Consider the following 141,578-nt stretch of genomic DNA (forward strand, 5'->3'; position numbering starts at 1 on the left):
AAGGGATTTTTTTGAGGAGGAGATCTGTGCCACGGCATATGATAACTCTTGATGTTTCCTTTTGCTGGGATCCCAGATCTTCATCCTCTGGAAAGGGTTTGGCATTGCCTGGAAGCATCACCAGAGAACAAAGGCAAAGCTGTTAATTAAGACAGAGCTAATTCTGGCAGCTGACCACCGCCATCTCGATGCGCTGCCGGCTGCACGCCGTGGGAACACAGGGACTGGCCGTGCTCACCGAGCATGGGGCTGCTGAAAGCCTTCCCAGAGGCTGTTCATGCTCGTAGCAGGGCTTTGCCCTGTGCCCTTCCTGCACGGGTGCCTGGTGGGCAGGACTGGAGGTTACTCGTGGCCCAGAGGGGTGGTTTTGCCTTCTGCAGGGTGCTTGCTGAGAGCTGCAGCGTGATGTCGCTGGTGCCTGGAGCTTGGGGCCTTTTGCTCTGCTGGGGATGGTGGCAGCTCTAAGACACGGGGTCCTGGGGAGAAGCAAGCGAGATGGGACCTCGCTGGTGGCTTTCTGGTCCTGGGGTGGGGACCAGGTGATGGGTGCCATGGGAGAGGATTCCCACCAACAGCCAGCTCAGAGGGGAAAATGGAGTAAAACATGCCAAAAAAAAGGCTGGAATCAATGTCCTTGGAGTTTCCTCCAAAGGCATGATGGTGGGCACGGCTCTGGGGTGGCCAGTGGCCACGATCCCATCGGGTGAGCAAGAAACAGTGGCCCTGTGGCATGATGCTGCTGCCTTCCTGCGCCCGCCCTCCGGATGGTGATGTGGCGAAGAGGCTTTTTCTGAGCCGCTTCCTACAGGAGAAGTGAAGCGCTGGTGTTCAGAGACACGGAGCAAGGCTGACAGAATAGAAGGCTTTTTGAACAAACACAGCTGGCTTTTACCCAGCGCAGCCAACTCTTTGGCCAGCTGAAAAGAAATCAGAAGAATATTGATGTATTATTTTTTTCCCCATACAAAAATTGTCAGGCTTTTTTTGGTCAAACATTAGTTTCTGAATGCAAGTTTTTCAGTTGATAGCAATTATTTGGGGAAAAAAACCCACCCAACTGAGGCAGTTCTCTGGATAACTCACAGGCTCAGCTCTTCGCCTCTTGTATTTTCAAACGATTAACATTTTTTTTGCTTTGCACATCATGAATATTCTATACTTGAGCTGTTACTGAGTTGTGCTAGATCAGATAAATAACATGGTGTTGCTTTTGTGGCAGACTGGATAAAGATGCAAATAATACTGACATTTACTTCACAGTTTTCTTTCTGTGATCCTCTGAGTGAGTAAACTGGATTGCTGAGATATTCATGGGAAGGAAATGAAGAAGGGTTGTCAAGATGAAAGAAAATTTCCTTAAAACTTAGCCAGAATGTTCTTGGTGATTTTTTTTCTGTTATTTGCTCAGCTGAATAGGAGCTGCTTGAAATATATTTTGCACACCCACAAAAGAAAACTCTTGTTCCTGTGGCACCGCTGAATATTTTTTGTGCTCTTTCACTGAAAAGCTGATGATTTTCCAGTGCTCAGTACCTCTGCGGGGTTCCTGGTCCCACCGCGGTAGCAGACACGAGCCCTGGCTGCAGGCAGGCGGCCGTGATTCGAATGAGCCCTTGCTGCCTTCCCTGCCCTCACTTTTTTCCCTCTCCGTGTGCGCCGGGATGCACGAACCTGGCAGGAGGGAGGGACGGGGTCAGCTTTGCACCGGCTGAAGCGGCTGCCTGGTTGGGGAGAGGAGCTAAGGGGGATGATGAGCCCCGGGAAGGGCGACCAGAGCTGGCTTGGTGTGGTGCATGGGATGAGGGGGACGGGGCGGGTCTTCTTCTGGAGGGCTCCTTTCAGCGGCTGCGGGTATAAATCGCTCCCGGCTGCGCAGGTGTGACATCCCATGCTGCCAAAGGCTTGTGGGCGCTAGGACGTTGCCCTGGGTACGGGTGGCCTCGGGGCAGGAGCCGTGGGCTGGCGGCGCCCGGGCTGCGGCAGGGGGATGCCGAGGGCTGGGGACCCTGGTGTCTCCCGAGCACGGGGCGGGCAGCCTGCTGCTCCCCTGCTCCGGGGCGCCCATCTCGGCTCGGGGCCCCGCGCGATGCCCTGCAAACGGTGAGGGTGCCGGGAGAAGGCAAGAGGCTGAGGAGACCCCCGCGTTGACTCGTGTGGGCGCTGCGTTCTGAGCCTGAGGTGGGAGCAGCCATGTTTTGGGGGGCCAGGGGGGCCCGCCTCCGTGTGGGGATGCCTGTTTGCTCCAGCTTCCTTTTGGGGGCAAAAGAGGGGAACTGGATTGCGGCGGCCGGGGCCAGCCGGCGCCCCCCCGCCCTCTCCCCGGGTCCCGTCGGGGGTCCCGCGGAGGGGAAAGGTTGGGGCGGCGGCGGGCCGCCAGGGGGCGCCGTCCCCCTTCGGACGGCAGCGCTTGGCGGGCGGGGGCGGGGCGGGGGCGGGGCGCGTCGCGGGGATTGGCGGGGAGGGGCGGGGGCGGGGCCGGGCGGCGGCGGGGGCCGGCGGCGGCGTGGCCGCACGCCCCACTCGCGGCGGCGATGTGACCCGGGCGGCGCGGGGAGGCGGCGCGGTCCCGTCCCGTCCCGCGGCCCCGGCCCGGCCCGTCGCGCCCAACCCTGCCCTACCCCGTCCCGGCCCGCGGACGCACCCCCATGCCCGCTCACGGCCGCCCGCCGGTAGCGGCTGACGCCTGCGGAGCAACGACGCGCGGGGCCCGGGGAGGCGATGGCTGCGGATCTGGTGGTGCTGCTCTGCCTGGCCGCCGCCGCGGCCGCCGTGGAAGGTGAGGCGGGACCGGGACGGGGGTGGGATGCTGAGCCGCGAGTCCCTGCGCCCACCGCGGCACGCGTGGGCTGGGAGCGCCACCCTCGGCGTCTGCAACCGGGCACCGACCGGGGAACCGGCTCCCCCGCCGTGCAGCCTGCCGGGCGCGGAGCTCCCCTTGGCACCGGCCGGTTGTGCCGGCTGTCCTCCCGCAGCCCGGGGGAGCCGGCCCGCAGGCGGTGCTGCCAGCCCGGGGCTCGCCCACGGGTCGCAGGTGGCCTCGGGAAGGGGCAGGGGGTTTCCCAGCTCCCGGGAACGGCTCCGGGAAACCCGTCTGGATCTGCGTGGGACGAGCGGCTCCTCTGGATCCCCTCCCCGGCAGGGCTCTGCCCCGGGTCGCGGTGGGGGACACCTCGCGGGGCCGTGGCTGTGCGGAGGACTGCCTCCGGCCATCCTCCTCCTCCCGTGACGCCAACACCCGTGGGAGCTCAGGGGAGCTTTGCGGAAGAGCAGGAGGTGCAGGCAGGGGGTTTCCGTCCCTTGGGATGGACTGGGCCAGGAGGTGCTTGGCCCGTTGGTGGAGCCGTGGGGCAGATGTGTGGCCGTCCCTTCAGCAGGGTTGGTGCCGCTGGGCTAGTCTGTCCCCATCACCCGCCTGGTCGTGGGACTCGCTGTGCACCGGGATGGCGCCTGCGGCCGAGACCCAGCCTCTGGGCGGTGGGCCTGGCAGGACCACCAGCTCACCCCAGCCTCGCCTTGCTGGTGCATCTCTGCTCTGTGGCCAGCACGGCTTTCTGAAGTATTGTTTATATTATTGTGTTTTTTTCTTCATTTTGCCACTGCCTCCTTTTTTCCCCCGGTACAACGGGGGCTTGTGTCAGGGGTTGCCCAGCGCTTGAGCAGTGGCTGCGAGCAAGGGGATGTGGTGCGGCCCCTTGCCTGTTGGCAGCAAGAAATGCGTGGTTGCAGAGAGACGATGCACAGGGTCTTGTGGGAGAACCGAGCTGCTGGCTGGTGTGGGGCTTGGCCCCTCCTTGGGTGGATTTAGCTGATGTGAGCACAGTTGCGGCTGAACTGGAAGCTGCCAGAGCTGGCCGGAGACTAGTGGCTCAGCTCCAGGCAGCACGGAGCTCATTCAGGAGCCAAAATGCTGCTGTGATGGTCTCCGATGGAGTGGGAACAGTGTTGGCCATGGTTGCCCTCCACTCACAAGCGTGCCTGCCGGATCACGGTGGGCAGGCCCACTTGCTGCGGCGTCTGCTTTCCACCAGCTTTTGGCTGACCCAGGCATTTGCTTTTCTTCTTTCTCGGGCTTCCTTCCTTGTTGCATCTCCGTAGAAATACCTCGAGATGGAAATGCTGATGCCTTGCCTAAGCGAGATGCAAACAGGCGCGTGCTTGCTCGGTCGCGAAACCGCACGTGAAAATGCAAGACCTGTTAGCAGCACTTTGCTAGCTGGTGTTTGCAGCGTCAGCTGCTTGAGGCACTGCTGAAATCGTGGCTGCCTGGGAGACCTCGGCTTGGTCCCTGTCTGAGAGCGCTTCTGGGTGTTGTGTCCGTGTGTCATGCAGGGTCTTCTCCAGCTTGCCCTGAGCCACCCCTGGGAGCACGTGCTGGGCTGGCAGAGCCAGCATCCCTGCCTGGGACCGAACCTGTTGAAGACTGGTGCTATTTCTACTCTGCTGAGGAAATTACTTGGATAGTAATGTAGTATCCTGGGAGAGATCTTGGATTTAAGGGAAAATTTTGGACGGGGAATTTCTGAGGCAGAGCAATTGAATCTGATTTGGAGTTAAGGTGACAGTCTCCTGGTGTGGTCGTATAAAGAAAACACCTTTTTATGGAGCTTATTTAAATCTTATGGATCCTCCTGGTGTGGGGGTTGAATTTGCTAGATTAAAACATGGGTTTCTCTAACCGAGCTGAGGCATCTCCTAGACCCTGACCTACCCCGGGGTCTGGCTTTCCCCCTGGAGTGGCCACGAGACTGGTTTTGCCAGCAGCCCTCTCCGGCAGCACGGCAAAGCCATGGCTGGAGCCCAGCTCTGCCACGGGCTGCAGAAGCAACGGAGAGAGGGATGACTCCCTGCATCCCAAATAAGCCATCGAGACAAAATGTCTTTTTTCTGGGATGGCGGGGGGGAGACATTTGGGGGTCTGGACCCAGTTGGAGGGGGAGGAGGATGCAGCCGGGGTCAGGGCCAGGGCTGCCTGCAAACATCTCTATCCTCCATAAAACCTTGCTAACTCATTGCCTGCGGCACGCAAACCTGGAGATAGTAGAGTCGCTTATCCGAGTTTTGTTACGGTTACTTGATTTTTACCAAATCCTGTGGCTTAGCTGACTGTTTTCTGCCGGACACCTGGATGTTTATAGGTTTTTTTTTTTTTTTTTTTTTTGTGGCTTGTGAAGAGGAAGAGGGATGCGAGAAGATGACAGAAACAAATACTCTGTCTTTCCCACACCATGCAATCACTCAGGAGCTGCTCGCGTGCTCTCTCTCATGTTAGCTGAACCAAATATAATCAAATTGTAGCATATAGAGAGGGTGATAATGGGCCGATGTTATATGTTTTAACTCTGGAGCTGTCGGAGTTTGAGGTGTCGGCAGGTCAGATGGGGCTGATGTCCATTTTGGTGCAGCTCCTCCACATACACTATTTAATCTGCCTACCTGCTTACCTATCCATCATCTCTCTGCCTTGCGCCTGCTCTTTTAAAAACGAGGTTTTTCTCTCCATCTCCTGTATTGCTGCTTGCAGCATCATGATAAGCAAAGCACTGGGAGGGAGGTGGAAAACCCTGCTCGGTGCTTGCGGATATGGCTTAGTTTTGCTTTCTGTGCTTATCCGCTTGCTTGCCCGCCTGGCCTCTGGAAACGCAGCCCGGGAGAGGACAAGGGATGGGGGTTTGGTTCGAGAGTGACGTCCCTGGCTCCTGCTCCTTGCGTGCCGCCCGCCCTGGGCGTCCTCTCTCCTCCTGTTTTGGCTCAGGACGCACACATCTGTTGCAGGCATCCTTTTGGCTTCCTCTGCTTCCGCCAGGCGCCGGAGCGGTGCCTGTGCTGAGCAGGCTGAGAGCTGGTGGCCACTCCGCCACCCTTCCTATCACCGCCACTACCATCGCCACGTGGGCTTCCACCTTTGGCCCAGCTGCTTCACCCGGAGCAGAGCTGTTTTCAAGGAGAAGCTAGAAATAAGTCTTCAAGAGAGAATTTGCAAGTGCTAGCATCCTGCATGGGAATTTGCAAGTGCTAGTATCCAGCCATCCCTTTACTTTTATTTTTTTGCACAAACTATCTGGGGAAAAAACCTTATTCTTGGCATGATGAGTGAGCCCAGATCTTGTCAGCCTGAAGGGAAAGCATTTTGTCAAGTCATGGAAAAGGGGGCCGAGACTGCAGATGCCTGTGTTGCTTTTTTTTGACTAATTGCTGGTATCACTGACTCATTATGCCTTGCCTCAGTCTTCCTCCTCCCTTCCTGTTTCTCTTGTGCTTTGGGCTCGGAGATGGAGGTGAAGGAAAGGCAACATCTCCGAAGGTCCTGCTGGCCCAAAGCTGCAGGTGACCTCGGTGGCTCATGCCATGCAGTGTGACAAAGTGCTGGAAAACCTGAGAAGGGGGACTTTTGTCCCTGGGATGTGCAAACGTGGCTCAAGTCCTGGTGGAGATTGCCATGGTATGGCTGTCCCTGAATCGGGGGTGGTCCCACTCAAACCGATCTCGCAGGCAGCTTCACCTGCATCTGAATTTCATGTTGGTCTTCTTCCTTAAGGTGAAGGTCTTGATTTATTTTTGCCTTAATTAAAGCTTTGAATTTCACTTTCCCTGAACGTAGCACAGCTGAAAGTTGAATAACTTACAGTGCTCTGGCGGCACGGCTCTGGAAGCCTATTAAGAGATGAAAACGAGCACTGGCAATGATGGAGAGATCAGAAAAGCAGCACTGAAAATGGAAAGCCTGCCTGTTGGGCTGTCGTTATTAGTATTTATTTGACGCTGAAGATGGTCTTGGAGCAGTTAATGCAAATGAGGGCCCTGAAGGAGCTGTGTGAAAGGCAGGCGTGGAGAAGGTGGATTCTGTGATAAATATATTTATTTTTCTGCTCTTTCTGCTCACCATCTCTGTAAGGAAATTGGGTTGCTGCCCTGTGCTCCCATGTATTTAGTGGCCCTGTCTGCCGTGGCGTGAGTTGCCAGGGGGATTTGCAAAGTGGCCTCTCGCCCATCCCGGGTGCAGCTCCTGACACAACAGGTCAGAGCAAAAACCTTCCACTGGCCTTAAAAGTCAGAAGAAAATATTGATGTTTGATGCTGAAGTAGCCCAAATGTGTTCATCTGGCTCTGGATCCAGGCCATGATGCCGAATAATACATGTTTCTAGCAGAGGTGGGTTCTGCAAGCTAAAGAAATACCCAGATTTGGTGAAAAAGGGGAAATAGTACCTTGGGCAGTGGGTAACTCGATGCTAATCAGGTCAGCAAAGTCTTGGAGACACTGGTCCCTGGTGCAGCAGGAGTGCTGTGGGATGAGGCTGATGAAAGAGATGCTCGGAGCAAGGCTGAGGCTCGTGGAGTGCTGTTCTTGTAATGCCTGTGGCGTGTGCTGCACCACTCCGCCAAAGATCCAGCCAGCTTGAGGAGGGTTTTTTTTACCTCTTCCAGCTATGGATACAAGCTCATGGTACTCTGGCATGGAAATGGCTTCATGCAAGAGCCCCAAACTTGTATGATATTGCCCGAAGGGTGCTGCAGTGCTCCATTCCCTCTAAATAGACGCAGTCGGCATAAGCAGTCATTTAACAGCACAGTGAGGCTGAGTAAATAGTTGGGGTTGGGGGAGGGAATGTTTTCCCCAAATATTCATTAGAATTTGAAAGTGCATTTCAATTTGACCTTGTTCTCTTTCTGCAAACATTCGAGCTATCAAGCGTTGCACGCATGAATACTTGCGCAAGGCAAACGTTAAGCTTGGATATTTGCTGGGTAGCAATTTGGGAAGGCATAGCCTTGGTTGTAATGTTAGGAAGCCGGAGTGTGCATCGCTTACAGAGGTTGCTGGAGCCAGTGTGATGGAAGTGGTGCAGATAACCCACACGATGGGAATTTAAGTCCACTGGTGACCGAGAGCACCTTGCAAAGTGGTGCTGGGTGGTGGGGATGGCAAATGAGCATCAATCCAGAAGACATTCAGATGCATCATGGTCCACCTGTGAATGCAGGGTGCTTCCGCCAGCTGAGCCCCTGGCATCCCTCCCCACTTCCCCTCTCGGCGCAGGTTGGTGCAGGAGCAGAAACGTGCGGAAAGGGATGGAGCGATGTCAGAGCAGCGCCAGGAGAGAGCTGGGACCTTGGGTGGCCTGGGACACTGAGCTGGTTATTGCACAGTCCAGCTTTTAGGGGCTAAAAATAGTCTTTCCAAAAGCGAGTGGCTTGAGAGGCTGCTTGGGAGCGTGCAGGGGCGGGAGTTGGCACAGGGCTGATGCAGACACCACCCAGTAGCAGGTAGAGGCAACACAGCCCTTTCCTTGGGGACAATGAGAGCAAACTCTTGCCCAACTCGGCTCTACAGCTTTCCAGATAAGTGGCAGATGTGGATGGGCTCTCCCTTCTGCACTGTAAATGTGGTTACTCCCAGCCACAGCTGATTTTTTTTTTTTTTTTTTTTTTTTGGTCACCATCCATTTTCCACAAAGTCACATCATGAGAAATGATGAAAAAAACAGGACATGTGTTTGTAGGAGCTAAAGGGTCTGTGCTTTATTTATTTATTTCTCATAACTTTTGAATTATTAAAGCGCGTTCAGCAGAGATTAACTTTCCCTGCTCAATATTTATTATTGTTTCATTTCCCTGGAAGTTGGAGCTATGAGAGCTTTGATAAATGGACTGAAAGGTTCTGTAGTTTCTCTATAGCTAATCTAAATATCCCCGTATCCTTTACTGAAAAGCTAATTTGTAATTTCCTATGGTAATGCCGCTTAGTGAATTATAATGATACACCAGGGTCTGCTTTTCCTCCTGGTTCTCTGCCGGAGGAGTAACGCTACCATCGGAAAATGGTGTGAAACCTGGAAACTGGCCATTAGTCCCCTAAATTTTTGGTCTAATAACAAAAATCCAGAAAGTGTGTGGACCATATGGTCTGTTTTCTCACGTCTGGGCTGGAAAGCATCCGTCTCCCCCGAGTTCAGTATGTGCAGGAGGGATGGGAGCGGTGGCCGGAGCCATGCCGGAGTCGGCACTGTGTGCTGATGCCGCGACCCGTCTGCCTGTGTGAGTTTGCATCTGTGACTGGAGCCCAATGATGTACAAAATTCCTGCTTCTGGAAACCTCTCCCACCACCCCAATTATAAACAAGTGTTATCAGTCTTTTGAATAATTGAAGAGGCTTTCTGTTGAATATTTAATTACAATAATATTTGGTTAGCGGGGGTTGTTGGTCTCCTTTTGTGCAATTGAGAATTGCTGCAAGAAAACAACCTGTTAAAAGAAAATGTTGTTGCCTATGATCATTGATTTTTTCTTTTTTTTTTTTTTTAAGCTAATCAGTTACTCAGTTGAAATTGGTTAATTAGCTCAGCTCCAGTAAGACTCTTTGGCATTTAAACTTGATGTTTCTAAATAATTATAGTTTTGCCTGCTAAGCCCACAACCCAGGGTGACCTAATTACTATTAAAGCATACGTGCTTTGGTCTGGCTTTAATAAGTTCCTGCTGGGAGGCCCGCGGTGAAAAATCACAGAGGCAACAGTTCAAAGGGGAAGGGGCTCTGTGCCGAGCCCCGGCTGAGGAAGATGACTTTCCTTCGGCCTCACTTCTTCCAACCTAAACCTGGTGGGCAGGATGCTCCCGGGGGAGGAGAGGAGCCCCAGAGCAGCCAGTCCCTGCAGCCCCCAGAGCATCCTTGTGGCCGGCATCTCTATGCCGTCTGCTTTTGGGGCAGGTGGAAGGTGATGGCAAGCGGTTGCCTGGAAGCGGAGAGGTTTAGGAGTGGTTTTAGATAATTATTGTAATTTGCTTGTTTTCTCTTCTAAGCTGTACCCCTTAATAAGCAGGTGGACTTCTTTCAAGGTCTTTGCAGATGGGGGGAGAAAAAAAATACAGTATTAAGTTTATCTTGGTTTTTTTTTTTTACAGTATTAAGTTTATTTTGTGGTGTGTTTTTTTTTTTTTTTTTTTAATTTGGAAATAGCCATGCCAAGTAATTAGGGATTAGTAAAGCCACAGGTATGTGCTTGTTAGTGTAGTGAGAAAAACGTTTAATATCTGGGGAGGCATCCAGTCAGCGTTACTGGTGCTTGAAGCTGATTAAGCTTTAATTTGTTATGCAGCAAATAAAAGTGGTGGCTGGGAATAGGTAAGAGGCTGTGGAAATCCTCGCTTTTAGGCTGTTTCCTCCCATCCCAGATGGGTGCTTCATCATGACTTTAAGGGATTGTTTCATGATATTTTCTCCAGAAAAGTCCTTCTCACATCTTGCCCACCTCTCCGATGTGCCGGTACCCTGTGTGCCGCAACCTGGCAGCAACTGGGCGCCAAGTTTTGGATTATTCAAACCCAACCGGCATCTTCCTTGGATTGCTTTGAACACAGCTAGGTTTTGGTGTCTTTGCCTGGCTATATATCTATTTTTTTGAGGGGAAGGGCAGCTCAGCCCACTGCCCTGCTGTTTAGCAGCAGTAGATGCTCTCTGCTCCTGGCTCTGCCATCTCCTGGGGAGCCTCTCCAGCCCTGCAAAGCCCAAGACCTGTTTGCATGTCCACATCTTTGCCTCCCTTTTTCTATTTTATTTCTGTTTGCAGGGCAAAGCATGGGGACACCTTTTTTTTCCCAGCCCTGCATGCCAGTCCCAGTGCAGGGCAGGTCACCTTCCAGGCTCAACTCTGGTTGGGGGGTGCTTCTTCTTGAGCCCCAAAACCTGGGAAAACAGGGCTGCAGTGTCTTCTTTTGAGCACAAGATCAATCCCCCTGTGCCTGCTTCCTGCCACGGGGTACTGCGGGTGAGCCGGCAAGCAGCACCCAAAATGCACCTTGGTGGCAAAGCAAGAGGGACCTGGGGCTGGTGTTGGTCCCCTTTCTCCTGGTGCTAAAACCTTGTCATGGGTGGAGGAACGGAGCAGGAAACGGCAACGATTGAAGTTTTATGGAGGTTTTTTAATTTCTTTTTTTGCAATCAGAGGCCAGGGATGGGCCCGTTATTACTAGAGGCCTCCACTTGCTTCAGCTGCTTCCGTAGCCTCAGGGTCAGAGCTGACTCATTATCATCCTCGCTAGGGTCCTGTTGATATGAGGATAATTGCTTGTTGCTCAAAAGACATTAAATCACCGCAGAAGAGGCGAAGGGGTGTGAATTACATCTTCCCCAGGAAAACCAGGAACCCAGCAGAAGAGTTGAAAAGGAAACGCTGTCCTCAGGAGGCAGGAGGAGAATGGGGCTGGCTGCAGGGGTCTGCTCCGGTCCTGCTGGGCAGCCTGCTGCCCTCTGTCCGGGGGGAGCTGGGAGGGGAGCAGCCTGATGTACTGGGGACAGGCTAGGGTAGCCTGAAGAAATAGCTGGGGGATGGCCTTTGTAGGTGGCTGGGCACTTTATTTTTTTTTTTTTTTTTTTTTTTCTCTCCCAACACCTGTAGCTTCACATTTCCAAATTCCCAAGGAATGAGATGGACACATAGGGACAGAGCAGGACTGGCATGCTCTCAAAGTGCTCCATGACGCATCATCTCTGCTTTTCATTTGAAACAAATGTGTTTGAAAAGTGCAAAATTTGCTTTTCAAGATCACTGGTGTGTTGTCAGAAATTCTTACGATGTTTTTGAACTAATTCAGGACCTTTGCCTCGCATAGTGTACCCACGATGCCAATGAGGTTGCTCCATAGGTGGTGTTCACCTGTGGTGCATAGCAGCAGGGAGATGCCCTCACTGTGTGGCTGCTCCATCCCTGCACTTCTGCCGTAGTTATTTTTAAAGCAGTGATGTTGGGTCTTTACATCCTTTATTGAGTGCTGGAAATTATGGGCACGACCTGGCTGCAAGTGAGCCTGAGATGCACAGAGCTGCTCCCCAGCCCCTGGGTTTGGCTGAAGCTGTCCATAAGCTTCACACAAGTGGGTGAACCCCCTGGAGATGCGTGGCCTTTGCTGCCTGTGCTTTGCCCCTTGAGATGAAATTGCTGGTGGGGGTCTAAGGCGTTTGAGCCCATCAGGCTCTCGACAGAGGGACCGTGAGGTCACATATAATGATGTTATTAGGACCAGATACGAAGCTGTGAAGCGGTATTTTCTGGTTTAATAAAATGTAGGAGGATCAGCTCTATGCTCTGTTTCCTGGAGAGGGACGTGTGGCTCCTTGAGCCACGTGCATTGCACCAGGTAACCTTACTCTTGCTCAGTGAAATGGAGAAAAGCATCAGCTGTGCAGGAATTAAAGGCACCAATGCCTTTTTCTTTGGACCTATCTCAGGTAGGGCCCTCCTGAGCTCTGGCCATCGGCTGGCAATGCTCCCCCCCCAACCCACAGATGCTGAAGCTGACCTTGTGGAGAAGAGGAGGTGGATGTAGGCTGGTGAGAGCTGTAAGGTCACTAGGTAGTTGTTCGGTATCTTTCTACTTTCTAAAAATTGGCTTTTATTATCCCTCCCTGCACTGTGCGTGGGTTATTACTGAAACGGCTGCCACCACTGCGCACATGCGGGAGTCTGCTGCGCTGAAAGGCTTGCTTGAAAGCCTACTGAAGGCTATAAAAAGATGCTCATTAACTTCAATGGGCTTTGGCCAAGGCTAGAGAAAATGGGCTGCTTTGAGAATGATGCTGCTTAGAGCTCCCTCCAGCTCTGCCTTTGTGTGCTGGCACTGGGCTTCACTCGCTGGGGCTGACCGGGGATGGGGAAACCCCTACTTTTGCACGGTCTGGTCCTTAACGTGTGAGGAAATGGTCTGGCTGCCTCTGACCAGTGGGACCTGCTGGGTGGCATCCCTGGCACAGCCTGCTGAGGGGGCTTGGGGAGCGATGGGTGGGTGCCTGCCTTACCCTGTGCCCCGATAACCCCTGTGTTTCCTCACCACATGCCAGGCATGGACCCCACCGGGCTGGCGTGCAACTCGGTTGCTCCCAAATGTGATCTCTTAAGTCACCATCCTGGCAGATTTTTGGAGGTGGTTTGTGGCAAGGCACGTTTTTATTTATTTCTTTAAGTCTTTGCGACGTTCAGGGAAAACTGGGATGTCTTTGAAACATTTAAAGTATTCCTAATAGATTACCTTGAAAGCTTTCTTCAGTCTTGAATGAATCAAAGTGCAAATGTTTATAATGCAACACCCACACAGGCTGGGAGAGGAATTTTATTAAGGCAGGAGAGTCAGAAAACAATAATAATAAAACATGTTTTATGAAGTTGGCGAGAAACTTATAAACTAGGTGAAGTTTTACAGCATATGAATTTGATACAAGTTGTAAATTTGAATTCCCAGGCTGGTCCTCAGGTCTTGCTCTTTATTACCTGAAATAACATTCTCCACTTTTAATAGCTGGCTGCGGCAGAGCGAACGTGTTTTTATCTTTCTAAATGATCTGCCATGCGAGTCTCATAATCAAAGTTTCACCTATCCTGAAGACTTCAGCCCTTTCCTTGAGCAATGCAGCGGCTGTTGCTAATTAGCAAATAGCTGCTGTTTGCTTTGCTGTGGCAGGGAGGACCTTGAGAATCCTTGCATACATACCCTGGTCTGGATTGTTTAGATATTTTTTTTTCCAGCTGAAACCATTTTACTGTCTGATAAGATAATAAGTTTTGTCTTTGTTAAATCTTCAGCAAAAAGGGACTGAAAGGTGCTCCCGGTAAACCGGCATGTTGCACTAATAACCCACTGTGTTTCCCCACTTGTGGCACTGCTGGTAGGGACGTGGGTGCTTGCTGGGGCATCGTTGCAAGGTGACCGATGGCCTTTCGAGGCGTTTGGGCCTTTCTTGCCATTTTCCCAGCAAGGAGGTTTCCTTGGGGTGCAATCCAGGGACTGGCGACACATTGCTGGCCAAGCTGGCTTTGGTGTCCCCCTCCGTGGTGGATGTCATCCTAGGGGTGGCTTCCCAAGCGTGGCATTTAATGACCCCCTGACCGCCTGCTGTGCCTCCGGCTCCTCTGTGCTGTTTGGCTGTCGGCAGCTGTATGTGAGGGAAGCATATAGAAATGGTTTGCTAAACCCTTGTCCTGTGTATGCACACACTGGCAGATTATTCCTCTTCAAAAAATATGTGATTACTTAAGTAAAGCGTTCTAGCTAATCACGAGATTATTCCCTTTAAAATGGGAAAGTAATTAGGGATGTTTTTTAAATAGGCTTCCCACCCTTGGATCTGCTGGGATTAGTGTATGTGGGTGTGTAAATATTTAGTTTCCAAGGACTTCCTCCTCCCCCCCCCCCCCCCCCCCCTTGAAGAAACAGCAATGATAAGTGATTGAAATGAGGCAGCAGCTATGCTTGGACACTTTCCCCAGCATCCAAAATGTAATTGAAATTAAACATGACTCACAAAGGAAAATGAAATTGAAGTTTTGCTGGTGCAATGCACCAAGCTGGCTTTTAAAATGAGGGTCTCCTCTGCTTGAAGAGAAGAAGTTTTGCCTTGGGGTGCTGGGATGCTCGGGGTGATGGAGAACAAGTACAACCCTGAGTCAGTAAGAGTGATGTTTGAGCGTGGTGGGCTTGGTTGGATCTTCTGCTTCTAGTTGCCCACTAGCTCAGGGGGATTTTTGAGCTCGTTTCTGTTCATGGAGGTCTCTCTTTAACATCCAAACAATTTAGACTTTTTGCACCTAGGCACTTTGATGTTTGGATTCAAAACCATGTCTTGTTTTGAAACTTGTTGCAGTGTTTGCTATGTGTTTGTAAAGCTGGGAAGGCGAGTGAAAAGAAGCTGAAATCGGAAGCAAAATATGTAGTTACATGCAAAAATGGTTTTAACAGAGTGATCTGGTGGAGTTGCAGATTAAAGGAGCGGTTGAAACCAATAATTCACACAACTCTCCTCGAGGTTTGCATCCTTTGAGACCCCCAGAGCAGTTCCTACAGCCGACAAATACCCTCGCCAAGCCAGGGGAGGCCAGAACTTGCATTCCCCATCCATCTAATGAATAAAATCCAAGCCCTAGTGAGGCATCAGAAAGCCACTAGAAGAAAACCTGGCTCAGAAGAAAACCTACACAGCACCAAGGTTTGGAAGTCAGGAGCCATCATCAGGGTGCTGTGTGGCTTTGGTCCCTATCCTGGCACCTGGACATACTTATAAGGTACTTTTGGGCCATTGATGCTTAAAATGCTCATGCACCCATCGTTTCTCTTTCTGGCAGGCATTATTTATTGTGGGCATTAACACATGGTTGCCGTTTGGGTGCCTCGGTCTTTCTTTCAAAGATTGCATTTGTGCTGTTCAGTTGTAATTGGCAACTTTTGGACTTTTTGTTTGCTTGCCTGCATGCTGGAAAGCCTTCAGAGATTGTTTAGGAGGGAAAGGGAGCCTGTAGATCTAGGTTTGTTTTTTTTTTTTTGTTGGTATTATATATTATTATAATTAAAACATATTTTTAGCAGCTGAAATTCGAGCCCGTCTGGGTATTTATACAGCAAGATGTTTTGGATGAGGAATAGGCCAAGACAGTCACGTGGTTGGGGCCAACTTGAAACAAAAGAATCCATTTATTATCCAGGCAGGAAATTTGTTCTTCGGGATGTTGTAGCTGCAGACATAATGATTTCATTTCCTCCGGTTCACCCAGATTAATGGCTTGTGCTCTTTTGTTTGTGTGCCTGTGTTATTTCTGCAACGTGGCTTCCCCCCGTGCTCTGTGCTGGCATGTGTGAACATGTGTGCAAGCACTCTGGGCAAGGTGGGGGGACGTGGGGTCTCCAGGTTGGGCTGCAGCAGGCTGGTTGGGTTTTTGGGGAAGGGTGGGATGCTGGGAGAGCTGAGCAAAGGCTGTGGGACCACCTGCGGTCTCCTTCCTGGTAGTGATGGATGTCCTGGTGCACGTGCATCTCCAGGGGTCTTCTCATGCATCTCCGGGGGTCTCTTCCTTCTTCCATGGTCACTGGGGCAGCAAGGAGTGTTTTTCCTATGAAGTTGAGATGGGATGGGGGAGATGGAGGGACAAACGCAAGTGTTGACTTTGTGGAAGGCGTGAGAGCAGCATGTCTTCTCCATGGCCATGCTCAAGGTTGTACATAGGTGTTGTGTACTAGGTGGGAAACCCGAACCTTTGCACCCTCCCAAATATCGTGTCGGGAAACAGCCCATTTTCCTAGGGAGCTGTGCTGATGTGCAGGGATGCAGGTGTCAGCTGCATGGTGATGGGTGAGCAGCTCCTTCCGTGCCGGCTGGGTTGGCCTTTCATACCAGGCAGGTCCCAGTGCCTCACAGGGCTGCTGGCCTTCTGGAAGCTGGTAACACTTACACTGCCTCCTTGATAAAGAAACAACAGACCCGTCTTTGTGGACACTACAAGATTAGCGGCAGCCTTAATTGCTCCCTTTCTCGCTTTCTGAGTGTTTGGCTTTCGAAAGCAATGTGACAGGCAAATGATGCCTTTGTGTTGCTATTGCCTGAGCTGTCCTTGTGGGGTTTTGGCACAGAGGTTTTAATTTACTGCGTGCAATGCCACCGTGATCTTCTGTTCTGGATTAATCTGGAGGAACCTTGTGGAGTTGGAAGTGCCCGTTTGTGATGAGGAGTTGAACACGGTGCTGCCTAGGGTCCGGGCTGGAGAAGGTTTGGTGACCTCGTGCCCAGCTCTTCCTCCTTCCCTCTCTTAGGTATTTAAATCTGGGGAAGAGAGAGAGCTTCAGCCACCCCTTCCGGAGGAGGTTTCCCTGCAGGGACATACCTTGCTGAAGGAAGACCCTCTTGGCCATCAAGGTGCATCTGCCATCGTTCTTTCCATCTTCTGGCTGCTTGTGTGCAACAATCCCATCTTGTGCGTGTGTTGCACCTTCTTGCTTTTGTTCTCCTGAGTTTTTGTGCCATGAGGGGTGCGCGGGGCTGAAGGTGTGAGCCCACCATCCAAAAGCTGCGGAGGAGAGGGGTGGGGAGCTCCTGGTACCCTGGCAAGCTGCAGGCGCTTTCTCCCCACCTGCATGCCTTCCCAAATCTCTCCCGTGTTGCCCAGATGACAGAGTTTGTGAGGATGTGACAGCTCCGTTGTGCAGAAGATGATGAACAGTAACGAGACCCAGAACACAACATGCACTTAAAGTGATTTATTTCAGTAAGGAAACCACAATCAGGGAGGATGGGTCAGTGTCATCAGGAGAAGAGATGGGTATGGAGATGAGCTTAGGGGGAACTTTATCATCAACTGGCGCTGCTTTAAAAATGAGCAGAGCTGGCGTTGCGTGAAATGGAGCTGGGCCGGTCATGCTGGGACCATCCCTTGCCCGTGGTGGACTGTAGGCACCTTCTGGGGGTTGGCTGGTGACCAGGCTGGCAGGCTGCTGGAGGTGGCTCTGGTGGAGTTCTCCTTGCTTACCTCCCTGCAACCCCATGCTGAAGTTTTTTGGTGAGGTGTCACCCCTGTGTTAAGTCAGCTCTACCAGTGCACTCGGGAAGGAGACGGTCCTGGTGACGAGGGGGGGGGAAAATCCCCTGAACTTGCCTTGGCACAGCTCCCGGCGTACAGATGGCTGTCCTCATGCTAGAGCCTTTTCCCAGCTTGCACCCGCGCAGGCGCTGGGGCTGGAGGCAGGGGTGTGCTGGGCAGGCCGGCTGCCAAGCAGCGCCTCCTGCCAGCATCCTCCTCTTCCTCCTCCTCTTCCTTCTCTTCCTTGCTTCCCAGGGCCAGTGGGAGCTGTGGCCGCTCAGCAGCTCAACCGGCCACTGCAGCTTGCAGGAAAAGCTTGGTATAAGTGTGGTCTTGAGCAAAATCTTGCGATTTAAGGTTGACTTAAAGCAGTGCTTGTTTTCCCTCTCTTCTCACAGAATACGAATCCCAGGGCTCATGGTTTTGGGGGGCTACGGGGGGACGGAGGACCTGGCGCTGCCTCGGCACAGGCAGGAGCTGGGGGAGGCAGGCAGCAGTTTGCCCGCTGCTCCTGGCACAGTTTGGATGATGCACCAAGAGCTTACGAAGAGGGGTTCTGAAGCCCCTGCTGTGTACCCCATTGATGAAGAACATCTTCCAAAGGGGCGATTGCAGTCGCTGGTAGCTGTCGGCTTATTTGGGCAAGGGTTTAACACAGCCCCGCTGGCCCATCAGAGCTGGTGCGGCACCTTGCCTGAATGGGCTTTTAGAAATCTTGGCAAACGCATTTTGTTATTTACTCAACAGACCAGCTGTCATGTGCATACGTACCTAAAGATGGCTCAGATTCATAGTAAAATTTTTGGGAGAGGATGCGGGATAGTTACAGATCCTGGCCATTGGCTGTTTTGACCAAATCTGAAAGTGGAAAAAGAAAAGAAGAAAAGTCCCGGGCAAAGCTGAGAGAGCCAAGGGATGGGTTTGCAGGGCATTTTGGGAAGTGGCATTTGGATGTGGGGCCAGAGCAAAAAAAAAAACCCAGTGGGGTCTGCTCACGGGGTGCTCTGCCCTTTGCGAGGGACCTATTGGCTTTGCCACATCCCGTTTCCCATGCTTGCAGCCTTACGATAGGGAGGGCTGGGCAGGCGATGGGGCTCTCTGCCAAGGCATCCCCAGGGGCTGTAGGCAGAGCCTTCCCCCATCCCGGCTGCATCCCGACGGAGGCTTCCCTGTGCTGCCGGCAGTCCCGTGCGCTGCCGTGGCAGCACAGATTTATTTCCCTTTGCCTCTCGCACTCTTTGCCTCATTTGCACTCGCGAGCTGACTCCATATGGTGCAAAAACCAGAGAGACGATGCTCGGCACGGCGGCCGGCACTGGGAGGGGAGGCGGCGCGGGGAGCTGCTTGCCGATGAGCTTTTGCAGTTTCTTCCATTTGAGGTTCAATATTTCCACCTCCTCCCCCCGACAGCTGTGCTGCAGCGGCCGGGGCTGAGCTTGTCCTCTCCAGCAGCGGCCAGAGCATCCCTGCACGTTTAAGATCTCGCTTCCCTACCTACCCCCTCCCCCCCCCGAGACCCCAAGCGCACAAGCAGGGGATCTTCAGGATGCATCCTAAGAGCAGCAGTGCTGTTGCTGTTATTCGGTTCTTATTTATGCCTGAAAATAATTGGCCGTCATCCCTGAAGGCTTTAGTACGTGTCGGATGCTGCATTAAAAAATACAGGATCAATCTGGCTGCAGTGGTTCTGCACCGGGGCTGTGCTGGCAAGCTTGCCCCGCACTTGCTTGTCCAGAGCTGGGGTTTTTCTTTGCAAGCCTCTAATTTTGGTGGGGGGATTTGGTTTCCAGCTCGATTGAGCAGTCTGGCTTTGGCTGTCAGCAACCGGGGGGGGTGTTGGGGTGAAAACGGAGGCTTTTCCCCAGGATTTTGGTGTCAGGGGGAAATGCCAAGGACTTGCCTGCATTTGGGAGGAGGTGTGCATGAGCGAAGGGATGCTCTTCCCTAACCCCAAGTCCCCCGACGGCACTTGCTCGCTGTCTAAGCAGTCTGTCATGTTCGTCGCTCATGCAGAATCCCTTTGACATTTTAAAATAAGATCTAGTAAATAGGAGCTGGACGATGCCAGGTGCATCTATCGTTGTGAGGGCTCTTTGACAGCATGGCTGGCATTTTAGATTTAGACCTTTATGAGATGCATGTTTTCGTAGCGAGCGTGAAGCTTTTCTGGAGAACGTGGTCCAAGACTCATCCTGAATCTCTAAAGAAGTGATGGCGTGTAGGGAAATGCAGGATAAATGTTTTGATTTTTAGAGCTTTCGTCATAGGCAATGCCCTCATAGGCAGTGCTATCCTAGAGTAAGGCAAAATGAATCCAGCAGGGAAGGATTGCTGCAGGGAAAAGGGGAAACAGGTCTGGTGCATTAGTTCAGCAAAACTTGTTGTACCTACTCCAGTATTGCCCCTGTGCTGGTGGCCTTGAAGGTTGGCTTTGTAGCCAAGCACAGTGCAGCCATAAGGCACGTGTGAGCACGCTGCTGGGGAGATCCCCCTGCAATCCCACGGGCGAATGTCCTGTGCATATCCAGGCGTGAAGACTGCACGTCCTTTTAATTTATCCTAGCATGTGTGATTGCAGATGCTATTGATGTTTATGGCTGCTCTGTCTTCTCAGTCGACTAATTCTGTATGTAGAGGCTATCATTTCCAAGGGAATCCCAGTTGATTAGGAGCCCAGTTCCACTGAACTCATTAGGCTTCCACAGCCCTTGTCTGGGAAATCTCAAACCCTGCTTTCCCTCCCCCCTTCTTTTTGGGGCTCCTTGCTTTCTCATAGCATGATGAAGATCAAGCCCCCTCTTCCCAAGAGAAGAGCTCCTGGCAGAATGTCCTTCTCTTGGGTGAGTCACTTGCTTCCATTCAGCCTGGCTGGAGCATACCATGTACAGCCAATGCTGGTACCTTGACCAAGAAGTGAGCTACAGAAAAGGACCAGAAAATATAAAGCTGTTGACATCACTCCCTGATGTTTGGTTTATCCTTGCCATCCCTTAAGGTGCTTTGCTCCTGCTAGGGATGTACAATGGGTTTGGGGTACTGGATCCTCCTCGCTCACTTGGCTGGTGGGATGGTTGTCCAAGCCAGCTGGTCTCCACCCAAGAAGTTCAGTGCTGAGAGGCTGCTGTGCCTAGCTCGTGCCAAAGCAACCCAACTGCGTGACAAGGGATAGAGTGTCCTCAGGCTCCTGACCTTCAGCCTTCATCTGCTTTGGTGTGTGCTCCTGGGTGGTGATAGCATTGGATGGTGAAGAGTGGACGATTGCCCATCCCCAGCCTAAGCAATCCCTCATTCAAGCCAGACCTTCTCACACCACTTAGCTGGACCTCGAGTTGGAGGGTGCTACTTCTCCTGGGCAGCCTCACAAGCCTTTTGGAGGGTAGGGTTTCTGGCAAAGCCTCTGCCCATGCCAGGGTGGCTGAGTTCCTGTTCCATATCTTCTAGAGGATGAAACAAGTAACTGCCAAGCTTGACATATGGTGATTTTCAGGGCAGGCTGTGGCATTCAGTGATGTTTGCTGGCAACCCAGCCTCGAGAAAGCAAAGATGAGGATTTAAATGCATAGTGACATTGTTCTGGAAAATGTTCTCCTGAAGGATAGCCTTGTCATCTTACAGCCCTGGATCGCTCCTCTGGTGGTGGCATGGTGGAGGAGCTGGGCTCAATGGGATGCCTGGGTCTGTCTTGGTGGGCCAGAGCGTTCGTTAAAGTGCGCTCTCAGCCCTTGGTGCTGCTTGACTTTGAGTTGCCAAACACATCTGTGCCCATCTGTAAATACTTACATATGGACTATGATCTATGCGTATAGTATGTGTGGATTTTGTATATCAATGGCCTGTGTGCAATTATAAAAAGTATGATATTGGCAAATGACTTTGTCACTACAGGAGCAAATGAGCTCCTTATATTTGGAAAACATTGGGTTACCTGTAACATGCCATCCTGAGATTCTCCCATTGCCTCCAATATCTGGTTTGAGCTCAGTGGATTAAAACTTGTTCCCAAATTTTCCAAAATAGGTTTATAATTTGGAAAACAAAAGGAATAGAAAGCCCTATCTTCTCTCTCTTATCTTTATATTTGCTTTGGTCCCCTATGCCTTTTTTCCCCCCATGCTTTTTTTTGGTAATTCTCTGTTGTTTCCTTCCCTCTCTCATCTCTCCCTCTGCAGTTCTCCCTCTTTTCCTCTCTTTTCCTCCCCCCTCTCCCTCCTCCCTGTAATTTATGTACAGGCAGGTTGTCTCTTTGATTTACTGTATCTCTCCTCAGTAGGATTATGATAAATGGATTGTATGACTCCAACTGAGCTCATCCAACACCATGTACCCACGCTGGGTCAAGCATGAAAACTGAGGGGAGATGCTGGCGCTGGGTCTCCTCTGCGTGGTCTACAGGGAGGAGCAACTGTTGGTAAATGAGACTTGGTCCTTATGGTGCACACTGCACATTGCCTGCTGAACTTTTTTTAGTCATGGGGCTTGGTGAAGGGGTTTTTGTCTGTGCTTTTCTCTTGCCTGATATGCTGGGTTTGCCACGTGTATGCACGTACGCTTGCAAAAATTTAAGCAGGTATTTTACTGGGCGCTTTTAGGCACATCAACCAGCATATTTCAATTTACTATATCCTGATATGGATAGTGTTTGCTGCTTGTAATTAGAGCATTTCATCCCGCAGTCACAGCAGGCAGCAGTTTATTGATAAAGTTGTTATATAGTTGCTGAGCAAACACCCCCAAATCTGAGCTTCATTAAGTTATTGCCTGCCCTGCTGTGATGTATCTTCATTGTGCACTGAAATCCATGCCATTGACGGGAGATCCCGGAGGAGGTCCGGGGCTGTGCTGTGTGGCCGCAGCTTAATGCATCCCGTCACAAATTGACACAGCACGCTTGTCCTCAGCTGATACATGTAAATTCTTTCCCTTTCCAACTGAAAGTGGGTTTTTTTTGGTCACCACAGATCTTCTCCCGCTGGTTGGTGGCTGTGGATGGTGGTGTCGCGGCTGAGACGTCTTTGCAGAGCAGGCACAGCTGCTCCTCTCCCCTGGGAGGTTCATACAGACCCCAAACCATCAGTGGTTTCCTTTAAAATACAGGCAGAAAATGTTTTGTGTTGACTTGTTTTGTTGCTGTTTAGTGCATCCTCTCCCTTCTCGGCTGGGTTTGTTATTCGGCGGGTAATCCTTCATAACGAATCTGCGGGAGATTGATGGGGAGAGCTCGTTATGCACTTCCAGAGCAGTTTCACCATCATTCTGTAGCAGCAAAATGCACTATTTAAAAGCAGAGAGCCATGGGAATGATGGGACGTAATTAGTTGTTGCTGTAATATTTTTGATTGAAAGTGTATAGATACTGTAAGTGGCTCCTTCGGAAGCTGGTGCTCTCAGGAAACTGTTAAGAGGAGCAGCGCTTATCAAAGGGGAGAGGCTGATCCTGCCCCTACCCTGCCCACCTCTCCAGCACCATAATTAAACCATCTGGGAGATGTCACAGCGTTCACGCCATGCAGCCGTCGGCTCCTTCGCGGCATGAGGGGCGAGCAGTGACGCTTCCTCCCAATTAGGAGCAGGAACCAGATGGGGAGTCCTCCCGTAGAAGAGACATTTTGGATGGAATGTGCGCCCAGCAGCTCGTTGCCTCTGTCTCTGTGGCAGAGCCGCACGGATCTTGTGTTCCTGCTTTTTCCCAGCTTAGTCTGAAGTTCAGGATATATTGAAACCTTGCACGGGTGAACCTGGACTGCATCCGTGTGGCCAGAGGCATGGTCATGGAGAGCAACCTGGAATTACTCAGGCAACCTCCTGATATATGCTTGAACCCCTTTGTTTATGGGGAATAGTGAGAATTAAACTCAAATTATTCCACTGGCACCTGTGGGACTTTCTTTCCATTGACATTGAGAGGCATGATGCAAACCACGAGCGTGTAGGTAGCAGTCATGAAAGCCATGATGCAATCTGGGCTCTATTTGAAGTCATGACAACTGCGGGAGGGCAGAGCTTGCGGTGTCATAGCATTTAATGTTATTTAGCACTAGTCTTTGTAATAAAGCGTCTTGGCTCTGTTTCTCTGTTGTTCCCTTTCTCTGGTAATGTCACCAAACTTGGACAGAAGCTTCCCAAGCTGTGCATTTGCCTTGGGCTGATTTTGCTGAAGCTCTCAGGAGAGAAAGAGGGGGTAGAAAGAAAGCTTGGCATTTATGAGCATGAAATAGAGGGGAAAATAAGGTGCTTTGCTTATGGAAAAAAGTCTTGCTGTTGTTTGCCTTCAGAAAGTTGTGCTATGGGGCTGGGACTGCCCAGGGGATGTGTCCTGGGGCTGGACTGTGCACTGACCCCATCGGTGCTTGCTCAGGCTTGCTTTGTGCTCTGTGAGGGCACATCGGGATGAGTCTCCAAAGATCCCACCTGCAGAGCATCCTCTGCCCCTCCGGACCCTGCGCCTGAGCCCCGCATGGCCACGCGTGCCTTGCTCCTCGCTTGACGGCTGCTCTCCTGTCTCCCCTCTCCCTCTGAAGGTTCAGCTATCGACATGCACCTCTCCGCTCCCCATGCATCTCGGGGGGCTTATTTCCAGCAGCTGGCATCCTTTCTAAATCTCCCTCTACCCATCTGTTGTTATCAAGTCTCCTCTCTCCTTATTTTGCTTAATTTCTATCTTTTTCCTCTTGGTCGTCTTAGACATGCCTGCGTCTGTTTGCATATGCCCAAGCATTTGCTTTCGAGTGCCTTAGGCTGGTTCCTGCCGTTATCATCTTGCAGGAGCAACAGCTGCTGCTTCTTGCCTTGGGAGAGGGACCATGTCCCTGAGGCATCTATTCAGGAGTACAGCACTCGTAGAAGTTTCTTCGTGGCCCTCCTGAGCAGAAAATGTGTTGTCATATCCCTTTCTTTCCAGGTGAGAATGTCAAAATGCGATCAAGTTGGCTTGGCCTCCTTGCCTCCATCTCTCTCTGCCCATAGCCAGACCCTGCTCCCTGACAGGGAGAAGTCACACCTTCTCATGGTGTGGTCGGCAGGAGCCCTCCACTCTGGGGAGGTCTGAAATACGGGTTTCAGGTTGGGGATTTCAGGAAATAAGTTCCACTTTGTTTCGGGTTGTTCAGAAAGGTTTTTCTGGAAGAGGCTTAAATCCTGTTGGGAAGGGTGCTTGGCAAGACAGCATCAGCTGGTGTGAAATGAAGGTTCCCACAGCAGATCCTGCACTGCCCTGCTCCGTGCCAGGCTACTCTTGCTCCAAATAACTTATTTTCCCCCTGCCGCTTGAATGATGCCAGCCCACCCTTCGCTTCTCTGAGATGCAGCTTATCCCGCCGCAGGCGTTGGCTCCGGCCGCATCTTGCACCCATTTGCCTGGGAGGGTGCGGGGAGCCCCGGACAGCAGTGAGTCCTCCCTGCCTGGATTGCACGAGTGCCATCACAGATGGATGCGCTGCTCGGCAGTGAGGATGCTGGTGCATTCTAATTGCTGGCATCTTTACTCGTTATGAGTGTAATTGTGAGTAGACGTTTGTTTTTGTATTGATAATTAGGGACTGGAACAGATGGCGAAGGCTTAGTTTAAAGTAATGTGTCCATTAAAGAAAATCTACTGTATACAGCTGAAGATTCTTCACTCTAAGAGAGCTCAGCTTGCCGTAGCAGAGCTTGTCTTCTCCCTAACGAGGGCTTCAGCCATTCGAGCCTGGTCAATGGCCTTCGGTGGAGGCTCAGGTCCTGAAGACTCCTCCAAGTGAATGTATCGAGCTCCCTCCTGGGCAGAGCATCCCCTGGGCATCCACTGTTCCCACATGCAGACGGTCAGGTGTGGAAGGAGTTGCTGGAGGAGCAGTACGTTGAGCAGGCAAGGGGAGGGCAGCATCTTGCCCACGCTTGCCTGCTGGGCACTGAGCTCGTCCACTGGTATGGTGGAGGTGCAAGCACTGGCTGATGCAGGTGGACAAGGCTAATGATGCTGTGCTAGATGTAGGAGGCACGGGGAGATGATGTCCCCCTGCGCTAACACCCCTGGGGGACTGCCCAGGCTGGGGGGACAAGCATACCTCTCCCAGCAGAACCCCCCCTGCCCCAGGCAGGGCCCTGGTTAATTAATACCCAGTGCCAAATAATGAGGACTGGTCCTTGCAGCAGGACAAGGCAGGCAGGAGGAGCGCGGGAGGAGAGGTGCGAGGTCTCCGTGTGGCTTCTCCACTGATTATGATGCTCAGGCAGTGGTCCATGGTAATCCCCTTGTTAGCAGGCAGAGCAAAAGGATTTTACTGCCTGTCCCTCCTTTGCCCACTCCCAAGTGATGGATGGCTGGGGGGGTGATCCCCATGTCCCCCCACCAGTAGCAGTGTTTTGCAGCCAAGAGATGGAGACTTGAGTCCTGGGTGTCCCTCCCTTTCTCAGTGGGATCTTGGGGCAAGGGGCACTGGCCTCTGTAAACCACCCCCTTGCTGAAGGAGGGTACTCGGCAGAGCCTTACCCCCAAGCTGCTTGGCCATAAACGTCCCTGTGGGGTTTCCCCTGGGGTCACAGCATCACTCGTACGTCCCAGAAAATGAAGTAAAATCCAAGATTTCCTCCAAGAGGAAATAGCAGGGGTCAATGGGAAGTTGCTCAGCTGAGTCCTTCTGATGCCAGTACCTCTGCAGTCGCGGGATTTGGGTGAACTCAGCTGGAATTTGAGCTGAAAGGGGGGATTTAACCAATTTATTTTTCTTTATTAAAAAAACAAACAAAAAACCCCCCAAAAAACACAAAAAACAACCAACCAAACTATTTTGCCAGATTATGGATCATCTTGTTTATGCAGTGTCTTTGGGAGTCAGGGCAGGATCTGAGCAGGAGATGGTCTGTAGCAGGTCAGGCTTTTCACGGAGGCTTTTTCCTTTGGTTTGCAAATTGCTTTGGAAACATGGAGCTGTTGAAGTGCAAGTTATGCATCTGTGATGGAAACTTTGCAAGTGCAACCTCCCTGGCCACAGGCCATGCAGTCCCCTTAGGACTCCGGAAACCTCCAAAGTGAAAGCTGCTTTGTGGTTCTTTTCAATTTATTCATTTATTTCTCTATTTATTTAGCTATTTTGAAGTCTCCTCCTTTGGGAGCTGTTGTGTGCTGCGCCAGCGTTGCTGCTGTGCCTTCCTACTTTCTTTCCAAAATGTGGAGCCTTTGGGGAAGTCCAGAACAGGAGGGAAGGGGTGAGATTTTGGGAGGGATCCTGGTGGATGCCACCTCGGAGCAGAGCCAGTCCTCGCGTGCTACTGTCCTGCAATGCGGCTGTACCTTATCAAAAGTACATTCCTCTGGGGGAAAAACAAACAAACAAACCAAAACAACAACAACAACAAAAACCCACAACAAAAAACCAAACCCAAAACCAACCACCCGGGGAAGGAATCTGTAAGTGAGTGGAACAGGAAGGGAGATGATGGAATGAAAATCCTTTCTGAATATACCCTTGCAAGAAGTGCCTTTCCTGTAACTGAGCATGTCCTTATTTACTGCAGAGGGTGGGTGAGTTGTCCGGGTTCCAGCCCGGCCACGCTCCCTGCGTCACCCTGGGCTTTGCTGCCTCAGTTTCCCTTGTGCGGCACAAGGACACCCTGTTTGCTGTGTGGAAAAACACCAAGCATTTTAGGGGCTCTCAGAGCATCCCCCCCTGTGTAGCCCCGCCGGGAGGAGGGACTGGGAGATGTTTGCATGGCCTTTCACTTCCACCTTTGCATTGATTTATGCACAGGCACATCTGTCTGCTTATCTGAAGGCCAAAGCTGTGGGCTTTGAACACCCCCCAGCAGTGCCACAGCAGCATCCTGGGACCTGTTAGGCGTGCAGAAGCTTTGCAAGCTCCCCAAGTGCCTTTTCGCTCTGTCTCTGGGGAGGTTGCCTTGCTCTCCCTGCCTCTGTGGCCCTGCTCACCTCTCTGGGAGCCAGGCCGGGTTGGCAGCTCTGGCGAGGATTTCAGGAGAGGAAGCATTTATCACTCGTGGCAGGGTGGGGAGTTCCGGGTTATGCTTCTCCGGCTTCCCATCCCGGAGCAGCCGGCAAAGGGAGGGGTGGGAAGATTCATAGGAGTCTCGTTTCCCACTTGCGATTGCTGGAGCAGGCGTGGAGCAGCATTCCGGTGGCAGTTCATATTCCTGGGCTGATTTTTATTTCCTAACCTTTATTTCTCTTGGTTGCACCCATTTTCCTGCTGCTGCAAAGCTGCTGTGAGTACCTGGGACCACGGAGGAAAGGGGAGGGATGGGCAATGCTCAGCTATGCCAGCTGCCGCATCTCCTCCTCCTGTTTGGTCGAGACACAGGAATCGAGGAAATTAATCTGCATGTCTGCTTGCTGCAAACAAATAAATAAAACCTTGAGGATTTTTCCCATCTGTTTCTATATGTTGTTGCTCTCACTATTATTCTTGTTGTGTTTTGTTGGTTTTTTTTGAAGAATAAAAGTAGGGAAATGTCAGCTGTATTACAGCTTTTAAATGTTTCCCACCAAATCCTCCATCAAAAAAACCCCCAGCAGAGGAGCACCGCTCTAATGATGTGATTTTTATTTGTGTATTTGAAATCACTCTGACAAATAACCGTGTGAAATGGCAACTCGGGGCACCAGGCAGATGTAGTGCATAAAAGGGGATGTCTAGCATTGCGAAGCGAAGCAAGTAGCTGCAAGTGAGTCAGATGGGACCTGCTGAAAAGCCTGTACAGAAGTGCTGGGTGAGAGGGTGGCCTCTGCCTGCGGTGGGACCTCGCTGGTTGACCAGGACTGCTGATAAATGATGGAGAATGGCTTGGCAAGCTCCTCTGCCAGCTCCCTCAGTATCCTCGGGTGGATCCCATCTGGCCCCATGGACTTGTGAGCATCCAGGTGGAGGAGCAGGTCGGTGACTGCCACCTCTTCAACAACTGGGGCTTCATTCTGCATCCTATCTCCATCTCCGAGCTCAGGGGCCTGAAAACCCTGAGGATGACCAGTCTGACTATTAAAGACTGAGGCAAAGAAGGCATTAAGTACCTCAGCCTTCTCCTCATCCTTCGTGGCAACGTTTCTCTCCGCATCGAACAAAGGAGGGAGATTCTCCCTGGCCCTCCTTTTGTCGCTGATATATTTGTAAAAACATTCTTTGTTATCTTAAACAGCAGTGGCCAGTTTAAGTTCCAGCTGGGCCTTCGCCTTTCTGATCTTCTGCCTGCATAACCTCACAACATCCTTGTAGTCCTCCTGAGTCACCTGCCCCTTCTTCCAAAGGTGGTAAGCTCTCCTTTTTTTTCCTGAGTTCCAGCCAAAGCTCTCTGTCCAGCCAGGCCGGTCTTCTCCCCCGCCTGCTCGTCTTGCAGCACATGGGGACGGCCTGCTCCTGCGCCTTTGAGACTTCCTTCTTGAATAACATCCAGCCTTCCTGGACTCCTTTGCCCTTCAGGACTGCCTCCCAAGGGACTGTGTTAACCAGGCTCCTAAACAATCCAAAGTCTGCCTTTCTAAAGTTCAAGGTAGCAGTTTTGCTGACCCCCCTCCTTACTTCTCCGAGAATTGAAAACTCTATTGTGTCATGGTTGCTGAGCCCAAGACAGCCTCCGACCACCACGTTGCCCACCAGGCCTTCTCTGTTCGTAAACAGCAGGTCCAGCGGGGCACCTCCCCTGGTCGGCTCCCTCACCAGCTGCGTCAGGCAGTTATCATCTCCCACACACTCCAGGAACCTCCGAGACTGCTTTCTCTCTGCTGTGTTGTATTTCCAGCAGATACCTGGAAAGTTGAAGTCTCCCACGAGAACAAGGGCTAGAGATTGTGCCAACCGCTTGTAGAATACTTCATCTGTTTCCTCATCCTGGTTGGGTGGTCTATAACAGACTCCCACCAGGATATCTGCCTTATTGGCTTTCCCTCTGATCTTTACCCATATGCACTCAACCTTATCATTACCGTCGCTGAGCTCTAGACAAACTTGCTGCTCGGGTTTAGACAGGGTTTTGTACGTGCATGTAATGACTCCACAAAATGCAGCATCCTTCTTAATTTTTTTAGTGTTTTTTTTAGTTGGTAATGCTATTTTCCTTTTCTAGGCTGGGGAGGGTCAGAGGTGGCAGTGTGGGCTGGGTTCAGGCTGTGACTCTTCACAAAGAGTCTCGTCCTGCACCGTTTGCTCCAGAGTGAAGCTGTCCTTTGTTCATGAGGTGTATTAGGGCACCTGCTGCTTTATTTCTGAGCAGCTCCAAGCATCAGATGCACACTCCGTGAAAGCAACTCAATGTTTTTCTGTGGCTCTATGCTCGTAATGTCATCGGAAGCTTTGGGAGTAACTGCTTTGCTTTCCTTTTTCTTGTGTTTCCTCAGAAACTTTGATGGATACACGGACGGCGACGGCCGAGCTGGGCTGGACTGCCAACCCTCCTTCGGGGGTAAGTGCCGCTTGTCCAGCTGATCCTTATGCGATCTTGTGGGGTTCACGCTATTCATCTTAAAATGCTTTTGGGGAGCCGGGGAAGTGGCAGTGGGAGCAGCGGTGCACTATCGGGCTGGTGTGAGGCAGCCAGGGCATCACTGTGCCGAGCTGCACGGCTGGTCTGGGGCTGCACATCCCTTCCCTGAACCGGTCCCGGGGTCTTGGTGAAGATGGAGCTCCATTCCTGCCCTCTTTCCTCCCTTGCCTGCCCTCCTCCCAGGTGAAGGGTCCGGCCCCTCCACTGCTCTCCATCCCCCGGCTCGTGCCTTCCCTCTCCCTGTGCCAAAAGGCTTGTAATTAGGAAACATTAGCAGGCTTAAAACAGCTTTCATACCTGGAACATCATCCATAATTGCACTCGGCAGTGCTCTTCCCTGGCTATTAATGTCACTTTTATGAAGTAATGAGGAACAAAACACCCTGAGGCACTTAAAACATCTTTTTTATATAATATGAGCCTTTGAGGAATGGAAGCATAAAATAACCTGACTCACATTCCCCTGGCAGAGAAAGTGAGAGATGGAGCTGGGGGGGAGAGGAGCAGTGGTGGGAGGGGATGTGAATTGATGGATGGGCATCACAGTGGGACAGGCAGCCGGTCAGGCAGGGATGGGTACAGCAGTGGGATCTGTCCCCAGGGCCTCCAGGGCATGGCACCAAAGGGGAAAGGATGCCAGCCTGAGTCTTTGTTAGGATGTGACTGGCTTGGCCAGATCTTCAAAAAAAAAGAGGTTGCACACCATCACCAAAGCTGAACCACACATGCAGTGGGCACGAAATCCTCTCCAGGCACATCAGAGGCCCTTGAAACACAGGGTTTTGCCACTGAATTGCTTTAGAAAAAATCTGGGCCCAGATAAATTGCTGGCAAACTGCAGGGGGGCTGCATGCAGGTGATGGAGACGGGATATAAATAGCTGCCTGCAGCTGCTATCGCTGAAAGCCCGCGCAAGGCAGGCAGGGAGCTTGCGTCGTAAGGCACAGCGGTCTCGCCCTCTGCGGAGCAGCAGAGCGAAGCCTCTCCCCAGCCCGCATACCTGCATCTCTCCATGCACATCTCTGCATCCACCCAGCTCTCGCTCCTCTGAGAGTTACTGGTGAGTCTTCTCCATTACAGGAGCGTATGTTAGATCTTCCACAAAGTATTTTAAAATACCAAGTCCTTTATTTAAAAGACGTAAGAGTCAGTCTGTAGCATGTGTTGGAGAGCATGACTTCCCCTGTGAAGTCCCCTTGCTCGTGGACTGGGCTTTTCTTTGTAGCATCAGGCACTTTGCTGGGTGGATACGGAGCATCTTAAGGTGTATTTTGGACTCCTGGAGTGAACGCCCCCGTAGGTATCATGTCCTAGCTGAGGCAGGTTTTGAAGTAGGTTGGATGCCAGTTGAAAATAAGCAATGTCTTCTTCTTGCTCTAGGCATGCAGTAGTCTTTACGAGCTGCCCAGTTACAGCACTTGAGTTTTAGGGTTTGTCCTGTCCTGTTTAATAGTTCACAACAAATATTTGAGGTCAGATTTGTGCCACTTCTTGGCTTCTCTGGTGGTAATGGCCAGTATTTGGGTGAGGCTTGTCCAGAGTGCAGGTGCCAGGGAGGGTTTGCAGACCGTGACCCATCCGAGCAGCCTGGTGTAGAGATGCTAAGATACATGTGGGGATTTCTGCCTATGTTGGAGTCAACGAAGACCCCAAATTTAGTTGGTCGTTTCTTGTTTTCAGTCTTCAGTTCCCAAAAGCAGCCATCCTAGGGCTGTGCTATTTCTTTTTCAGCCCAGATTGCTGAAAGCTGGGGTAAGAAACCAAAAGCTTCCCCTCTGCCCTTCCTTCCTCCATCCAAAAAATGGGAGTGCACTGGCAGCCTTGCTTTGGGGCTTAGCAACAAGGCACAGCATTGCAGGAGCAAGCGAAGAAGAGGGGAAGCAAAGAAACAAGAGGGAGAAGAGCAACAGCCATCTATAAATGGACCTTCCTGCTCCTTGGGGCAGGAGGGAGGAGACGGGGGGATGGGAGAGGGGCTCCTGGCTGCTGCTGGGGCATCAGTTCCTTCTCCCAGGCTTCTCTCATCTCTCTTGGGGCTGGAGGTGCAGGGATTTGATAAGCCCCCTCTCCTGACCCTGGGGTTGTCGTTGGCGTGGGCTCTGTGCAGGCTTTGGGTCCCTATGGGTGGTGGCATTCCCCTGTGGCGTGCTGATCTCCGAAAGTGACTGTTCACCCCAGCTCACAGATGTGCCCCGGGGCTTGGAGGGGGCTGCTGACGTTAATGCTGGGGCACGGATGCCAGCTGGGCAGCAGGGGCTGTGGTCCCCGGGGATTGGCCGCGGCGGCATGTGGGCTTTCCTTCTGCTCTCCCCACTGGACGTGCTTTAAATCTCAGCGGAGGTGGAGAAGAACATTGTTTTAATTTCTGGCTCCCTGTGAATTATTTAGTGGGATCTTCTCAAAATGATGCATTTGTTGCTGGTAGAGCATCGATGGCCACAGCCACTGGCACCAGGGGTCCTTCCAGCCACGGGGACCTGCTGCTCTTCAGCGCCTGGCTGCAGGAGTGCTCAACCCAAGGGATGCCCCAGGAAGCATCAGGATCCAGCCCCAAACCCTCATGAGGGTTTTCCAAGTGGCATTTCATGTCATTCCCAGTTGCGGGCAGCCCTGCGTGCTGGGCGCCTGAAGTATGGCAGGGTCCACTGGCAGGTTTTGGCTCTGAGTTTTGAGGCTCTGTTTGCAACCCTCCCAAAAAAAGCAGTAAAGCGCAGGGGATGCTCAGTGGAAGGAGCTGGCGAGACGGCTGGCTCCCTGATGGGCACCGTGAATAAAAGGACAGCGGGTTAGGTCCCCTCCGGTGCACCCGGCCGGGGTGCAGCAGCTGGCGGGTGAGATGAAGAGGATTCCTGCAGCAAAGACAGCGGAGCAGTGGGGCTGGTGTTAGGCTGGCAGGCAGGCGCTGGAAGAGAGCTCCTTGTGTGGCATTAATTGGGTGACAGGGCTGTAATGCAAAGCCCAGATGGGAATAGGAAACAATGCCAACCCCCTCGGTCAGGGAGGACCTTGCATCTTTCTCGTGTGAAAAGGTGTCTGGCAATGAAAGAGCATGGAATCTGCAGGTCTTGCCCAAGGTGGAGAGGGGTTTTTGCAGTGTGTTTGTGCCGTGGGATGAGAAGGGAGAGCGCTTGGCTGGATGTGTGAGGTTTTATTGCTGGTTTGGTAAACATTGCTTAACAACAACGTGCAACCTTGAGCTGTGATCTTTGCTTAAGCTTAGCAGAGCTGAGTAGGTGTACCCGGGAGCAAATGTTCTGCTGTGCTTGTTGGCAACATGCAGAGGACCCTGCTTTGAAAACAAAATAAAAACCTGTAATTTTTTACATCAGGGCTGTGGTTTACAAAGAGGAAGCTTGGGGAGCAGGTGAGGAACGTGGTTGTTTAATGGAAAATGGAAGAGGGCAAAATGTGTAAGGTTGCAGGGTTGGTTGAGGGGCATCAGCTCTTCAGGAAGAGTCAATGCTATGGGGCTGGTCGGTGTCACCCATCTGCTGTTGTGCCCCCATGTAAGAACAAACATGCGCAAGCGCTGCTATAGCATCGCTCCTGGAAATTATGCATGATATTCAGAGTGCTGCTTAAAGATTGCCATATGAATAATGCTGTTATGAGGAGACTGTAAACATGGATTAGTTAAAATGAATGGATTATGAGGTTGTAAATCTGTCTGTAGGACTCTAGTGCCATCATAGACTATTCACAGTTTGCTGCTGTCCCTTAATTGAAATTGTAGCCTGGATTATATTAATGCCCTTCTATAAATCGAATTGCAAATCTATATTCTCTCTCTCCACGGCGGTAATGTTTTATTTAGTTAGTTTTCTTTGCGGGGGAAGTGATCCCATCATGCCGAGAGCCTGGGGTCAGGCTTGCTCTCCAGCCCACGTGCTGGCTCGGGCTTTAATGAAGCTGTAGTCTCATATGCTGCTTTCCCTCCTGCGTCCAGGTACCTGGACCATCTTTCTTCCCACTTTTATGTCCTCTCCAGGGCAGCTAAGGTGATTGCCCACATGAAAAAGATATTTTAGCATCAGCTGGGAGTGATGGGGAGAGGAGCAGGCATGCCTGGGCAGGGGCAAGAGGGTGAGGATTTCTTCTGCTGCTGACCCAGGTGGTGTTTCTGCACGTGCATCACGTCATGTGTCCACGACCATATTCCTGCCCCTCTCTGGGGCTCTGGGATCCTCCTTCCAGCCCAGCCCTGCCCTGTGCAGGGTGAGTGGCACCTCTGTGGCTCACAGGCCGTTGCCGGTCCCTCTGCCACCCTCTCATGGCCTCTCTCTCTTCTCTTTTCTGCAGTGGGAAGAAGTCAGTGGCTACGACGAAAACCTCAACACCATCCGTACGTACCAGGTGTGCAATGTCTTCGAGCCCAACCAGAACAACTGGCTCCTCACCACATTCATCAACCGGCGTGGAGCTCACCGCATCTACACCGAGATGCGCTTCACTGTGCGGGACTGCAGCAGCCTCCCCAACGTCCCTGGCTCCTGCAAGGAGACCTTCAACCTCTACTACTACGAGACAGACTCTGTCATTGCCACCAAGAAGTCCGCCTTCTGGACGGAGGCACCCTACCTCAAAGTGGACACCATTGCTGCTGACGAGAGCTTCTCCCAGGTGGACTTCGGTGGCAGGTTGATGAAGGTGAACACAGAAGTGAGAAGTTTCGGGCCTCTGACCCGCAATGGCTTTTACCTGGCTTTCCAGGACTACGGGGCTTGTATGTCTCTGCTGTCCGTCAGGGTCTTCTTCAAGAAGTGCCCCAGTGTGGTGCAGAACTTCGCTATCTTTCCGGAGACGATGACAGGAGCGGAGAGCACCTCTCTAGTGACTGCCCGCGGCACCTGCATCCCCAACGCTGAGGAGGTGGACGTGCCAATCAAACTGTATTGCAATGGGGATGGGGAGTGGATGGTCCCCATCGGCCGCTGTACATGCAAGGCTGGTTATGAGCCAGAGAACAACGTGGCTTGCAAAGGTAAGGTTGGCCCTGGGTAGCAAAGTGCTTTTATTGTTTTTAAGCTTTGCTAACAAAATGCTCATCCCCAAACAAGCTGTTTTGGGCAATATTTGTTTTGAAATTGGCCCTGCACCATTTATCTGCCCTGAAGTGGTTTTGCTCTGGGGACCAGGCAGGGATTTGGGAGCAGTAGTCAACCTGTGGCTTCTTGGTGTGCTCTGGTCAGTGGCCAAACTCGTCGAGCAGTGTGGCAAGGTGCTGGTGCAGCCGCCACTGCGAGCTCGCTGGAAGCCGCCTCTGTGATCTGCCACCTTCAAAGTGCCCCGTGGGCCAGCGCTTGCTGGCTGAGCTGCTTTCATCTGCCTTGTTATTTCCCCAGCAAAGCTGCGGGAGCCGGGCAGCTGCTGTTGGGCCTGTCTGCAGTGAAGCCGCTCTGATTCTTGGCATTAATTGGAATTTTTTTGCTGTTTTTTTGGGTTCCCCCAGCCATGCCGCCAGCATGCTGCTGCCTGCTGGAGTCTTCTGCAGCACAGGGTTATAAATATGGAAATAGTGCTCGCTGCTTTTCATCTCCTTTCGCCTTTCTGACGAATATTTCCCAAATGCTGTTGGAGGATTTTTTTTTTTTTCTGTTAGCTTTACTCGCTGCTCTTTCCTTCTCCTCTCCCAAATTAAGGTATTGTTTTTGTATGCTGCTTGGAAGGAGGGAAGAGGAGAGGGCTTTCTGCATGAGAAACTAACCCCACTTCATTGGCGCTTTCCAAATAGCTTCTAGAAGGTGGGCACCACCAGGTCAAGGAAAGGGTTAGGAAGAAGGAGAAGGTCAAAGGCAGGTGTCAAAGTACTTTCGGGCTGGTTTTGGGGGGCGTGATGGGAAGAGGTCTGACTTGAACCTCTTTTGGTGCAGGTGGCAGCATGTGTAGCACCAGGCTTGGCTGTGATGCTCCTTGGGGTAGCCACCATGGTGTTTCTTCTCCACCTGTAACTCCAGCTATATGAAAATGGCAAAGCTGGGATTCCAGCTATGGAGAAACTTGTTTGTTCGTTTGCTTTAAACCTGGGAACTTGTGTAGGTTTTCAGTGTGAAAAACCACATGCCTGCCTGGCCAAGGTGGAGATGGCAATGCCTTCCCGTGCCAGGGCTCAGACAACTGGGAAGCCACCAGAGTCCGTGTGCTCACACCTTGCTTTCACATCAAGCAGCATTGCTGGTGGATTCCTTTGAGCTTCGCGGTTGACCTTGAACGTGATTTTGTTCCCACCAGGAGATGCTCTATAACCGTGAGGAGCTGAAGTGCTCCGTTGGAGGGAAGGCTCTTTGCAAACCGGAGCGTCTCTGGTGAAACATTGCATTGCTATTGAATGAACAAACAGAAAGCGCACATGGTTTTGTGGCAAAATGACATTTTCTCATAATAGAAAAATAAATACTAATTTTAGCTAAAGCATGGAATTGGGAAATAACGTGATTTTGCCAGAAATGTAGGAAAACATCCTCAGGGTTTTCAGGCCCCTGAGCTCGGAGATGGAGATAGGATGCAGAATGAAGCCCCAGTTGTCGAAGAGGTGGCAGTCACCGACCTGCTCCTCCACCTGGATGCTCACAAGTCCGTGGGGCCAGATGGGATCCACCCGAGGATACTGAGGGAGCTGGCAGAGGAGCTTGCCAAGCCACTCTCCATCATTTATCAGCAGTCCTGGTCAACCAGGGAGGTCCCAGATGACTGGAAGTTAGCAAATGTGATGCCCCTCTACAAGAAGGGTCAGAAGGAGGATCCAGGGAACTACAGGCCTGTCAGCCTGACCTCGGTGCTGGGAAAGGTCATGGAGCAGATTACCTTGAGTGCCATTACGTGGCACGTGCGGGACAACCAGGGGATCAGGCTCAGCCAGCATGGGTTTATGAAAGGGAGGTCCTGCTTCACTAACCTGGTCTCCTTCTATGACAAGGTGACCCGCTTAGTGGACAAGGGGAAGGCTGTGGATGTTGTCTACTTGGACTTTAGTAAGGCCTTTGACACTGTCTCCCACAGCATTCTCCTGGAGAAGCTGGCTGCTCATGGCTTGGATAAGTGCACTCTGCGCTGGGTTAAAAACTGGCTGGACGGCCGAGCCCAGAGAGTGGTGGTGAATGGAGTCAAATGCAGTTGGCGACCGGTCACAAGTGGTGTTCCCCAGGGCTCAGTATTGGGGCCGGTCCTGTTCAATATCTTTATCAATGATCTGGATGAGGGGATCGAGTGCACCCTCAGTAAGTTTGCAGATGACACCAAGTTGGGTGGAAGTGTCAATCTGCTGGAGGGTAGGAAGGCCCCACAGAGGGACCTGGACAGGCTGGATTGATGGGCCGAGGCCAACTGTATGAGATTCAATAAGGCTCAGTGCCGGGTCCTGCCCTTGGGTCACAACAACCCCATGCAACGCTACAGGCTGGGGGAGGAGTGGCTGGAGAGCTGCCTGGCAGAAAAGGACCTGGGGGTGTTGGTTGACAGCCGCCTGAACATGAGCCAGCAGTGTGCTCAGGTGGCCAAGAGGGCCAATAGCATCCTGGCTTGTGTCAGCAAGAGTGTGGCCAGCAGGACCAGGGAGGTGATAGTGCCCCTGCACTCGACACTGGTGAGGCCGCACCTTGAGTACTGTGTGCAGTTTTGGGCTTCTCACTACAAGAAGGACATGGAGGTGCTGGAGCGTGTCCAGAGAAGGGCAACAAAGCTGGTGAAGGGTCTAGAGCACAAGTCTTATGAGGAGCGGCTGAGGGAGCTGGGGTTGTTTAGTCTGGAGAAGAGGAGGCTGAGAGGAGACCTTAATGCTCTCTACAACTACCCGAAAGGAGGTTGTAGCAAGCTGGGAGTCGGTCTCTTCTCCCTAGTAACAAGTGATAGGACGAGAGGAAACGGCTTCAAGCTGCGCCAGGGGAAGTTTAGGTTGGATATTAGGAAAAACTTCTTCACCAAAAGGGTAGTCAGGCATTGGAACAGGCTGCCCAGGGAAGTGGTTGAGTCTCCATCCCTGGAGGTATTTAAAAGACAGGTAGACATGATGCTTAGGGACATGATTTAGTGATGGACTTGGCAGTGCCAGGTGAACGGTTGGACTCAATGATCTTAAGGGTCTTTTCCAACCTTAACGATTCTATGATTCTATGAAAACAATGATAATGTAAAACTGCTGCAGGTTTTGGTGGTGTTGACCTTTCTATCAGCTGCCGGCCGGGGTGGTGGAGGAAGTCAGGGTCTTGAATGCTTCTAACCCCCCAGGAGCAGCATGTTGCACCTACCCAGTGCTTGTAGTTTGGGGCAGGGCAGAGGATGGAGGACAGCAGAACATGAGAGGCATGGGAGGAAACCTGTGCAGCAGGATGGGCATTAGACCCATCTCCATGGCTTTTTTTGTTTCCATTTCTTGTGCAAACCCTAGAATGTTCATAATGTGTTCGTGCCATCAAAGCTGCACTGCGCAGACCCCTGCGCATTGGGAGTTTGCTGAGTTTCCTGTGCCGCAGTGCCTGTCTCCACCTGTGCTCCCACTCCTTGGCAGTGCTGATGCTGAAGGAGAAACCCCTCACACCGCCTGAGTGTGGGCTCTGAAGAGCTCCCGGTGAGCATTTTGCCTTTGTGTAGGGAGCACACTTTGCGTTTGGGCTCCTTGAGGGGAAAATTCCACATCCTGGCAGGTCTAAGGGGGTAGAAATGTTCTTTATGGATCAGCCAGAAGCATTTGGGATCCTGAAAGGCACCAAAATACGCTGTGGGTGCAGACCAAGCAGGCAGTTAAATGGCACCAAGCACGTGTGTGATGACGGGACCATGCTTTTTTGATGATCCCGTGGGTGCTGTTGGGTGCTGGTACGATGCTGTCTCCTGAGCAGAGCTCTGATGACTCCTCTCTCCCAGTCCCGTGAGAATGTTTTCCAGTTACCATGTCAGGAGGATGAACGAAAGGCTGGGATTGCACGTGGGACCTGTGTGTTTGAGGGTCCTGCTCAATGCTGGCGAGGAACTCAAAACCAATAAACTCACCAGCCCCTCCTGGAAGTTCATTAAAACCAGTCCTAAAAGCCTGAGCCAGGGCTTACATTAGAGCTGTTGGATAATTAACTGCATTTGAGTAAAAATCTGACCTTGGATTGGACTCTGGCTTCTTGGTAGCTTGTGTGCACCCTTTGGCCATCAAGCTCCTCCTTGTATCCCCGTGGACCTTGGAGACCACGAGGGAAGACCTGAGCCCACTGCATCCCTTCCCAAAGGTCGGTGAGCAGGAGAAGGCACATTGCAAGGTTTAGAAATAATGATTTGTTGGTTTTCTATTTGTCTTCATGCTCTCGAAGGGGTCGTATTCCCCTGCCTCGTTCACCCACTGGGTTCTCCTCGCAGGGATGTTGCCAGGATTGCACCTTGGCTCCCGGGAGGCACACGCTTTTGACATACATCTGCTCAAAGCCTTCATCAACCTGAGATAAGCCACTTAACAAGCCTGGGGGAATTGTCACCAAAGAAAAAAAAAAAAATCCCTTGGTATTTTAAGGCTGAGAAAATGGGCTTGATACCTCAGTGGTGGGAAAAAAATAGGGTTGAATTGTTTAGCCCCCCCAGCTGTTTCTCATCCCTCCCACCCCCTGGGATAGAGGCTGTGCCTATCATGGGGCTATTAGACCGGAGCGGTTTCGTGCTGACAGCAGAGCTCCGGGCCGCTGAGGGATTCATTAATACCAGCTTTTATCGGCACTTAGCTGCTCACGAAAGGCACAGGCACAACGCAGTCTTCATCGGGGATGTTTCGAGCCCCAAAGAGATTATCATCGTGTTTTAGGGTCAGAGTGAGAGGGGGTCATTACCACCACAACACTAAGATGGGGATGGGTGGGAGGGAGCTTTTCTTTATTGATCTGCCCCATTATGTGTTTCCATCCCGGGCTGGTTGGGGTTTGGCACAGACCTCCTGGCTGGTGTGAAGCTGCACTGCTGTCAGCTGGGTGATGGCATGCTATACCCAAAAACCCAGTGGGACTGCCTAGGCCATCCTCTTTAGCACCTCGTGCCCGTGAGAGCTGTGGGCCAATGCAAAATGGAGGCTGTTATTGAATCCAAAATGAATAATTCATTTGGTGCAATAACCCACGCTCTGTTTGGGTTGATATTAAATCCATTTGTCTTGCTCTGCCCCATCCCTCAGCCTTGCTTTATGGCTTCGTTGCATGGTCAAGGTGCAATGCATCATCGTGCTGAGGAGGAGGTGGGAGGAAAAGCAGGAGTGGGGATCGTTGAGAGGCCGGGGAAATCGTTCGAGACCTTGGATGTGCATGGTGGGTGGATTTTGCTTGTTCTCCTCGAGGAAAATTATTAAACTCTTTCTCTGCTGGTGTTTCACTCTGAAACCTAATGATGGCAAGGTAACCCCTCACTGGAATGACAGCAGTTGTGGGTGTCTCAGCTTTTATCCCTTTTGACTCTGAGGATGGGGCACTGAATTTGTGTCTGCTGGAATCACACTGACTTTCTCTCTGACCTCCCCAGTACCAGGCGATATATAACTCAGTTGCACGGAGAGGCCAGCAATGGAAAAAGTCTGGATCTAAATCAGCTTTGTGCTGAATTTTTACTTTGTATTTATAAACCCAGGGAGACAGGTTGAGACAGTGATCCTGCTGCTTACTGGGCTTGTCTTGCTTTTGTTTTCGCCTCCTGGCAAATTCCCGTCGTAGCGTGGCCGGGAGCCTCCAAGCTGCTGTGGCTCGGGATAACGAATCGACTTGCTTGCTTGCAACAGCTGGAAATCTGAGCTAGCAGGGATGGCAAAATTAAAAAAAAAACTTACAAAATAAGAACAAAGCTGGCCTGCAGTGCCCGCGATGCAGAGGCTGCTTCTTGAGCACCCTTGCTCCCGGGCGTCTCTGGCTTTCCACAAGGCAGCCAGTCACCTACCCCATCTGCGTCTGGGTCCCCCAGCCCTTCTTCAGCTGCTGACCGATGCGCCAGGCTGTGCCGAACCTTTGCCAAAGCTGTCTGTGGATTTATTTTGGCCTTGTTCATCCCTTTGGTTTCTTTGTCTCCTTTCTTCCTGCGTTGTGTGTGGAGGGCTGGATTTGGGAAAGGGGTAGCAGGGGGAACACGTCCCACTAGTTGAATGTCGAGGAGCGACCGGCGCCGTGCCGGTTCCCCCGTTATCCTCCCCTCCTGCTGAGCAGTCCTGGCAATAATTATTGAGTTTCTCCATTTATCCATCACAGAAGGCTGGAAACAATAGCAGAGCGCAGGATTTATAAAGTGTGTTTTTTTTTTTTTTTTTTTTTTTAATAATTGTGAATATTTCATAATTAGTAGTAGAATAATTTGCTAACACCTAAAATAAGGGAGACGTCAAATTTTCCCAATCAAATTGTTGCTTGTGCTGAGAGCTAGGTCTTTTTGGTCTCTTTGGCTGTGCCTTTGCCTGCCTTTTCCCTGCACCATGATCCGTCCTAGTGCCCCCATACCGTGTTGGGGCATGCAGGAGAGGTTTGCTTGGGTGATGGTGAAAATGGTCTTGTCCCATGGGCAGATGGCAGCAAGGGAGGCTGTGGGCTGCCTCACCATGTCGCAAGGACACGGAACCCTGCTCCCCCATGCCTTGGGGCGCACCCATCCCAGGGTGCTGCATCTCTGTGCCCAGCCACCCTGATGCCTGGGTCAGGGTGAGCATGCCAAGCATCACAGGGGCTGCAGAAAGGCCCTTTTTTGCTTTTTAGGGTGGTTTTATTTTTCTTTTTTTCTCCATAGTGCTAGTCCATGTACTTCCCCATGGCTGGGAAGCATCTCTTTTCCAGCTTCTGTGATGACCCCGCTGCCTCTCGCCTCCCTGCAGCTTTCTCTCCGGCATCTTATTCCAGCTTGCCTGACGCACAAGTGATCCCTTTTTGAACGCTTTCTCCTCTAAAACAAGAGGGGGAAAAACAAAGAGGTAAAAAGAAAGTGCTTTCCCTGCCTCTCTCTCCTTCTGCCTGCCCTTGGATTTGTTTTAGCGGAGCCGTGGTGTCTCAGCTCGCTGGGAAGTGCATCCCTTTCCCCATCCCTGGTTTGGTGGCTGCGGGTGTTGTACTGGCTGGTGGTGAGGGTGGCTGGCAGAGGGATGCTCCAGTGTCCCCTGGGGTACAATGGCACACTGGCACCTGGCCCTGTCCCAGGGTAAGGTGCCTGGTGGGGCTGGCAGCGTCCCCAAGCCGGCTAAGCACATCGAGGGCTGGAGTGCCTGTGGAGACCACTGCCTGTGATCTTAAATAGTTGGGCTTAGAAACCATCAGTGCTTCCTCAAGCTCTTCCCAGAGGACCAGGATGAGGTCAACCAGGATGAGGTCAACCAGTTTGTTTCAAAACCTTTCCTTCTCCATCTGCACCCGTGAACACACGGTTGATGCACCGGTGGGATGTCTGCCTGGCAGCTCTGGTGCAAGGGAGTCCTTGCAGCTGCAGCTGATGCTCACGATGCTTTAGGTGGATTTGTGGGGAAAATGTTTCTCTGCGGGTTTGGAAGTAGGATTTCAAGCTTTTCTCCTGTTTAGCCTCCCAAAGAGGGGTGGCTGGGCAGTGTGCCGGCACGCCGGGGCTGTGGCGGGTCTCCTCCTCCCCGTGCATTGCTGCCCCTCTGCTCCCCTGGGGCCTGGACCCCTGGCAGACACTAACCATCAAAAAAGCTGCTTTTAGACTGAAGTGAGAGCATTCGCACAGCCGGGGCACCTTCCACCCCTAACAAACAGCAGCGGGGACGTCCGCAGGGTGCTTTATTCCAGGTTTAGCCAAGCCACAAACCTCTGACCACTCAAAATGGGCCTTTTCTTCCTTCCCCTCCGGCCCCCCAATATCAAGTTTCCTGCTCTCTCTCCCATCCTGCGTCAGCCCAAGGTGCTATCCCCAGCTGGGCTGTGCTGGGAAGCAGCAGCTCTCCCAGCTCTTCCCAAATCTGGGCGGTGATGCTGGAGGGATGGAGGGATGCTTCCCTTTGTTGCAGGGGCTTTGCGTTCGCCTGGCAGCAATCTCCCTACTTCCACCGCTGGGTGGAACAGGCAGCCCAGTTTTACCACGGGCACGCTGTGGAGGAGAAGCATTTGAATCACTGCGCCTCAGAAAAAAAAAAAAAAAAAAAGAAAAAGAAAAAAGTATGATTTTTCTTAAATTATGCCTTAATGAAGGCATCCATTAACCCCCATGATAATTTCTCAAGGAAAATGTCCAGGAAAACCTTGTTAAATTTTTTTTCTAATGAGTGTGATGGGTTTTAATGGAAATCTTAATTAGACATTATTAGCCAAAATGTTCCTCCAGTGGATTCGGGCCCTTTTCTCTCCCCCAGCGCAGGGATGGGGAAGGACCATGTGTCCTGGCTGCTGCCGGCAGGGAGGCTCAGGCACCACAGCCACCGGTCTCCAGTTCTGTCCCCCACATCCCGAGTGGGGTCTGCGAGGTACAGGGGGTCATCCCTGCCATCCAGACCCCTGCAATGGAGAAATTAAGGAGAAAGCCTGGAAAATGACCTGGGGAAGGGGTGAATGGGGGCCGGGCGAGCATTGCAGGGCTGGGCTGCCGGGCTGGACCGTTGCCGCATGTGGCCTTGGAGGGATTAGGCAGTGATCCCTGAGCTGTGATGTATGGCTTTATTTTTCTGCATATCATTTTTTTTTCCTCCTCAAATTATACCATGGGCCGTTTAGGTATTTCCCTTGCCCATAATGAGAACTTTTGAGTGTGATATTGGTTCCAGTCTTAAGAGAGGAAGAAAAATTCCCTCTTGATTTCCTGTTCCCCCCCAAGAGTCTTTTCATGAGCCTGTTTACAAATGGGGGTATAAATCTGCTTCCAAACCCTTGGCTTGTTAATGGTCCATCTAGGAAACTTTCTACGGTAGCTGAAGTGCTTGGGGAAACTCATCTTTTTGGGGGAAATTGGGGTGCAAAGCTCTGTGTGTGCTTGCAGGGTCTGCTGTGGGCATGGATCCATGAGCATCCCTGCAGCAGCGGGGCTACAAAACCCACCCGGCTTTCCTAACCTCATCCGCTCACACCAGCCCAGGAGACCCAGCTCTCACCCTGCCGCCATCATGTCGAAGGCCCTTTGCTCTTCGGCTGGAGCAGGGATTGTTCTCCTGGACAATGGGAGAGCTGTGAGGAAGCACAGGATCCGGCCCGCATCCGGTGCTCGCATTGTTCCCACCCTTGTTTGCAAACGACCAGCACCTGGCAAACCCAGTGACTCAGCCTGGGGATTTTTAAAGCCTTTTCCTTTTTTTTTTTTCCTTTTTTTTTTTTCTTTTCTAAGTCATGAGAGAGCTCTTTTGGGAACAGCTTTGGCCGGCACCGTGTTGCTGCTGCTTGCTTGCAAGGGATGGGGATGTTGCCCATGCTCGGGGCTGCACCACACCGCATAGCCCATAGCAAGCTCTTCGGGAGCCAGCATCTCTCCCAGCTAGCTAGTAATAATAAAAAAATGGACTTTTCCCCACCCCCCGAGCCATGAGATAATTCATCGGCACTCCCCTGTGCAGGGCATCGCTTGGGAGCCATGCCCTGGGGTTGCAGTCAGGCTTTGCAAATTTCCTGCAACCTCTGCTCTGGGAAACAGGCCTTCACCAATGATGTTTTAATAAGTGAAAGACTCATCGTGTAAACACAAGCTGTGAATAAGCCATGGGCTAGGTGGAGCGAGTCACACTGCTGCACCTTGCCTTGCTTTCCCGTGGCCACCAGAGGAGTTTTGCATGGGTTGGACATGCCAGCTGGGACCTGGGGCACTGCAGGTCCATGCAGAAGAAGGCTGGAGCCCACCAGGGTGAGGGAAAAAGAAAACTAATCGGCGCAGATTACTGAGGTTTTAATTTTCCACCCTCTCCAAATCCCTGCATCTGCTACCCATGACGTTCTGCACCCAGACAGTGACAAACAGAGCAGTGCTGTGGGTGCTAACTCCGAGTGTTTTAAAAGTGGTCATTTGTCACGCCTGGTGTCTTGTATCTCCGAGGATGCGTCGAGAGCAGGAGTGCGGTGATTAAATCAAAGCATCACTTGCGCACTTAAGCAGGGCTTCGAAGGAGGCCTAAGGAGCCATGGGAAAATCCATCCATCTTCAGCCGGTACAGCAGACTCGTGGCCAAGAAATGATCCACGGCTTGTCTATCAGAGCATCAAACCAGACTAAATATTCAGTTGTGGGTGCCTCAAATTAAGATATGCAAACCCACATGAGGAGGGAATTGATGTTTCCCCACCTGGGACTCCCAGGGGAGCCTCACCCAGCGAGCAGCAACTGAGAAAATGTAATTAATGGCATGAGGTGGAACTGCATCACTTAGTTTTCAAGCTAAGCTCAAGACTCACCTGCTTGTACGATATTTATTGTATGAAAATGGTTTTTAGGAAGGAGAGAGCTGTGCGCTGGGGGTAGAAGCTGGGCACCTCAATGTTCTCGGCATGGCCACATCCTGCATGGTCATCACTGACCTCCCGGCAGCAGCATCTCCGTGAGCAGGGAGCAATGCCTGGGCTAACACTGCCTTTGTCTCATTGCTTCCTGGGGCCTCTCTGGGACAATGCTCTGGTCGGTGTGGGCAAAGCTTCCCCCTCTCCTTGCTTTTTTTGGGCAAGAGTTGCAAAGCTGGGGGTACAGGGCTGTGTGCCATACCAGAGGTGGAGGGCTCCGACTTCAGGTCTGGCTTCTGGGCTTTGCTGTCTAAAACTCATCCGTAAAAGCAGAGGCGTCCTGGGAACTGATATACAAGGGGAATTAGGAATAGAATCTCTTCCCTAGCTTGACCGGCTTTTCTCTGCTGGGTCTGCAGCCTGGAGGGTAGATTGCCTGTGAGGTGAGACTTGATATCGACTTGATATTTTGATCTGATTTTTTTTTATTTTTTATTTTTTACTATATTATAGTACCTATCTGCATCCAGGCATGATGTCACCAAGGTGCTTAAAACCAATCGCTTGATACACCTGTCCTGGACGTAGCTTTGGGATGCGTTGATACACGCTGGCATGTGTGACCCCTCCATGGTGCAGAGGGAGCCGGTTGCCCTCCTTGGGAGCAAGGATTACTTTGATGCTTGTGGGTTTTGCTCTGTTGCAAAATGGGGAACCTGTCTGAAAGGTTGAAATGGTTCTGGGCATGGCAAAAAGGTTCTCTGCCTGTCTGGGTGCGGCCGGGGATTGTTGTCATCTGGCTAAACCCAAATCTCCCAGTTCTGCCATGGGCATCTGTTTCAGCATGCTGGGCGAGTGGGGCCGGCGCTTGCAGCAGGATGGCAGTGCTGGGATGAGGCTGACAGGGTCAGACCTGGAGCTATCACAGACCTCCTGCCTCCACATCCAATCTGCTCATGAGCTCTTAATCACATATTGTTATTTAAGACAACTTATTCTTAGAGAGCCCAAGGTGCAAATTATGTTTCACAGCTAGGAAAAGCTTCCAGAGCTGCCTACGTACAGTAAATCCCCGCAATCTCGGGTGGCTTTGACTTATGTGTAACAGGTGTTGAGGATGGAGGAGACTACTTTTTTTTGCCCACTTGTTGCTACCACCGATGTGGGACATGGGTGGGGATTTTGGCAGGGAGAAGCTGGCTGCGCTTAGACGTGGGATTAGTGGGTGCTGTCCCACCCTGCAGCCTTGGGCACCTCTCCTGTACCCGGTGGTGGCACCAACACAGATAGTGCCAGCATGTTCGTGCTGTCTGCAGAAGGTCCTTTCCCTGGCTGGGAGCTTTTGAGCAGGTTGCCTTACTCCCTGCTGTGGCACGGGGATGAGCCAGTGCAGGAATCAAAATCATGGAATGGTTTGGATTGGAAGGGACCTTCAAAGATCATCCTGTCCAACCCCCCTGCCGTGGGCAGGGACATCTTTCACTAGGTCAGGTTGCTCAAAGCCTGGAACAACTTGACCTTGAGCACTTCCAATGATGGGCCATCCACAGCTTCTCTGGGCAACCTGTTCCACTGCCTCACCACCCTCATCATAAAAATGTTCATCCTTATGCCCAACTTAAACCTACCCTCTTTCAGCTTAAAACCATTCCTCTTGTCCTGTCACTACAGGCCTTGGTAAAAAGTCTCTCTCTGTCTTTCTTACAAGCCCCTTTATATACTGAAAGGCCGCAGTAAGGTCTCGCTGGAGCCTTCTCTTCTCCAGGCTGAACAACCCAAACTCTCTCAGCCTTTCTCCATACCAGAGGTGTTCTGTGATCTCTGATCATTTTTGTGGCCCTCCTCTGGACCCGCTCCAACAGGTCCATGTCTTTCCTGTGCTGATGGCTCCAGAGCTGGACACAGGACTCCAGGTGGGGTCTCACCAGAGCAGAGTACTGGGGAAGAATCCCCTCCGTTGACCTGCTGGCCACGCTTCTTGTGATGGAGCCCAGGATACGCTTGGCTTTCTGGGCTGCAAGCGCACATTGCCGGCTCATGTCCAGTTTGTTACCCACCAGTCCACCAAGTCCTTCTCTACAGGGCTACTCTCAGTCCATCCATCCCTCAGTCTGTACTGATACTGGAGATTGCCCTGACCCATGTGCAGGATCTGGCACTTGGCTGTGTTGAACTTCATGAGGTTCACATGGGCGCATTCCTCAAGCCTGTCAAGGTCCCTCTGCATGGCATCCCTTCCCTCTAGTGAATCAACTGCTCCACTCAGCTTGGTGTCGTCTGCAAACTTGCTGACGGTGCACTCAATCCCACCAACAATATCGTTGATGAAGATATTAAATAGTACTGGTCCCAGTATGGACCCTTGAGGGACACCATTCACTACTGGTTTCTGCTTGGACATTGAGCTGTTGAATGCTGCCTGCTCCAGCTCCATCTCGCTTCTCAGCGAGCTGTGTAGCATGACCTACCATAGCTTTCCACCCTCGTGTTTCAGCCTGGAAACTGCTTCAAGCTGCTCCTCGCTTTGTCCAGCAACACTTGCAACCAACAATGACCTGATGGTAATTACGTAGACACAGCGTTGCACTGAATTACTGTAACCTGTTGTCTGCTTTGAACTCTCCTTTGAACTTGAAGGCTGGGGTCTCAGTTGGTTTGTGCTGCTCAAGCCCTGGAGGCTGCTGAGGTGGGTCTGGTGCCTGGGGTCTCCAAAACACCAGCATGTCCACTGTGGGATGAATGTCTTCTCCACCTCCTCCCTTTGCTCTTGATCCGCAAGCTGGGCTTTGCCCTTGGGGCTGAGCGTCTTTTGCAAGCCAGCCTCATGCAGGGAGGAGAGAGTGGAAATTTGGCCCTGGCTGAATTTTCCATTGGTGGGCGCAGGAGAACCTCAAAGGGTGAAGGACACGGAGGGAGATCCAACTATTCAGTCTTCTTCATGGTCTCCTCTCCTCTGCCTCTGGCACTGTAGCGATGCACTGCCTGAGGAGCCTGTCTGTTATTTTCACTTTTTCATCTTTTCTTGCCTCCTGTTTCTATCTGGTAGTGGAGCCCAAGTGCCATGAGAAAGCATTTTTTTCCAAGATATTTCTTTTGTAGCGAATGCTGTTTGCCGTTGTGGTGCCCAGTGGCAGCTGGGCTTGGCCGCTGGGGGGTTGGGATGCTCCCAGGACCAGCTCTCCTGCCAGATGGAACAGGGTTGGGATGAGTTTTTAAGCTCAGCCATATGCAGAGGGAGGGAAATTGGGAAGGAAAGTCAAAACTTCCATGATCCCCTGTGCTTTCCCATGCTGTTATACTGGAGGTGTTGGAAAGTCGGGCAGCACTGGGATGAAGGTAGTGAGGTGCGGACTCAACCAGCAGCTTACTGGGAAAAGGTACTTCGAAGTAAGTGGTTTGGGCAGGGAAAATTTTAAGAATAGAGTGGAGAGGGAGAGCGTGGATGGGGAAAAATAAATAAGTGGAAGGGAGACGGGTAAAACTTTAAGAAATTGCTTTTAAGACATTTTCTGGCTCCAGGAGATTAGGGCTGATAAGAGCTGTTTGGCAGGAGCAGGGCAAGTCAATGGCAGCGGCCACCATTTAACTGCTTAGGGTGGGAAGTGAGGTGTTATTAAGAGAGAGAAATCGTACAAAATATATAGAAGTGATGCTCGTATATAGGAATAATAGTAAATTGCACCTGGCTGCAGGAAATATGGCTTGCTGCTCTAAATGCCACCCCAGGGGTGGAAAGGGAGTGCTTTGCTCATGCCTATGTGGGATGCTGGAGGCTGTTTCCCAGGGGCTGGGGCCATGTGCGGGCAGGTACCTGTGAAGGCAGGAGCAGCTGGCGCCTCTGGTCCCCTGGTTGGTGCTGCATTTGCCCTCTCCTCTCTGTGGCTGGGTAGGAAAGCGGCTTTCCTCCAAGGAATAGTAATTATGGCTTGTTCCATTATAAATATTTATGGAGGAGTTCTCTTAATTACTTTTCTAATTAATTCCATGCATGGGGCTCTTGGGGTGGATGGGGGATGTGGGAGAGCGGTTGCGCCTTGGTCAGGACATCCTCCCCTTGCTGAATCCATCCTCCCATGCTGAATCTATCCCTGGGCATGGACCACAAGCAGTCAATCAAACTGCAGCCGCCGAGGCTCATCTCTGCCAGGATGGGGGGTCCTGCTCCATGGTGGGGCATCCCACCACCTCAATGCAACCCAAGGCACGATGTCCTCCAGTGCCATGGCACGGACACAAGGAAGCCGTGTGTCTGCGTGTCCCTGCCCGTGCCGGCATTCCTGCGCCGGCAGCGCGAGCCTGGCCCTGCGGCTGAAGCTCTCCCCCAGCCTCATCCCAGAGTGACTCATCCTTCACGGTGTCAGCAGTAACGAGGAACCACTTCAGACGTAATTAATAAGCACTTGATGTTCTCTAGATTGAGGGGATACTGCGTGGCGTGAGCTGGCAAAGGAGGAAAAGGTGCTTAATTAGTTCCTGTTAGGAACGGGAGATGTTTGCTTCCCAGCCAGGAGGGGTTTGTGCTTTGGAGAACCCAGGGACGATGCCACCCCGATTTCCCAGTCGGAAGAGGGGCTGGAGTTATGGAGTGACATTGGTGGTTCCTGAAATCCCTGGGAGGGCTCTGCATCGTTTTCAGGGGGTTTCTAACTACAGCCCTTGCCAGCACCTCTGTACCTGGGGGAAGAGCTACTTTCTGAGATCCACCATGAGTTTTTGTGGCAGCTCACTTTCCTGCTCATTAGGTGGCTTGATAGCTCACGTAGGCATTGAGGGGTGAACGCAATGTACTGGGTTAAGTGGTACATGAAAGTATTGGCTCTTCTGTACAGCTTCCAGTCCGTGTCCATCGACTCCTGGAGTCTCATGTTGCTGTAGTTCATGGGGAAAATAATCTCACTCCGTGACTCCTGTATCGAGCCCGATGCCTGGGGTGGGAGTAGAGCATCTTCTGGGGCTTGTGTTTTTGGGACATGAGTCCTGGTCTGAATCTTGTTCCCCCCAGTTTGCTCCAAACTCATCAGGAGGTTTGTTGCAGGTGACGTTGCAGTGCATCGCCAGCACTGCATCTGATCACTGGCACCGGTCCTGGTGGTCCCCTCTCCGGTTTCTGCTTGGCCCGATCGAACAGAACTGGTGTAATCTGATGCACATCAGCATTGCCAAGGTGGCACATGAGCATCACTTGCCTTAGCAGCACCAGCCACCCTAAGCTCAGCCTTAGTTATATCACTCTCATTAAAACCAAATGTGCCCCAGGTTGCAAGGGTTTCCTGAAATCCAGGTTACAGTTGTGCCAGTAGTTAAGACAGGGTACCCAGCTGTGATAAACCACCCTGTTTATTAAAAATGGGTGAAGCGATGGGGCTGGGGGTGCTGGAGGTCGGGTGGGAGCAGCCTCTGAAACTCCTGGGCAGACCTCGGCTTTCCTGCCCTGCCACTGGAGCCACAGGGCTTCCCCGGCCACTCTGTTGCTGGTGCTGTCCGGCTCCCTGGCAGCATGCCTGTCCCGTTCACCCTTTCTCTCCTTAAATCGTTTTTCATCGCTGGCACAGGATGGCTTTCTTGGCTTGCTCCCCACCCCTTAGCTCTGGTTTTAACATACAGCAGAGATGTAAATGTTCATATAGCGCCGCTCAGGGCAGGGAAGCCCAGGAGTAAGGGGTTGGACATCGCTGTCTATTTACTGGCAAATCAATCTCCCCTTTCCTTATATCACATCCCCAGGGACAGCCGTCTCGTGGCATTTAATTTGCGGCTACTATTCAGATAGCTCCCAACCGCCCCGGCCCTGCTGCCCATGAGGGTTTGGGGCAGCAACGACAAGCCTAGCCCTGTCCTGCTTGCAGGGCTGACAGCCTTGGCAGAGGGAAGACCCTGTGTCAGGCTGCAGATGCTGAATATGTTTTCATATGAAGAGTGTAAGAGGATTAAATAGCCTCAAATCATTGCTGAGAACTTCATCCTACTTCATTTGTTGACTCAAAATAATAAACTTGAGCAGCATTAGGATGGTGAGGAGCATCCGGTGCCAGTCGCCGCTGTGGGCACACGACCACTGGTCCGTAAACCTCCCTGCATATGTGGATGAATTGTCTAGTGTTTGATCAAATTATGTAGTGTTTGGTCACTGAAAGTGGGTGCTCGGAGAGGCAGCACTGGCTTCATCCTTCCCTGCAACTCCTCCCTCCTCTTCTCCATAGCAGTGCTTTAATTCCCAAGGGGGAAGAGCTGAAACACCGCGGAGAAATGGAAATGGGCTGGGGGGTCTCCACAAGCTGCGCCACATGCCTGCCAGCTGCACGTCACCCCTGATTTCACGTGCAAAAGTGCTGGAGTAGAAGGTTGAGCATTGTTATTTCAATGGCTGGTTTATGGAAAGGAAGGGAAGCCGCCGGTGGTGGGGGAACGGCAGTGTGAGACCAGGCAGCCTCAGCCCGGTGCAAAGTGGAAACTAAAGCAGAGCGAAACCTGAGTGTGAGAAAAGTGATTTGCAAAAGTGACCTTGAGAAGCACTGGGTTTTTTCCCCCCCATTGACTGTTTTGGAGAGCAAAGTGAGTTTCCCTGCTCTGTGGTGAGCTGGCAGCCCCGCGGTGCCGTCTGCCCAGAGCGTGTGTGCTCTCCCCTTTCTCATCCAACAAATAGATCTGGGACAGATTTCATCTTTAGACCTTCAAAATCTCCCCAACCATGAAAAACAGAGAAAGTCAAGCCCAGAGTAGTGATTAAATGGACAAGTGTGGACCTGTTGGGAAGACAGGTGCTGCAGGCAGTGAGCAGCAGGGCACATGGGAGCCAAAACTGGCTGCTTCCATGCCCTGCTCTAGGCTTAAACTTGTTGTTTAGGGTCATGATACCAGCTAAACAGTTGGTGTCAAAGCTCTTCTGCATCCAGAGACCCTTAACTTTCCCAAGCCCGCCTTCCTGGAGGAGAAATGCTTCTGGGTGAGTGTCAGCTGCATTTTGCTTGCAGCCAAGGGCATGGGGCTCGGTCTGCGAGCACCTTGGTCCGCCCCAGGGGAGCAAATCCTTGGTTGATGAGGGATGGGTTTTTCGGGAGAGACGAACGCTGATGCACCCACAGCCTCTTGCCTCTAATTGGCCTCGCGCAGCTCCCTACCCCACAAGCACCTTTGAAATCCTGCCCTGTGCCTTCACCCTTCGATTCATTTCCCATCTGTGAGAAGAAGACCCAAAAAAAGAAACCCTGAAAAGGGAAAAAACACATTGAATTTTACTTTTCCTCCATGAATAAACCATGGCGGGCCAGGCTCAGAAGCTGCTGACTTTAATTTACATGTGTCCCAAGGCAGATCTAAACCCATTCCTCCAGAGGTGAAGGGCTGGTTTAATTAACCGGCTGCATTGCGAGAAGCTGGGGCCTCTTTCCTCCATGCGTTGGGGAGAGATGCAGCCCGTCGCCTGCAGGATGTGAACCCAGATGCTGGGAAGCTCATGTTTATCATCTGATGAGTTTCTGCCTGTACAGAGCTGAAATACGGAAATGCGACGCAACGAGGCAGGCACTGTTTGTAATTAGGTTGGGCGAGGGCTTGGCCCCAAGGCAGGAGTGACTCCAGGTGATCCAAAATCATGAGAATTTGTGTGTTTGGCTGCAAAAATGGTGAAGTTTGCACCAAAATGAGGTTTTATCCTTTGCTGGGACAAGGCTCTGTCAGGGTGTCCTATGCCCAGGGTGCCAAGGTTTTCTGGCATTGCTCAGGGGCTTGTACTGAGTTCCCTCCCCAGAGGAGCAAGCGTCCGTCTGTCTGAGGATGCTTTGGCGCTGGGGATGCTTGGACTCTGGTGTTTACCCATCTGGGTCATACTCCTCACCCCAAGGACTGGATGGAGGAAAGGAGATTTGGTGGCTGATGGGGTGTTTCAGGGCTGGGTCTGATCCCCATCTCCCTTCTCGGCATGGTCAGGCAGGCAGGATGCGTGTGATGGGTATCCTCCCATGCCTCCTCGCCGGACCATGGCATTGCTCTGAATACAGAAACCTCTCCGGATTAATATGTGGATGCCTCATGGAGGGTGGCACAGCAGGACACCCGCCGGCACTGCTGGCTGCCTGCCGAGCTCGCTGCCACTGTGCCAGGGCTGAGGCACTCAGAAGTGCTTGGCTTGATATAAAAGGGAACTGGATCATTAAAAAGTAGAAATGAATGAAAAAAACCACAAAACAACCCCCCAACTCCCTCCCCAACAGGGATGCAGGAGGGAAGGGATGACGGAGGAGCATCAAATCAGAGATGCAATTAAACCTCCAGCAACGGGCGCCTGCTCCCTGCTTGGATGTTTGCAGGGAGGATAACAAGGGAGATGAAAGCGGGGTGGGAAGGCAGCACCCTTGTAGCCCTTTGAAGCTGGGGAGGTGGCAGCCCCTGCCGGGGAGCAGTGGCATGTGGGTGACAGCTTGCCTGATTCTGCTGTTTTTTCCCCCAGACTGCAGCCCGCATCCCTGGTGTCATCATCACATCAAAGGGATCGAAACCCAAAAACATTGATTGTGTTACAGCCTGTGGTGGCGTTACGGCTCTGCGGCCTGGTGTGTGTCCCTCCGGGGCACGTGGTGCCACTGGTACCCCTGGTGCTGCCTGCCCGGGAGGGCGAGCAGGAGCCGAGCCGGCAGCCGCCCTGGAAAGCTGTGCCGGTTGCTGGAGTGCCTGCCCCTGTAATTACAGCATCCTCTAAATGTTGTTTTTCTATAGCACGCAATTTCATGTGGGTGTTTATTTGCCTGGATGGTGTCTTTCAGCTGAAAGCATCTAGGAGGGCTTCCTAGCCTGCGTGCAGGCTGCACGTGGAGGCGGCTGGACGGGGAGGAGAGCTGCCTTGCCGCTAAAATACCTATAATTGGGGCTAATCAGAAAATCTCCGTTGGAAGGCTGAAAAATTGATGGGCTTTTTTTTTTCTTTTTTTGATGCACTTAAATACATTTTGCATCAAAGGTGTCTGCAAAATGTACAAGGGATTTCTAGCGCCTCCTCTCTTTTTTAGGTTTCATCCAAAATTGGGAGCCTCGTGCAGAAATTGTTGGTTTTAGGAGCCAGGTTTTTTTCTCAATGAAAAATTGTCGTTTCCAGAAAGGGGGGAAGTGGCCTTGAATCCTTTTCCAGTGGGCTGTAAGTGCAATGAGTTGCAGTTCCTCCTTTGTTCATGGCCCATGGTGTCCTCAAACCCAACAGGGCACCTTCCCCACTGCCCATCTCCTAGGGCTGCTGGTAGGCACCAGCCACACATCTTTTTGAAGCAGGCTGGATCATCCAGGCTTTTCCAGTGCCTTTGCATATGACAGTCCTCTCCGCACCTTCAGCTTGCTTGAAGGCATCGCCTTGTGCAGCACCATTACTTCTAACCCATCTTTTCCTCACCTGCTGGGCTGGTGTGACCATGGGTATGTGCATGGGCATGCTTAAAGGCACTGTTTTTGCCCTGCAAAGGTGTTGGACCCAAAAAAGAACCAAAGACAAGCATGAATTTGGGAAAACCTGGCAAATGTAGTTAGCTCTGCCCCAGCGGGGGCATCAGGGGCATGGGAACAACGAGACAGCACAGAGTCAGTTTGCTGCGAGTGAAGGGAGCTGCGCAGGGTGCCAGTGAGAGCCAGGGGGAGGAGGTGGGGAATCATGAGCTGAAGTCTGTAATTCTTTGCAGAAGCTCCTATTTTAAAACCTGATAAGGAAAAATGCCGCTCTGCATCCCCAGGGAGCTTTAGAGCAAGTTAATATAGAGGAGATGTCTCCTTCCTTCCTTCCTTCCTTCCTTCCTTCCTTCCTTCCTTCCTTCCTTCCTTCCTTCCTTCCTTTCTTTCTGTCTTTCTGTCTTTCTGTCTTTCTGTCTTTCTGTCTTTCTGTCTTTTCTGTCTTTTCTGTCTTTCTGTCTTTCTTTCTGTTTTTCTTTCTTCTTTTTTTTTTTTTTTTTGACTAAAGCTTCCCTGAGAGAGTAATTAAAAAGTGCAAGTTCCAGGTACTAACTGAGAGGATTTAGTTTGAAGAATGAAATGCTTGGATACCCCCGCACTTGCACCATTTCTGCAAAGCATCTGGTCTATTGACAGTGGCTTGCCTTGGGCAGGAGCAGGGGTGGATGAGCAGATTGATCCCGCTTACCTCTGGCTCTTTCTAGGATCCCTGGCACCCAAAATATAAGGGTGCAGGACACACACTGTTAAGGCAGGAGAGTTTTCAGCAGCAAAAAGCCTCGTGATGCTGCTATGTGCTGCTACTCCTTCAATAATTGCTCCCGCCTCGTGCAAGCTGCAGAATGAGGAGGGAGGCAGCGAAGGGGGTGCAGGTCTGTGGTGCCTTCGCTGGGTGTTCTGCCCCGTGTGGGACGTGGCCACATCTCCACCCAAAGCCTTTGGGTGGGTAAGAGGGGCAGCTCTGGCCAGGAGTCCCCCAGTTGCATCCAGCTCTGTGGGGTGCTGAAAATCAGCTGCCACCCCTACCATCACCCCTCGGGCATGAGAGTGACTTGCATCTATTTTCTTTTTTCCCCCCAAACCTCCAGCGGTGACATCTCACTGCAAGGAGCCTGGGTTTAAGCAACCCCCCAATGATGCTCCCTCCCACCCCCAAATGCCTGCGTCAGCCCTGGGGAAGGGGTCCTGCTGGCAAACCCCTGGCCCTCGGTGCCCGGGATGCGCAACATCCCCAGTGTGCAGGCAGGATGACAGATCTGCAGGCAGCTTTGGGTTATGGAGGAGGGTTTAAGTGCTCAGCAGGCAGCCTCGGCGAGTGCTGAGGCCGCTGAGCGGCACGGCCGGGTTTTGTGCCTCATCATTTACAAACACACCCCTAGTGCTTAAATGCAAGGAAATGGATAGTTAAGCACATCATTAATCTTATCCAGCCCACGTAATCAACAATCAATTAATTCTTCTCTGGGCTGAAGAGATGCAGATTGCGCCGCAGCCTGGGCATGGGCAGAAGGAGCCTGTTTCTGCAGGGAAAGCTGAGGCAGAGCCTTGTCCCGTGCTTGTCTGAGGTGCTATTGCGGATCCAGACCTTGCCAGCTCTGGGAAACTTTCTTGAAGCAGCCCTTAAATCAAGGCAAACATTGTGCTTGCTGTTAGTGGGGTGATTTATTGCTCCCTCCTGGGCTCAAGCCCTCTATCTGAGCCTTACACTTGGACTGCGCGTTGTACCATCTGAAGGATAATGGATCCCACACTGTGTGTGTCTTTAGAAATCCCACTGTGGTACTGCAGCGGCTTGGGGCTTTCGGCTTCATCTTCGGTGTGAGGTTCATGGTTCGGTTCTGTCAGAAAGAGGGGAGACGCGGGCAACAGCGAGAGCGGAGGACTACAGCCCGCAGCAGCTTTGGGAGGAAGGAGAAGGCATCAGCCTCCCCTGAAACTGCGGGAGACTTTAGGCAAGCACAGTGTAATTACAGGAGAGAAAAGCTAATTGGTAATAATAACAATTAAGAGCCATGTGCCTGCAGATTACAGGAATTTACAGATAAGCGAAATGATAAAAGAAACCTGAGGACACTGGGTTGCAGAGTGTACTTTGTTCAGGTGTTTTGACAAAGCATCACTTGGATTAATTGTAATTAAAAATTAACAAACCCCTTCAACTGACTCACCAATGTGCCCCTACTCTTAAAACTGAGGTGTGTTCATAGCGCTGCGACCCTCTCGTCTTCCTCCCTCCCTCTCCTGTCCCTTTCCATTAAAATACAGGCGGTCATTCCCTGGTACCACTGCCCTCTCCTTCCTGCTCCTCCAAAGAGCCCAGTATGTTTCAGGTACGTTTCTGAACACATCCTCCAGCTCTAGAACCCACAAGTCAACCATTGCACATCTCGTGGATGGTAATGCTTGCTGGTGGGAGTGCAATGCCGCTGGGACATCGCAGGGAGGTGCTGGTGGGAAGGGAGAGGTGAAAAAATGGAGATCCACCTTGAAGTCTTGGTGTCCATACGTGGTCATGTCTCCTGCCTTGTGTGTCTGGTGTAACTCTGTGCTTCCTCGTGCTGTCATGGGGCGTAGGGCTGTGTGTGTGGCTCAGGGAAAGGTCTGCATCCAGCTGCCTTCTGCTCTGACATCCTGAAGTTCCCCCTCAAGCCCTCGTTTGCCCACCCAATGTCCAGCAATGCACAGTGACCCCACGTACCTAGCTGCCTATCTGCACGAGGTGGTGGATTATGGCCCTAAGTATTTCCGTAAGAGGCCATACGTGTGGGATGGCTGCAGTAGGATGTGGAGGACTCGGTGGTCCTCCCGTGGTGGGGAGGAGGAAGGGAAGTGTGAGATGGTGGCTGGTCCCTCTGGGATGCCATGTCCCCACTCCGTTGTTAGTGCTGTTGGACAGAGATCGTTCATTGCAGCCAGTTGTGTACCTCAGGTGGGGGAAAAATTCTCCCGAATAATAAAATTGTAAAATATTGTTTTGATTTATCCTTTTTTATCATCTTTTAATATCTGGAAAGACTGTGAGCAAGAGGCCTTCATGAGTTTTGAATGACAGGTTAAAGGGCTCCAATAAAGATTAGATAGTCCACTATCTCCCAAGGAAATTGCATCAAAGTGGTTACTCCTGCTTGCTCCTATTAATTTCCTCCTCATGGCTGCTAGGAGATGCCTCATATCCTGATGCAGCAGACAGGGGCTAAGAGGCACTTTCCATTATCTCAATCATCGCCGTGTTTTATGAGACACTTAGGGTCTTTCTCCGCAGAGCCATGCTTTGGAGGTGACAGCATCGTGGGGGCAGAGCCAGGAGCGAAACGGAGGTGGGACCACCCTGTGTGCGAGGCCAGGAACGGTCTTCCCCCGGCCGGGTGGTGGACCTGGATGGAAGTCTGGTCCCTTGGGTACATGTGCCAAAATACAGACGTTCCCTTCTGCAGCCTTCGCTTTCATAGAGGTCACCTGAGAGTTTGTTAGATGTCAAGGATGGATGAGCATCCATTCATCAGCACCTTAGTTGGTGAGGACTGGTGAGGTGGGGCAGAGACGAGGGACCGCATCTTTGTCACTCCATCTTCACCCTCTGACTGCAGAGCAGTGAGATGGTTGATTAGTGAAACCTCCCCCCGTCACTGATTAAAGCCTCGCCATAACTGTAACTGGAGCATCTTCTCGTTTATGAATTAGTTGCCATTTCCTGCTTGAATGAGCTTGGAGGCCGAAGGCCAGGAAGGTTATTAGCCCCTGCCGTGGGCTGCAGGGAATTAACAGGATGGCCCTGTAAGATACTATCATAGGCATCACATCAACTTTTGAATTAAATATTCAAATTTTGCATGGAAAGAGATGTGAGACCTGAGCCATGCCGTTGGGGTGGCTGAAAGGGACGTTTCGGATCAGCAGAAGGGGAACACTGTCCTGCCCCTGCGTGTCTGTGTCCCCATGGGTGCTGCTGGGGAAGGGGGTCCCGCAGCCCACCACCATCCCCCTGCCAGCGTACGAGCGGTGGGGAGCGAAGCAGCTGCTGCAGACCCCGTGCTCTGCTTGGCTAATTACTGTATCATTGCTGTGTGATTTCAGTGTTTTCCTGGTGGCTTCAGAAATAATTCATAGCCAGCATGGAAAACTATGGCCATCCTAGCTTCGGAGAAGGGTGCTACCCTGTTTAGCTCTGATAGAGGTGTGAAGCTTTTCTGTGTCTTCTTTCTTTTATTCCTTTCTTTTCTTTTTCTTTCTGCCCCATTTCAAGGACAGGACCTGCTTTTGCCTCCACCCCGGGATGGTTTGGCACCCAACTGCTTTCCTCTCCTTTCTCTTGCAGCCTGCCCAGCGGGGACATTCAAGGCCAGCCAAGGTGCGGGGGTCTGCGTGCCGTGCCCCTCCAACAGCCGCTCCACCACCGAGGCCTCGCCAGTCTGCATGTGCCGCAATGGCTACTACCGGGCAGATTTCGACCCACCCGCAGCTGCCTGCACCAGTGAGTAACAGATCAGGGTTGACAGGGGGGTTGCAGGGTCTCGCTCCCCTCTGCTGTTGGGGAAGCGACAGGGATAAAGTCTCAACCCACAGGCTTTTTCATCTTATTTTCTCCCCCTGTCCTGCTGCAGAGGGGAGTGAGAGAGCATCTGGATGGGTGTCTGGCAGCCAGCCGAGGTCAACCCACCACAAAGGTTTAGCTTTGCGGAGGGCTGGAGTACCCGTATTGAATACCCATCCCTCTCCACATGGCACGGCACCGCCTCTGCGTGCTATAGAAGTGCTCCTTGCACCACCACAAATCCCTTCACCGCCACGCCGGCATAAGCAGATGATGTCTTGTCACCTTTTGCTCTGCTTTCCCGGGACACCGCTGTGGCACGCACCAAATGATAAGCGATGGGACGGCCCCACAACCCGTCTCTCTGGCAGCTGTTTGAATTTATACTTCACCCTGGCAGTGGTGGTGATGGCAGGGAGATAGTCCCCAGGATAAATTAGAATTTAAAGTTACCTGCTATTGCTGTCTTGCTCATAGTCTTGCAGATGGAGTATTTTTTTATAGGGAGAAAGGGTGTGTTAAGCATTGGTATTCAGTGCGGTGTTGTGTGCGATGCGTCGCTGCTCGGCTGTCTGCCTGAACTGCCTGGGATGGCAGCAGCGGCCTCAGACATGTCTTTTGGTGAGAAAAGAGCCCAGGAGAGAAGACAGAGCTGCTGTGCTCTTCAGCCTTCTGGGAACGTGAGTCTCAGCCTCAGCTCCCCCTGCCAAAATATGCTCCAGGCCCTTGAATCAGCCCATCAGGGAGTTCATAGCACAAGGATGCTCTCGACCCTTGGTGCTGGGGAGTGGCCAAAATGCACGTCGGAAACAAGGAAAGGATTTGTGTGTTTTGCTGGATAACTTGAGCTGTCAGAGTGAAGGGAGTCAGCAGGCAGCACAACAAAGGATAAATCTGTATATCTTTATTATGTCTCATTACATAGCTGATTTACAGTATTGCTGCGCTATAGGAATACAGTATAAAAAAGTTCATTTGCTGATTTTTATTTCTTTTCGTCAATGCTTAATTTTACAGTGCTCTAATTTGAGATGCCAGCTGTTTACTGACACAGTTTCTCTGTGTCAGAGGAGTAAATAACAGTGTGGAGCTGTGGGTGCTGTCCTGAACCAGAGCCCTTCCCGAGGGTGATGCCTGCAAGTGCGGTTCCTGCCCTGTACCCCTGGCAGGGGAGGGAAGGGGCTGCAATTAAAGGGGGGGGGGGGGGGAGGGGGGAATCTGGGGAGACAGTGGTTTGCTTTTGGGCCAGAGAAGAAAGATGATTTTCTCCCTTTTTCTTGAAAAAAACCTTGAAAAGATATTGTCTGCTTAAGGTACAAAGAGGGGGATTGGATTAAGGTTGCCGAGACAGGTTGCAGATTTTTGGGGCTAACTTGCTATTTATTGATCCTTCTCCCCAGCCTTTGCGAGTCCTCCGATCTGGTTCCCCCTGGGGAACTGATGTCCTTCCCCCTGCTCCTGCCCCTAGCATCCCCTACCACCCTTTCCGTAAACTCCCTTTGACATCTCCACTACCTGCTAATGGGATTTCGGGGGAGCCCCACGATGGGACGTCTGTGGTGCCTCGAATCCATGAAAGCCCTTTCCAGTGAGGACGCTGCACTGGCGACTGCTCGGCGACACATGCATTTACTCTGCTAAAGCGGAAAAGAATTAAAGGGAATGGAATTTTTTTTATTTCAATTTTTTTTTTAAAGGCTGTTATTTTTTTAGGCATTTTAACAAAACGCTTTCATCTGCGGTATCTGCAGGAACAGCTCAGAGAGGCTCCCAGAGTGCATGCCTGGGTGCGATTAAAGGGGGCAGGAGGAGAGGGCAGCGCAGGCAGGGAGCTGGGCAGGGCTGGCCACTCACGGCCCCCCTGGGCTGGGCTGGCTGGCAGCGGTGGCCGGAGCAGGGTGTCAGCTGGAGGTCCTCCACACAGGGTGACCTCTCCATCCCACTAACCACCTCACCCCTGTGCTGATGCAGCCGCCTCTGCCCAGCCCATCCCCGTCCAGTAACGGGGCTAATTTATCTGCAGCCACTAACGATGTTCCCCAGCACACACATATGGAGGGTTCCCCCCGGGATGTTTTTCCCCAAGACGGTTTTCCCCTTCATTCTCTTAACCTTTCCTCACAGGTCAAGTCCTCCATCATTTTTATTGCTCCCCCCATTGTGGCAAAGTCCTTTTGCTTCCTCCAAAGCACAGCGCTGAGCCCTGCCGGCATGAGTAATTAATCACTTTCCATATTTAATATAACTCAGCAGCCGGATTTTGTGGTTTTGGCTGCAGAGCCGTCCTGGCTAACCCCAAATCCTTCCCCAGACCTGGGCTGGCATATGTTTGTGCTGATGCTCTCCCACCTGGATCTCTTCTGAATTGCTCCCTATTGACTCTGGCCCTGTTCTGGCAGCGTGTGCAATCGGAACCATGTTCAATTCCTGTCCTCCGAAGCATTTGCGATGGCTCCCAGTGGATTCGATCAATGCAATTTTGATCTCTCGGCCAACATCCAACCTGCTCACAAAACAGTGAGCAGTGCTGGGTGTGGAGGAGAGCTGCCTTCTGTGCCATTAAATACCTGGGCTCCCGACTTGAGCTATCGAACCGTTAATAACCACTTTCCATTTTTGACTCTCTTTTCGCTCGCTGCTCCTCTGTTTCTCCATGGTGCTGGCTAAGTGGCATTTCTCTCACTGTGATAATCTGTTTGAGGTGCTTCTCCATGTGAGCACTGGAGCTATCTCGGCATCTCCCAATCATTAAAATGGGTCCATTTTCGCAGACGGATCTGTGTGCGCTCTGCATGGGGCTTTTTTTGGAGACAGTGAGTTTGTGGCATGGGAGTCCCCATCCTCACCTGTGAAACACCTCTCTGTGGCTAGCAATGCAGGTGGTCCGTGTTGCCGATGGGGGGAGCATGACCCTGAATCAGGCAAAACCACAGAGACCGAATCCGTCCTGAGCCAGGAGATGATGGGTGGACCGGCAGACGGAGCTGTGGGGTGTCCTCCATGCTGGAGGCCCCTGGGGCTCCCGCTGAGCCCCGGTAGGGCTGAATGTAACGTTTTGGGCAAGGGCCTGTCTCAAGTGCTCTCCTTCCCCGCAGGTGTCCCATCTGGCCCCCGCAATGTCATCTCCATTGTCAATGAGACGTCCATCATCCTGGAGTGGCACCCACCACGAGAGACAGGGGGTCGGGACGACGTCACCTACAACATTGTCTGCAAGAAGTGCCGGTCGGACCGACGTGCCTGCTCCCGCTGCGACGACAACGTGGACTTTGTCCCCCGGCAGCTGGGGTTGACGGAGACCCGAGTCTTCATCAGCAACCTGTGGGCGCACACGCCGTACACCTTCGAGATCCAGGCTGTCAATGGGGTTTCCAACAAGAGCCCCTTCCCACCGCAGCACGTCTCCGTCAACATCACCACCAACCAAGCTGGTGAGTCCTGGGATAGCACGGTGCTGGGGGTTTTAAGCCATACACTATGAACTGCAAGCTCTGAGTCTGGAGGAAAAAGCCCCTGGGGTGTGAGTGGTGTGTGATGGCTGCGGTAAACCTGCACCAGCCTTTTGCAGGCTCCCCTGCCCCTTTACCACCCTCTTCCCGATCAGTCGTCAGGAGCTGGACAAGCAGCTGTGGGCCAAACGGCGATGCTGAGAGGGTGGGTGTGCAGATGGCAAGGGGGGACCCAGTCCCAGGCTGCAATGAAGAACACAAGGAGCCGAGGGGATGGAAACCCATCTGCTTTGGGCAGAGAAAGGGGATGGAAATTTCTGCTTTGTGCAGAGCGTGTAACGCAGGCAGCCTTCGCCAACCTGCTCCCTTGGGACAGCATGAGACAGAAGCCTGGCATAAATGTTTTAGTCTCCCAGCTCTGGGGAATACAAATCTACGCTTGTGCCTAGCTGGCATCACTGTCTCCTGAACTGTGTGCAATCAAATCTGCCTCTGGTCTCCAAGCCTTTTCTCCTGGGGTGGGATTTTTGGGGTGTTTCTTTGCTTGTCTGTCACTCTCAGGCTGCCCTGGAGCTGGGAACAGCCAGGGCACCGGTGTCCATCTGTCCGTACCCCAGAGCTCCCTGTTTGTCTTGCAAAGGCTGAATATTAATGTGGAAATGCTCCCAGTGCAGCAGGATGGGCTGTGGGGTCACCTGATGGAAATGCATCAGGTGTGTCAAGGGCAGGATCAGTGCTGTTCCTCTAAAATTCCTTTGGCTTTGCAGCAGGTTTTTCCACCCGCTTTCCCCACGTGGGGCTGGATCTGGGCTGGTTAGTGCATCTCATCCTGCAGGGCTGCCCCCAGCCCCATCGGCCTGCATGCTACTATCCATGCTAATAGGACGGGGAACGCAGCATTTAACAAAACAGCAGTCAAGTTAAGTGTTTAACTTCAGCCCATGAGCATCTTCTTGGAACAGGTGTGGAGAGATTAAAAAAAAAATATGGGATTAAATATGCCGAGTAAAAAAAGGCGGTGCCGGACTATCAACATCTCCCAGTGTGGCTGTGCAGAGCAAGGCTCCCGCCGCCCCTAGATTCCCTCCGTGGCACGATCCCGCACCCCAAGCCAGTCGTGCCAAGCTCAGCTCTGCCCCCAGATCCATGGGGAGGACGCATTTTCCCTGTCCAGAGCTGCCTGCACTGGATAGGGAGCTGACCCTGAGAGCAGGTCATGCCAGCGCCGTTTTGGGTGCGGAAAGACTTGGGTACCTTTTTTTGGAGGCTCTTGGTAGGATTAAGTGCAGGATCAGGACTGTATTGGGTGGCTCTGGCCCTTTCAACTATAACTTGCAAGGCAAAAAACCTTTGGAAAAGTGGCTCCTGTCTAATTTAGCAGCTTGGTGTCCTTGATGGTGGAAGGATGGTGGTGCTGCTGCTGGGGATGCTCCGCTCTGGGGGTGCTCGGGCCAGGGATGCTCAGCTCCAGGATGCTTGGCTCTGGGGATGCTGAGCTCCAGGGATGCTCAGCTCCAGGGGTGCTCAGCTCCAGGGATGCTTGGCTCCGAGGGCTGTCAGCTCCAGGGATGCTTGGCTCCCCAGCAGGTGCAGAGCAGCCCCAGGATTGCTCCAGTGCATGTGGAGAGTGGGGCAGGGAGCAGCGGCAGTGGGGACAATGTGCCTGGCAGCTATTTTAGGAAACCTGCTCGCTTAGCCCCAGTCTGCTGTGTGAATTGAAATACTATGGGCGGCTTTGCAGAGCAATATGGGGTGTGGCGTGGCCGGCAAGACTGATTAGAAATGCATGGCAGGGAGGGAAGGGGGTCAGACAAACCATGCCAGGATCGCACCCGATGCCGACTTTGTGCTTGGCCAGTGCCAAGCATCTTGCTTTCTCTGGGGTTGCTGCGACAAGATGCCTGGGACCCCTGTGGTTTGCTGCCTGGGAGGTCTTGGGGGCTGCAAGGATGGAGGTGCTGCTGTTCAAGCACCCTTGCGCCATGGCCCTGGGGCAGGTGAGGAGCTGAAGGATGGTTTGAGACTGTTCTGCAAGTGTTTGGGCTTTGGAAATAAAACTCCCGGGAGAAGCACATTTGGGTGCTGAGGATGAGCATCCCCAGAGAGCCCCTAAGAGCAGATCCAGCAGCTCCTCCAGGCCAGGGCTGAGCCAAAGCCATGCTACAGGCTCCAGCACCTTGGAGTCCACTTGCTGGGCTGGGGTGTCCCTGCCCTGGTTTCCTGTAATCGTCCTCAGCATGGGCAGATTTTTGCTCCTATATCCTGTTACTGACAGCATGTGGGGTCACAGCCACAGTGCAGGCTTCTGTAATGCTGGCTCCCCCAGAGAGGCTGTTACGGCAAAGGATGGCAAGCAGAGCTGGGGACCGTCATCGAGCCTTGGTTTGTCCCTGCTGGGGAGAGCTTTGCTCGCTTTGCCCCTCTGTGGGAGACATCCTTGGAGCAAGCAATCCCAGGGAGAAGCAACACCGAGGATTTCTAAGCCCCTAATTAAAAAGAATAATTGGTTTAAATACCAGAATTCCCTCACCGTCTCGCTGCTCTGGCTCCATGTAAGCTGCTGAGATGCCACTTTTCCCACTGTTAATGTGTGAGCTTGTCCCATGGGCCGAACAACTGCAGGCATGGGAGATTCGGGATGCTCCATGTGCCCAGGAGATTTTCCTTCTCCTCCCCTGGGCCATCGGTCCTACCCCTCTCCATTAATTTTCCATCCCTCCTCGCTTTCTCGGCAGCACCCTCCACCGTCCCCATCATGCACCAGGTGAGCGCCACGATGAGGAGCATCACGCTCTCCTGGCCTCAGCCTGAGCAGCCCAATGGCATCATCCTGGACTACGAGATCCGCTACTATGAGAAGGTGAGCCGCATCTGCACGCCTGACATGAGCAGCACCGTGGGCTCCAGGCCAGCAGCGGTAAGCTCAGGTGGAAACCTCACAACTGAGGGTGGGCTGGGGGCATGTTGAGCTTCATACTGCACTGCTGGGAGGCTGCTCAGGTCCTGAGCTTGCTGGGAGAGGGGGAATATCTACAAGCTCTGAATCAGGCTCTTTGCTGGGAAGGGTCCGGGTGGTGGGACAGGTGCCTAGTCGCCCACGGTGGCTCCAGAGGCTGGGAGTGATATGCAGCCAGAGGGAAAGGGAAGCAATGTTGTGGCTGCAGATGCTAATTCCTCCCCTGTGGGCAGCGTTTTCTCCAATACATCAGTGCCTGTTGCTGCCTTGGCTCTGGTATCTGCTAGGGTGAGCAGGGACCTGGAGCATGGGGACAGCATCAGGAGGAAAGGAGGGGGATGGCGAGGACCAGCAAAGGTTATCAGGGTTGTCCCTGTGCCGGGTCGCTGCCTTCTGCCAGGTTCTTACACTGGCAGCCATCCTTCCCCGCAGGGGACACGCTCTCGACCCTTGTGGTGAACCGTGACGAGCCCAAGCTGTTTCATCCTTCCCACATCTTGCCAGCTTTAATGAATTCCTCTAAATGTGAATAATTAGATGATTTCACTAGTGGCCCCTTTATGGCAAGTCACCAAGGAATGTTGCAAAAAATGAGATTTGAGATGCATGATGTCTCTACCAAGGTTTAGCACAACGACCTGTGCCAGCAGAGCGGGAACTGTAGGGCTGGGGCTCTCGGCAGAGGCAAGTTGCCCTTGAACCTACTCGAGCCGGGTCATGTATGGCGTGTTACGGTATTTCCACAACTGCATGTCATTTCTGAAATGTGCAGGAATGTCAGTGGTTTGAAGATGAGGAATTTGCTGCTCATGAGTGTTTTTGCTCTGGATGCTCTTATTGTTTCCCCCCGCTGCTCCATGTTCTTCGCTATGGTGGGACCAGGGGCCTGCTGGGGAGGCACATGCTATGGGGACCTCCCCAGCTCCCCGGAGGCCAGTCAGAGCTTGTGGATCCTTCTTCTGTGGGATCCTCCATGTCAGGGATCGAGGGCAAGCAGGAGGGTCCAAGCCACTTTGCCCAGGCTCTGGCGCTTGTCCTCCTGGAGCAGAGCCCAGGCCACCGGCTTTATCCCCCTGCAGATAAACCTCATCCCTGCCATCAGCGGGGATGGGTGGGCTTCAGGGTACATTGTCCCCACTGCTGACTGTCTCTCTCGGCCATGCCCACAGGACCACAACGAGTACAACTCCTCCATGGCCCGCAGCCAGACCAACACAGCCAGGATCGAGGGGCTGCGACCCGGCATGGTGTACGTGGTGCAGGTGCGAGCCCGCACCGTGGCCGGCTATGGCAAGTACAGCGGGAAGATGTGCTTCCAGACACTGACGGATGGTGAGTCCGGGATTGGGGGACAGGGAGGCAAAGGGGGTGGTTGTCTTTTCAGTGATAGCTTCAGGCTCTAATTGGATTAAACAAACTTGTCTCTGCAAACCTCTCTCCCAGTGGGCAGCGTGGCAAAAGCCAGGTGATTTACAGCGATGTCTTATTAATCGCCAGCTGGAGGAGTAATCTGCTTTAAATCTCTTAGCTCTGTTTTCTCCCCTGCTATTTAGCTGCGGTTTTGTCTTTCCTGCCTCTGACTGTGGTGGCAGAGCTGCCCTGCCACTGGCTGCGAGTCCAGCATGGCAGGGTGGGGAGGAGCAGGGGGTTGTAGACCCCCAGAGGAAGGACTCCTGGGATGCTCTCCAAGGTTGCTCTCCTGGGGTGCTCAGAACTGCATCTGAGCCATCAGGGCAAAGCTGGAAGGGTCAGACCCATCACTGAAAGCTGATTTCCCACTCCGAGGTGGTGTGTCAAAGGGAAAGGGCCAGCTCATGATGTTCATGGCTTCTTCTGGCCTCCTTGCCAAAGTTGTGTTGTCATTCTTCTGGCCCCAGCCCTTTCCTGCACCCACAAACACTAGATCCCTTTGGAGACTAATAACTCATGGGATGTTTTTTCATTAATCCCAGCTTCAGGACTAATCCAGGAGTCAGTGAGTGAAGCAAGGCTCCTTTCGTGATCCTCCTACTGCTGGGGCAGCTGAAGTCCCTGCAGAGAGCCCCTTCCCTGCCACTGCTGGCATGGTTCCTGCTCCGCTTAGGTGACACCCATGGGTCCTGGCCCTGCTTGGCTGTCTTAAAACTTTTCTTCTTTCCTAAAACTGAGTCGCTCCGTGCTTGCATTCATGTTGAGTGCCAGCCGAGGCAGGAAGAGGAAAATCACGCAGGGCGACTGAAGAGCAGGAAATTGTAATAAACTCCCCCAATGCCTCGAATATTCAGGATTAGAGAAGCGAGAAGAAAAATCCTGCCTCAAATAAGCAATTAATTGAAATTTAATAAGAATGGATAGTGTAGATTATTTAACAATAATTGATTGTTAGATGAGAATTTCTCAGGATTTAAGCAGTGTGCAAGAGATAAATCTAGTTGCTAGTAATTAACTGTGGTGTAGAAAAATATAGATAAAAGGGTGCTAAATGCTTTCTTTTGGAGTGAATTTTATTTTAACCCTTGCTTGTGGCTGCTGGCACAGCCTGGCAGACCTTGCTGGGGACGGTTGGAGAGGGGGCTGTTTCTGGAGGGTTGCGGAAGCCTGCAGGAGTGTGGGGTCTGCTGGATACTGCCCACTGTGGGTATCCACACCAATAATGGGGCAGGGCAGGACAAGGGGAAAATGGGAGGAGACACATGGAGGTTGCAAGTGGCTTTCTTGAGGTTCCTCCAGGCATGTCCAGTCCTCCTGTGCCACCTCAGCTTTCACCCAATCCTGCTGCTGAAGGATACAGGGGTGACCAAGGGGACACAGGGGGTTTGAGGGATGGTTGGTGTGGCAGGGATGCTGTGGTTGCCGTAGCTCTGCAAAAGGAGTTGGCTCATGCCATCTGTCGAGATGCAGAAACCTACAAGCAGACCTGCAGTGAAGGCGCTCAGGTTCTCCTATGCCTCTCTCTCAAGGTTAACTGTTGCATGGTGGACTCTGGTGTCTAATATGGGTGAACTCCTGGCGTGGTCTTCCCTGACTGGTCTGGTTATTAATGGGATCTTCCTCCTTTCCGGCAACTTGTAGGAACTTTGTGTCTGTGAGACCCTGTGTTAAATTTGGTCAAAATGGCCAACAGGTTTAAATTTATTGAGGGAAGAGAAACTCCAGAGGCATAGACAAAGCCACCTTGTGAACCTCATCTCTTCGGGAAACTGGGCCCACGCACATTTGTTTGACTTCATTCCCAGGACCTTCTCTTCCATATTTTTAACCCAAAGTATGTGTGAGCACAGTGTGACAATCCTTCCTTGTGCATCGCAGCACTGGCTCATCACCTGCCTCAACCAATGCTCCCGCTTGGATCCCCCTTGTCCCACCACCCTCCCATAGGAGCAGCACCCACAGAGTCAGAGGGGACGTTATGGGATCCCTTCCCAGGAGGCTGCTCTTACTCCATGAGCGTGCAAAGGAGAATTCACCCCATCCCTCTTCTCATGCAGATGACTACAAGTCGGAGCTGAGAGAGCAGCTGCCTTTGATCGCGGGGTCCGCAGCGGCTGGGGTGGTCTTCATCGTCTCACTGGTGGCCATTTCCATCGTCTGCAGCAGGTGGGTCCCCACAGGATGCTGCCTCCCTGGAAGGTGGAGGTGGTAAGACGTAGCTGGGAGAGATTTGGAGTAGGAGAGGAGGGATGGGGGACTGCTATAGCTGGAGAGAGTGCTGAGCTGCCACTGCTCGCCGAGTGTTGCTGGCAGGGGATTGGTTCAGGGCCATCGCCAGCCACTCATCCCTCAAGCCTGGCTGTTTTCTCCCCTCTTCTCCCAGGAAGCGCGCTTACAGCAAGGAGGCGGTATACAGCGATAAATTACAGCACTACAGCACCGGGCGAGGTGAGCGGGGAAAAGTGGGCAGGGGAAACACTCCTAAACCTGCACCCGGCATGTGCCACACTCCGCCACCTTCAAATGTGCACGGTGGGAGGATGAAAGCCCCATGGGGCAGATGGAGAGGACTGTAGGGTGGGAGTAGAGATCTCCACAGCTGTGTGTCAGGGTCTCTGGGGTGGGTTTGCAGTGGCGCAGCATTGTGGGTGGGAAAAGAAGAGCAACAGGGGGGATTTGGGGAATGGGGATGGATTTAGGGGGATGGAGGGATGTAAGGGGCAGGGAGGATGTAGGGGGACAAGGCATGGGGAGAAGATGCTGTGAAGACTTCCAAAGGAGGAAGGGAAGGAGAGAGGCAGCGTGTAGAGTGGGGATGAGTTCCTAATCTCCTGCCACAGGCTCTGCCTGGGCCAGGATCAGTGCTGGGCTGCTCTTACTGCTAATGGGACTCTGGATTTTGGGAGCATGGCCGGGGACTGAGGGCTGGTGGCTGGCATCGCTGCTGTCCTGGCTGCATGGCTAATGCTTGGCCTGCACCTTGCTCCAGAAAGGATGTCTGGCCAGTGACTGGGAAGGTTCAACTGGCTTTGGGCTGCTGATCCCCTTGGCAAACAACTAGGAGAGCCTGAGTTTGACAGGCCTTTTCCTAAGACACCTTTGCAGTTGGTGGAGCTGTGCACCAGAATAAATTTGAAGCGTCCATTGTGTATAATGTGTGTTCAGGTGCTTCTCCAGCTCCTGGTAAAGCAGCCATTGTGATCCCTGGAAATGATAATAAAGCAGCAAAGCAGCAGCTCCAGGGGGTGAGGAGTTGCTGCCCGGTGCCCACAGGCTCCGTGTCCCATCCCTGCAGGATGCAAATCCTATTTACACACTCCTAGAGATGCCTCCCAAGTGCATTTTGCTGCCTTGTGGGAAGAAACTGTCCCTGGGTCCTGGGCATCTGCTTGGGGAACAGGGATGGCAGCGGGATGCAGGGACGGGTGAAGGACAGCAGCAGGGGAAGGGGGGGGCAGGGTGGGTGAGCAGAGGGGAGGGATGGAAATGGAGTGATCAGCCTGGCAGAGAAAACGGGAGGGCTGACAGGGAAGGAAAGAGTTTGGAGACAGCCAGGAGAGCCCAGCCAAGCTGGCAACAGTGCTCTTTTGACCTTCTCAGCTTCATGCCAAACCCTCCCAACACAATGGCGGGGCTGTGAGGGGCTTTAAAGCTCCCAGCAAACGATAAACTCTTTTCCAAACATCACCGGGTGATATTTAAATACAATGATGATATTTAAATACAATGGATCTGTGCTTTTCCTCCCACTTTTCTTTGTGTTTCTGCACCGTGGGTGCTGGGGGAAGATATATTTGATGCCTGATGGCTAAACCCGTGTTGGGCTGCAGGTGGACTTATTTTTCCTGTTTTCCCCCTGTTTTGAAACATTCCCCATGCTGCGTGCATCCCTAGCTTGCCACAAGCACCCCAAAACCCAGGGTGTTCAAACCAGGTAGGAAAGCAATGAAGTGGGTGTCTGTGTTTAGTTTTTAAAGCTGGACGATGTGAGGATCAGTGCCTGGAAGCTGGGGGTGCTGGGGCTTCCGGACATGCAGCAAAACCCTTTCAAGGTTAGCGAGCCTCCAGGCGCTCGATTATTGCAGACGCTCGAGCAAAACAGGTGGGAAATTTGTGGCGAGCGACTAATGGAGTAACGAGTGCATCCGCCGGAACAAATCACCCGTGTGCTTAGTGGCATGGCAATTACAACCTCCCTGGCGCAGCTCTGGGAGCCCCCTGGGGATCACCAGCTGCCTGCTGTTGGCAAGGACTTCCCCAGGTGGGTTTTGGGGTGAGATGGGGTCTCTCAGGTTGTAATTTCTCATGCTTTATCTCTGCCACTGCTTCACCAGGAGCTTTGAGATAGGGGAAATAGGGAAAGCACCCTGTTAAAGCGGCAGCGATTCAGCAGGCAAGGGTTTTTCTCTGTCCCGACAATATTTATTCCCAAGAAAAAATGATGTTGGAAGGAATCTAATGCTGGAGTCAGGGTTGCGGTGCAGAGCGCTTCAACTTCAAAGAGTGGCAGAAAATTTGCCATCGTCTGCAGTAGTGATAAGTGGCCTAATCCAGTTTCTAGGAGTATCAGGGCGATTGTAAGAGCACAAAGCTCTCTTTGCAGGCAGGCTCAGCATGGGTTGCCTTTGATGGTGTGCTCCAGTACCAGGCATTTCACCCAGCTTTTGCCAGCGTGGTGATGATGAGCCGGTGACTGAGGTTTGCAGATATGAGTATTGGGTTTAGGTGCCCTAATCTCACTCATTCGGATGGGATGGGGATTATGGGGGAGCTGAGCCCATGGGCAGAACCTGAGGCACATCAGAGGGTGTTTGAAAACCAGCCTGTGTTGACAGTGGGCAGAAAACCGGCACTTGTCTTCTTTATTTCTTCAATATTTTGATCAGTGAGTCAGTCTTGGTTACGATCCTGTAAATCCCTTTGTAATCCTGGCTGGAGCATCAGCTGCTCTTGTAAAAAAATTTATGAGGCAGTTAAAGTGTACGAGACAGAGCCGTAAAGGGATTTATGAACTGGGAGATGCACAGATGGCTTCATTGCAGCCTTCCCTGACTGCCTCCGAGACACAGAGCTTTTGCCCCAAAACGCCCCTTTTGGGGACGAGGGTGCTCCTGCCTGGTCCCTCCTGAGTCCTGGGGGCCCTGCAAACGGTTCTTCCTTGGCGGCTGTTTTGCACCAGCAGTGCACCACTGCAAGGCTTTCATGCCTCCTCCTGAATTACTTGCTGGCAAACTTGCAACGCAGCTGGGAGCCGATTTAGATTCCCAGCGTGGAGCCGCGCAGAGGTGATGCTGCAGTCCATGCAGTCGTCTGCATGTTGGCTCTGGAAAGGCCCTGGGAAGTGCCAGCACAACAGAATCGTGGCCCTTGGTGAGTTCCTTAACAGTGTAATCAAACGCTGTTAATCACCACAACGCCGAGATACCTTGGGGAAGAGGACTGAACAACAATGTCCCTCCTGGTCTCCTCCAGAGATGACCTTGAGGGGATCGCTATGCCATCCCCAGTCCCCTTTTTAGGTGAGAAATGGCACGGGAAGCTGAGCCCCCAAAGAGGCACCTCGGCCCTCTGTGGGTCCCCTGTGGGGACCGCAGTATAACACTGGTGCCCCGCTGAGCCCTGGGGATGCTGGTGGCCACACTCTGTCCTGTGGCCATGTCCCCCAGCAGCTCTGCAAGCTCCAGAGCATCCAAACACGATGTCAGCAAACCTGATTTGGGGAATCTGGGGGCCTGTTTTGGTTTTTCCTCCATTTGAAAAGGGCAAGAGCCCACTTGCTGCATCTCCCTGCACTGTGGCTGGATCCTGCAGGGATCCAATCCGTGCCTGGATCCATGCATTGCCCCCGTGCAGGGGACCGCACACTTGTCACGGAGGCTGGCCAAGCCGTATTTTATGGCTCCATACAGGTTGTTGATTATAATTGCTGCACTCTGTCAATTTAGTAGCTGCCACAAAGCTATCAGAGGCCTTTTTGGGTAAATAAATATTTCTTCACTAACGCATGGAGCCTCATAAAGCCCTCACTGTAAAGCCAACTAATTGTAGTTCAGGTCTGTAACTGCTCCCCATCGCTGGGGAGGAGGAGGAGGAAGGACAATGGCAGAGGAGTGGAGGGCAGAGAGGGAGAGGAGGTGATGCAGGCGAGGATTGGGTGGAACAAGGGGACGATAAGGGTCTATGGAGGTGGCGCAGGTGAGCACAGTGATAGCAGCCATCTTAAGGGGTGCATGGAGGGTGTGAGGACATGGGGGTCTCCAGTTCTTGGCCATGGCACAACTGCTCTTGGTTTCTCTCCCTTTTGCCATTGCTCCCGTATTTCCTGCAACAAGGGTCTCCAGGGATGAAGATCTACATCGACCCCTTCACTTACGAGGACCCCAATGAGGCGGTCCGAGAGTTTGCCAAGGAGATAGATGTATCCTTTGTGAAGATTGAAGAAGTCATTGGAGCAGGTGAGTCTTGCTGTCCCCTGCCGCCCATCCCTCCCTGCCCTCTCTGCCACTCCTGTGTGGCCAGACACCCACCTGGAGCAATTTTCTGGGGGTGCACATGTGGTCCTTCACTGGGAAAACCTCAAGGAAGCCTCGAGGCCTGGGTTTGTGATGGGTTAGGGTGGACACAAGGTTGGTTTCTGCTCTCAGAGTTCCTCTGAGATGGGAAAGGCTCCATGAACATATTCGCTGGGTGACCACAAGGCCTTTTGGGATTTCCTGCTTGGCTTTTCCAAGAGATAACAAGAAAAAGCCAGATCTCTCTCTAGTCTGTGCCATATTCCCATACATATGTATATATACACACACGTGTGCACATATCTGTATGTCATCTGTGCTGCTTTTATTGCCATTTTTAAATAACTATGTCGTACTCATAGAAGACAAAGTGAGAAGCTGGGGGAGGAAGCTGCAAAGAAGCAATGAGCTGGTTTGGTCGGGATCAAGTTCAGCGATGTATCAGCTGCCCTTTGCTGCTCATCAAGGCAAAGTGGCTGCAAACCTGGCTTAAATGTAATCCCTCCACAGGCAAATTTTGCTGTGGAGAAAGAAAAGCTGTCCCGCTGAAAATGAGAGGATGCTTTCTCTGTATTTTAAATCAGAGGGCAGCAATGAAAACAGCCCAATTATTTTCCATTCCAAGTTAAGTGATGTGCAAAAAGGTAACCAAAATTATCAATGCTGACACCTTGTGTTTGAGGTAGTCCTTAAATGTTGATGCTCTTACTCTGCAAACCCTTCTTGCCCCAGCCTCTGCTTCTGTTGGTGCTGGGCTCTGTCACCTTGGAGAAGGTTGCAAGCCCAAACACGTCCTCAGCAGCAGACATTGCCCCTTTTAAAGAGGACAGGTGAGTAGATTTATAGTGGAGAGCATCACTGAAGTGTTAACTGGCTGACATTTCTCAGCCAGTTGGTCTGGAGACCAAGCAGCTCAAGGTACCATTACTCTTCAAAATGTTTTATGTGGAGGAAGAGGTGGTAGCAGATGCTCTTGCACTTGCAGGGGAGTTTGGAGAAGTGTATAAAGGACGCCTGAAGTTGCCTGGAAAGCGGGAGATCTACGTGGCCATCAAAACACTCAAAGCCGGCTACTCCGAGAAGCAGCGCCGGGATTTCCTGAGTGAGGCCAGCATCATGGGGCAGTTTGACCACCCCAACATCATTCGTCTGGAAGGGGTGGTGACCAAAAGCCGACCGGTCATGATCATCACAGAGTTCATGGAGAACGGGGCCCTGGACTCGTTTCTGCGGGTAAGGCGAGTTGGGGCCGTGTGGGCTGTTGTTCAGCTGTGGGATTCAGGAACAAGGTGTTGGCATCCCTTCCTGTAAATCCTAGTCTGTTTCCTTAGCTCGGCAGGTGGTTGCAGTGTGCCATACACCCCGAAAACACGTGTGTTTTGGTGCTGGCATACCTCTGCTTTAATCGAGCAGGTCAAGGCAGCTGGGCAGTCCCTTTTGGGAGGTGCAGCATCCTCCCAAGGTTGGGGGTAAGTGGCTCTGGTCCCATGGTGGGGTCTGCATGCTCACCCTAGTGCCTGCTCTTTCCTATCGCAGCAAAATGATGGGCAGTTCACAGTGATCCAGCTGGTGGGGATGCTCAGAGGAATTGCTGCCGGGATGAAGTACCTTGCAGAGATGAATTACGTGCACCGAGATCTGGCTGCCAGGAACATCCTGGTCAACAGCAACCTAGTGTGCAAAGTGTCGGACTTTGGCCTCTCACGCTACCTGCAGGACGATACGTCCGACCCCACCTACACCAGCTCCTTGGTACGTACCTCTCACAAGATTTGGTCTTGCTCAGCATCTCCAGTGCCTGCCCTGCACCCACTGCCAGCTGAACCTGGAAGAAGGGTGCTGGATGCACACTCTGGAGCTTCTACCATGGGTGGGAACATCTCAGGAGGGTTCCCACCACGTAGGCTCATGGCCCAGAGACCCTGGCTGTGGTTCCCACCCATCATCCTCTTTTCCCTTCTTTCTCTTCCTCCCTTTTATGAGTTTTCTGCCTCCCTCCTCCCCCAAGCACCTTTCTGCCCTTAGCAGTTTCCAGATAAGCCTCTTCCCTCTCCTCTGTGGAGGGAAGGTGCATGGAGGAGTCCCTGGAGAGACTGGGAAGGGGAGGCAGGGAGATCACACCATCTCCCAACGGGACAGCAGTGGCGTTTTAACTCCCCTTCCCCCAGCACTCCAGGTTTGGTCTGCCTTTCTCTGCTGGAAACTTCTTCCAGGCATTAATTAAAGAGACAAGCCTAACGGGAGCTCCGCCGTTCCCCAGCTGCCTTTCTCTCCTTAATTAACTCATTTGTAGGTAATGGCAGCCCTGCTCTCCCCTTGCTCCCCGCTGCCCTGGGGGAACCCCCAGCTCCCCACCATGGCCATACTTCTGCCAGTGGGCTCGCAAGACCCTTATTGGTGTTGATGATGAACAGAGGAGAAGGGAATGAGCAACCTGTTGACCTCATCTAATTGATTAATTAGAAGAGCGTGTGTTGGGTGCAAGCACAAGGCTGCACCGACTCCTGCAGAAGCAATGTCTTGGGCTGCCGAGCTATGCCCAGGCATCAGGGCTGGCTCCAGCCTCCAAAATGGGAAACCCACAGAGGTGCCTTTGAGGCTGCCTTTGTGTTTTGGCGCGGCTGCAGCCCCTTGCTCTTCCTCCCCTCCTTGTGAGACGTTTCCCCCCTCCCTGGACCTGCCCCGCTCCCTGCCCACACCCGTCCTGCAGGCAGCAGCCTTTGAGCAGACACCCATCATTTATTTTTCATTCAAAGACCCCCGGCAGTAGCTGCTGGGATGAGGGCATGAAGTAGCCTTTCCCCACCTTTAGAGATAAAAGAGATTATCTCATCTGTGTTTTTATTTAATTTAGGCCATAATAGATCTCCCCGGCAGCTGGGAAGTGATGCTATGCCTGCGATTACATCACTCTGCCTCCCACAGCAGGTTTTTAGCTCTGGGGAAAAGGCAGGAAAAACAACCTAGCAGTTAATTTCTCCATTTGTAGTTATTCAAATCAAATTTTTTGCCATTCATCCTTCAAGAGCAGCTGACGCTTCGTCAGAAAGGCTACAGAAAACAATTGCGCTAAACGATTTACAATGCTATTCTGCCCGGAGTAAACACCATGCATGTCTGTGGTTTTCCTTGGCTTTTTTTGCTGTTAGCAAAAGTGCAAGCAGTGCTTGCCCAGGGAGCAGTGCCTCTGTACGTGCTGCCCCTCCACAGCATCTCTGCCCCTTGGCATGGCCTCCAGCCCTTCCTGTCCTGCCAGGACCCAGGACCTGCCCTGGCTTGATGGGGTGGCTTGAGATGCTGAGCCTGATATTGAGCTTTTAAGAGAAATGAGGGCCAAAGTGCCAAAGGCACTTCCCTATTCCAGTGCTTTCCAGGTCTCATTTGGGGCTTAAAGGTGTTTTGTTTCTTGCCTTCCACTCCAAAAGTGGGGCTGGAAGGACCTTCCAGCAGCTGTGGGAGCCCAGATGATACCATAGAGGATGCTCTTAGGTTAGACCTTGTTTCCATTGAAAACCGAGGGACAGGGATACCTGCGGCTTGTTATCTGAGTGCTAGTGCAGTCCTGCATAGCCCTTGTCCCCTGATGTCTCCCTGGGAAGGGACCTGGGAACAAGCCACTGATGTGCTGGGTCCTGCAGGGCAGCCGGTGTGGGGAGGTGTCACTTGGGGGTGACACCTCAGTAGGATAAACCCTTTCATTTTATTTAGCTAAGCCCTTTTGAGCAGGTACAAGATAAATTCATGGAGGTGTTTTCAGCTCCTGCCTCCTCGTCGCATCGGGTACTGCCTGCCCATTCTTCAGCAGGGTCCCTGGGGGCTGGTAGCTGGGGGTGTGTGGGATGGCTCCAACCCTGGCTCACAGGTGTCTGGGCTCCTCTGCCAAGGGAGCGATTTCTCAGCTGCTCTCCCCTTTTTCTGTAGGGGGGGAAGATCCCCGTCAGGTGGACAGCGCCAGAGGCCATCGCCTACCGCAAGTTCACCTCAGCCAGCGATGTCTGGAGCTACGGCATTGTCATGTGGGAGGTGATGTCGTTTGGGGAGAGGCCCTACTGGGACATGTCCAACCAAGATGTAAGCACTGGGGGTCATCCCTGTAGCTCTGGGGGGTGGGGGTGGGCTTGTCCCCAAAAGAAAGCCCTGCCTGAACAGGCTACCTTCCTGTAGCCTTGGTAGCGCTCGGTTTTGGAGATGAAACAGGCTGGTGAGCAAGAGGATGCAAGGAGGGAAATTGGGAAGAAAAGCCAGTGGGCTGGTAATTGGACTTCAGGAAGCTGCAGGGCCTTTGAAAATGTTCAGAGCGGGGAAAGAGCTTTGGTAGTTGGACTGCTGTACTCCGATGCGATCTGCCGAGATAATGAGTGGCAGCTCTCCGCCGGGAGGAACTGTGGCGCATGGAGCATCAGAGCGGAGATTAACCTCCGAGAGCCCTGGCTCCGTCAGAGCTGGGAGCGTCTCCTCCTGCTCCCTTTGCTGATGATCAAATGGGCTGGCAGCTGCCTTCCTGGCCTTGCAGCAGCACTGCCTGTAACACCTCTGCTCGCACAGGCAGCTCCGCTCAGGGAGAGGAGTGGCAAGAGTGGCTCACCACCCGCTGTGGTTGCGGTTTTCCCTGCATGAGACCTCTGAGTCCCTCGTCCTCACGTGCTGCTTTCTCCCCTGCTGCCCTGCAGGTCATCAATGCAATCGAGCAGGATTACCGGCTCCCGCCGCCCATGGACTGTCCTGCCGCCCTGCACCAGCTGATGCTGGACTGCTGGCAGAAGGACCGCAACACTCGCCCGCGCTTCACCGAGATAGTCAACACCCTTGATAAAATGATCCGCAACCCGGCAAGCCTCAAAACTGTGGCTACCATCACCGCTGTGTGAGTCTTCTAGTGCACAGGGGATGCTCTTGTGTCAACATCCCAAGCTGCAGCAAAAGGCTCCCCAAGCGGCTCGTGCTGCCAGGGGGAAGGACAGGAATTCATAAATCGTTTGCTAGGCGCAGGGGGTTTCTGTCTTTGCTCTGCCTGACAGTCAGACAAAGAACATGTAGTTTTCAGTCGAGCAACAGCAATAATTCTTTGCTATTGATTCTTTATGGCGTGTGACCGTATGGGCACGGTGTCTCCTCTGCCGGTGCCTGCGGGGTTGCAAAGCGCTGCTTGCAGGGCGGTATTCCCATGGGACAGGCCTTCCTTGTGGCCTTCCTTGTCTCAGGCGTGTGCAAGGAGCAGGGCGGTGCCAGGGGGAGCAGGAGGGCACAGGGGGGTGGATTGGGGAACACTGCCGTGCACTGGACGGGCTTGTGCGCAGCAGCCCCTCGGTGCTGGCAGGGCTTGTCCCCAGCGGTGTGTCCTGTTGCAGGCCTTCTCAGCCCCTCCTCGACCGCTCCATCCCCGACTTCACTGCCTTTACCTCAGTAGACGACTGGCTGAGCGCCGTGAAGATGAGCCAGTACAGGGACAGCTTCCTGACCGCTGGCTTCACCTCCCTGCAGCTTGTCGCCCAGATGACATCCGAGTGAGTTGGGTGCCGCACCAGGGCTGGCTGAAAGCTGGGTGCTGCCTGGGGTGGGTTGGGGTTGCAGGGAGGTGGGAAGGTCGGTGCAAGGCGCCTGCAGAGGAAGGGTGTGGGCAGCCATCACACTGGTCAGCAGAAGCACCCTGAGTCGAGGTGGCTGCAGTCACCATCTGGGGGTCAGCATGGAGGATTCTCCCCGCTCTTGGTCTCTCCTCGCCCCAGTGGTGCTCACAGGGCTGCGCTTGGGGTCTGTGTTTGTTTTTCTGCTGAGAGACATGGACCAGCTGAGCTTACATCCCTCGTCTCAGAGATGGCAAAACAGATACACCAACGCTCAGGTGCCCATTCATATTCCTCTGTCTGTCTGTCTGTCTTCCAGAGACCTCCTGAGAATAGGGGTGACTTTGGCTGGGCACCAGAAGAAGATCCTGAACAGCGTCCAATCCATGCGAGTACAGATGAGTCAGTCTCCGACCTCGATGGCATGATGTCCCTCGTTTGACAGGGAGGGGATGGGGAGGGCATGCAGCAACGGGCAGAGGTGGGCGGGGAGGAACTGACGGGCGCCACGGGGCAGCATTTGGAGAGGTGCCGCCACTGCCGGGGGACTGTGACTGCAGACGAAGGATGTTCCTGGGACTCATCTCTAACTGGTGACTTCTGTTCCTCACCAAAAGAAGCACACTTACCAATGTCATGGGGAACAGTGTATAAATACATATAAATATGTACAAATCATATATTTAAAAAACAAAACAAAAAAAACAAAGATGAAAAACAATGAAGACAAACCAATATGCGTTGGGGAAGCAAACCCAAACCCTAGAGACCAGACTCCAATCCCACCACCAGTGAGCAGTGGTTGAAACTGAGAAGGAGAAAGGGGCTGTTGGGGAAGGGAGAGGCATGAGATGGAGCATCCCATCCAGAGAGACCACCTTCCTTTTCTTTTCTTCTTTCACCCTCCCTCCCTGCCCCAGCCTTTTCTGCTCACTCTGCTTCCCTCTCTGCTCGTGGACCGGGTGGAAGTGTCCTCAGACGTGTCCGCAGCTCCCTGCCGTCCTAGCTGGGTGCCACTCCGGCAACTACCAAAGGACTTCACTGACCACTGCATGGGAGATCCGACTCAATCCAGTTAATGTCTTCATATTGAAGAAGAGATGTACCTTCAATAGAAAACCTTGGGTTTTTTTTTTCTCTTTTGCTTGCATTTTTTTTGCAAAAAGGAAAAAAAAGGATTAAAAAAAAAATCCATCCCGGAAAACAGAAAGAGGTGTTCCCGTGTGTGTGTGCGCTCGTGCGCGAGTATACGTTGTCAACCTACCGTGGACTCACTGCTTGTCCCTAACTGAAGATCACTGCCAACCCTGCGGCCAGCAGCCGGCTGGTTCCCAGCCTGGGGGGCACAGGGGGCCCAGGGTTGTGCCCACAGCCCCCGGGAGTGGGAAGTAGCAGGGGAGTGCCCAGCAGCGAAGCAAGTGCTCAGTAATCCTGCAAGCGAGGAGGACGCAAAGGGTGGGCCGGCGTGGCGGGGACAGGACAGGACCGGAGGAGCCGCTGCGTAGTTGTGACTGGGTTGGTGACTGCTGGAGAAGGAGGAGAGATGCTCTGGGAAACAGACTGCTAAGGCCTCCAGAGCCTCAGCGATGCACAGAAGATGGCTATGGAGGACTTTTTTTTCCCCATCTTGTGGACCTAAGGATTTTGATATTGAATTACAGACTTAGGTTTCATGGCTTCAGAGGTAGGTCCATTTGTCTCGTGTACCTCTCTGTCCATCCCTCTGTCCTCCTCCTCTGTATTTTTCAGCTCGCTTCCTTATAAGCCTCTCCCAGTGAATGTTTCCCTGTGTTTAATTTGATTTTTTTTTTGTTCTATCATTGGTCTCCTTTGCAAATTGATCTAGTTAAAATTACTAGACGCATGTCAGTGTTTACACAGAATATTGTAAGACTGGGCAATCTAACTTCCCTCTGTGGATCGCGCTGAGAGTTTATAAAATGAATGAACTCTTAATAAGGCTTTTACTTAGATGGTTGTGTGCGAGTTGTAATGATCCATCACCACGCTCTTGCAGGCACCACACTGGCAGCAAGCAGCACCCATGTGACAGGGGGAGCGGCGGCACAGGCAGGCTGCCCAGCTGTGCCTCGAGGGCTGCTGGTCCCTGCCATAATTTGGTGGTGCGGTGGCTCATATGTGTACGAGAAACCCTCCATGCTACTCACATATCCATCCCTGCCGTGGGGATGCCCTGCATCCATCCATGTTGTGGGGGTGTCCCACATCCTCCTGTGCCACAGGGATGCCCCCCATCCAGCTGTGCCGTGGGGATGCCTTGTGTCTCTTTGTGCCATGGGGTTGCTTCGTGTCCATCTGCGCTGTGGGTTTGCCCTTTGCCTGTCCCTGCCTTGGGGATGCCCCATATCTATCCACACCATGGGATTGCTCCATCTCTGTCTGCACCATGGGATTGCCCCATGTCCATCCACACCACGGAGATGCCTCACCAGATTTGCTTGCTGCCATTGAACAGAAGGGACTGAGCCCTTCCTCTGCCTGCTGCCAGTGCCTGTCCACATGTCCTGGGTGTGAGTTTTGTCCCCCGTGCTGGGGCTATTGGGGTGCTCTCTGGCTGGAGGGATCTCCATGTGTCCTGTGGGGAGCACGTGCTTGGTTCGGGAGGATGGCGGCTGACACCACCAGCAGATGAAGGACCCAGGTGATAGGGTGCTCTTTACACCTCCAATTTTATTTCTTTAATTGTCTAAGGAAGACGACCCACCGCTCTGCTGAAGAACAGGAACTAACAAGATGTAAGAATGAGCTTGTTTCAAATCACTGAACTCTCCCCAGAGAAAGGCAGAGAAAAACACCCCTTGTTTACAACAGCAGCGACTGCTCCTTGTCCTGTCTGATAGATGATCACTAATACCTCTCGGGTTACTCATGGCCCAAATCTGTATTCCAGGATGTTGTCACACCGAATACAACATGCAGATGGAGCAGGCGCTGTGCATACTAATACTCCGCCTCACCACATTGATATTCGCTGGTGGTGAAGGATCCTTTGTGGGTTTTTTTTTTTATGATTTCTCTTTTATTAGAAGGAAGCTAAAGGCATTTAAAGAAACGAATGACAGCGACACAGGCTAAATATCAAAACTCCACCTTTATGACTCCCCTGCTGCATGTTGCCTGGCCGTGCAAGCACCTGCAAGGCAGCTGGTCCTGCAGCCCTGCTCAGCATCCTCCTCGCTCTGCGCCTGGGGCTGGTGGGATGATGCGATGGCACCACAGCCCTCTTTTAATAGAAAACCTTTAGTATAAATCATTCAGTCCTACCCATCCAGCCCAGCAAACTGGGTGCCCATGAGTGGATGAACTGGCTATCCAGGAGCTTGGATGCTCTTGGAGATGCGGAGTCCTGCTTTACATCTTGGTTTGATTTCCCGGAGTGGACAATGCTCATTGCCTTCCCCAGCCCTCGACTCACCCATGCTGCAAAACATTCATGGAGAAAGTACCACTGCTCTCTCTGCACATGGGAGGGTGGCTGCAGGCAGGTTTCTTGCCAGGGAGAAACTTGTGCTGTGGTCACCAACATGGGAAGGAAACATGTCTGGGCCCCAGGACTGTGGCTAATGGAGGGGGGAGAGGCTTTCGGCTGAGAGTGGCGCAGCATTTGCACAGTGCAAGGAACAGCAGGGTACATCCTGACCTCTTAAAATTTGCAAGATGCTTTCCAAACCCTTGTTACACCCTGCTGATGGCTAACTCATCCCAGTGCTCGCCCACTCTTCTTTTTGGCTGGAAAGCAAGGAAAATGGAACTGTGCTCCTAGTCAAGGGCTGTGTTGGGGCTGGGCTCATGCAGCCTTCCTGGTGCTCCACGGGCTGGGTGAGGAGGAGATGTCTTCCAGACCAGTCTCAGCCCCAGAGAAGCTTCATGTACCATCCTAAGCTCATCCATGACACATGGCCACAGCAGTGCCCATTGGCAATGCGGAGGCTGTTGCTCTCACCACCCTGCTGCTTTTTCCCAACGAGCCAACATCTGATGTCTCCTGGGCTGTGTCGTGGCAGGCAATTCCCATGTCCCACCTGTTCTAACCAGCCCTTGCCACGAGGGTGGCACCTCTGACTCATGCTGGGTCAGTGGGATGAGTCTACCAGTGGTGGCTCCGGGGCCTGGAGACATCCCCTCCAGGGTCAGGCGAGAGCCCAGCAGCAGACTGATGATGCTCAAGGCTGAGCAAGGAGACTGAAGGTGGTGCAAACAAATCCCTTCGGTGATGAGGCGTAGTTGGCCAAGGGGGTTGCTGTCAAGGTGATACCTGAGGGAGGGCCACCACAGGCCAGCTGCTTTCCTGCCTTTCAATAAAAGGCTTTTCATCCAAAATGGAAGATTTCACTAAAAGCTGTCAGTTTTGTGATCTGATAATGGAAAACAAGAGGAAAGTGCAAAATAGCCATGTTTGATTTTTGCTTTTTATTGAAAAAACAACGTAAAAAAATTCAGAAGACTTCTGTCAGACCGTTTTGCTTTATTCTTTCAAGGAAAATAAGTTTTCCAAACCGCAAAACTTTTCTGTCCAGGAGTGACAGCATTATCCCTGCCTGGCCATGACAGCAGGGTTGTGTGTCCTTGGACTGGCCCCTCTTTTCCTTTGTCAGACGCCAAGGAGGAGGCTCTCACTAGGGTAGGAGGTGCAGGGCACCATCAAAGAGGTGCCTCTTAAGTCAAGGCTTGCTGCCAACATTCACTTTTCTGCATCAACAGGAGACTCCTGGGCACTTGACCATAACCATGTGGCTGCACTGTCCAAGTCATTCAAGTCTCTTCCATGGGTGATGTGATGCAGAAGCTGTTGGGATGCTCTGGGCTCACCTTGTGTGGAGATGGGACAGGAGCCGCAGGCAGCAGTGGGACCTGGGGCAGGAAGCTCTGCCTTGCAGCTACTGCTGCTTTTTTTTTGTGGACCAGAATTGATGCAGATTTGGGTCCGTTGGATGCTTTGCCAATGTGGAGGGGCTCTGCCAAATATGGGGAAAGAACTAGTGAAAAAAAAGAAGAAAAATGAAACCACTAAGTGTGGTCTAAACATGGAAGTTCCCATTTCACGCCTTTTTCTGATCCATGCTGTGGTCAGTGTTGGAGTTCCTTTCTTTGATCCCAAAGGGGAAGGGATGGCTCAAAAAAATTTTTTTTCCCCACAAACTTTTGGTTTGCACAGAAATAAAAGGAAGAAAAAGGTGTTTCTGACCGAAGTGAACCAACTCCACAGACCTTTCCTCCAGGCTGGGGTTCATCCATCGCACAAAGTCCTGTTGGCTTCATCCACCAGGTGCTGGTGCTGGGAGGTGCCCTTTGCTGGTGGACCCCACTGGAGTGGATCCTGGCCCCCAGCCACAGCTTGTAGCTGAGGCTTGGCTGTGGCGCCTTACTCCTCTGGCTGCATCCCGCCCCTGTGCTGAGCAGCGGCACACAGATGCAGCCACTCACCCGGGTCACCTTTGAGTGAGACCACCTCACGCTCGCCTCTGATCCCGTCCTTTCACGGAATTGCTTTGCAGTTGTCAGCTCCTTCTCTACATTTCTATGGCAACTGCAAAAACCTCAGCCCTTTTGTGTCTTTTTTAGTTTTTTTTTTTGTGTGTGTCTGTGTTGGCTTTGTCTTTTTTGCATGTAGCATTACATCAAAAACCCTGCTCTGAGCTTGCCCCAAGGTCTCGGTGTGAGAATTGGTGGGCAAGATGGTCACGTCTGGACTGAGTGTTGCCAACTGACTTTCTCGTTGCCCCCTTCCTTCTGCGTCCTCCGGTGCCAGCCCCGCTGTGCTGCTCCCTCATCCCCCCACCCCCCCCAAAATCCCCATTGGCAATTCAGCTGCATTGTTTCCCCCGGGCTTTGCCGTGTCTTTTATACAACTCCATCCCTGGCGGGCTGTGCTGCATGCAATGAAGGAGACAGCAGCTTTCTCAATAGCAGTAATTAAAATGAGATGTCGTGCCGCTGCAGGAGAAGGTGAACTCAGCCACTCGCACATCCAGGGAGAGAGCGAGCTTTTGAACGTGGAAGAGGAGTATGTATTAATACCATTATTATGTGCCTCTTTCTAGAAAAAAAAGGAATGTATTTTATGCCATTTAATGACCTTCAAATTAACAGTTCTTTGAAAGCACTTATGTATATTTAATTTTAAATGTTGCTGCAAGTCAGAGCTGGGCTTGCGATGAAAACAGCAGGCAGCCGGTTTTTAAATAAGAGCGAGCTCAGACCATTATTTCTGAGCCTGTCAGCTTCTGGTGCTTGTAATGCTCCTTTCCCTAGGAGAAAACAGGGCTGTCGTTCCCCCAGTCCGCCTTCTCTTCTCCATCTCTGCTCCAGGAGCTCCCCACACGCCGGCCTGAGCCCCGCAGGACCTTCTCTTCTGCTTTCCACTCCTCTGCAGGGCGATGGCATCTTCCCAATGAGCTGGTGCGGAGGATGCTGCTCCAGGGTGTTTGATTCGGAGGGCGGGAAGGGTTGTTTCAGGGTTGGTTCACAGAGGTCTTATCAGTAAAGCTGTCTGCATCCCTGCCTGCCAGCCAGCTGAGGACATCCCTGTGGGAGCCAGGGGAGCATCACAGCTGGCCCATGGCCTGAGATAAATTATTGGGCATCACCGATGAAGGTTTTTTTTACACTGCCACAAACGCTGTTGTTTTGCGATGGGGACAGACATGTTTGCGTTCGTTAGGGTCTGAATTAAGGCTTTTGCCTCTGATCCATAAAAGCTGCTGATATATTTGAGCCATTCTTGTTCACTTGGAAATCATTACTCTTAAACATTGAACTTGACTTTAAAAAAAAAAAGGATCAATGGGTTTCTAAGATGAGGAATGGATTTACAGACCCTGTGGCAGATTTTCAAGGTCTCAGAAACGTACTGTAGCTCCAAGGTCCCCTGTCCTCGTCAAACTGCAGATGGAAAGGCGGGCAGTTGGGACCAGGGTTTCACATTCAGCTCGTGCACTCATCCAGGTGCTGCGTGTCTCCTGCTCCCATAACATCCCCAGGGTTATTTAACGCCCGTGTCATCATCTGCTTTGGTGCCTCTTGCATGAAAGATCCTGCCAGGATGGATGCTGGTCTAATTACAACTTGGGTGCCATCCAGATTGTTTTCAAAGACCCTAAAGGAGACCTTCTCCAGTTCTTCCCAGCGAGGTTCCTCTTGATTTTGGAAGAGCCAGAAACTTCCCAAGTGATGACGGAGGAGAGGTGAAGTCCACACTGACGGGACTCCCGTGGTGAGGTGTTTTACCCCATCAGCAGTTTCCCCACTGCTCCCGTTTCAACTTACGTTTTTCATAAAATTGGTTTGGGTTGGAAGGGACCTTTAAAGATCCAGCGAGGTCCAGCCCTCCTGCCATGGGGGACTGGCTGCGCCTGTCCCAGCTGAGCTTAGCCTCCTCCAAAACCTGCCTCTGGGAGGTGTGAGAGCTGCTGTTGTGTTGCGCTCTCCCATTTTTGTTGCCCTTGGGATTTGGCTCTGCATCTGCATCTCAGGAGAGGTGTGCTGGCTCATGTCTGTCTGTCATTGGACCCTGATGGGCTGCGTTGCCATCCCAGGGCTTGGCATGGAAAGAGGAGCAGACACAGCTGCTCCGGTCAGGAGAGGACCTCCTCTGCTGCGTGTGGTGGGAGGAGATGCGAGATGAGAACCAGGCACGTGTCACTGGGGACTGTGAGCATCCATGGCGTTAAATCTGGTCTCTTGGTCTTTCCGGGTTGTCAGAGCTGCTGGCACTCTGGGGATGGAGTCCTAGGGCCACCTGTGCCACTGGGCTTTGGCTGGTTGTCCTCTGGAGCAGCATTGTGAGCATCACTCCAGCCTGGGTAGAACTGCCTGCTCCCTCCCTGTCTATGTTTGAGCATCTCCAATGCTTCTGCTTTCCTTCTCCTCTCTGTCCATCAGTATTTAAAAACACCATGGAGCCCCTGGCTGTCTGTCCCCCACTGCGTGGCTCTGCTGTAGTGGCTGTTTTAGAGACATCACTGGGTCCAAGCACTTCCTAACACACAGACAGCAAGTGAAGGAGAAACCAGTGCCATTGCTAGGTGAGATGCCCGTGGATGGGTGGCCCCACCGGTGGCAGAGGCGGGATGGCATTGCGGTCTCCTGGCCCATCTCTGGAATGAAACGCTGGAGGAGGTTAATGTGAACAAACCAGCCGCATGAATTTTAAGTGGATTAGCTGAACTCCGCTCATTCCCAAAACAGACGTGCCCTTTCAGGGTGGTGTGGAAGTGGATTAGGCAAAAATCTACTTAAGACTGTGTTAATTTTAGATAAGTGTTAGGGGGATTAATGCCTATCCACTTAAAAAAATTAATTGGAGTGAACTTTTCTCTGTGTCCCCAAGTAAACAAGGCTCAGCAGCTTTCCCTGTCTGCCAGCCTGGGCTGTGGCTTTCCTTTCTCTGCTCTCCCATCCCTGCACATTGCTCAGGAGCTGACATCGTGGTGGGGGTGAACCTGCTCCTCTCTCGATGGTTATCCTCAGGGGTCTCATTAGGCAATTGAACCCTTGCACGAAGGTGGGGAGAGAGGGCAGGAAAATTATGGTCACCATCAGTGAAATTATCAATGCTAATTAGCATCTAGCGGGACTGACGACGGGAGGTGCAGACCATGCCAAGTGTTGTCTAAGGAGCAAGGTGAGCCTCGTGTTGGAAACATGGACTGGAGCCTTGTGGGGGCTTCCATGGGCAGGCGACTGTGAAACATGCGCACATCAGTTTGTTTATTTTTCCCTACCATGCTTTGGCTGAACTATTTTCAGATTCCCCAGTATAAATATTTTGGGGAGGTGTCCACAGCCAGAGGCTGCCGGTGGTCTGGCACTCAGGCTCCAGTCTTTTGGCTGGGGTTAGCACCTGGGCAGCAGCACTGTGTCCTGACCCCGGCTGGGGAGGGGCGCTGGGAGGCTCCTGCCCCAATGTCCCAGGGGAACGGCAGCGAGGTGCGGCTCCTCTTTGCAAAAGGGCTGGGTGAGGGCAGTAGCTGGGCTGGTGCCTGGGGAGGGCTCGCAGGAGTGGTTAGTGATACGGCGATGGCTTTGGGGCGCTCCCAGAGCTGGGGGCAGCTCCACGCATGCCTCCACCCCTTCTCCGCTCCCACCTGATGCTCCCCTTTTCTGCAGCTGTGCTCAGTAATAGCAGCTGGGCTTGCAGTGCCATCCATCCTTTGATCGTTTTAGGTATTTGTAATTCTGCCCCGGCAGCCCCATTCCCATGAGCACGGAAAGGGAGAGTGCCCCGGGGCCGGCATGCTGTCTGCATCCCAACCATGCCGTTCACTCCCCTATGGCCATGCTGATGCCGATAACACCTTCTCTTACAGGATGCCTTCTCATCTCACAAATGTGGCCTTTTTATTGCTATTTGTGTCACACCAACACTTACAGGCTGAGATCAAAGCCCTTTGCGCCGTGTCGCTTTACAGGGACTCCCATGCCAGAGCACGGGGAGGATGATGTGTGACAGTGGCGTGATTCGGTGGCTGCATACCTGGGGGATGCTCGACTGCGCTGCTCCCTCCCTGTTCTCCCCCAGCTGCTCATGACCTGTCCCTCTGGTCCTTTGGGATCAGCCCAAATCATCTGTAGCTGCTCCTGGATCATTTTTGCGTGGGAGACCCAAGCCAGCAGCTGCCACCCCAGGGAAGGCGCAGGCTCCCCAGGGGAATATAAACCCCCAAAGCCTCCCCTGGCTGTGCTGCTGCCAGGCAGGTTGGGTGGTTGCGACTAATGAGCTGGGAAAGGCCGTGGGGGGAAGGCGGTGGCGGAACCAGGGGCTGGAGCCGTTTCTCAGCTTCAGCTTTAATGTGGCCAAATCCGCAGCCAATATAAATCGCTGTCACCCCACTGACTTGGGTGCAACCATCCTGATTTACACTGGTCCCTGGGGACCCGCCCGGCTCAGCAGCGTGTTCAGCATCGTCTGCTGTGCCCTGCGTCTGCTGCCTCTTGTAAAACATTATTTGTATTTCTGTTGTTGCTTTTTTCCAGCCGTTTAGCTGTTCTGCTCCCATTAATGTTAATGGGAGCCATGAGACCGAACCTCCAAGCGTGGCACCGAAAATGGACTCTGGTGCATAACAAATACATAGCGATATCTTTTCTCTCAGCCGAAGCTCTTTTTTTTTTTTTTTTAAGATAATCTCAATTTCTCTTACCCTTTCTCCCATGCCCCTTTTTCTGCCAAACACTAAATTACTAAATAAAAGTTTCATTACTACTTGGGTTTGCTCAAAAAATTATTTTCATTCAGCAGAATGATGAATTTTAATAGGAGCAAAATGTCAGACACAGCTGGAGGTTTTTTTGAAAGCATAGGTATGTTCGGAGAGGCACAGAGACGCCTGGCAATAATTATGCCAGTGAGCCCCAGTTATCGGTGGCCCAGCAAAGGGACGCAGCGGTCAATTGCTTTGTTATTTAATGTGGCTCCTTTATGTTTCCAAGGTGCAATAGTATATTAAAAGCATCTTTGCCTCTCTGAAGCGTCTAAATGATGGGGTTTTGCTGCTGTGTGGCACTTCTTGGTTGCAGGGTGAGAAGGAGGTTCTCCTGGGGCTGCTCTTTTCATTCGGAGACCTTCTAGTTTCCCCCTGACAGCAGACAAAATGGGTGGATTTTGCTGTTTTGGAAAGAGTGATTTGGTGCTTAGTGGTTTGCTCCTGCTTTAGACCTGGGGCTGCTCATATTGCAGTGGAAAGGGGGAAAAAAGCATCTTCACTGCTGGGGGACACAGTAACCCTCCCGCCCCCAAAATCAAATCTCAGCCTTTGCTCTCTGAAGCATCTCGGCTTCACAAAGAAATGCATCTCTTCCATTCCTTTTTTTTTCCCCCAAGGAAAAATTGAGAGCTTTCAGTGAAATCGTCACTTTTCTGACAGCATATTAATTAATCACTGCTTTTTGTGTGTGGGTTTTTTTTTTTTTTTTTTGAGAGGCTGTAACTGCTGTAAGAAGTCTTTGGGTTTTGTGGGGTGCAGTCCCCACCGGCTGCAGGGTGGGAGGTTGTGGGGGGGCTCGGCTGCAAAGGAGCAGCCTGCATTTTTGGGGAGGTGCTGCAACTCCGAGCATGGGACGTACTTAATTCTCACCCTCTTCTCATTTCCCTCCCTCTTGCCTTGCAGGGGCGTGAGTCCAGCATTGCAGCCGGGCAGCAGCGACAGAGAGGGGATTGACACCGCTCCCCAGGGACTGCTCCCCCCCGCCACCCACAAGATGATGATCTGGGAGGTCTCCACAGTGCCTCGGGAGCCCCGTCCCCCCCAAGCCACGGCGTGCCCTGTGCCAGCTGGCCGTACCCTGTCCTGTACATAACCAGTGAGATGTCTGTAAAAGATTTCACCCCTTGTAATTTTTTTTTCCCTTCTTCCCCCCCCCCCCCCCCATTTGTTGATTGTGTTGAAATTGTCGGAGTTTGTAACAGTAACTTTCAGAGAATATTGTACTAAAGAGAAAATTGCACTCAATAAAAATGATGAAATAAGCTTGATCCCTCTCCTTCCCCTTCTCAGGGGCGGCCTTTCTGCTGCCGGTTTCTCTTCAGCTTGGAGCTGGGTGAATATTTGCCATGAATATTCATTTGGGGAACTGGCAGCGCTCCATTGCTCCTTGAGTTACCTTGAATTTTGATGTCTATCAGATTTGGCTCTCTGGTTTGTAAATGAAGTTACTTTATTCTCAGCGATCCCTATCGGAGGTTGCTTGCTGCAAAAAAGCCAGGAGGAGGAATTTTCTTGGCATGGGTTTTTCCGCGAAGTACGTTTCAAAGCCCTCATGTGCAATCGCTCAGGGAAGCCATGCTGGAAGTGCTGACTGGGATGAAAGTGCCATCCGCACTGAGGGACCATGGCAGCTCCTTGCTTCCCGAGTCTTGCTGGAGCCTGTCGATTAAAAGGCTGATGCTCAGCTTGAACCTGCTTGCCTTAAGGATTACTGTAAATGATTGCAGGAAAGTGGATTCTTCCTTTTGCATTGGCTATGCTCGGGCATTTTATCCAGCTGGGACCGCTCAGCCCATCCGGGTGATGCTACTTGAGGGTAGCTGACCCTGCCAGCATTGGTTGACCACAGGGAACGTCCTCCAGCCAGCTGTGAGGGATAAAATGGGAAAGTTTTGTAAATGGATAGATTTAGAAATACGCAACCACCACCCAGGTATTTGGGGTTCAGAAAGAGGAGCTGCTACTGGGAGAGCTTTCAAGGTGGGGGGTACGGGCTTCCCATGCCCCGTGGTTTTGGGGTGAGCTTACAGGGAGGGAGGCATCTGCTGGGTCAGCTGTAGGTGGGGCTGGCACGTCCCTGAGGTCTCTGCTGCCCTGTAATTCTCACATCAGTGGTATTGCTGATGTGGGGCTTTCTCACGGCTGCTATCGAGAGATCTTCCTGAGTTCTTGCTGCATCTCTGGGGTCGTTAAGAGCTGATGTTTTTTGCTATAGTTTTTTTTTGAGCAAGTGAGTTTCACATGGTCATAGTGACGGCTCCAGGTCCCTGCAGGCAGGACTCTGCTGCCCCAGGCTTGCATACGTGCAGGGACGTTTGCCTCACACTTTGTACACAGGGGGAGGATTGCAGGCCCAGAGTAACAGGTTTTGGGGATTTTGGGGGGATGGGGGTGTGCCAAGCCCACCCTGACAAGTGAAACCAGAGCACCTGTGCCATAAAATCCAGCCTCCTGGCAGGTCTTTGGACATGCAAGATGCAAATGGAGAGCGGCTGACAGAGGGCAGAGCTGAAGTTGTTTGTGCATCCTTAATTGAGTAGATACTTGATTTAAGGGGCTACCGGTGTGGTTTAAAAGAATGTTCATGTTTCTTGAATCCTCTGGGATTTGGGGCGCAGAGAGGGTATATCCCTTACACAGGTTTTCCCCTTAAGTAACCAAAAGACATTTACAGCCAGTGCTTATCGTTCCCAAAGTAGCTTGCCTGGGAACAGCCTTTTAATAGGGTCTGGAGGAGTCCTGCTGACAGTTTGATGGCTTAACAGGATTCTGAAGGACGGCCGGGGAGCCTGGGCAGCTGTGTGGGGTTGCTAGCAGAGCCGAGAGCTGCTTAGCAGAGCAGAGCTGGGGCAGGGCTTGGGCCAGTCCTGCCCTCACCAGGCAGCTGCCTGTCCTGGGGCAGTCGCCAGTGGAGCCTCACCTCACTGGTAGGGTTTTATACAGCTGCAGGCTCTGGCCCCTGCATTTTTTCTTTTTCCCTGGGGGGTAAACAGTCACCAGCTTTGCCGGCATCCCAGCTTGAACGAGATGTCATTTACCAAGGCCACACAGAGTCCAAAAAGTTTTCCTGAGCTTTGAATATAGATACAGGCAGCTGTCACAGCCAGAAAAGAGACTAACTCTCAAAATGAAAAATCTTTCCTTCATGGCTCTCAGGTTTGAAAAATGGAAGCAGCATGTTGGCTCCAATTACTCTGCAGCAGCTCCCAGAAATTTCAATATACTTGATACTCTGGCACACTAGCTTGATGCCAACCTAACTCAATTGCCGTCGAGTAACTCCTGATTTACCCCACTGCAAGCAGAAAATTGAGCAAGGACTGCTCTTGACACGGGGCGGCGAAGACGAGCGCTGCTGGGCTGGCTCCCCAGGAGGCACAATGCTCTGTGGGGTGCAATGGGGGGCTGCCCCCAGTGGGGTTCACCCCTGGGATCTGGTGGGAGACACTTGTGCTTGGTTGGTGCCGGGGCTGGCACTGCTTTGCCTCCTTTGACGCTGCCTTGCAGCAGGCAGTTTCTGTTAAGGAAAGGCTTTTCAGAAGCCAAAGCAGTGGGGACCAGTTGGGGACCACCTGCCCAGCAAGCTTTTGGAAAGGGACTGCCTGATTTTGCATGGTCTAGGCTGTCTGTCCTTCCAGGGACATAGATGACCCCACTGATGCTTGACCAGGCTTTCCCCGTCCTGCACCCTGCCAAGGGGAGAAAAACTGCTTTTTTTAGGGGTTTGTAAAACACTCCATTGTGACAGCCTGTGATTTTTTTGTTTGCTGTTGCTGAGGGCTCTGGGACGAGCTCCTCCCTGCAAAACAAGGCATGGGGCACAGCTCTGGCCTGAGGACAGCCCTGGCCTAGAGGAAGAGAGGAACCTGGCAGATACTGGCTGTGCAAAGAGACGTGGCAGTGAAGGAGGGGGAGGTTGGAGGCACACGCATCCCCAGTCCTCTTCCGCCTCCCCTCCCTCCCATGCTTGGCAATGAAAGACAAATAAAAGACAAGCCCAAGAGGACTATAGGCTGAATTGTAATTGGAGCAATATGGTCCGATTATAAAGTTATGTGCCAACCCGCATTAAATGGCAGCATCTGCTGGAATTAGTGGAGATGCCTCATCGCCTATTAAAAGTGCTGGGTTGTTCCTGGAGGACAAGCCAGGCAGGCTGCAGCGGTGCTGGGGAGCCTGTGCTGGAGCCAGGAGGGCTCAGATGGAGCAGGGCTGAGGCTGCCACTGTGTCGAAATTTCCTCCAGGCCCTGTGGGAGAGGTTTTGGGGAGTGCTCTCAAGAAAGCCACCTCCTGTCCCCAGTCAAATTACTTGTTTCCTTTTATCAGGTCACACAGCATACACCTCCTGAAAAACATGCACATGCATGCACAAACGTGTGTGTGCATGCACAGCCATGCACATGCACAGCTTGCATCCTCCCTGCACCCCAAGGTGCTCAGGACAGGGCAGGATTTACTCCACTCAACTGCTTTTACCTGGTTTCCAGTTACCATCTTGATTAAACCTGCATGGCCATCCCCCTCTCTGCCCCCAGAGCCACCACCAGCACTGGGAATTGAAACCCCCAGCCCTGTTTCAGAGCCAGTTGGGCAACCCCTTGATGCGATTGCTTCTGCTCATGGTGTGGCATGAGGACATCTGTGCATTTCTGCAAAGGGATTGTCCCATGGCATCATCTGTGCTGGTGCCCCTGGGCGTGATGAGCAAGGGAATGAGCAAATCGATAGCAGCAGCTTCGACTTGCAACACCTCTCCTTTGCAGAGGATGTCTCAGTATTTTGCATGAAGCTCCCAGTAACGCACTCTCACCAAGCTAACTGGGCAAAGGGTGCACCTCCTGTGATTTGGGCAGGAGGGAAGACAGCTTTGAGCTGCCTCTCTGCTGTGAGCTGGGCTCCTCTGCCCCACCATCAGCGATGGATAGGATGCAGGATGCTTCCCTGGAGGACCAGTCCTTCAGCAGCACCTCTCGCACCTGTCTGGTCCTGGAAGAGTGGGTAATGCTTTCTGCTATGAGGTGCACCAGGGTGCTGGTGTTAACCTGGGGGGGAAATTGTCTCTGCTGTCACCCCAGCCTTGGGGATTGTCCCTGCTGCTTGTGGACCTGCTGCGGATGCTGGTGCCTCCTTGGTAGCCCGCCTCTGCCCAGCTTGACGGCAAAGCAGCACTGCGGGTGGGGTTGGGGAGGGGGTTAGCTTCAACCTGGCTCATGGAGGAGCAGCACGGGCAAGCCCTTATTTCTGGTTATGCACAAGCAGGAGGGATAAAGGCAGGGGACTTGGGGCTCAGTGAGGGGCCTGTTGTGCTGCTACACCCTGCCTGGCACAGGCTGCTGCCCAATCCTCAGCCAGCTGGCACCAAAGGAACATGGAAAGTGCAAAGCTAGGCTCCCCAAAACCCCAATATATTCCTCGCATCTCAGTGTTACGAGGTAGTCATTTATTACCCCAGCCAAGAGGACGTTTTGCCCTCCTTGGACCTCTGCCACACTCGGCACGTGGCGCTGGAGCTACTCCCAAGCCTTTTATCTCCTGGCGCCACGCGCAGCCCATACATTATTTACCACGCGCCTTCCCAGCACTACGCTGCACACCGAATTATTCATTTCCCTCGTGGGCTTTTTCCATGGCTCTCTAATCAGAGTTTCTTAGTTCTTTATAAACACTAATGAATTTATTTCCTGATGCCCTTATAAGGGAGATGGGGTATTATATCTTCTTTATACACAGTGAGTTCGAGCATGGATTCGGGGACTTCAAAGCCACATAGGCACCCCAGGAGGCCAGGAGTGTTGTTTTGCCATGGACCGGTTGTGTTTGGCACCTGGCGTGTTCAGTGCACCCTGCAGTGGCTGTGAGCACTCAGCTGGCTCTAGGTGTCCCAGCAGGAGGGCGGATGACACTCACCCCAGCACTGGCCCACATGCTGGTGGTCCCCGCTCAGCCTTCATCTCAGTGGCACCTTCCTCCCAGGAGACCCACCTTCCCTCCTGTATTTAGCTTGGCTCTGCAAACATATGGGTGCAATATCAGGTGTAGTGACTCCAGTATGGGACGGCTGCCTGTGCACTTGGGGCAGGCCATCTGCCTTAATGCTGCAGAAGAGGGTGCAGCTTTGCACGCCGACCAGGTCTGTAATAGCTCCCCAAATGCATGTCCAACTACAGAGCATTAACACTTGGTTTCTGGTGGGAGATGGCCAAGCCTGTTCTTAAAGCAGCTCCTGTGCTGATCGGTGAGGGTCACCAGACAGCGCACACACACAATTTCTTAAAACAAGTGTCACCAGATGAAGCACAAAACCACCTCAGCAGCTTCATCCACCACCGTGGGATTTTTTTCCCCAGGACAAGTCAGGGAGAGGGACCTGCTGTCTCCAACACCCTGATACAGGCACAAAGCTCAGGTCTGTCTGCAGCTGTAACCATGGCCCTGGGCTCACTCATGGGCACACTGGGAGCCACCTGGGGTGCAGGAGAATCCCATCCTCACCTGGTCCCTGTTCCCATTTGCTGCTGCAGACATTGCTTGATAAGCTTCCCTCCCCTCTTCTCCACTTTCTGAATTGCACCAGGGTCCGCAGACGCTATTTGCCAGTCTGTCGGACCTCTTTTCTGGATGCTGTGCCCTCCAGCGCTCCTCGTGCCCCCAGGCTCCTTGCCTTGCCCAACTGTCCACGTTCCCTTGCTTTTCAGGTGGCCTTGCACTGTGCTGAGTCAGCATCTTTTTACAGTGCTCAGTTCTTGTTTACTTCCTTGTGCATGTCCCAGTGCTCTGCTCTCTGCTGGACCCTTTTCTTTTAGATTTTCCCTCCTGCTAAGCCCCAACTGACTTGACCAGGGGTGTGGAGAGAAGCAGTGCGTACCAGGGCAGGAGGTGTCAGGTCAGCGCTGTTTTTACCTCAAAGAGGATTTATGAACTGAGTGATGTGTGCGATAGCTGGGAACCAGCTTGGGGCTGAGAGCACCGAACCCTGCTCACGCAGTGCTGAGCTGCACTAATAAGCCTAAGTGACAGGCAAGGTTGCCTCTGAGCCTGAACTAATTAGCACTGCTGGACTGTGCTGCAGGGGACTAAGCCTGCAGGGTGCTGGGTGGTGCCGGGAGGGAGCTGTGGCTTCCACGGGGTCAAGCCAGACTGACGTGTCAGCAGCCAAGACCCTTCTCTGCTGCAAAAGGTGGCCAGTGCTGCATCCCCTGAACCCGAGGAAGCCTCCCGAGGAGCAGCAAACACCCATTTCCAGCCTGTTCTTGTCAGGAACATGAATGCACCTGGGCTGCTACATGTAGGTGTGGGTGCTACCACCAGGCACAGGGACAGATTCAGCTCCTCTTCAGGAGCCTCCTGCACATGGCGGGTGACTTACCCCTCTTCTCCATGTGCCTGGGCTATGAGCCTGCCCAGGGAGGTGGCAGCTGGGTCCCACACCAGTATTACTGAGCATTTTAGCAGGGCCTGTAGCAATAGGACAAGGGGTAATGGTTTCAAACTAAAAGAAGGTATATTCAGACTAGATATAAGGAAGAAATTTTTTACAATGAGGGCAGTGACATACTGGACCAGGTTGCCCAGAGAGGTGGTAGATGCCTCATCCCTGGAAACATTCAAGGTCAGGCTGGACAGGGTTCTGAGCAACCTGATCTAGTTGATGTCCCTGCTTTATTGCAGGGAGATTGAATTAGATGACCTTTAAAGGTTCCTTCCATCCCAAACCATTCTATGATTCTGATTCTATACCAAGCCTTCAGTGTGCCAAACAAAACCAGATGCATCCAGCAGTGTGTAGAGGAGATCCAGCCATCTGTGTGCCCACTCACACAATGGATGGGGAACAGACCTTGCACTGTTCAGGGAAAGAGCCTGAGCATCCTCCCCTCCATCCCCCCCACCTCCCCATAAAATGCGAACAAACATCCTTCTCCTTTCTGAAGCTGTATCCACTGGAGCCTGGGGTTTGGGTGAGCTCTGGGCCAGCCCGCGGCCGTGCTGTCTCGGTGTCACACCATGCACAGCTGTTCTGCCAGCAGCACGCTCGTGATGCTTTGTAGCTCCAGCACCCGCCCTCCCTCTCTCAGCAAAGCTGCCTGCGAGACGCTGCTCTCATTAGAGCAGAGACACCTGTACGGATAGCCATGACAAGCAGCAATTATTACACTGACAAAATAAAAGTTTTGAGTTGTTTTGCAAATATTTTTGAAGCCCCGATACAGCAGCAGAAGTAGGCGTAATTACACATAAAAATGTATCTCCTTTATAGTCTTTTAATTATCTACTCAGGTGAACGATAATTTGAGGGGAAAAGCTTTAAATCTGTTCATTTCTAATAATAAAAAATGAGGTGGGAGAGTGTTATTTTAATGTAATTAAGAGAAGATACAGCTGGATGGATGGGCTAAACAGCAGGGAACTCTGCTTTGGTCCAGAGACCTTGGGGTCTGCTCTCTTCTCTGTCACCACCTGTGCCTTGCTGGGCAAGATGTTAACACTGTGGTAGTAATATGTTTTTATTCACACGTGGTGCCAATACTATTATATGGCAATACTAACTAGTCTTGTCATCAGCCTTCCTGAGCCCAGCTTTGCCAGGACCTGCCCTGTAAAGCCTGGGACCATTGGGGAACCACCCCTGAGAATTGTCTGCTGCTGTAGCCTGCTCTCCAGCCACCTGTCAGCAGAGCCTCTGGAGGCCAATGTGGGATTGAGAGTTGTACTGGGGAAAGGGAATGGGGAAGGACAAGCCAGCTTGCAGGGCAGTGTCTGCCAGGGGTGGAAATCCCCTAGGAACACTTTGCAGTACATAAACAACATCAGGCAGGATGGGAAGCTGAGACAACTAGTGATGCTCAACCTACTTGATAGATGGTCTCTGTTACTCCGTCTTCTTTCTTCCCACTATGTGTTCATTTTGCTCATCAGGTTCATCTTGTCTTTCAAACTGAGATCCCCTTGGGGAGCAGACAGGCTGGGCACCTCCCAGGACTTGGGACTCCTTGCTGGGGACCAGAGTGCCCACGCCAGTGGTGGCAACTATGTTGCTCTAAGCTGAGCCCTGCGTTAAATCTAGTTCCAGGGCTCTAGCTTCTGCCGAGCATGGGCTTTCCTGAGACACTAACCACTAATTGTTTCCTTCCCCCTCTAATTGTTTCCTTCCCCCTCTGCCACTTCAATTTCTGAGCTGCTGTCAGGTGAGGCACCTTTTAAAATAAATTATTTGCATCCAGTCTGCTGCAATGCACAGCTTTCCAAGAGAGGAACAAGCACTGAACTTTATTTTTCATATAATGGCTCCTCAGAGCCCCAAATAAGATCAAAACCTGTCTCTTCTGGGCTGTGTGCTCCACAAGTGTAGTACGTGTCCTGCGGAGCCTGCAAGCAGAAGAGATGATCCATCTTCTGGGAAGGAAAGCTAAGGCACAAGGGGATAAGGTGACTTTTCCAGGAGTCTGAAAGCAGTCCGTCCCAGGGATGCTGCAGGTGCTCATGTAACACACGCAGCTCCCTGCGTTTGCATCTCCCAGGGACCCAGCTAGCAAACAGGGAAAGCCAGGCTGTTTTTAGCAGTGCACATTTTTGCAGAAAGACAGAAGGCCTTGCTGCCTATCTGCACCGCTCTTGTTATCGTGAATGTCAAGCATTTTACAAACAGAGGCATTAAATGTCAGATCCTGTCCCTTACAAGCCCTGCTTGTAATCTGAATGCTCAGACATGCTCGGTGGTCATCTCATTCCCATTTCCTTCCTCTGATAAGCAGCGTCTCTTGTACCACTGCATTTTGAGGTGAGACCACGGAGCAGTGCTTTTTATGCCGCTCTGGACCTTCATCCCAGTGACTTCATCCTCCCTCCTTAACATTTGAAAATAATTAGGATCAGCTCTCTGCCTGGCCCTCTGCTTTAGCAATGGCGATGTGCACTTTGGGTGAGGTGTTCAGATCCTGGTGACTCTGGTATCTCCCTGTGCTGGTCCCTTTAATCATCAGACCCAAGCCTTCCCTTGCAGCTGTGTACAAGTGAGAGCTCCTCTCCTCAACAGCTCCAGGCTCCAGCTTAGGCACTGTTGCCCTAGGATTTCTCACTTAGTTTTGCCCTCACTTTCTCTTGGGTAAGTAAGTGAGATGAGGCATGCTGCATCCATCTCTTACATCTCATGCTGCAAACTATCTTGTGGCTTCTCTCCCTTCCTGTTTTTCTATCAGTTCTCTGTATTTGCTGTTATTTTGGATAACAACGTTGCTCAGGGTAGCCCAGCAGTGGTCTGGTTTGTGCCCTTAGGGAGATGACAAGGCTTTCCCCTTCCTATATTATTGCTTTCCCCTTGGTGTACACCAAGGTGATGTGCTAGTCCCTTTTCCGCGCCTGGCAGTGAGAATAGCCACCATGGCTGCCAGCTTTCTGGTTGCTTGTCCTTGATGTAAATGCTTTCCCCTAGGAACAAAGAACGTGCCAGCTCCAAGTGCATGGGTGACATAAAATGCTAAGCTATATTCCATTTGGTGCCTTTGAGACGGGGTTTCTCATTTGCACTGTGGCACTGACACAGTAAAATAACACATAAAATACACATAATAAATTAAAGCAAATACTGCATGCCAGTGCCCAGAAATTTGGAACTTGCTGCATGCTCAGTGCAGGCTAACAAGATGCATTTTAATAATTACAAATGAACCTGTGGCCAAAAGAGCCTCTACTGAGCACACCTGTAATGAATGCTGATGCTGCTGTTCCCCACAGAATGCTGATAATCACATTTGCTAGTGCATTAGAGCTGATTTAGGGGTAAACAATAGCTTCCATCTGAATTTGTTTTACAACCTATTGACTGTAGTAGGTAGCTTTTTCTATTATTGAAATATTTGTAAATATTTTACCAGGCCTTCACACTGCAGTTTTGGGGTTTTTTTATTATTTATTTATTGTGAATTGACAACAATTGTGTTCACCCTCCATATAACCCAAGGAGCTCATGGTTGTTTCCCCCCCTCTCCATCCTTTGTTAGAATAATTGTTCTTCCCACAGTGACTGCTGCATGGTTTGTAAGCTTATTTCAGGCTCAACTGTGGGGATTAGTGATAACACTGCCTATTGTACGAAAGTTCATATTATTTAAAATTGGAACTAGAACAAAGGCAATTCAATTCCAGTTCCTCACTGTACGGGTAAAATAGCATTTACTGACACTGTCCAGGAAACGCAAGGTACGAGCTGAGTTTCTGCCTGTCTAGAGGCCAGTGAAGGGAGTTAAATATGGCTGGGCAGCCTCCGTTCAGCGTCAGAGCTTGGGCAAGAGGGAAGAATGGCTTTTCCTTGGGTTGCCCATTTCATGATGGTTGTTATTAATACCCTGTTAAGCACTGCTCTTGACGTATAGATCTCAAAGTAGTTGGTGCAGCAGGAAAGGGACATGGTATTGTAGCTGAAATGCTCAGGTTTTAATGTCTCTTTCCAGCTTGCTAAAAATTTCCAGTACATTAAGGTTTTGGGGGCATTTCAATAGGTCCACACCATCAGCTAAGAGTGGGGCCAGGGCTGCTCCCAGCTCCGGTGGTTGCAGCTGGCTTCATGCACATGACCCTGCTGTAGCTGGGCTTCTGCTAAGCTGAAGGCAGGGAGCTGGCAGCCCCTTCCCTTTTCTGCATGGCCAGTAACATGAGCCCAGGTCTCTAGCGGATAGCCATGGCGTATATGTATGCTTTAAGCCAGGCTAATGCCAGGAATGCTTGCAAGAATGTGTTGGATGGAGTTTGTGCATGCAGACCCAGTGTCCCTGGGCATCGGGTGCCTCTCAGGAGGCTTCTCCTCACGTGGTTAGACCAGAGGAGCTTGTGGCAGGGCTGTGTGGTCATCCTGTCCCTCGCGGCAGGCGGAGCTGGGAGTGCAAGGAGGTTCCAGACTGGCGCAGCAGCAGTGCTGGCCTCTCTCGGACCTCTCCCTTGGGATTATGCAGCCCTCTATGCCTGGTAACTCATGTCTTTGCTCTTTAGATTTCATTTTGACTTGGGATTCAAGGGATAAAGGAGAGATGTTGCTGTCTCTCCTTCCATAGAGGTTCCACAGCCATTGAGTTTCTTATTTTTTGCCAGCAGTGTTCAACCCTCTGCTCAGCTCTCCCTCTGCCCCATCCCCGACCCACCCAGGGCATCATCAAAGTCCTGTGCTCCATATGCCCTGCGGGGTGATGCTGACTTCTCCTTCAGGCTGGGAGATACCTGATGTGACCTGCCCTGGCCACTGCTGGTCCATAACCTGCCCATCATCCTCCTCTCCTACCCCAGCAGCAAAAGGAGCAGAGAGCATGGGGTGTGCGCGGGGGGCGGTGAGAACTTCCAGATACACAAAAGCTGGAGGAACCACCAGCAGCTGTAACCCTGGCAACTGTGTCTCAGGATTTGAATGTAATTATACCTCAAACGTGATAAACACTCCGAAGGACTCCTTATGTGGAGATCATACTAAACAAGTCTTTGAAATTGCCCTCATCAAATATTGATAGAGGGAGAGTTTAAAAAAAAAAAAAAAGGGGAAAGGGAAAGAGAGAAAAGGTGAATTCTTGCTCTTGCCCACAGGCCGTGGGTTAATGGGGATCTGTTCGTTTATCACCACAATGCAAGCCCCACTGAGAGCTCTGGTGCACAGCAAAATTAAAAGTGGGGGTGGGGGGATAAGAGAAATAAAACCATCAGGTGAGGCAGCAGTATCGATTGGCATTTTGCTTTATGTTTGGCATGCAGGAAAGCAATCCCAATAAACACCATTTATCTTGCCCAGCCAAGGCAGCAAAGGTTTAATTGCGGGGGGGGGGGGGGGGGGGGGGGGGGGAGGGGTGTGCAGGTGGAGGGGAAGGGGTGTTTCTGAAGGTCCATCAGGGTGGAGGGTTGCCTTGGTCAGCAGAGCACTGAAGACAGGGATCTCCAAACTTGTGGGTCTGGAGACCGCAGGCAGAGTGTTTTCCATAGGGAGCGCAGGTCGCAGTCCCAGCTTGTTTCCAGTGCCCATGGAGCAGGAGCACAGGAGGCATCCCTGGGAGCGGTCATGCTGGTTTAGTGCCGCAGCCGTGCCACGCGGGGATGCTCCGGTACTTGTTTCTCCTTGCTGGTGCTCCTGTCCTGCCAGCACTCTCTGTCCTTGGATGAAGTTCACCAGGGAGCTTCCCCGGCTCTGGCAGTGTGGGAACGGAGGGAGTGGGACTGCACGGCTCCATTTCTACCCTCTCCTTAAGCCCAATAGGTGCAAGGGGTGTACTTAAAAGCAACTGCATGAGTTGTCTTGGGACTGGATGTTGTGCTTGGCAGATGCCCTGCCACATGCTGAGAGGAGGTTTGGTGAGCAGATCAGCTTCTTGTCTCTTGAGTAATCTCCCAAGAATGTGTGGGACCGGGAACAAAACGGGCGTAGAACCACTGTGCACAGAAAAAGGGAGCAGCTAAAACTTCATTGAAACAGAGGCCCTGGAGATGTGGAGGAGGAGTAGAGGAGAGGTAAACAGCTCTTTACTCTGGCTCTGCAAACAGTGAGTGTCAGGAGAGAGAAGGCTGGAGAGAGCTAACTTTGTTGAATTGCTGGTTGTAAGGTACTTAGTGCTTTTATGAGTTTGCATTTAACACAGAGAAGAGGCAAACAGCCCCGCATGTGGGTGCCCTTGCAGCAGTTTTGGTGGCTGTGAGTGTTGATTGCTTGACCATGGCTAACTGCCACCCAGACTGATAGAGACCTGGGAGGTAAAGGAGTGTTTGCCCTGTGTGCTGGGGTGGTACGGCAGTGCTGCCAATGCCCTGTGCTGCTTTCATGTGACTATAGGTTTATTTCATGTGACTATAGGTTGTATTGCTCAGTAAGTGTTTGAAGAGCAAACCTGAGCAACAGAAAAAGAGGCAGGAACTGACATCTCAACGAGATCCATCAGCGGAGCAGTAGCCAGCGTGGTGGCCAGGGGTGACTGGGAGTGCAGCCAGAGAGCAAATGGGATGCTTCAGTATTTTAGTATGGATGATGGAGGTCTGATGGTGTTACCAGCTTAGTGGAGAACCGTGCATCCCTGGTGGCAAAAAAAAAACCAAAACCACCCCATGTACCCTGGAGAATCACTCTTATTTTCTGGCAGGCCTGGATGAACCTGCACTTAAAACTATCTGTTAGCACTCCCAGAAGGGATCTGGCAAACATCTCCTCAGCCAGAAGAAAACCACTTTTCAGCTCTAGCCACCTAGATTTGCAAATTCAATCTGACGCCAAGAGATGTGCCAGGACAGATGAAGGTTTTACAGCCTGTGACCGAACAGGGGTGGTATGCAGTTGGGAGCCATGCTACGTGCCCAATGGTCTGGTGCACCTAGCTCTGTGCCCGGGCAAATACGCAACAGCTCTGTTTGCTGGAAACAGTGGGGAAAGCTATGGTGCAGAAACTGGAGCCTTATCAAGCACTGCTGGCTATTTTATGGGCTGCTTATAAACAGTTGGAAACCTCTGTAATGCCAGTGTTGAGTATTAGTTACTGTTGATGTAGCTGGGAGAGGAAATAAGGGGGAACAGCATCTCTAAAGGATTTTGCCTGGGTTGTTGGGGTTGCTGATACAACACAGAGGGTGGCTTTATGCAGCACTAGTCAGCTGTGACTCAGGCTTGGAAAGCAATAGGTCTGATGATAGACTCCTTGGTGCTGGGAGATGATTGCTGAACAGCATGTAGTGTGTCAGAGGGAAAGAGCTGCAGGTTGTCTTCTGAAAAGTATTTTACAAACGATTTAAAGAAAACCACACTAAATGTATGGCTACTCTGCCTCCTGCAGAGCTGCTGTCTGAAGTAGTTCCCCATCCAAGAACAGATTGGGGTGGATCCTGTATAGTATGTGATGGTAGCCACTTGTTAGCTGGATTAGTGAAGAGGAGGCTGGACAACATTTTGTATCTGAAGCCTTTGAGGAGGGACCCAGATGGTGTCTGCATCTCTTGTTTATTGGTGTAAAAATAAATAAATAAGTAATAATAAAAAAAAAATCTCAGTCTTCCTTTCCCACTGAAAATCACCACGAATTCCCCTTTCTGGAGCCTTTGGAAGGGATGAAGGAAGTTGGGTTCCTATTCAGCACCCCTGGAAAATGCTCCTGCCATCGGCAGAAGATGTCAATGGCCGGGCAGATCCTTTTGAAGGGAGAGTTGCTATGTCATGGGGCTGTGAGAGGTACGAGTAGGAGGGCAGATGTGGACACACATCACCCAGGGTGTATGCAAGGAGGATATGTCCGCTGAGGTTAAGAACGATGCTTTGACCTTTTGGAAGCTGAGGTGGCCGGAGTGCAGTGAATCATTTAACAGAACAGCTGAATTCTTGGGCTGAGCCAGGCAGAGAGTATCCCAGTAGAGGAGCTGCATCTCCCAGGAAAGCTCCCAGAGTTCATGCTTAGATAGTTCCTTTAAAGGTTAATTCTCACTGGCAGCATCTGGAAGGAAACCTGGAGTGCTCAGAGGGAATTTGACCCACTACAAAGGGTCTTCATGTTTGTGGGTTTTTTAATCTTTGTTTTTTAAATGTTAAAATTTGCTCTTATTCATTTCTTTAGGGAAAAAAAAAAAAACAAACGAAAAAACTTGAAGCTTGCCTCCCAGTGTACAAAGAGAGTGCCGTTCCTGGAGTCAGTAGCAGGGTAGACTGCGCTTCCTCCTGCTCCAAGGTGGCAGAATAAAGAGCTCCTGCAGTCATGGTTTTTTCTAAGAGTTGCATTGTTAAAACCTTCCTTAGGGAAATCCAGGGAGAGTAATTGCTCTGGTCTGACTCTGCCCGCTGAGCCGCTTGAATTAAGTGGGTGTTTTGGCATCCTGAGCAGAGCCTTGTGGGAAGTGACCTTCGCCTTCCGCCGCTGCACTCTGCAACCTGCCACTAATTAGGATGGAGAGAGCCCTCCTTTGTTTTCAAATACTAGTTTACCTCCATCTTCGCTTTCTGCCGGGAGCTGCCTGGCGTGAATTGGTGCATAATGAACAGGGCACAGCAGATGGTAGTGCTCCAGCACCACGAAATGCCACTTTTAAGACTGCGAAGCTGAGCGGGAGGGAGAGACCAGGCTTTGAACTGCTTGCGGAGTCTATTCACAGCAAAGCCTCTCATTAGCTGGCGCTGGAATTAACGTCTGAAGCGACGCTTTGTTTAAAAAAAAAAAAAAAAAATTCATTTCCATGGCCGCTTTCATTCAGTATTTGCAAACTTGGGAGGCTGGGATGCAGAGACGCTTTAGTGGCGACAATACAAGGGGCATCTCTGATGTCTGTGCGGGGTTTGGGGCAGGTGTCAGGCTGGTCCACAGCCCCTTGTAGGAGATGGGCTTTGCCTGCTGTTGGACCATTCACTCGGGTCATCTCCTGTAATGGTCTGAGAATTGCCTTGGCTCTGGGCACTGGTAAAAGGGTGATGAGAAATTTCTGCCTTTTGGAAAGCACCTCGTTTCCAACCTTGAAAAAAAAAAAAAGGGACAAAGATGATGAAGTCTTCAAAGGTAAAATTCAGCACCTCTCCTGCAGGAGAAACTGGAATATGGGGCACTTAAAGAGCTTAAGCCAAATTTGCTCTTAAAGAGGATTAGTTAAAGTGTGTTAAATTTCTATGTGAACGCTGTCATTCAAATGTAATCCGGTTTATTGTAATTTGCTTTGGAAATGAGTTTGGTAAACCCAATTAATGCCACTTCAATTCTGAATGAGGGCATCCCGTAAGGATTTACTACCTTTGAAATAATCCACTTTAAATTCACACCCTCAACTAATATGTCCAAACTTTACCTAGTGCTCTGTGTTAGATAGCAGTTAGCCACATCTGGCGACGAGCAAATGTGACCCATAAGGAACCTGACAGGTTTATTTGGATGTGTGAAAGACCTCTGCCCAAACTCTGGAAACACGTAGACCTCAATTCTTCTGAGACATCTTGGATCAAGGGCATCCATGTCAAAAAGTGTTGGGCACATGAGTTAGCTGAGCAGGAGGTTGGAGATGTCGGCTCCAGACAGTTCAGCTCACATGTCCTCCCAGTCAGGAGGACATCTACGCAGTGCAGAAACACGTCTTCAGGCAGTGGCTGCTGCTACTGCAAACCATGTCACAGCCTGCTAATACATGTAGCTCATCCCTTGGAGACCTGTGATCCTGTAGGGCAGGAGCTCAGTGGAGTGGGAGTTTGGAGGAAATGCATGGTGAGTTGAAAAAACAGCTCCTGACCCCTTGATGGGCAGAGGCCACCCTCTGGCTGCCTGTTGGTGACCAAGAGGGTTGCTCTGATGTGGCCAGCACAGGAGCATCTGAGAGAAGGAGTGGTTAACCTTGGCATGTGGTGGCTGTTGGGACCAAGCCTGTGGAAACCCCTTCACTTCCCAAAAGCAGCGGGGAGAACACTCCAGGTTGTAGGCAGGGTGCTGTGGGCTTGTTGTCACGGCCAAAGGCTCCAGACATGCACCTGGCACGTCTTGCAAACAGCCAGCATGATCCATTGAGCAGCGGGCACCTCTGTGCAAAATGTTGCTCATTATGCAGATCTCTGCATGCTCCTCTGCTCTTACTCGATTGTAGGATTGCCTCAAAATAGGAACACTAGTACCCTCCCAGGCCTCATAGTGCCAGGCAGCAGAAACAGGAGCAGACAGAGCAGAGGGTGTGTTGCCCTGGGATTGGCCTGGGGCTAGGAGCGTCCTTTGGTGCATACTGTGGAAGGGGTCTGGTCCCTCCTGGGCAGGTGGTGTGGCAGCTTTCAGCTGGAGCAGGAGGAATGTGCCCCACACCTGAAGCAATGGCGAGAGCTGGGATGCATCAAGCAATTGAGCAGGTACTCAGTGGAGTGTGATGTGCTGGAGAAGGTGGTGTAGCGGCTGAGTAATCCACCCTGCAGGGACCTCAGGACCAGCAGGCCATGTCAGCTCAGCCTCAGCACCGTTCTGCAGTGTGGCGTTGCCCAGGCTTACTGGGTCTTAGGAAGCTGGCTCTACTGCTGTGCTGGCCACAGGCTGGCTGCTTGCCTTTGGGCAGAGCTGTCTGCATGGAGCAGAGCAGATGCTCAGATGGTGTCTGCATGGAACCAGCTCAAAGCTAACAACCGCAGGAATGACTGTGCTGCTCTGGATCGGAGCTGGCTCTGCAGGAGCTAGCTCAGCTGCTTCTGACCTGCTTGGGCAGCCCCCAGCCTGAGTAATTGCCTCGCAGCAGATGGAGAGGTGATGGTGCTGCAACCTACAACGGGTGCTCCAGTTTTTCCGTGTTCACTAAGTTGTACCCAGGGAGCGAGGGCTGGTGCAGGCATCTTCCGCTCGTGCTGCCTTGAGTATTATCTGGTGTGAGCTTTCTAGGAATTGACACTCAAGGAGGAAAGTGTTTGGCAGAGCAGGGCGTGGGCCTGCCTACCTGCCATGTCCTTTGCTCATCACCAGTTTTCCTTGTGTCCCTAGATACTGCCGAGAGATATTGAAGCTTGGATACAAGCGCCGAGTTGGCAACTTTTAATATTGCTGAAACGTAATCAGCTTTTGCTTCTACAGCAATTAGCATGTTATTACCCATAATGTTTTGCATGGCAATTTTGTTGTAAACATTTGTACTAATTCACCATAACCTAATTATTTTTATGACATGTAATTATGAAATATTTTTGGAGGAGGAATGGTTTCATTTTCTATTTATACCATTATTTCCTGGAAGTGTCAGATATTTTTAACATCAGGAAATAACATCTCCCCCTTTCCCCAATTAGGCTTTTCTATTTACTGCCTCAACTTGCCTGGATAGTGCAGTAGCTGGGACCACGTTCTTACTGAGATGTGTGATGGATTCCAAGAGAGACTAATTGAGCTGTAATTTGTGGTACTGTGATACTTAAATGTAGGAGCATAACAGGTGGTCATCTTTGCTGTTCAGTGGGTAGATGTGATGAGTCCCAGTTACAGCATCTACCATAATGTCCCCTTCCTAACAATTTAAGGAAAGAGTGATATGGTGAAGCCGTTGCCTTAGGACCATGTCCTTCAGGAATGCAACCACCCTGAACTCGGAGGCAGGACCTCTTGTAGGAGATGCTGGTGGGTTTTGACATCAGTAACGTATTATTCAGACATTGCATCTTGGAGGTCTGTCATCCCTGTACTAAGACAACTAAGAGACTCCTCAGCCCACCCTGTCTTCTGGCTGGTGTGGCTGTGTCAGTGTCCTAAAAGGGCAGGGATGCAGGGTACCAGTAGGTGGGTGGGGATGCCTGTCTCTGTTACGACTGGGACATTGGCAGAAGAAGAGCGAGGGGAAATGTCTGGGCTCTGGTTCAGGCTCCAAAGAAAGATCCTGAACCTAAGCTACAGAGTCAAATACAAAATTAGTGCATGGAGCACAGCAGTGATGAACCCAGCCTTTAGGGAACCCTGCGGGATGATGAGGGGTGGTTTTGAATCCCTGCAGCTAGGGAAGGAAATTGAATTTGTCTTACCTGCCCGCTGCACGTATTCTGCTCGCTTGGTTACTGCAGCAGGCAGGGAACTGCTCACCCTGCTTCAAAAGGTTGCAGCAGCAATCGAGCAGGTGTGTGTTGCATGCACTCAGCCAACATTTAATGGCAAGAGGTCCTCCTTAATCTCATTCATGGAGGCACCGTATAGAAAATGTTCAGAATGCAGGCTTAATCTTAACAAGTATGAAACTTGGCAGGCTGAAAGGCTTGTATATCTTGCCTGATCTCCAGTCTGGAGAGGTCTCAAAATGGAGCCATGTGTAGCACATTGACATCCTAGAAGAATTTCTAAAAAGAAATGCATTTTTATATGACTGTGTGTCATACAAATGAGATTTATTTCAATGCCTGTCATGATAGTTGAAGCAGTAACAAATTCAGTAATTGCTAGTCCTATGGTCACATAAGCTCTGAATGTTTAACTCTGAGCTACATTTATACAGCAACTTTTAGGTAATATAGTCAATCCTTTGCTCATTTTTATATCTTCTGGTTGGCATAGGTGTAGCTGTACAGTGTATTAGCCATGTTGAGCATGGTGAGTGTTGCATGCAGGTTGCTGTCCCAGAAGCTGTCTCAAATTATCTGTTAATTTTGTGTTACTGATGAGGATCGTGGAAATTGGGTTAAGAAAAAACGGCTTTTAAAAATCACTTTCAATGCTGGATATTAGTGCGAAGTCACACTTCCAGAAAGCCTACAAGTAATCAGAGGTGCAGATCTGAAATGATACAGTGATTTTTGTGACTGCAAGACCTGAGAATTGAAGTGGGCTGTTACGTGAGGAATTTTAGCAGCTCTCTGCCCTTCCTGAATACCAACAGCCTCCTCCAAATTCCCTCAAAAGTGACTTGTCCAACAGCCCTTCTTAAATGAGATTGCTTTGTTCTTGGGGTTATTCATTGCCTGTGAGAAAAGAGAAGGTGACTTGCAAAGTTCTTTCATCTCCAAAACCCAGTGTTATCCTTGATCTTTCTGCAGAAGTAATGAATTGAGATTGTGTAAGGAGTATCTTATGAGATATCTTGAAAATGAAGTGAACTCTGCACTGAGTTGTGATCCAGCTGATACTGCTACTGAGGTTTCCCTTAGCAGAAGTTGAATATTTTGTGCCCAGCTATCACTGTGATTTTTTTTTTTTTCAGGGATTATGCATCAACAAGGTTGTTGCATACATCAACAAACAGTTAAATATGTGTCAAAACTTGATAGTGTGTTTGATACCTATAAACTGAACTCCCTTAAAGGCACCACCATTAAGCATTCTGGCCAGGGATTTTGAGAATGAGTCAAGGATATCTAGAAGGTCCCAAATGGCTGGCAATCATTTCGCCATCACACCGATAACATAGGGGGATCACTTTTGTATGTGATGAGTTTTCTGCATGGGATCTGTAAGCAGTGAGCAGGACAAGTGCAGTTGCAATTGATGAAAATGAGTCAGTCCTGCTATTTTAGTATGTATGGGGAATGGTATCTTGCAACTGGCTAGGAGCAAATAGAAAGATATTTCTGTATTTCCAAGGTATCTGGTAAAGAAAGATCAGACTGTTTGGCCTAATCTAATACTATGAAGGTCAGGAAATTGGAAATGGCAGTTCACTGTGATGGAGAAGTTTCCTAGCTTATGACTGGAAATAACACAGTCAAGAGGCCTCTGATATACTTTGATACTCCAGGAGGTATCTATCGGGTTGTGTCACTGCTTTGTTTTTTGCAGAAATGGGTAAAATAAAAAAAAAAAAAGGAGGCAGAGACAAGGGGCACCTCTTCTATATCAAGAATCTTATGAAAATCCATCCCTTGTCACTGCTGGAGATCTTATGAGGACCAAGTTAACTGTCTGTAAGACCATATGAACCGTATCGTATTTGTGAGAGCAGCAAGATTGGTATCATCTACTCACAAAAACATCCCAAAATATTCCACCTGCCTCAACTTCACTGGCAGAGCATGTTCATCTATGCCTCTGATGTAACCTGCTGTGCTGCATGCTTTATATATATGTGAAAATAATACTTTATTAACATATATTGCTATATGCCTTGGCAGAAGGGTGGTGGAGATGGGCAGCCTGCAACAGGCAATCTTATTGAAGCATCTGTCTTAGAGTGTTTGTCAAAACAGATTTTAAAATGACTTCTAAAGGTCATGCAAGTGTCAGAGGGTTAGTCTACAGTGTACCCATCTGTGTCAGTGTGGTGGTGAAGAAAACCACGTGCAGAGCTGACAGGTATCTGAACACCCCAAAGCCAAATGTGTGTGATCTCATACAGGCTGTGAATTTCTTTTATTTGCTGTGATTATGCCTGAAATGTGCTTGTGGGTTTTGTAGCGCCGGGACGTTGAGGGAGCATGGTGGGAGCCAACAGATGGGCTCATATATATATGAGAAGGTGGCTGAGACATAAGTGTTCAAAATTTATGGTGACCACAAAGACCCATGGAAATGATTGATTCTGCTCATTGCTCAGGCAGATAGCGACAGGTTGTAGAATAAAACAGTAACTGATAGCCTCTGAGCTGTGAATTAAATTTCTCCTTCCATGATGTCATCATGATGTCATACTTTATTGCCTATAATTTTAAAATCTATCTGGGCCCATGGTTGTTGTCACTGTGCTGGGGTTCATGTGCATGACATCACATGTGGTATCAGCTCTGGTCTCTGTGCTCAGTGCTCTTCTAATTGTAATTTAAAGCACTTTCCTGCCCTAATGGGGGAAGTTACTGCTTTCTCTGGGCGTATTGTGTTCTGGGCCAACTGCTGCCACTGCTGAGGAGCGACTGTAATTTGGAAAGGTCTTTGGAGGGCAGTGAGTATAGTTCTCAGATGCTGTGTGTTCAGAAAAATATGGGTTTTGTGGTCTGGAGGTCACTGCCAGGGTGAGAATGATTGATTGTTAGGAGATGAAAGGGTGACTGATGCATGTAATCCCTGGGTCCTCTGCCTTCTCTCTCCCAAAGGAATATTGAACTGATGTTCTCTAAGGACAAATAGGAAGGAGATGAAATACGGGCCAAGACTCATGCATGGCCAGGTTGGTTGGTGGATCTTCATGGTTCTCGTTGGAACATACCTTCTGCTCAAATGATGAATCCGTGAATTAAAAAGACCCCAGGTGAGAAGTGATGTACTTCTTAATTCTAGTAATATGTTTTTTCCTCCTGTCCTAGGGAAGTGTGTCTTGCCTCTTCCAACAAAGGCTGAAGAAAGGGAAGACCCCTGGATCTTGGATCTAAGAAAAGGTGCTCCCAAGGGCAGGTGAAACACAAGCAGTGAAGCCAGGCCTGGGCATAGGCTGCTCGGATTTAGTGAACGATTCAGGTTGGTAATCAGTTACCATGGCGATAAGTGTGGTTTCTAACGTGGATGGGTGGATGGATGGATGGATGGAGGGGGCTAAGGCAGGGGGCTGTAATCCTGCGTTCCCAAGGACCATACTTCACAGGAAAGCACACCAGACTCTGCTGTGGTCTGACCACAGCAAGCCGGTGGAGAGCCCAGAGCAGATGTTTTGCCAATAATCTCCAGCACTTTTGTTTTGGAGAGGGATGGCTCCGGGAACAGGTCTCTTGCTAGCATCACCATGCCTTTTGTGTTTTCCCACCAAATGCCTGACAGCACATAGTCCTGTTCAGCCCTTTGGACTTCTGTCTGTAAACCTGTGTGCTGGTTATCTTTAAGTGGAAGGACTATTTTGACAATTCTGCTATGTCCCATCCCCCCTTCAGCCTCCTCCCCAGCTGGCTGAACTGTGGATTCCTTCTAACAGAAGGGTAGGCACAAGAGCAAAGTCCATAATTTTTTTTGCAAAACCTGTGGCAGCAGATTGCAGCGTTTTCTGTCAGTTCATTAATTACGAGGGCATTAACTTCTGAGACTAGCAAACACTGGAAATACCAAGGTTGCTCCTCAGATGTTATAAATAACATATTGGGTGGTTCTGAATTGGTAGAGATAGCTCAAAAGCTGCCAAGATTCCCTGGTAATACCTGGCGTTCTTCTGTGATGGGGCTCAAGCAATGCTAATGGAAGATGCAGTGCTTTGTTGGCCAACGCAACTCATGCAGTATGGAAGCACTAAAGAGTAAACGTGGGATCTGTGGTCCTGGAACGACAGGTTAAGCTTGGTGTAAACCTACTGCCAGCATATAGGAACAACCCTCCAAGAGTGAAGTGATATTTTCAGATTGCGGCAGATACATTGTCCCAAAACTGCACCGGGAAACCTTAAGAAGTTGGCAGCAAAATTCTCACTGATGTTGTGAGCTTAGTCTCTTTGGTGGGTGCCAGCTACTGCAGAAGGAGAAAACCAAATCAAAGACATAGCGGCCGCAGCAGTGACGCTGATATTTTTTTTGTTTTTTAAAAAAAAGCACCCCTGTAGCACAGCTGGCTACTTGCTCAGTGCAACAGCACCAGAGAGGAAATTCCTTCCCAGTGCTCACAGGTGATCAACTTACACATTGAAGCATGAAGTTTGATTACCCTTGTAACATTTTATTAGCTTGCATAGCTGCAAATGTTATTAATGCTCATAAAATTATCCAGTCCCTTAAAATGTCTGTTCCACTGGTGCACGTCTCCGTGACTTCCGGGGGTAGTGGATTCCAGAAGTGACTGTGCTGGGTCAGGTCATATTTTTCTTTTATTTCTCTCAAATCTACAGCCTTTCTCTTTCATCAAGTACCCCCTGTTTTGCTTTTAAATTAAGGGGCAGGGTAATGTGAAGCAGCAAACTGGTTTTGATTGCCAACTTTGCTCTTGAATCCTTTTTTTTTAATATATAAAAATATATGCATGTATATAATGTATTTATAAGTAATGCATGTTTCTGTGTATATGTAGATGCATGCATATCCATGCAAGTGTGTGCATCTGTATATGTATACACACACATACATATGTGTATTTACTGTGTCACTTAAGTATCTTGTTGGGTGGCTTGGGTGCCACTGGTTTGCTGCAGGGATTACCATCCCCCTCTACATGCCTGTGAGGGATGCTCTGGGAGGCAGAGTAATAACAGGGAAGAAAAATGTTGCTCTGAGCCGTGTGTCAGCAGACTTCAGACACAATGGGGCCCGTGTTTCCAGACAAGCCTTTTTAGCTAATTAACTTAGTAAAAAAAATCTATTTCTCTTCTTAAATTCCCTGCCATCCATCTACCTAATAGACTCAAGCAGCTATATATTGTGTGGGGGGTACACAATGCATCATCTATCTCCAGTATCTATCTCATTGCTCCCAGCCTGGTCTTTCCATCTCTCTGTCCACAGGAGCTGCCAGGTTGCCCATTCTGGCTGCTCCCGCTCCCTTCTTGCAGTGACTGTAATGCAAATGTGCTGGAGATCTCCTCCCTTTCTGGGTTTCCCTTTGCTGTCCCGCAGCAGCTCACCCATGACCATGTCCTTGCTTGCCCACTTGTCTTCCTGCAACAAACATCCAGAAAGCAGAGACTCCTGTAGTTGTGTGGTCTGCATGACCTTCTCACCCTGCTTTGGGCAACCTGTGTAGGTTCTGAACTGGTCTTACCTCCACCTTCACCTCTGGAGCTGGGATAGGTGAGGAATGGGGCTTTGGGGAAATCACGGAGAGCTGCTTTGGCTTCAGCATAAATCAGGCAGGAGGATGTGACCCCTGAATTTTGGTCGCATGGCCAACCACTTCTAATTGAGTGGGGACATCTCTTCTGGAAAGACATCTAAATCTCAGGGACCCATATGGCAACAATTTTCACCTAAGGTCCGTTTTTGGATGTTTCAAGCTTCAGCATCCAGCTGTTGGATTGTGACTAGCAAGATTAAAGAGGCACTAATATCAGAAACTGTTTTGTGTAGGAATGCATGGACCAGAGTTAAGCTGCCTTTTAACCTTCTTCTTAGGAAACTAAATTGACTGAACTCCTTAAGATTCTCACCTTAAGGTGTTTTTTTTCACACCCTAAATTATTATTGCAGTTATTATTCGAACTCTCCATTTCTGACACTTTTTTTTTGGAAGTGTGAATACAAAAACTGGACACAATGTTCTTGCCAGCACCAGGTAGCAATGTGAAATACAGCTCCCTTTATAATCCACTGGGCAGAGAAAGTGTGGATAGCCTCAGCTTGATACTGGAAGCTTGTGTTTAGTCAGATGTCTACCCTGACCTTTGCTCATTACCCCAAACGGGGCTTGCTAAACCCTCCTCTACATCCCAGTGAAGTGCATTGCATTTGGAGATGATGTTGTGTGCATGTGGGTTTTCAAGTACGTAGGGATGACAAACGGTTGCTTCTTTCCTGGGCTCGGTCTTTGTTTGCAGCTCTCTAGATGTTTGAGCAGCGTGGAGTCATCTTCTCTGGCTGGAGGAGAGGTGCTGCTGCATTGAGTGGGTGTTTGTCTTGAATCTTTTTTTTTTTTTTGTCTGTTTACAATCTCACATTTGCTTGCACAAAATTGTTGGACTGCCATTAGTTTACCAAGAAAACGTATTTCATATGGATTGGTGACCTGTCCTTGTGTGGAGTTACTGTGCTATTTTCCTTTGCGTTTCCTGCAAACGCTCTCAGCCATTTTCCAATGCATTGCTGAAAACCTTTGAACGTTAACAGTGAGCTTCTGTGGTCTGTCCCCTCATTTGTATATCTTTTTACCGTGTTGCTTGTTTTAATAGCAGAAATTAAAGTTTTGGGCAATGATTTCTAAAATTGTTTAAAGACAGAACAAAAACCCAAGAAAATTCTGGAACAGAATGCCTTTGTTGGCGAGAGTTAAGGTTTGTAAATATTTATTCTTCATGAGCAAAAAATATCAGGCTGTTGTGATAGAAAAAGCAGGCAATTCAAATTTAAAGTGACAGCCCCCACAAACAAATTGCAGACCTGCAGAAATGTCAATAGGTCAGAACCACCCATTGTATTGGCATGCAAGCACCTCCAACATTGAAATTCATGAGAATGCTCTCTACCCTTTGCTGTAACTTAAAAAATAGATACAAGTGTGTTTGTGTTTCTGTGTTCCTCTTTGCGTATCATCTCGCCAGTGCTTAACCTGTGCTGCAGCCAGCTGCTGTCCCAAAGCGTGCCTTGCAGTTGCAAGTCCTCCTGTGTTCACCCTGGTGCCTCCTCACATGGACCAGAGACGCTCCACCTTCCACAACCTGCCCGGTGCAAGTAGTACCTCATTTATTGTCCATTAAAAATAAAAAACTTCGAAATCTGTATTATCTTAAACACCTTTGCCATGGATACTCTGCAATTTGCTTGATTGTGAAACACGTATAAGAGAAGTTCAATAAAATAAAGTTGTTGGGCAGCACATATTTACTAACTGATTAACCTACCCTTGTTAGTCTCAGTTCTTTGCTTGGCCCCCAAAGTGCGGTGGTAGCTCTGCCATGGGTCACTGCAGTGGATGTGAAGGTCTACTAGCAACTACTGGGAGATAATTCTGCGCTGTGTGAATGCAAGGGGAAGACCTTGAAAATGTTGTTGTGAAAGAAAAGCAATATTCTATAGCAACTGTTTCTGACTGGCCTTCAGAGTGTTTTATAAGCAGAGTAAGGCACAGAGGACAGTGTGCCAAAAAGGACTTGCATAAATCGCCTTCTGCTAAGATGCAATGTGAAACCCTACCACATGGCTCTGCTTTCTCACTTGCTCTTGGCTCTGCTTCTCTGGCTGCATTTTGAAGCTGGGTGGAAGAGTGATCCCAAAATGCCTTCCCTGGCTCCTGCTAAGGGTTGAAGTAGTTAATGGGGTTTGCTGAATGACCAGTGCCAGGGCTCTGTAAACCTTGGTGCAGCTCCCTGGGTGCAGATGACTGGCATTGAGGTGTAGTTTTCAGCCCCAACATGGGTCTATATAGTTGGAGATTTTCTGGTGTGGTTGACACCAGAGCGAAGCCCAGAGGTTTTGAGGAAAACCAGCACAGTGAAAGGAATTCTGTGTGACTGATACAAGGGTTTCTAGTTCCAGGGAAAGAAAAATTCTGGGAGCTAGGTCTGTCCTGCAGCAGGGACTTCATGTATTTCTGCCTGCAGAGAACAGGAGCTCACAGTATCTTTCTCTCCATTGCCAGATCTTAAGTATGAGTTTTCCTGAGTGACTCTGCCTGGCTAGACCCTCTGGAAATGGTGTGAGGGAAGGTGTGTTGGCTGCCTAGAGAGTTTGAAGGGGACTTGGGTATTCTGAAGCTTTTCTTTCCTGCTAAGAAGGGAGGTTACTATAGCATTCTTGCATTTTGCAGTGTCAGAGTTGAAAGCTGGGAGTTGGGCATAGGAATTTTTCCCTAAAATATATAAATAAAATAAAAACATATGAAAGAAGCTGAAGACATGACAAGGTAGTCTTTGTTCTGCTTTGTGTTCTTGCCTAGGAATACGCTGTTCTGTTCTGCATTAATCTCTGGTTTACTGTGCAGCCTTGGTGCTTAGACACCGCATCCTCAAAGGAAGCATGTGTGAAGATATTCATGGAGGTCACTTCACCCTGGATCTTCGGGGCATGATTCACTTTTTGTGAGCAATAATTCATTACTGCTGTGGTACCTTGATTTCCCTATCATAGTGGGCGTGCTGCAGTTGGACAGCAGGAAGGAAAGCTGGGAGCTGAACTGAGCAATGACTCCTGCAACCAGAGCAGCTGTGATGAAACGGTTTCAGCAAGGAGCTGGAAAAAAGATAGCCGCAAGGAGCCTGGAGTTTCCTTTAGCTGTGACCTTCCTGATCCTGTGTGAAAGGTCACGGGCTGCAGCAGATCCTTTAAAAAATAAGATCCTCTCTGAATCTAGCAGCTGAGAATTAGGTGTGCGGCCGATGGAGAGCTCGGTGCAGGCTTTAGGATGTGATGGACATTAGCAAGCTGCATTGTTCCCACTCTGCTGTTCTTCAGAGTCACCATGTTTTGGCAAGAATTAATGGATCTGGAAAAAGATGCTGTGGTTGAAGTGCTCGGATCAGGTAACAGCAGGCCTGGAGGTGACCGGGTTTGCTCTGCCAGCTGTTTGACCATCCTGCCTGCTGCCGCAGCATCGTACAATTAGAGTTTCGCAGAGCATATCCCTGTGCTTCGAGCTGTGACGCTCCTAATTTTCAGGCCCTGCTATTTGGTCCTGTGGGCGTGCTCTGCCTTATGAAAATGGCCACCTAAAGTGCCCTGGATGATTAAGCTGAAACTGTTGCGCTGGTGAGTACATGTTTCATCACGGCTGCTCTGTCTCCCCTGCTCTGATGTCAGGCTTGCGCGGCGGCTTTCTTTGCATCTCTGACTTTTGCAGCATTGGGGAGAGCAGGGAATTTTTATCTTCTCCTGCGCAGTTAATTAGGAAGCTTTCCAGTTTGTGCCGTTTGGTGGGGAACGTATCCAGGCATGCCAGCAGAGAACAGACCTCGCAGAGAAAGTAGGAATTCCTGATACTGCTACCTAATTTGGGATGAGCTCAAATTCACCAGCCTACATACTATAACCTTTAAGTCTCAAGACTGCAGCCCCTACTGCAATCATTGGCACTAGTGAATGGAAAAAAAAGAATATTCATCTAAGAGCAGAGAGGTTGGTCTGTCCTTGGCCTGGGATAGCTGACTGACTGTGTGTTAGGTCAAGGAATCAGAGCAGGACTTAGCTGAGAGAGGACACTGAGTTCATGGGGAAACAAATTGCTTAGCAACTCTGAGTGGTCTTCACATAACAGGTCAACAGCAGCTCTTGCTGGTAGCTGTTGGCTAAACAAACTAGTTTGGCATACCAGACAGCAAACTGCATTAAATGGCCTTTGGGATTAGATGAGCTCTGTGATGGGATTACGCTGTGCCCTGGAGCTCCTGGAGAAACTCCTACACTGTGGAAGGTACCTCCAGCCTGAGTGTGCAGTGAGGGGAGCAGGTGTAGCAGCATGCAACATCCAAGTGTGTTCCTTATTCTGCATTTTCTCACCAGCAGCTGCTGGGGCTTCATGAATGGGAAAGAGAGGCGGCCCACATGCTTCAGGCTGGGAAGGATAATCTATTTATGTGTGATTGACACTGGGAAAACATTAGTGAACCCTTGCGGTAGGGTGGCAGCTCATTGGGATTCAGGGCCATGGTCTGCTCAGTCGCTATTCATCTTCTGAAAAATGCACCACCTGACAGGAGCAGTCATCTCGACCCTCAGTGACAGAAAGAGATAGCCACCAGCTCTCAGTCAACCACTGGGAGCATGTCGCTGGAAATGACAAACTGAGGGCAGGGGAGGGAAGGAGTACGGGGTAGGGAGAGGGGGATTGCCCAGGGAATGCACGAAAGAAACACCCAACTTGAATCAGCTCAGGGAAAGTTGAAAGAGCAGCTGCTGTTGCTTAAGTACCATTCTGCATCCTCTTCTGGATAGGCAGGTGAGAGACTCCGGCATGCCACAGCAGTGGGGATGCACTGCCTGGGGGCCAGAAGGCTTGGAGATGGAGTGGTGTGGGGAAGAGCAGCCTGCAAGCTAGGCCATTTGGGACAGAAATGCCTCACTGAGCCAGACCAGTGGTTCATCTAGCTCAGCTCCCTGCCTCCGTCATCGTCATCATCAGGTGCCTTGTGGAGAGAACACGCGGGTCTGGCCCCTCTTGCCATCCCCTTGTGCCCAGCATCCACAGTCATAAGAAGAGGGGTATTGAAGGTATCTCTCTGCCTTGTCCCTGTAGTCTCTGTTTTTTGGTTTTTGGTTTTGGTTTTTTGGTTTTTTTTATCTACCATCCATGAATCTGTTTAATCCCATTTTCCTGCCTGGTGGCCCTATGTTTTGATGCTGATTTACCATCACCCACATTCCAGCTGAGTTTGTTGTTGTACTCCTCACTGTTGTAGAATTACTTCTGTACAAGGGTTGAAGAGCCTGTCTCTGCCAGCCATCCCCGGTGAAGGAGACTGGGTGATGCAGGGTGGTTGCTAGCATTGCAACGTCACCTGCATCTTCATGACAAGTCTTGAACTTCAACTGTCTTCAGCTGAAGCTAGTTTTGCCATAGCCTGGCAGGTGGACGGAGCTGCTCTGTGTGGTGCTCTGCCATGCCGCTGTGTGTGGGAAGCGGCTGTATGAACAACTTCTCTCTGTCCTGCTCCATCCCATCTCTTGGCATACTTAAACTTCTTGGCTTAGGTAAGAGCTCCTGGAAGTAAGATGTTGTGTAGCAGGGTAAGTGTTCTTGCTGATCTGATTTGTGATCTTTGCTCCTGCCTTAATTAAGGGTCACCCCCTGACTCTCGGTGTCTTGCTCCCACCCAGGACTCAGTGAGCTCCTCTGAATCCATAGTTCTTCCAAGCCGGAGCTTCAAGCAGAAGGATGAGAGATGGTGTCTGTCTGTCAGTGGGCTGTTGTTAATCTGTGTTGACTTGATAGGTAAACTCTGAGTGTATCATGCTCCTCTGGGGAGGCACTCATTCACAGTCATTAACCTTTATTTGGTTTGGCTTATTTACTCAGGTAGTGAATTAGGTCAAATTGAAGTGGCTTGCATTAAACTGAGCAATGGCCACTTGAATCTGGAGTGAACATGTCCACACAGAGGTTAATGCAGTTTAACCCAATCACTTTAAATCTACCCTGGCTGCTAGAGGATGGATTTCCATCACCGTCCCTGCACAGGTCTGTCCCTTGGTGGGGCAGAGGAGAAGGGAGCCCGGCCCTGCTGCTCCAGCATCTCAGCACAGCCTCCCTCTTTGCCCAGCTGCTGCTTGAATGTTAAGCCTGGTTCTTGGCAGTGTGAATATCTGTTTGTATGCTGATTTAGGATTCTAGCTGAAATAAAATGAGTAATGCTAATTGCTGTAGTTAGACTCCTTTTAGTCTCTATATGATTTTTACAGCTCTTACCATGCACAGGACAGAAGAACAAGGTTCCCAAGAGGGGCAGAGTTAACTAGTGAAGCAATAAATCTCCTGCTTATTGACAGATGTTGAAGGGTTGTACTAGCACTGTAACTTTGTCAATCTTTGGCTGAGTAATAATAAATGATCAAAAATGGAACCCCAGAACATGCTCTTCTGGGACCTGGACACAGTCCAGCCATGGCAGCTCTGACCCAGGCCCATTTGTTACAGCTAAAGCAGAGTTTTGCCTGTATTGTTCTCTTGTTTGGGGATGGCTGGAGCTTCTCCCTAGTTGCTGGTCCTCTTCTGCACCATCAACTGTGTGTAAGACCTTTGCAGCTCGCCAGAGCTCCCTCTGTCTTTGTGCCTGAGTCGAAGGGATATACCCCCCACCTCTATCTCCCAAGGCATTTTATGTCTAAAGACTGCAAGGTGTTAACATACTCCAGCAAGGCTGGATGAAGAACTACTCTAGACGTGTGCAGGAGACGAATACTGCCCACTTGGGATCCTTCCTAAACCTGCAGCAAACAGAAAACCTCAGTATCAAAATGCTGGACAAAGCAAGTGCTTTTAGTGTCCAAATGCCTCCCCAGGCAGTAGGACTTAATCTGCAACCACCGTCTTGAAATGGCAAGCTACCATCCTTACTACGCTTATCATTTGATGACCCCATTTTTCCTCTGCAATGCCAGACATGATCAGCAGTGGATTTGCCATGAGATCAGTCAGCCAGGATCAGTCTGATGCACCGGCCTCTGTCAGTAACTATCCCAGTGCTTAACATTGCTGGTAGGACTCTCACATTAATTAATTGTGCTGAGCCTTCAGGAGGAAAGGCTGCTGTGCAGAGCTCAGGCTGGGAGCAGGAGTTTACACCGTGATTTCTCAGAAGCCGAGGCTGGCATTGTGCCTTCAATCCAATTTGGCTACCCTGAGCCGAGCCCAGCCTGGACAGATGCTGCGCAGCTCTGCTCTAGCCCCGAGGAAGGTCTGGGTGGCTGGCACGGCTTTTGTCCTTGAAGTTCATCACTTTTCTTTGAGTATTTCCCCTATGAGGAAAGGTGACTTTAATCCCTGCAGCCTATGAGCAGGAAGGAAAGAAAGGGAAGGGGAAGGAACTAGTGTTGCTGTGCGGTGGCCAAGATCAGTGGGAAATCGCAGTTGCCCCCCAGATCTGCAAAACACAAGCTTCCCTAAAAGTGAGCACTTGATGTGGAAGGAAACGAGGAGGCTGATACTAGATATTACCCTAATGAATAAACAAATGTTTTAGAAGACGGACTCCTCATGCAATGTGTTATTTTTAACTTAGTGGCAATTTGCATGCTAGTCAATTTGCATACATTAAATACATCTCCCCTTCTGCATCGTGTTCCCCCTCCCCTTCCGTATAACATCTCATTATAGTGCTGCTGGGACTGAGGAGCCGGTGGCTCTGGAGGGGATATTAATTTGCCCAACACATGCTGTGTAGGTTTTTATCACTCGCTGCACATTGGACCTAGTGTCTTTGAAGTTGCTAGTGCCTTGAAGGGCCTTCTGCTTGAGGCAGTTGAAATGGAAAAGAAAGAAAGGGGGGAGCTGCCTGGAGGAGAAATGCATGGGGAAGAAAGGAGATTTGTTTAGCTTGCGTTAATTCAACAAGGAAGAAAATGAGCAATGCAGAAACCTCTCCCCTATGCCAGAGAGACTGGGCATCTTGGGTGAGTGGTTGTTTGTTTTGCTGCTTGTTTGAGATTATAAATATGCCATCTTCCTGGGAGCCACAGAGACAGATGCTGGTGAGGAAGCTGGCTGGCTGGTACGTGTTGAAAGGTAGATGTGGAGGTTTGTGTGTAGCAGGTGGTAGCACACCCAGCCATGGTTTAGTGTGTGGAGCTTCGAATGGGGACTTGGGAGGTGGCAAGTCTCCACTGCTATGGGAGCCACTGCCACCCTGTGCCTCAGCTTCCTCATGTGGCAGATAGGATTAATGATGCTAATGGCTCCTAGATTGCTTTGGGATCTGCTCAGAGCACATGCTGATGGAGAGGTAAGGGGAACTGTTCTCCACAACCTGGATGCTGGTGTGAGAGATGTCTTGGTGAAAACATAAAGAGGCATTGTGACATCCCTCTGTCTTTGATTGATAGACAGAGAAGTCATTTTGCAGTCATAAGATCAACTTGTAGGCTTTCAAAATGCTGCTGACACTGTGGAAAAAGCTTTTGCTGTTGTACACTGTAGCCCAGGGCGGGTTTTCACAGTTCCAAGTACTGACCAAAACCCTGGAAATGTTTTGAGGAAGGAATGAAAAAAGAAAATTTCTTTCAATTAGTTCAGCATTTTTCAACCAGTTCTGGTTGCAATCAAGAACATTGTACTGAGCTCAAGTGTTTCTTTGAAAGAGCCTTAAAAAAAAAAAAAAAAAAATCAGCTGGGGAAATGAATAGAGGAAGTGACCCAAGTCTAATCTAGACTGATAGACTGTAGAAGACATATCTTCACCAAGTAACAAGGTCCCTTCACTCTTCCTATGTAACACTAATCTTAGCCAAAACTCCTGCAATGTGGCAACTCAGGAATAAATGTCAGCAGCTCCTTCATGCCAAGAATATTTGGATGTCAGCAGAAAGAAGAAATGTTTTTGATAAACTGATGCAAATGGGATGCTGGGATCAAGGGTGAGATCAGTGCTGGGTAGCTCTGATCTCATGCAATTTCCATGCTTTGAGGGTACCAAACCACTGCAGAGCAAAGGGTCTTGGGCGGGCAGCGGACTATCTACCCCATCCTCCTCGAGAAACCTTTGCTGCAATAGCTTGTTGTGCTCCACATAAATACCAACAAAGGGGCATGAAGAGCACGACAGGCAGGCTTTCTTAATTAGGGAGATGTGAAAATCCATACCCTGATGAAGCAGGCTTTGTGGTGTGTGTGATTTGAGCACAACAGAGGAGAGCTCCTGCCCTTCTGAGTGTGTGGCAGTGTAGCAGACAGGCAGGGGGGGTGAAAAAGGTGTGTAAGGGCGAAATATCTCACCCTAGATAGTGATTGTCGCTGCCTAGGAATAGAAAAAAACCATGATACTTGCTGGAGGGTGATCAAGTCTATTACAGTTGGAAACTGTGAGTCCACTGCAGCTCATTTCTAGGTCCTTTGGATCAGAAGCAGGTGTTGAACTGAAGGAGAGGTGCCTGTAGAAAGGCTGATCTTTGCCCCGAGTTGTGCAAAGCAGTCACTCCCAACCCCAGCCACACACCGGCAGGGTGTGATGGAGAGGGCTGTGCTGTCTGCACTGGCCCGGATTTGGGGTTGGAGAGGCTTGGTTGGAGATGTTCTCTCAGGTGTGTTGCGATGCACTCTTGTCCACCTCCTTGGTCCCAGAGGTGTCCCATTGCCTGTCTGGCAGCACCATGGATTCCTTTGCAAGGGGATCCCACCTCCGACCCTTGAGACATCCCAGGGAGCAGCCTCAGATCACCTCCTTCAGTTAGAGCCAGTTCACCCTTCCCTTTTCTGAGTGCTGCTTTTCAGAGGGAATATCATGAAATGTGTCCTTTGGAGGCTGCCCTGCCATACAGGATATCGTGAAGAGCTGCTGAGTGAAGTATCCGGCCCTGCTCCCTCATGGCTGGCCCCACCAGCAGGATTGTTTCCACGGCAAGAGAACAATACCTCTCCTTCCATCCAAGAAACACTTATTACATGATATGTTTCAGATGTCTCTTCAGGGAGGAGGGGAAAAGCAAAGGAGAAATAGATCTCTCCTTTTTACGGCAGCGTGGCATGTTCCATCCCGTAATGGATTAATTATCCCCGCGCCAGTGGGGCGAGGGGGGGACGTTTCGAGTAAGCGCTAGGGTTGCCTTCCAAGTGGAGCAGACGTGGATATTTCTAGCCTCCTTTTCACAAAATAAAAGCGGTAATTAATTAATCGGGAAGCTTTCGTGTTCATTATAATTCCCTCCCTCTCCTGCTTCTCCTTTTCCACTCTGATTGCATGAAATGCAGAGAAAGGTAAAGAGTTTAGGAGCCTATTGTGCTGCTCTTTCCCTAGCTCTTGTCAATCTCCCTGCTTGCTTTCATGCCTCTGCCTCCTTTTCTCTCCCTTTAAAGCTCTCAGAGGTCAGAAGCATTTCCTGGTTTTCCTTTGCATGCCCTGAAGGAAATGGTCTGGGCCAGATTATCTGCCAGTATAAATCGGCACTGATGTACAGACTTCGCCAGCTGAGTATTTCACCACGCTTCTGGAAGCTCCCTTCCATCCATCAGATGATCTAGAGAGGAGAACTGTCCCTCTGGGCCTCCTCCTCTTCAGCTGGGGAGGAAGGCATGGGATTAATACTGACAACTGCAAACGCTACCCAGGTAGAATATAGAGGCTCCAAAGCCCATGAGGTAAATGCTGTTACGATGCCATTTCTTTGTTCTTTCTCGTTTTTTATTTCCACCTAGCCAAGCTGCAACTCAAGCAAGAAATATAAATCCTGCTGTCCCTCGACTCCATCTGCTAATGGAGCTAAAGAGATATAAAGCATGTAGCTGGAGTGAGCCAGTCCATTAAGGAGTATTCTGTAGAGCAGACTGAGTCAGAGATGGGCCAGGGATTAGAGGACATCCAGGAGCAATTGCAGCCCCTTTGAACAAAGCATGGCTTCTTCAAGGCATCTAACAGGGACAGAGAATTGGAAAAATCTCTTCTCAGAGCTATAGGTCCCATTTCTTTTAACTTGGTGAGACCCAAAGATGGGCTGGTGGGAGGTGTTTTCAAATGAACATTTCCCTGGAGGTGAGGAGCCCTCAGATAAAGATCTGGGTGCTTGCTGGAGGCATGGTGCTGGTCCATGCCTGGCTGACAACTAGCTTTCTGTAGGAAAGCTTCCAGACAGCCCAACCTAGAAAAACTCTGTGGTTCTTGAAGCATGGTTGCTGGTGTTTTTCCTCCCCTCGAGGCAAGGGAAGGATTTGGACCTGCATTCAAAAGTGAGCCCTGGCCATGGAGCTATGAGTTAAAACCCCAATCATCATGTCTCTCCTTACCCAGTCCTGTGAATGCCTGACACAGTTGGGCTGAAGGTTAAAAAAAACCAACACAAACCCCAAAAATTCCTTGCCAATGCCACCACCTGGTGCTTTTTCTTTTTCCTTCTTTTTTTTTTTTTTTTTTTTTTTTAAATAAAAAAATTGTTCTGGTGACCAGGGAAGGAATTCACTGTGTCTCAGAAAGCCTGTTTTATTCTTTTTGTCTGCCTGCCTGCCTGGTATGCTGGTGTGTCATTTGCTGATCTTGGCAGCGGGTGGGAGTTTGTGGAGTGGGAATGTGAAATTTCTCCCTCTCCCGCATTGGTACACAGCTTAGAAGGATGGGTTGTCCTGGCTCAGTCCCTCTGAGTTGCAAAATAAATAATGGGGATATGAAGAGTTGCTGTCCAACTCAATGTTGCATTCAAAGCCCCTTGGTTGACTAAAGAGAGGGAAAGGCTGTTTCCAGCAATAGGTTGCCTGTTGTTCTTCTGCCCAAAAACAGGTTTAATGAAACATTTGTTCTTTTACTGCCCTCTTCCTAACTGCTCAGCTTTTCTCCAGAGCTGGGTGACAAAAGCAAAATTGTGTCCTGATGTGTTTGTTTGAATTCTTAAGTGAATTTGCTTGGGCGATATTCCCAACCTTTCCCTGGTACCTTTCCAAGAACGTTCAAGCAATGAGATTTTTACTGGCAGAAAAAAAAATAAAATCATGAAAAGTGAATTTCAAAGTCACATTTGCAGGTTTTTTTTTATCACTATTGATACCTGCAGCGTTAAAATATCCTGACATGGTCTTAAAACAGATTGGAGAAGATTTTGATGAATAATGAATTATGATTGCTTTTTATTTGCCTTCTGGTTCTGGTTGAACTCTTAAGGCTCTTGCATTTTTCTTTGTAATCATGGGACCTAGAAATTGATTTTCCCTAGGTCTGAAATGATGTATCTTTGTAGCCGAGTTTGCTGAAATGCAGATGTTGGTCCCTCAGCATTTCTTCAAATGTTGGTTTTGGTCCAGTTTGGACCCAAAATGGATTATTTTTTTCCAAATTTTGCTATGAACAGGCAATTCTAGAAACAAAATTTATCAAAGGTATGATGTTATATCCCTCAAACTCTGCTGCCACTCTGTGTAACCAGCATTTTTGCTAGCTTCATCTGTACTGGTAAAGGATTTCCTAGGGTCATAGACTGGAATAATTCAGGGGAGAAGGTACTCAGGAAGTCTTTAGTCCAACATCTTGCTCAAAGCAGGGTTAGTTTTGAGATCAGACCGAGGTTTGAAATCCTCCAAGGATGGAGACTGCACAGCCTCTCCGGGCAACCTGTACTGCCGTTTGAATGTCCTCATGGGGACTGTTATTATATCCAGTTGTTTATATCTGGTTGTTTCAGTTTATGCCTGTTGTCTCCCATCTCCATCTTCCTGGTAAACCCCTGGCTCCAACTTCTTGATAACTCACACATAGGTACTGGAAAGCTGCTGTTAGAGGCCCCTAAGCCCAGCTCCCTTGGCCTTCTTATGGAGCAAAAAATACCTAGGACACCATTATTCTGGACGCCTTATGTTCTTTTGACCCATGCCTGTCACAGGACTTCCCCAGCTCAGAAAAGGTCAACCAGGCCAAAATTTCCCAGCTTTCAGCTGTAGATATGGAGCTGACAGGTGACTGAGACAAATGCATGGCCATAGCCTGGGAAAACAACCAGCAGAGATTTCTGAGAGCTGAATTTGCACAGGCATCCTTGCTTCAGCTGCTGCAAGTCATTTGACTGTGGGGTGTTTCTGATGAAATGTGGCTGCTTCAATGGGTTATTGCTTTCCAGCAAAATTTGATTTCATCAGAAGACAACTGACCAGCTCCTTTCCTAATAAGCACCACCAAATCATCTGGTGTTATCAGCAAAAGAATGAGAACTGGCAAAAATTTAATTTGAAATGCAGAAATAACTAATATTGGGGGGAAAACTAACTTTTCCACTCCACTAGGGACTAGTGCAATGCCAGGGGATTCACTAAACAGCTCATATTTTAAATATTTGCTAAGTGAATGTAGAGGCAATTGTTTGGGGAAGTATTTGTCAAATAAACTCAAACAACAAATGCATTTGAGTAAATTGGATTTGTCTACCTGATATTGCAGGAACAGGAGAAGAGGCTAAATTCATCAGATAAACTGTTCATCTGAACTGTTTGTTCTCCTCTATCCACCCTCCAATCATTATTTTAGAGAGACTACAAGTGTTGTAGGCTCTGTGCAGAAAATTTATAGGAAACAGATCTCTAGCCACTGAAGCCCACAGTCTGCATGATGGACGTGGCAGATGATAGGGGAAGATTTAGCATTCAGCAGTTTGGGGAAGGAAGGGAGCCTGTCTCAGTCTACAGAATTATGAATTCTAGCCCTGTATCCATATTAGCAATTTACTAGGTTTATTTCATTTTAGCTGGCTGCAACATGGTGGTGGCAGCTGCCACCTTGCTCATCATGGTGTGAATTGAACCTTGAGCTGAAAGTAGAAACTGCTACAGCCAGGAAGGAAGCATTGGCTTCATGGAGAAACAGCAGGTCAGGTCCTTTGGGACTTGAGCACAGACTGGGACATGTAGGGTACTGCTTCCTGGTGGTTTATACAAACTCAATCTCCTGGCTTCCTTGCAGTACCTGAAATGAGGAGTTAATTGCTCCAGGGCCTCATAGCCATGGTGATTTAAGTCTGAAGGGGCTGAGTTGTGGGCAGGTGCTGCCCATATTCATCGGTTATATATAGGAAGCCTTTGGTTAGGTACTTAAAGCAGGATGGGTAAATGTGACTCACTTCATTTTGCGGGTAGGGAGTGTAGAAGTCAATTTTATAGCTGTGCTGGCTTCACAGTGTGTCAGGCTTGGATAGCAGAAAAGGGGCTCCTCAGGGTTAATTGCTGGGATTTGAGGATGTTGTGACTGCAGAGCAGAAGGGGTGGACACAGTCTCTAAAAAAACCTGGAATAGTTGTTGAGAGAAGGAAAAGAGGAAGGAATTTGATTCCCAGAAGAGCAAATCCAAGGAAATAGCTCAAAGATAGATTCAAGAAAGCAAATGATGCAAGATTGCTGTCATCAGAGCACAGACTAGTTCCTAAATGGCTTAGGAAGCTGAGATCAAGACAGGAGGTGACTGTAGTTTGGAGATGCAAGATGTAGGGTCAGAAGCCAAAGCTTTGAGCTGCAGAAGGCAGAAAACTGAAGTTGTAGCTTAGGCTTGAAAAAAGGAGATGGAAGAGTGATGGAAGAACATGTGACCGAGAGAGAACAGAGCTCAGCTGTAGTGGATGCAGCAGAGCAGGTAGGGTATGAGATTTGGTGTGCAACATTTGTCATGTTTACTCTGTAAGGGTCTCAGCTGACATCCTGAGGCCTACGTACCAATCTTTTTCCTCTGAGACCTGGATCAGTGGGGCTAAATTGATGTGTGTTAGGCTGGCAGTGGGATTCCTTTGCTCTTCTTGTGCACAGAGAATTTCTCTCTAGGACTGTCAACCTAGTGGCTTCCAGGGCAAGAAAAATTCATGCCTAAAGCCTCTCAGTAGAAACCTTTCATAGTAGAAATGAGCAAGGTATAGAAGTATCTAATACAGTTAGATAAAATCCAAAGTGAAAACTTGTGGGTTAGAAAATGCAGGTCTTCCCTCTGTGTTTGTTCCTTGGGTCTTTTGGTGGGTGGCTTTCACTGGGTTGTACCTTGATGAATTGGGGTATGTTCACCTTACGTGGTAGTGAACACCATGGGAGTCCATGGGATACCATGGCATGGTATCTCTGGGTGTTTCTCTTCATGACCTATCTGCTGGACTTGATCAGTGGCCCATGCTTTTAGCTTTGTTTTCAGACTTGTTGCAGCTTTGCCAAACTGGTACCATTCAAAACCCAGGTATCATTCAAAACCCCCAGCTCCCAGTGTACATGGAGTGCCAAGGACCATCTCTTCTGTCTGCACACTCCCTTTCAAGGTCCAGGCGGGTACTAAGATCTCGGGTACTTACTCAGACTAAATCAGACCTGGAATGTCTTGGTTTCTGCTTGCCTGACCTCGCTGACTGTTCCTTTTCTGGGCTCATACTAAAACCCCTGGCAATGCTCATTACCCTGGAGCAGTGGTGGCTGCATAGAATAGAACAGGATATTTCAGGTGGAAGGGACCTACAATGATCATCTAGTCCAACTGCCTGGCCAGTTCAGGGCTGACCAAAAGTTAAAGCATGTTATTGAGGTCATTGTCCAGGTGCCTCTTAAACACTGACAGGCCTGGGGCATTAACCACCTCTCCAGAAAGCCTGTTCCAGTGTTTGACCACCCTCTTGGTAAAGAAATGCTTCCTGATGTTCAGTCTAAACCTCCCCTGGTGCAGCTTTGAACCATTCCCATGTGTTCTATCACTGGATACCAGGGAGAAAAGCCTGGGGAAATGATAGCTTTGATTGTGGGCAATGTCTGAATTCTAGTTTTAACCCCTCTGCTTCCCTGACCTCTGTAATCTGCCTTCCTGAGTGGCAGAGAAGTTTGGCTGTACCCTTAATAGAGCTTTCATTGGCATCTCCAAAAAAAAAAAAAAAAAAAAACCAAAAACAAAACACAAAAAAAACCCCCAAAAAACCAAACCTGCTTTATGCAAACACAGGCTGGGCATTTGTGCTGGAGAGTGGCTTGCATTAGCATTGTCAGGTAATGATGAGATGAACAGAAGGATCCCACTGGAGTGGGAAGTGCTTGAATGCAGCAGGGTGCCTACATGAGTCTATCTCCTGGTTGCTTAAGGTTTGGCCATGGCAGAGGATGGGGACAGTGGTGGGGATGGTTGAGAATGACTTTCCTCTGCGTAGGTAGGCAGACTGGCTCCTTGTTGGTGGTGGCCAAAGCAGGGTGGGCTGTGGTCACCAGTTCTGTGGGATCAGGATATGGCCAATTAGGGGTGTGGGAATGATTTGCTTCCCCTATTCTGAAAATTCAGGTTAGTGGGTCTGGTTGCTTTTCCTCCGTGTTCAGCTTCAGCCGAGGGATTAAATTTCCAAGAACTTGAACTCTTGGCATTAGCAGCTGAGCCTTGGGTTTGGTCAAAAAAAATCTTGACCAGAAACCTTGAACATGGGCTTCTTGTCCTCCAAGCTCATGTTCTGTTGTTCCATGAATGGTACCCCAAGAGGTGCATCCACCCCAGCTCCATCAGTCCATGGCCTTGGCTTTCTATGGGAGGTAGGAGGGGGCTCCTTAAGGGGAAATCCTCCCCAGTCAGCCACTGAGATCCAAACCAAATCCACCTGTTGGAGCTCTGTGCTGCTCTGATGCAGAGCAGATGTATGTTTGGGCAGGTGTGGTGTGGGATGGCTGCCAGCCTCAACCGCATGCATTTCCAGGATAGAGAGACCCTCCAAAGATAAGTCTGCAGTTCCGAAGAGGGGGTATTAAGTTTTTTTGCTGCAGGGCAAATGCTGGCCACTTTGTAATGCAGCTGCTGCTGAAGTCATGTCCTTATTCCAGGGAACTCTGGAAAGAGGCAGATCTGGCCTTTTTCTGTCCAGTAACATACTGGCTTACCTGTTTTCATTCTGGGGCTTGCAACCTGGATAAGAAACTTGTCTGGGTGATATGTCAGTTGATGGCAAGTATCATCTGTGCTATGCTGGGAAGTTTTGTTACTTCTCTATGTTGCAGTTGGTGGAGGTGTGCTCTGTGGTTCTGCGGCCGTTTCCATGAATAAGCTTGGTTGTGCTTCTTTCCCTGCATGTTTTGCTGTCTTGCTAGTTTTCTAGGCTTATCTGAAGGGAAAAAAACCCAAGCCCCTCTGTAACTGTGGCCATTGCGTGCATCCAGGGGCATAGATGTGGTGCTTGGAAAGACTCACTGGTTCCCAAGCAGGCACGTGCAAGGAGTGACTTACCCTAACACATGCCACACAGTCAGGTTGGCAGTGCTGCATCTTTTGTTGTGTGGCTGCCCTCCACATACAAGGGCAACAGAGGGTCTCACCTGCACAGCTTCGTAGGAGCTGCTCAAACTTCTGGCCATACAACTTGCCCTCATACAAAATAGTCTTAGCAGAACTTTGTGTGTCAAGCATGGGAGGAGGTCAGGGGCAGGATTCAAGCCTCTGATGTACGTACTGCTCCTGGGTCTACCGATGGCTTGGGGTCAAAGCCAAGAGAAGCGGAAGGAGGATGGAACCTTGCCTCTGTGCTAGCAGCATCTCCTTTGACACTTGCACTTAAATTCTGGGCCAGATGTCTTGTGCCACTTTAGTCCCTGGCCCAGCTGTACTAGAAGCAACAGTAATCAGCCTTTAAATGCTGGAGACATTAGGAGAATTATCTCCATATTTTATAGCTCTCTCGCGAATATTTTGGTGCACCGCTGATGCTAGACTGTGGGTATGACTCATGGAGTGGGGACTCTGCTTTACTGCCGGGTGTATCCTGAGGTCTTTCCCATATTGCTGCATAAGGCTGCCTAGTTCCAGGGTAGGGATACTGAATATTCTCCAAGCCCAGATTATTTTGTATAACCCTTGTTGTATGATATTGCAAATGAGCGTAGGCGCTGCCCATCGTAATAAAAGGGCAGAGAGATTAACTTGATTGAGCAGGCTGGTGAAGCAGCTTGTTTGCCATATCCCTGAGGAGACAGAGCCATTCAGCGCCTTTGTGGAACAGGCTCTGTTGCTTGATTCGAACGTATCCTGTACATTGCTGATTTATTTAGACCTCATTTTACACTAAACAAAGCAAGAACAAAAAAGGCCTCTCCAACACACCAAAGCCAGCCCTCTCTGGATTTAAAGCTGATATACACTGAAGATTCTGGAAACCTGTGCTTGATGATAATCCTTCCACTTACGTTGTCAGGTTCCTTCTATGTGTGATTTCCCCTCACTTAACTGCGTGAATGAAGTCAGGATTTGCTTTCCTGGATTAGCCCTCTCCCAGCAGTGGCTGTGACCTGATCTAACAGACTCTGCTGCACCAGGGAGTCTCTAGCAGAGCAGGCAACAAATTAGGGGCTGTAACTTCCCCCCCTTGTCCCTGGGGACAGTACATTTGTTGAGAAAAAATATATCCCCCCCCCCCCCCCCCCCGATTGACTCTGCTTTGGTTGATGCGTTGAGGATGGAAGCCAAACCAAGACATGGCCCAATGCTGTCCGTCCATCCTGGGGTGAACATGGGGAGCTCTGACCTTCGTGTCTTGGCTCTTCCCAAAATGCAATGAGCCTGTTTAGACTGAGTGCATCTCCTCCTTCCTCCCATCCCAAGGGCAAGCACTCAGCAGGATGCTTAGGCATGGGAGAGGTTTCCACATGTCGCTTGTCTCACTGACTGCAGTGGGATTCACTGTGTGCTTATAGCTTGGAAAGTATTTAAACAACTTCTTCCCCTGCCCCAGCTTCCCTGCCTGGAAGAGCGAGTATATTTTTCCTTATTGACCTCAGCTGTGAAGGTGGATGAAAAGAGATTGCTCAGGGCTGTATTTGCACTTTCTGTTGGACGTGCTGAGCCGTCAGCCTGAGATATTCAGGACATAGGGAAGATGGCACTGGGTAGAAGCCTGCCACCCACCCCTCTCCAGCAGCTGCAGCTTTGTTTGTTTTCAATCCTATCCTTCTGAAAGATGTTTTACTTGGGAAGAAAGAGGTTAGCCTTTTTCTCATGGTCAAAAAGGAAAGCTTTTTCTTTAAAACAGAAAGCAAGCAACAGAGAAGTTGAACCATTTTCATAAAGTTTAGGCTATGTCAAAACCCCATTTTCCTTTGGGAGAGGGGAGAGAAGAAACAAGGAGAAAAGCATCTAACTCATGCCAGGTGCTTTCATGCATGAGCATAATTTGTACAATATTTCCCTTTGCTTCCTTCTCCTCTTCCTCCTCCTCTCGCCATGTTCTCTCTAACAGGGCCTCCTTTCCAGGGCCTTCTGCTTCTAATGTTCTTAAAATTTATTTCTCCATAGGACTGGCTATTTGTTCATCATACTCCAAGCTCTGTCTCACTCAGCTGTTGGCCTCTGAACTTCTAGATGGACTCTTGTCGACGTATTTTCTTTTAATACCCTTCTTACCATAATTATTTCTGTTCCTTTGTCAAGTTTCCTCTGACCAAGTCAGCAGATCCATCTGCATTGGCACCTCTTCATCATCTGTCCTGCATTAAAGCCTTGGAAGCGGTTGCAGTGCTGGGGACTGCTTGTATGGTCAGCAATGTAAACAGGGGATGAGCTGAGACTGGTCCCACTCCTCCATGCCGTGCCTCCACTGGCAGAAATCTTCATTTGCAGGGGGATTTTCTTGACTTCTCTCTCATGGTTCCTGGCTCCTCTGTTCAAAATCTGAAGTGGTGATTTTTCAGAATTTGTTTTGACAAAAGCAAAGGATATTCCCAGACACTTAAAAATATGGTAATGGAAAGATGGGAAAGAAATGCAGCGCTTCCTCTGCTTGAGGGTTTTTTTGTTAGCTGTCACTGTGCTTAGAAGGATTAAAAGTGCATACTGGAGGTCCGTGCCAGATGGACTGTTAAGCTCCCAAGCTACAACCGTGCTCTTGGGAGCAGGGAAACAACAATTCATTACTGGTGGGGATGGAAGATTACTTTGGTAATTTGCTTATTGACTTGTATTCTTTCTCATGCGGGCACATACATGCATATGCACAAGCACACCAATTGCAACACGCATTTTATTAGGATCTCATGCTGCAAATGATTGAAAATCTAGGATCATTTAGATAGTTTGCCCTCGGATACAGTGTCCAAGATGCCTTGCAGTGACAAGGATGGGCCAAGCAAGGAAGGCCAGAGGTCTTGGAAGACCTGGACTCGCATCCCTCCTCCCCCCTGAGGTCCTGTATTTTTGTGTGTGTTTCTCTCTGGAGTATGTCTGGCAGCCATGGGTAATATGTGGCCTGGATTGCTCATCATCCTCTTCCTCTTAGATACTGCAGTGGGTACTCAAGGTTGTGTGAGGATCCCAAGCAGGCAGTCTGAATGTAGGGCTGAGTTTCTGTGCCACTGTTTGCTGTCTGTGGATAAGAGCTCTATATGCAATTCCTCCCATGGTGTTGGGTCAGTTGGTGGCTGTGGTGGCTGAAGCCATGTAAATACATGAGAAAGTAAAAACAGATGTGTTAGAAGTATCTTGTGAAGGTTACTTTCAGCTGTGTACAGAGTGTGCCACAGTTGCTAGAAGTCTGTGTTCTGATTTTCTTGAGTGGGTCAGTAGGCACAGATGACAAGCCATGGATAGTCTTGAAGTGGCACCTTGGGCTGTTTTCAGAGATGTCACTCTTAGCAGAAATCAAGTGTAGGGAATAGAAGAGGTGGCAAGAAACTGGATATACATCCATCCTCTTACTCCAGGAGAGCAGCGTGCTGGAGAGACAGAGGTCCTTGGCTTCACAGACAGGATCCCTGATCTCTTCCTTTTTCTTGCTGTTTCCCTTGCACTCCACATCCACTGGTAGTTGGTCATCCTCTTTGGTTTCTCTCTTACCCCTCCTCAAGGGTTAAAAGTCCCCGGATTAGGCTGGAATTACCACTTGCATGGGAAGTGTCCTGCCCTGCTCGCTGGAAACGAATGTGGTGAAAGCCGTTCAAAGGTGTTGGGCAGTCTTTGCGGTCCCACTCTCAGCTTTTGTGTGGCTTCAGAGAAGCCCCCATGCTCCTGTTTCCACTCCTACTTTTTCTTTGCAATGGTAAAGGCATAAGGTGAAGATTTGCCTTAATCCCTATTTGTGAGCTGCTGGCATAGGAATGCTGAGGTCCTGGCTTCTCTTCTAAGACAAGCTACCTCCCTACTACCTGGCCTAAGAGCACTGTAGCAAAATCTGTGAAGGCTGATGTGCAGAGCAATAGAGGGTTGAGTTGCTTTCTCACAGGCAGCTGGAGAAGCATGTAAAGGGTTACATCAGACAGCAAGAAAAGACAGACTCTACAGCACTGCTGTTTTTTAACAGGCAGCCCAGACTTGTAATATCAGCACTTACTGAATTAATTTGCTATGTAGCACCAATAAAGCTCAAAGTTCTTTCAGTGAATTTTAGTTTTGAGAAAAATCAAGAAAGTAATTACTTGGTTCGGTCATTAATTACTCACTACTGGACATTTTTGAAGGTGTAGTATGAAAAGCCTGAGGCAGCTAGTACGAGTAGCTCTAATGCTATTGATCTATTTGTGTTTATCGTGAAATTTCTCTGCTTTTATGACATTTTATGACATTTTATTGAACTGGGGGATACAGGTATGTGGAGCCAGGGAATGTGAGCTGCTCTCTCCCATGTTTGGCTGCTGGTGTTGTCCTCTTGGTGGGGCAGTGGTGACTTCTCAGAGCATCCCTTGGAGGAAAGCCCAGCAGGATGGTGGGCACTGGGGACTCTGACTGTTACACCACTGCACAACCCAGGTGGTGCTTGGGCCTGATGGGAGATCCCTTGCATTGGGCCATGCTGCTAGTAAGACAAACCCACCACAGGAAGGGAGGGATAAGTGAAGCCAAGCAAAGTGACTTGCCTGTGGACTTGCAGGAGGTCAGTGGCAGAAGAGGGACCAGTGTCCAGATCTCCTGGCATCCAGATCTGCACCGTTCTTAAACAGGCCAGCTGGCTCTTGAATCCCTTTCACTGGCGCTTTCATTACTATATCTGGCTGGTGACAGTTCTCTAAGCCTTTTCCCTGCTGCGAGCAACTCCATTCCTCTGTTTATGCCTCCCTTCTTGTAGTTCGGTCCCACTGTGGCCGTTCACTGACATGATGTGGTGGTTTAACCCCAGCCAGCATCTAGAGCACCACACAGCTGCTCGCTCACTTGCCCCCCCTGCAGTGGGATGGTGGAGAGAACTGGAAGGGTAAAAGTGAGAAAACTTGTAGGTTGAGATAAGAACAGTTTAATAATTGAAGTAAAATAAAATAAACAGTAGTAATAGTAGTAGTAGTAGTAATAATAATAATACAATAATATACAAAGCAAGTGATACACTACACAATTGCTCATCACCTGCTGACCGATGCTTATCTTGTCCCCGAGCAGCAATTGCTGCCCCCTTGGCCAACCCCAGTTTATATACTGAGCATGATGTCCTATGGTATGGAATATCCCTCTGGCCAGTCTGGGTCAGCTGTCCTGGCTGTGCCCCCTCCCAGCTTCTTGTGCACCTGGCAGAGCATGGGAAGCTAAAAAGTCCTTGACTGGTGTAAGCACTACTTAGCAACAACAAAAACATCAGTGTGTTATCCACATTATTCTCACCCTAAATCCAAAACACAGCACTATACCAGCTACTAGGAAGAAAATTAACTATCCCAGCTGAAACCAGGACACATGAAATCTTCTTTGGAATTGGACAATGTCTGGAAAAAAGTTATCTGCCAAGGAATCAGGGGCCAGGAGGGGCAGGCAGACCATGCTGCTTTGCTTCATTCCTCTACAGACTCTGGGATAATTCCTATTCCCTCAAATCAGTACAGCCTAGCTGCCATCCCTGAATGCTGTAACATGGAGATGAGGTTTATCCTGCTGGTAAGAGAGAAGGGTAAGCCAATTGCAGCACAACCATTTTCTGGTGAGCTGGAAATGCAGCAGGGAATGGTGACAGCTTCTGGAAAAGGGCAGGATTGTCATTTGGTTTCCAGGGAGTTTCTCAAGGCAGACCAGGGTCTCATGAGGTTGGTGTTGGTTGAATCAGGATTTGTCCAGGCTTTGTTCCCAGCAGTGAAAGGTGCAGTCCTTCTGTGTATAAACTTAGACAGAAAAGGCCACCATGCCATTATTTTTTTTTTTTCCTGTACCCCGAAGAACTGGAAAAAGCAACACACATTTAACAGTGCCAAAGGGATGTGGCTGTTCGGCTTGTGACTTTCTCCTTCTCCCATTGTATTTGGTATCCAAAATTGAATCACACCCTTCTCACCCACTTCCCACTGGGGGACAGGTGGCCTTTAAATCATAATATGACTGCAGACGATGTTGCAGAAGGGGAAAATGAGATGAACTTTAAACTCCCCTTTGCTTTACAAATTTGTTCATGTCTTCCCTCACAGCTGCTTAGTCATGCCTATTAGATTTACCATTTTCTGGGAAGGAAAAGTAGAAGTGAATTTTATTACCTATTCAGCATCTGACTTGGTGCCTTCCTCTCCTCCTTTGTCTGGTTTAATCAGAAATTTGCAGAGGTTTTGATTGGACTCTTTTGATCAGAGCGCAGAATCCCCCAGGTACAGGATCGTTAGTTCTAATTAGCAGAAGAAACATTTTTCTGTGATGGTGCAGATCCTTGTACAGCTAATTGAAGAATCATCACAGTGACTTTATTGCCTTGTTACTTTTCATGGATACCTTAGATGCCTCCAACAACTGACCAGGTTGAAAAAGAGCAGTATAGAAAACAAAGAGCGGAAGGGGCCAGTTGTTGAATTAATTAGTAACTGCTAACAGAAACGTTTCACATCTTTCAATGCAGGCTGTGCAACACAGTGCTACTGGATGAAATTAAGAAAATGAAATCAAGGACTTGGCAAGTTTTGTAAGGAGGCTGGGTTGGTATTTGCATATCAAAAGTAGCCAGAATTTTTGGAACAGTAGCACACATTTTGAAAGGGATTTTGCTCTTTGTGTTTGAAGAGTTAAATCAGTTTTGGGCTATTAGAGACTGCAGAAGGAGACCTGATTTGCATATGTGCTGTCGGTAGGAATCTTATACTTCAGCCTGGCGCGTCCCCAAGTTGGACACCGGACAAGATGGCCATGGGCCTGCTCCTGCCTGTCAGTTCCCCTGGTCTTGGATTTGTGGTGATGGGATGGAGGAAATGGAAAGGAATGGGCAGGAAGGAGAATATTTAATAGCAAATAAGAACATCTCTGCAGCAGGCTGAGAGCCAGCGTGTCTGCACCAGCCGCGTGGGAGCCTGTACTCAGAGCAGGTCATGGAGCTGGATCTCAGCCCTGGCACTTCTGCACCCATTTCAATTAACGTCATCGTTCAAGGCAGAGCTGGGGGATGGAAAATCTGCATTACCGTGAAATGTGATAGTGTTGTGCCCTGGGGTGGTTCTTTGGAAAGTGCTGAAATATGCAGTGCCATTTCCTGAAGTGTAGAAGGTGTGTGAGAAGAACCTGATACCTGAGGGCTCCTTCCCAGGTGGTGCCAGAGTGGGACCCACCCATTCAAGTTCAAGATAAGAGACTTGTGTGGGAGCAAGACATGTTTTCTTCTTTATGTATTTCCTCTTTTTCTTTTCAGAAAAAGTATCTAGAAGCTGGAACAGATAACAAATAGATGCAATCAGTTCTCCCTCACTGGAAATCATTCAGGCAGCTTTGGATACCTATGTAAAAGATATGCTCCACCAGAAGTCATTGGTTTCCATAGAGGATATTTTGCCAGGCATGAGTTAAACAGGCCAGAGAGCAACATCAGGCCCTCCTGGCCTTAAAATCTAGAGCTGGCCTCAGCAGTGTGACCCCCACCACATGTTTTGTCCCAGACCCTGTTCGAATCAACACTTGTGACTGCATTTTCAAGTCCCTTATGCATAGCTCTGCTCCTGTGTTGGTGGATGGGTCTTGTGGCCATGCTATGCCAAGTTGTCCTTAAAAAGTTGGTTGTGCTTTGTCCCAACCACTTTTTCAGTCAACTCTGGTGCAAAGGGTTTACAACATAGGAGGTGTTCTTTTGGACTAGGGAATAAAATGGTAATAGAAAATGTTTTGTAAAACTGTTGAAGGAAGGAAGGTTTTTCTTGCAGCGCACTAACCCATCACATCTTCCTATGTATGTCCAAGCAGGTATCTGAGGACTTTGCCTGATGGATGAGGGAACCAGAATGGTGGTACAGCCTTGTGCCATTGCCTGGCTTGAAGGACACAGCTTTGTGGACCCCTGCAAAACACTTTGAAACAGGTCAGAATAAAGATGGTGGCACTGGTTGACAGGACCTATGTTGTACAGCACAGCTGGCCAAACATGAGCATTGGGGATGAGTTGTGGTTGTGGGTGAAGCTGTTGCCATTTCATGCCTTCCCAGTGGGGAAAACTTCACTAGTGGGTCCACTCTTCTGGAGGTGGTTTGGGGACTGTGCAGAGAGCTGTGGGATGCACCAGACTAGGATCGGTCTTTGCCCGTCTGAGAGTTTGCGGAGAGCCTCCAAGGACCCTGCGACAGCACCAATTGGTACTGATGGGTGTGCTGTGTTAGAAGGGAGCAGTGCAGGACATGCTTCTGGGACAATGGTCCCAAAAGGCCTCTTCCTTCCCTCGAGCCCTGAGCTAGCTGTGGCGGACACTGTCTGTCCTGGGGTTCCTTGCTCCCCAGTGCAGCACCACACTGTTGCTGAAACAGAACTGGGGCTGAATGCCAGCCTTTGGCTTTGGGTTCAAAAGGGGGTTAGACTAGCCCATGGAAGGTTGTTAATTAAATATAAGGAGGCGCATGGTACTCTTTCTGTCCTTGCAAGTCCCTAAAACACAGCCTGATGGAGGCCATGGGAGATGCTGCTTGTACTTGCCTTGTTTAGTATGTCTTGTCTTTGTTTGTCTAGTGTGGAAATGGGGCACAGGGTAGCCCAGCCTGCAGCCTGATGCGATCTGGCCATTCCTGTCATATTCTTCAATCTCTGGCCTGGGATATGTGATCTCCCTGCAGTGTCAAACATAGGTAGCTTTTGGGAGCAGAAAGGTGCTGAGTAAGCACTCTCTCCTGTTTATCCTGTTTTCCATGTCTGATGGGGGGGGCAGTGGCAGAAAAGGGTGTGAAGAAGGAGTGAAAGGCATTCCTGAGTCGTAGCCATTTATCACTGTTGCAGAGATACTCCAGCATGGCAGCCAGACAGGCACGCACACTCCCCCAGCCTCCTGATCATGTTATTATATTACACCTGACATTCCTTTCTTCCACTAATATGTTATTTTTGGTCTGACAGCTTTATGAAGGAGAAAAGAGAAATAGAGAGAGAGAGACACGCACCCGGACAGACACAGACAGTATTCATTCCTTATCAGAAATGAATGGGTCTGACTCAGACACAAGAGATCTGCTGATTGAAACATCTTGCTGTCTTCAGCAGCTCACTCTCTGCCATGGAAGGGAGATTCCCAGAGCCTGCGGAGGGGAGGGGAAGGGGCAGGATCAGGTCTGCAGAGTCAGTCCTCCAGGGATCTTGCCTTCCTGGCCTGAGATGCTCCCTGAACTTTATTGGGATGTCTAGTTAGTGGGAGAAATCAGGCTGCTGTCTGTCTTGGGATTTTGCCGATGTGGTGGGAGGACGGTCATCTGGTTGACCACATCGTCACCTTCAGTGCCTGGTTCTTGTGTTGGGTAGAGAAGGCTCTACAGATGGTTATGGCTCGTAGGGAGATGTCCTGCCTCGGGTAAGGGTTGGTGGAAGAGCAATGACCCCAGTGTGTTAGGAGTCCTGATGCTGGTTTCATTTTGCAGAGAGGAAGAGGGGAAATAAAAAAGTGTGTGTGTGGGAAATGCCACGTCAGACATGGCCACTGGTTATTGTGTTTCATTCAAAGGCCGGTGGGCAGAGGAAAGTGTGTGTGGGAAGTGGGAGAGGCAGGAACGAAACCTAAAAAGCTGAGTGGTGTGATTGTGAAAGTGGAAAAAAGTGAGTGTGAAATGAGCAGGAGTTCATTTGAACTGGGTGTTTGCTGGCAAAATGTAAAAAGGAAAAGAAAAGAAAAAAAATGCTGGGAATGAAAATGAAGGGGAAAAATGTTCCAATATGAAAATAATGTTGAGCTCTTGTCTGCTCTGCAACCCATGATTCACCAGGTGACCTGGAAAATCCACTATGTTCATTCTCATTGCTGGTGATGAGGTTACAGGTTAACCCAGACCACCAGTGGGTAAGGGGGTGAGCCTCAGCAGCAGGTGTTCTCTTGGGCACACAGATCCCGGGAGTGCTGGCTCAGCAGGTGTCAGCTGGAAAAAGAAACAGAAGACCAACCCAGTATCCTACATATCCATATGCTTCTCTGCCTTTGGCCCGTACCCTTTCCCCAGGGTGCCTAACCTCGCTGAACACCTTCTTCTGCAGCAGTATTTGCA

General features: G+C 50.6%; 1 protein-coding gene across 1 annotated transcript; it reads left to right on the forward strand.

The window, feature by feature from the left end:
- The first annotated feature begins 2,554 nt into the window (after positions 1–2,554).
- EPHB1 (EPH receptor B1) lies at positions 2,555–79,439 on the forward strand. The gene is made up of 16 exons (XM_082320902.1): positions 2,555–2,776; positions 29,650–29,714; positions 34,095–34,776; positions 58,881–59,036; positions 62,192–62,527; positions 65,281–65,462; positions 66,671–66,833; positions 68,969–69,077; positions 69,295–69,359; positions 73,244–73,366; positions 74,409–74,656; positions 74,960–75,175; positions 77,345–77,494; positions 78,094–78,287; positions 78,772–78,927; positions 79,307–79,439. Exons 1-16 carry the CDS (start codon positions 2,719–2,721, stop codon positions 79,413–79,415), a joined length of 3,012 nt encoding a protein of 1,003 aa, XP_082177028.1. The 5' UTR covers positions 2,555–2,718; the 3' UTR covers positions 79,416–79,439.
- The last annotated feature ends 62,139 nt before the right edge of the window (positions 79,440–141,578 follow it).

This window comes from Platalea leucorodia, assembly GCF_965183815.1.
Source record: "Platalea leucorodia genome assembly, chromosome: 8".
In the NCBI taxonomy this organism is placed as follows: domain Eukaryota; kingdom Metazoa; phylum Chordata; class Aves; order Pelecaniformes; family Threskiornithidae; genus Platalea; species Platalea leucorodia.

Excerpts from the sequence above, each read along its gene's own strand:
- EPHB1 (XM_082320902.1), top strand. The coding sequence starts at position 2,719 with ATGGCTGCGGATCTGGTGGTGCTGCTCTGCCTGGCCGCCGCCGCGGCC. Across the intron at positions 73,367-74,408 it reads TGAAGAAGTCATTGGAGCAG|GGGAGTTTGGAGAAGTGTAT; the intron begins GTGAGTCTTGCT and ends TTGCACTTGCAG. Across the intron at positions 74,657-74,959 it reads CCCTGGACTCGTTTCTGCGG|CAAAATGATGGGCAGTTCAC; the intron begins GTAAGGCGAGTT and ends TTCCTATCGCAG.